This window comes from Chroicocephalus ridibundus, chromosome Z (assembly GCF_963924245.1).
Source record: "Chroicocephalus ridibundus chromosome Z, bChrRid1.1, whole genome shotgun sequence".
Lineage (NCBI taxonomy): Eukaryota > Metazoa > Chordata > Aves > Charadriiformes > Laridae > Chroicocephalus > Chroicocephalus ridibundus.
Genome location: NC_086316.1, coordinates 20,069,018 through 20,213,196, shown reverse-complemented (window position 1 = coordinate 20,213,196; position 144,179 = coordinate 20,069,018). Strand labels below are relative to the sequence as shown.

Below are 144,179 nucleotides of genomic sequence, written 5' to 3'. Positions count from 1 at the left end.
AAACAACATAGAAGAGCTCTTTCAACAGGCATGGTCATGGGTTGCTGTGAATGAGGTCACTGTTCATAAGCCACTGTCAAAAACAAATCTAAATGCCACATAAAGTAGTTAACTTTATCACTTTCTCAATTTACTGAAAGATGTAGAAAAGACAGAAATTTGTGATTTTGGAATCATGCTAGTCATGAGGAGATGTATCGAGGTTATTGATTTCAATGTAATAGGAAAAAATAATTTTAAAATATGCATTCATCAATCACTGCGGTCCTTGGCAATTTCTATAATCTAACTCCTGCTTTCCAATGTGGTATGAACAAACATTGCTCTCCATGGAGTCATATATGAAACCCATTTAAGAAAAAGATATTTGCTCAGTTTCTATATTGCAGTCAAAAATTTTTATTGAAATAACATTATGTTTGCATACAGCATCATGCCTTCATAAGTCTGACTATGACAGTTGCAAGGTTGTCCAACCAGTCATGTGCATTATGATCTCATATTTTTCATAGGTTCTTTTTATTCAGTACAGAGAAAGAAAGCATGTTCAATATTTTGTTGTCTCTTCATTATTCAGAGCATAGCCCTATGCTTAGGTTACATCCTTCACACCTTCCATTGCATTAAAAAAAGAGTAATTGCCTCATGAGCATTTCTATGTCACTTATCAGCTTATGCAAATGATGTAAAGAAACTCTAACATGAACTGTTACATTTGCTCCATTTACTTTGATATTTCTCACTGAGTATGCAGTCACTTAGTGGAAGAAAAGATTAAGGATGCTGGATACAATGGACAGGAAGAATACCAGTCATCAACACTTTGTTATACAGTAGGACAGACAAGAGAGGGGATGGCTGGGGCTGAAAGTAGTGTAGGCTTAATTCTGGAAGGCCAGCTTGTGCTGTCCTTGTGAAGCAGTTGCACAGAGGAAGGAGATTGCCCAAGCAGCACAGGGCACCAGCTGGAGATCACACACCCAGATGTAACTCCAAATCTTCACTTCGTGACTTGCTACTCCACTGAGCCTGTGCTGTGCTAAGCACAGGCTTGAGGACCCTAAAAGTTACTGTATGTACTTGCATTGCTAGTAAAATTTTACTGCTGGAGAAGCTTACTTTCCTGCTTTTTTTTTTTAATTGTGGAAACTTGCTCAGAGACCTTATATTGTGGCATCTCTGTGCCATGACAACCCGGCTCACTCTACAGATCTGAAAGAGACCAAGATGCTCATCCAGTGACTGGTAAGCTGCCAGGCAAAAGTAGAGGGGGGCACTTAAAAAGATTTGCAGAGCAATGAAGCAATACATAACCTGTGACTATTGGTTTGCAACATTTTTTTCTTGCCTCAAAAATTATCTTAACAGGCTGCTGGTAGTATGGGAAATGGAAAATTACTTGTTCCACAGTTACTGCACTTCCTTTTCTTCAATTCCAGGCTGTGCATGCTAGAAGTTCAGCATGGTGCAGGCCACGTGTAAAGTTTAGTGCCACTGTAAGGCACTTTGTGCTATATTTGCGTGAGATTAACAGTGCCCTGCTGGCAGTAACTAACCTGTCAATTCAAGTTTGGATGCAATATCTAACATAATACCTTTTAGAAAATTGGTAGAGGCACAGGAAACTGCCCAGACCAGAGAAATAGACTTGATGCCATTACTAGTGCTATCAGGGTCAGTATAGGTTTCTGTTATCTGAATTTGGGTGGAAATCAGAAGAAAATCATAGGCATTCATTGAAAAGACCATTGCCACCTAAAGACATTTAGCAAGGAGCCTCTAAGAAGAGGTTCAGATTTAGCTGATACCTTTTGCAAACATGCTTATTGTGAGCATTCCCTTTCTGAAGAAACAGAATCATAGAATCATAGAATGGTTCAGGTTGGAAGGGACCTTAAAGATCACCTAGTTCCAACCCCCCTGCCATGGGCAGGGACACCTCCCACTAGACCAGGCTGCTCAAAGCCCCATCCAGCCTGGCCTTCAACACTTCCAGGGATGGGGCAGCCACAACTTCCCTGGGCAGCCTGTTCCAGTGTCTCACCACCCTCACAGTAAAGAATTTCTTCCTAATATCTAACCTAAATCTACCGTCTTTCAGTTTAAAACCATTACCCCTCATCCTATCACTACACTCCTTGATAAAGAGAGTCCCTCTCCACCTTTTCTGTAGGCCCCCTTTAAGTACTGAAAGACGGCTATAAGGTCTCCCCAGAAACAGATACCAAAGGATGGATGGGTTTTACAATGGATGTCTCTCGTTAGTCAGATGGCTTATGTGAGAAGAGGTTTTCCAGACAGACTTTTGGAGGATGCAAATCAAACAGAGCTACCACAGGGTCATAATGCTAACTCCAAACCTGACTGGTTGCCTGTTATAGGAAGGATGAGTGAGTGCTTTTTTGTTCACTGCTCTGTGCATATGCATTATAATCTGTACTGGGAAACCATACAGAGAACTAAGAATGATGTGCAGGCCAGTTTGCTGTCCCTGAGTTTGAGGATATACATGTGGAAGTCCAAAGCATTTGATCATTTGTGTCTGCAGACAGCTCAAGGTCCCTCCCTTACCTGTCTGAAGAATGAAGGGAGCATGAGAATAAACATGGTGCCCCTTTCTGTCTACTCCCTGGTTTAAACTGTGCCTCTCCCTGCTGGGAGCTCTTCTAAGGTCTGTAACTTCTGATGGAGAAATGCAATTATTCAAGGAGATCAAGTATGGCAAAAGTGGTGGTGAAGGAGGGGTGTTTCAGCTTTTCTTCACTGCTTTTATCACTTTTCTTGTTCTATGGAGATGGGTAATGGCAGGATCATCTCAAAGGAAGGTTTTCTATTACTGGCTGTCAAACTGGTATGTTTGTAGGAGACAGAAAGGAAGTACAGTAGAAAGAGAGATTTCTTGAAATGGTACACTTCCCCTCCTCCTGATGGAGGTGCAACTTCAGAAGAAAATATAGAAATTATCTTTCATGTGTCAAAAGGCACTCAGGAGCAGAAAAAAGTTTGCCCTGAGTGCAAATGTGCTTCCTTGTGATCAGAGGACGGCAAACTACAAAGAGAGTACAGAATAATTTATATTTTGAGAGGTTGTATTTCTAAAGCTTACTCTACTGGACATGATGTCTAGGACAAATGGCTCTGGATTTGTACCATGAACAGAATCAGCCTGCAAAGGTGGCAATCATATGGAACTGGCATTGCATGATATGCTTTCATAAGTGATTCATCTCTATTTACAAGATAAATCTTATTTTCATGCAAAGAAATCCACAGACAACCCTATTGTGTTCTAAGCTAAAATGATGCAAGGGAAAAATATATGTCATATTGATAATTTGGTGCTGTGCCATAGGGCTATAAAATATTCAACTAAATGCGTTTGAAAAGCAGCTTGAAAAATGTCACCCCAGACACAATTCTTTGGTCGCTCTAGGAACTTTAATGTAGTTTGTTTACTGTGGGCAAAGAATGCAAGGAAGGTGTAATGACAGCATCAAATTAATCTGGAAATGTTTGTGTTAGCATAAAGGATCCCTTGCCCTTCCCCCAACAAAGTGTCTGCCTCCTCAAATTGGCCTCTTAAAAGATGGGCGCAATTGTATTTGGTGCATTGCACCTTGTGGAATTAAACAAGTCTAAAGAAAACTGCTCCAGCATCTGTCTTCTTTCAAGCAGATTGTCAACAAGAAGAGAGGGGGAGGGAAGAAGGGAAAACTTTGCAAGGATGTTTTAAACCCTCTAGATAAACTGTCGCTTTGAGCCTTGACAGCTCAAGAACTTGACACATGCGTCTGCTCCCCGGAGGCCGTCCCCTGCACGCTTGGCAAGCTGATCACGGCTGCTGGGCTGTGACGCCACAGCGCTCGCCTGACCTGACATAATGGGCAGCTATTTACTGCAAACAAGGTAGATGGAAGAACATAGACTTAAATGATGCTCTGGTGTAAGACGGAATCCACTAGGGTCCCCAGTCAATCTTCTGGGTTTGCTGGGGGTTTTTTTCCCTTCCCTTCTTCCCTTTCTTTTTCTGGGATCATTTATTCTTTCCCCAAGGAGCAGGTCACTGTGGCAGAGCACTAAGCTTCCCCTCTCTAGATCAATAGAGTGGGTTAAAGAAACAATTGCAGGACAATAAACAGAAAGAGAAAACGAACTTTGGATGACCACACCAACAGTTTGCTCTGCTCCCTTTTCATCTATTACTGTGAAAAGTAAAAACACAAGCCCCTGCAGGGCCTGCAAGAATGCTGTCCGCTTCATTCCAACGTACAAGCACAATCAAGCTTGATTGGTGAAGAGCAGGTGTCAAAAGTTAGAGTGAAACATATAAATATTGTGTCTATTACATGAATACAATTGCATCTGGTGACAAATATTCCTTGCACACCACACTTTCATTCACCTATGAATAAAGGAAGATGTGCCCCAGGTTTCCGCTTCCCACTGTGGCAAGCAAGGTAGTGAGCTCAAGAAAACCCTAGCTTTTTTCTTTTAGCATGCCACTGCATAGTACAGGCAGCATTCTCCACCGATGTAAAACACTAACAGCATTGATCTAATATGCTCGTTTAAATCATCTGAAAAAGTCATCCTGCTTGGCAAATGCAAGCATATACATGAACACGGTGGTTAAACAAAGTTTAGGCCTATATGACATCGGCATAACTTCAGCAAAACCAGAAGTCTAAGACAACTCACTGAAAGGCCAAACTTCATTGTATGTTTCCTGACCCTCCCCTGTTTTTATGATGTTATTAAATCTGATTGTTCTGCTTAAATGACTTTGGTTTTTAGAATAAGTTTAGTAAAAAGGTGTCAAGAGATCTATACAAAAGCTCTTCTTTCATTTATTTACTAAAGAAGGTTCTGCTTTTACAGTCAGTCTTGGCACCTGCTTGCATTCATATAAGGCCCACTAACATAATTGCATATACAACCAAGCACCTGCCTTGGCTACAAGTGAAAAAGCAGAAGTGAAGTCCTCTGATGGACTGCAATCTTTAAATTCTAGAAAGTACACGATTTTATACTGCAGGTGTGCTGATTTCAGAATATTTCACCCAAGACTTTATAAAAAGTAATGCATTCCCATTACAGTCTCCACATGCACATTATATTCTATACATGCTACTCCTTACAATATTTATTACTTCCTTGATGCACTCTCCAGACCTAGATCCTTTGAAGTATTATGAAAATCTTGAGCTAATGTGCATAATTTAGATGCTAGTTATGAAATAGGAAAGGGCACTGCTTACTGATAAACTCTATTAGAAAAGATAATTACACAGGCATCTCAATAGCGGGTATATTTAAAAAGCCAGCTCCCATAGCATTTACTGCAAGACAGTTGAGTCTGGGACTGCATTCAGCTGTGCTGTGGATGGGAAGCTGAGGAAGTGATGAAGTGGTGGCTTCATACCATAACCAGGAAATATGCCACCAGGCATTAGAGATCCGATGGACAGCTCACGTGCAGCTGCTCCAGCCTTCTCTATCTTGACATAAACCCTCTACTTGTTTTACAACCACAATTTTCGCGGGCAGTTGTCAGAATCCCTGTGTATCTTAAGACAAAATTTACCTATCGAAAACCTAAAAGAAGTAGCACGAAATACCATGAGTTCATTTGGCTTGTGCACGTAGATTAGGTGCATCTCTGCGCATGGAAGAGTTGGTCTCTGCACATGTCACACGCAGTACAACCTCATCAAATTAATCCAAAAGACAACTACACGTTTTCCATTCCTGCAAATCCGATTAGAGAATAAATGGACAAATCTGGCTTTGAGCAAACACACACTTGCATCTACACACAGATAAACCAACACCGAAATACAATTGTATACAGATTTGCAGTTACCTAACACTCACCGTCATCCACCTGCATGTTGGTATGACATACATATTGTATGCATCCGAAGAATACTATCAAGGAGCATGCAAATGATGGTTTGGAAATAAAAAATGTTGTTTGATCAGAAGCTATAGCATATTTGACTAATCATGAAGGGACTGACAGCAGTATGAGACTGTATTCCTCAGTACTACAGTGAAGAATCACACGTGTATTTTTTATACTGGGATACATTCATTGCTGCCACTATTTTTGTCACAATTATTGTGATACAGCTGAAGCATAACACTGAAAAGCCCCTTTAATAAACGTCATGTTTTCCCATGTCTTCTGTGAAGCGATCAGTATACTTCAAGAAGAACAATAAATAACAATGCATGGATTTTTTTCAGTAGATGGATGGTGAATTGAATGATGAGCTGTACCATGCGTTAGAGAGCTTCCCTAAAGGCATCACAGTTCCCACAAATGACAGCTATAGAATACCTGGGAAACATTTTGCTTTGAATGAATTCAGCCTTCTTTCCAATCTTTAGCATCAGTATTTCCACTTGTGTTTATCTTAAGAACTTAACTAATTACCATGCAGACAAGCAAAGAATAACTGAAAAAATCATTGGAATGAAGTTTAAGTTAGGATGTTCACCACCTCGACAAGAAATACCACTATTCCATCTTTTTTATTTTCTTGGGTTTTGATTTAAAGTAGAACCGATTCCACTATGAAGAGATAGCAGATTCTACAGCCACAGCTCTCAAGCTGTACTGGATTTATCTTCCTGGCACAGAAGAGTATTTCCAACTTCATAATGAAATACAGAAAGGATGCTGACTACAGACTCACCCGTTGTTGCCAGTGTTTCCCACACTGCCATGGTTACATTGGGAGAAATACCAGAAAATTAAAAACATCTGCAGGGAGAAGTGTCTGTACATTTGTTTCACACTGTTTGCACTAACACGTTGGAGTTATTTCAGTTTCAGGAATGTCTGAAAATAACTCCCTCTCTGTTCATCCAAGGGCTATATAGAACAAAAATCTCCCGCTGAAATGGAACAAAACATCCACTGACAGATTTTTTCAGTGATGCCAGGCCATGCTCCTACTTCGTATAATGACACAACACATGACAGAAATATAAATCGATACACGTATGATCAAACTTCTGAAGGATTAATTAGTAAGGTCAACTCCAGGGTGACACCAATACTTTAAGAAGCTATCTGAAAGGGATCTAAAGGGGAAAAAGTAATTATAATAAAAATTGTTCTAAGCCTCATTTCAAATGTGTATATCCTAATCATCCTTTTTGTGTAGGTCTTTGTCTTTCGCAGATCTGTATTGCTTGACCTCCGGGGGACTTCACAGCACATGTTCCCAGTTCCATGGCACCTTGCAAGAAATCCACAACTTGGCACACAGTGCTTTCCCTGCCAGTGGAAAATGGTTTGTTCCATTTACACATTTTAGAAGCTATCTGCTAAATTATGAGGACAGTAATATACTAATTGCCTGGTAGGATCAGCCACCTGAAATAACATCTGAACCATCTGAATGTGGAGGATATGCTGTATATTCTCAAACATTACATGGGTGTGACTGAAAGTTTACTGAAATTAATTGAATTCAAATGCTTTAGATGAACTTGACATCACAACTGAAAATCTCATCAGGCAGTTTCTGTTGGATCAGGCAAATATTTTAACTTTTTTGTCTTCCTCCAAGATACTGAGTTGTGGCTTCCTTATAATTTTACAAGTTCCTACATGAACAAGAAAATCTTGTCTTCACAAATGTGACACATCTCCTTCCGTGAGCCTCCAAGCTCAAGCCTGTATCCAGTATTTTATTGCACGCAGAGAGCCTTCAGCATCATCAACAGTCACTGGGAAACTTCTGCCTCCTTTGATCCCTGTGATGCCCACTCTCCTGTGACCCACGCAGCTCAAAAGGGTGTCTGATATCCTTTGGCTAGAGTGTGAAGGATATGCTGAGGACCTGAAATATTTGAGGTATCCCTGGGCCCCATTTTATAGATTCAGCACATCCTTGGGCAAGGAACATCGTATTGCTTTCCAGTTCTGTTAAGCCACTAATCAAAGCAGGCTAAGTGCAGTAATTCTCCATAAAATCTAAAACCAGCAGAACACTTATACATACAGAAGACAAAGCTGAAGAATCAACAAGAACAGCAATTCTTCTGCTTATGCTAAAATTATGTCAAAAGAGCATCCCCTTTCCTTGTTCAGATGACTTGCTGTTCCCTCCCTCCCCCCTTTCTTACTTGCTGAAGAGTGGTGTCTTTAACCCCCTTACTTGACCTTAGTCCTCCTAATAAAAACAAAGGTTTTCCTTTCCATAGGTATGCAAACATATCAATTTTTATACCAGGAGTCTGCACTGGTTGGTAAAAAGCTCTATCCTTCAGTGAAGTGTGAAACTCATGCCTCTCCCTTTGATAGCTACTTGGCATTCTTCAAGCAGGAATGCGTCTCCGTCTAGCTCTTCATTTCCCATCAGCTTGTAGACTAAAAGTACACAATTCAAACATCTGCTCAGTCTAATTGTACGCAGCTTATTACTGCCTCTGACTGAGACTATATGTGATAACAGTCAAATACTTTGAAATGACTACAGGTTTGTTTTGATGGATCTCCACCTTCTAAATGGGCAAATTGTTATCAATAGTTACCAAAGAAATAACACGAAAGAATTGGCTGAACTATTAAGATAATTCTACACTGACATTATTTACTTTGTTTTACTATCTGCTTTTGATTATCTACCACTTAATTTGCAAATGTTTCCACCTCTTTCTAGAGAGATCTGCCCTTGCAGGAGACCCAACTGTTTCACATATTGCATACTAGGCATTATGATCACGCACACCAAGGCATCCAAAGAGGAAAGTCTGTGAAGCCTGAAATCAGAGGGAAACAATGGATTACTTTTTTGCACTTTTTCTGGGGATTTGTGGGAATATGGTAATTTTGCAGTCTGCAAATTCAAAAAGAGACAGACTCCAGACTCTCACATGTTCACCATTAGAACTCTTACACACATTTGCTGGTGCACAAGTGCACAAGTCCTGGCACCAAACTGTTCATTGCTCAGAGAGAAGAATGACTTCCCACAGCCACCACCAGCAAAAGCCAGGCTCCTTGCTGGCCGGATCCACTCTTCCTGAAACAACTCCAGCAAGAGCCAGGGGGACAACCTTCACCGGTGTCCTACAGACTTGGGGTCATGATGCTTTCTGAAGTCCAGGTACAGAACATTGCTCCACATCAGAGAGAGGAGGGCAGCGAACCCATGACCAGGCACCATTTCTTTTGAGCTAATGTACCACTGAAGTATGTTGTGTGACAAGAATCTGGTTAGAAATCTAGAGAAAGGATGTTGTAGTTGGCTACAGTTCTGGCTAAAAGAGGTACCGTCCTTTCCCTGACTCACAGAGAGGAGCAGAGCTGAGTCTCTCCCTTCCACATATTTCCTTCTGGTTAACTTGGGCTTATCCTTGCCAGTTTGCCTTTTTATGGGTGTCCTATTCTTATGTGGCTTTCTGCATTGTGGGGGGAAAACAGTACTTTGTACTGAGGATTTCCAGAAGGAGCAAGATATTAAGCCCTTTTGTGGCTCTCACTCTAAATTGCCACCATCTTACACAATGTCAGTGATAGAGAAGGAAATGAATTCAGATCACTTAAACTTTGGGCCCAACTCTTTTATTGCAAGTTGCTAAAGCAAATATTTATGGAATAGAGCATGGGAATATTTATTTATGAAAAAAATGCCTTGGTATTTATGAATTTGCCTGAGTTTTCTTGATGAAATGTTGTATCTGGATAAGAACTTTGGGGACAATTTTCTCTGAGCAATGCCCCCTCTTGTAGATCTTAAGCCAGTAATATATAATAGAATCCAGAAGAAGGTGGTGGGGCATTTAAAGACAAGTTTCTAATTAGTAGATTAACAGATGAAATGCATTCATCACCCAGCCTAGTAACCACAACTGTAGACAATGAGTAAATGGAAGATTATGAGTGGTTCAATATTCGCTCAGCCTGCGTGTTCATAGATGATACCTATGCTCCCCCTAATGTTGATTCACAGGTGCACTCACATTGATATGTCAAGGCCTCAGAACTTTCTCCTTTAGGAGTCTGGACCCTCAGAAACTCCCTTTTTAGCCACCTCCTTTGAATGAAGTCCAGAAGCAAGAAGCTGACACTGGTGTCTTTTCAGAAAAACTAAGATTATTATTATGCAATTTACATACTGAGACAACTCCAGAGATGACATCCTTTAGGAAACTGACTGATTGATGTCTGTGTTAGCCTAGATCAAGCATCTGTATTCAAAGGCAAAGCTATGCTTGTGTTACCACATTCCTGCTGTCTCTGCACTTGGTCATGTGCACATGGGGACACCTCCTTTGTGCTGGGACTACAGTGTTCTCTGCGGAAAGCTGTGAGGCAGAATAGTAAATGTGTGTGTGTGATTTTGTCAGCGTCCTCACAGAAAGGCACAGGGTAGTTAGTACATTGTACCTCGAATCAAGAGAACACCCAGTCTTATGGTCTGCAGAGCTGGAAGCCAGCCACCTAACTGTGGTAACTAACTGCTGGAATCAAAATCTACTGACCTCCTCTGTCACCTCGTTCAGGCAATTAAATTTCCAATCTGAATTTGGAGACACTTTAAATCTAGGGAAGAGCCAGATTATCTTAAATTAAATATGCCCTTTGAGCTGATGCAAGGAGCCAGTACATCTGGAGTGCTCCAACACAAGGGGAAAAAGGGAAGAGAAAAGTCAAGGCGGGAACTTGGGTGTCCTGAGTAGAAGTCCGTCCCAAGGCAACATCCCTTCCTCATTCTGTAGTAATCTCCAGCTGTGACTGTTGGGTCCCATAAATTTGGTCTGCTGGTGCTTAAACCTTTACCTTATGTTATTACTGGCTGCATTCCTAGGGCTTACACAAAATCAGAATTTATGTTAATACCCAGATACTTCAAAAAAAAAAAAAAGAAAAAAAGAAAAGTGTAGTGATCAGTATCCATCATCTTTCCAACTGCCTTGCCACTACATCAATTAATACAATTGAGCAAAAAATGTCACAAGCCCAGTGGAAAAACCTTTACACAGCCTTTCAGGGGGAAGTTTACTTCCAGCTTTTTTCCCTTGCATTAGCTCCTGTCATCCACAAAACAACAGAACCCAGTGGTGTCAATTATATTTGATTGACTGAGTAAAGCACACACACAAATAGGCGAAAACAATGGACACAAAAATCTATATATGACTCCCCTTGTCAGTGAGAATGCCTGTCTTCTCCATTTTCATGCTGCACGGTGTCCTGCTGCTACAGGCTTAAATGTTTCCTTCAGCCCCCAAACTATCACCAATTAAGTTAGCAGGGTCTTCAAAGGTGTCAAATGACTCCCTGGGCAATTGGCTGTAACTGCTGTTCAATAAATGAGGTCTAATTTATCAGTTTAACTTCACTTTTAAAAACCTAATGTCTCCCGGTACCGTGTGCCATTTGCCCAGAGTGTGAAGAGATGCCTGCCACGTCGCATTTTGAAAGTTGTATGAGCTCTTGTTAGCAATCACATGTTTTGTCTGTCATACCTTTTCTCCTCTTCTGAAAGATGGATTTGAATAAAATACACGTGAGTGGTATGGACTTGCGTACAATGATACCTCAATAAGCCATTCCTAGGAAAACAAATAAAAAGAATTAAACACAGTGCAGTGCTGGTTTTGGTATGGGAGGGTTAGATTAAAACACAGACCCTTATTATTTTTCCTGCAATCCTTTTACTTTGACCCTGGATGGAAACAGTGGAAACTAACTTACTGGGTCATTTTAAGTGTTGGAGAGGCAGGGAATCCGTGGCCAGCACAGGAGACGCTCTGGCAGGGAATACACTCTTCAAGGAACAAGGTGCAGAGTAGGATTGTAGCTCACCATCAGCGGTCTAAAAGTATCAGGCAGGCACAGACCCCAAAAGTCAGAAAGGTAGGATATACATTTAGGAGATAATTAAAATATATAGGGAGCAAAACTGTGCCTCAAGAAAAACAGCGTGCAAAATATTTATGGTGAAAAACTAACTGTTCTGCCATATAGTATACGTAATCTAATTTGTGTGTGTCCTGGGAAGCAAGTAGATGGAATGGAAGGACGTGGAAAAGCAAGGGTGGAAAAGACAACACAGAAGTAGTGGATATCAATTCATGATACAGAAAAGTAGTATTTTTTTTTGCATTAAAAGGTACAATATGCTTTTGATACAGACAAAGCTTGTGCTAGGAACAAAAAATCTGTTTTCGTGTATATTGAGATTAATATACATCAGTAGTAATGGAAATTCTAGTAAGGCGGGGCAGCTTTAATTATTTGAGTAATACTGAAGTGTCACTTTTATGTTCTTATTTTTTTAATATAGATGCCAAGCTGCCAAGCTGTGAGGCAAAGGCATTCTCATGTGAGTTGCTGCTTCAATGCAAAATTTCTTTTTTTAATGTGTCCTACCCAATACAGGATTTGAAATCTACAAGAAAGATCTTTCTTGCACATGAAATAAAAAAAAACCCCACATACTACACTTTGTGCTGGTCACATTGCAGGATGAGGATTAATATATTTTCTGTGTAACCTTCCTAACTTGCCTGCCTCTGTTTTGATACAAAGATATCTGCAACACACCTACTCCTAAGCTGGAACCGTTCTCTCACATAACTTTAGAATCTTAATTTAATGCTGAGGTTCATTACACCATTGATATTAGGATGGCACATAGGAAACATTTTAGACTCTAAGCTTACAAACAGGGCAAGACACAAAAGTTTGTCAAAAGCCAAGGACACTGCATTTCTACATTCAGAAAGAAGACATCATTGGAAAAGAGCCCTGAAAGGCTTGCCTTGGAAAAAAAAAACATCGAGAAGGAGAGTCTGTGGGTGAAAGTGAAAGAGCAGCATGTGAGTTACATCATCAATGACAATTACAAATCCACATATAAAGGGCCATCTTCTGTAACATCAGAGTGAGTCAAAAGGGTATAGGAACTCTCTGCACCTTAAAGACGCATCGAAGGGACATGAGTAGAGAGAAATGACTTTGTAAGCTACTCATCTTCCCTGAACATCTTTCTCAACACCTGCAGGCTACATTTATCTTTAAAAGACACTAAAGCTTTACATGCCTCATACATCCCCATGAAGTCTCCGCAAGTCTTTGTACACTGCTGCTGTACAACATTTCTGGTCTACTATATCATCATTGTTTTTTCTTCTTGTACATGATGGAGGACTATATTGTTATCTATGATCACTGCTGCTTCTCTTCCTCTCTCATTTTCAAATACAAAGCCTCTCCTCACTCGTGGCAGAGATTTTTACCAGTACCCATGTTATTAATCCAGCAGTTTTTATGATTAAATTCCCTTTTGTTTCTGTTACTGTAACAGTCACTATTATTTGGTTGTTCCTGTAGGACACTCAGACCCCCTTCTGCTGACAGGTACTCTCAGCTCTGCACCGTGGACAACTGTCATAACTTTCTGTGCAAAGATTGCTAAGTAATGTCACTCCCCATGGACACCTCTCAGAAGCTCCACCTGTAACCTTAGAGCAGGTGTTTAATTTCCTGTTCAAAATAGACGCTGCTGCCTCATTTTTAGCCAATTACCCCTGACTTCACTGTTCTTATGTTAATCACTACCTTAACTGATGATTTTCTATATTAGAGGGTATCAGACGCTTCACTGATCTCCAGGTAGGTTTGTTTCACCCTCACTGCAAAATCAATTACCCAAGAATGGTATCAAATTTTGGGGTAGTAAGTTGCTTGGATCACTTGTTTTCTCTTAGCTATAAACTGCTAATTATGAACCTGTAAAGTTGATTGTGCTATCACAGTTTTCTTATAAACTCTTACCGCCTGACTTGTGAACTTTTATGCCAGAGCTTTTACAGTTGTCGGACAGAGATTTTTGGCTCCATTTTAAACTCACATTTAACTCAAAGAGTTAAAAATGTAACAAAGTAACAAAGAAGTTAAATGTAAATTTGAGTTTTACTTCTATCTTAGATGTGATCCTCTCATTCAATGTCCCTTTGTACTGTGTCAATACTTCCACTCTAAATTTTGTTCTTATGAATAAGGAGGAATAATAAGAAAACCCAAGATCCTCTTCAGCTTTATTGCGCAGCAGTTTCCTGCGTAAAGTGGAATGCAACTGCCAAAAGAGGTTATCTCTGCAGAGGGAAATATGACCCTCAGGTATCTAAAACAGGCAAATGTAGCGCTTTCAGTATGAAGGCAGTGATAGAACAGATTCTAGATTTAGTTACAGGCAAGCGTGGCAATATTAAGCCCCATGTGGTGATTGCAGTTTTAAAAATAAGGTTCACACTCAGTGATTACAAACCTGTGATTACTGTGCCCATTTCTGGGATTAACAGGATAGGTAGAAATGTTCTGTAGGTATAGAGGCAATCGTAGGTATTGCTTCTATAAGTATTTGTGGAACTGTAAATAACCCGTGCTGTTGCTCCAGTTAATGGTTCAAGAGAAGAAACCCTAAAAGTTAAGACAATTTAAAAAGAATGCAGAAATAACCCCAATAAAGGAAAAAGAAAAAGCCCAAACCTAGATTTATCTCAAATTTACTTGTACTGAGCCTGAACCAGACACAGATTCCAATTATTCAGTGAGCAGCTGAGGTGGTGCTATTTACATGAAAGGTGGGTAATAGAGCTTATACCCATGCTGCCCGTGTAAAACTACAACAAAACGCAGCCGTATAGTGTCCACTCTGAAATCTAGTCTGGGAAGGCAAACCCTAGAAAACCTAAACATAATAAAGTTAAATAGCCAGTTACTTGTACAGCATAAACAAATATTTACAGGAAGAGGAGTATTCGGCTACAACATTAATGATGGATTAAAAAAAAAAAGATATTCAGAAGCATCTATGTACAGTGAAGTACTTTTTCATCCCTCGCTTCTCTTAATCCTAGATGGGCAGCTGACTAACTTCCTCCTGCTTCCTGATGAACTTTTCTTGCCCAGGAAAGCCTTCGCAGGCAGGTGTAGCTCTTCCTTGAGCTCAGGGAGAGAAATGACGCTAGCACGTAACAGCAAACAGTGCAAAGTCTTTATACGAAAAACATGACTCATGGAAGCAAAAAGCAATGACATGCAGAAAGACAACTTCAGTTATTTCTTTATTTTTTTTCTTTTTTTTTCTCATCTGCCCACTGTCTATTCAAGTCTTGTCCAGAGCCCATTTCACTTTGCTGAGACTGTGGTTAAACCTATAATGGTGCCCAGGCAAGGTTACCTCTGCTCAGAGCAGGAGCAGGGCAAGGAAACCTCCTCTGTGTGACTGGAGAAGAGGCAGAGTGCCAGCAATGGCAAGGTAAGAAGTAGACATCTTGGGGATGGATTAAAACAACTCATAGACTCCAGGTAGTAGCAAAAGCCACCATAGCAGTGAACTTCTGGGAGAGGTTTGAAAGGGCTTCCTGGTATTAACAGTGACACAGCCAGAGTGGGAGTGGTTTACTTGAAAAACATAGGCCCTATCTCATGCACCTTTCAAAAAACAATTATAATATTAAAGAATTTAATGGTATTAAGACATTTTTGTTTCTGATTAATCATAGTCAAATGGTGTATTGCTTTAACAAAGCTGTGCAAGAGTGTTCTCAGCTTGGATGATACATGCAAGAATTCCTGTATTCCTAACACGTGCAAAGTGTGATTTTTTAAACTTAAATCAGCACAATAATCATAAGTTTTTATACACCTGTCACTCTCAGCTTAAGGCTGTTAGCACATGAGGACTTTCCCAAATTACGTGACCCTTCTGACCTGCTTCCACAACACATCTTCTCCTCACTTATGTCCTACCCTCCTTTTCCTCCAGCACGCTACAGAAGTCCCATTTGACTGTTCTCAGAGGTAAGAGAGCACTTTTTTCCCAATTAGCCCCATATTCTATTACCAGCTCTGCTTCTGGCAACCCTGTCTGTACGTTCTGCACCCACCATTGTTATGTGTCTACTGGCGTGGCCCCCGTCCTGCTGGTAATATCAAGAAAGCCGTTGGAAATGACCTTTTTTTTTTAATAAATGCCTACATACCTGTGTGCTGTGGACTATTGCCCTCTGGAGTTCAAAGCTGGGATGAGCGTTTTCTCAACATAAAATGTCTTTCCTGCTCAGGCAGAAGGCTTGGCACTATTTTTCTCTTTTCCCTCCCTTCAGTGAGTTTACAACTAAGCAGGAATTTTCCTGGCTTTTGCTCAGTCTGTCTTACCTGTATACAGAGAGCACTGAGGTATTTGCTCCTTGCCATCGCATCTTTTGCTTTAGGGCCAAGTCAGCAGTGGAGCTAATCACGGTTCATTACATCACTAACGCTTATCTTGACTTTAGAACTATTTCAAAGAAGTTTAGAAGTCTATGGCATTTTTGAACACCAGTGGTTTCTTGTTCCCACACGTTGCCGTTAATTATGGAAATCAGTGGTCCAGCCCTAATAACCAGTCCCAGCTATCATGGGGAGTGGGGGCAGGGAAAGAAACTCACCTAACCTTTTGCAGCATGCTTTTTAAGGAAAAGTATAGGAAATCAAGTTGAAAACCAAAGTAACAACCCCCGAGGTTCTGTTGTATTCTGTGAGAATTTGACTGTTCAGAGCCACTGGTTCTTTGTGTTTGAAGCTGCTCATACAACTTAATTGGTAAAAACTCTGCTCTAGAAAAAGAAATTCAAGAGTTAGATTTCAGTTACTGATACTTGCCAGTGAAAGAGAGGAAAAAAAAAGCCCAAAGTGGAAGGAAAGTAAAATACAGGTAGGAAAGTTTATTCCAGTGCTTGTGCACAACCCCATAGGCTTCTTCTGTGGTTTGGAGGAAATACAAGGGATCACTATGGGGCAAAGGGTGAACTGCCACCCACAGTGGATGTGCCAGCAGATTCAATGGAACATCAAGTCCTGTACACATTTCTCAGCGAGGTAGGCATGTCTGCACTGTGTGCATTGTGCTAAGCAGCAGTGAAGTAATGAAATGGCACTATTTCCTGCCATATTTTCATTGTGTGGAATTTAGTGTAAATTAAGTAGCGTACAGACACAGAAGACTGATAAGGGAAATATTTATCAAAGCAAGATAGGTTTCTGAAAACCCTAAAGCTTTCTGCTTAAAAATACTGGCTGATGGATCCTGGTTTATCAGATTTTCCTATGGTTTACGGAACCATGCTCTGCATGTATGCATAATGTTTATCTGTGTATTCCTTTATAACAGCATTTGAACCCTTGATTACATACAGTTATGGGACATGCAGGGAGAGTGGACTGAAAGAGAGTTCAACTCTTTAAGGTTTCATGAAAACAGCTGCCAAGGCAGGGCACAGAGACCTATAAATAACCTGACAGAGGAAATGCCTGTGCTAGACACTCTCTTTCTTGGTCTACTAAGTAAATCAAACAGGAGACACAAATCCCTAGGAAATCAGACTCCTGAATTTCCTGTCATCCTCAAATTACCTATTTTTAAGTAAGGGTTTTGTAGGAAAGTGCCACCTGTAGCCCCGGTTTAGGAATATGCTCAGAATATTCACAATATGCTTAACCAGAGTTAGCTGCAGGCTGCCCTCCCAGACCTGGAGACTCATTCCCTCCCCTCCCTTTCATTGAATATAGCTATCCGAACTAACCTTCATGTGTTTTTAGCTTTGGCAGAGTTGCCTGGCAGTGAAATTAGGCAACACGCAGCCTGTGCCATAAAGGGTCTGTGGGAGTGTGGGCATGAGGGAGGCAAAATATCTCATGGCGTTCCTTTGAGGGAACAATTTAGGCAGTGATCCTGCTGCCATTGGCATATACAAGAAGCTCCACTCAACTAAATGAGACCATTCACAAATAGGCAAGTCAGCGGGACGTAGATGTCTAAATGGCATTGGAAAATCCGTCCCTAAAAGTCACTGTTAAGGAATATTTCACTTGAAAAGAGCAACATAATATAATCCTTGTTTTGCCGTGACATCTGAATAAAATTGCAGGCGGCCAGTGTTGTTAGTACAGTTCCTAATGAAGATATACAGAGCTCTATTTTTGGACAGTCTATAACAGGCCTAGTGACAGCCCATAGAGATTTATACCGCAGGATGTCCTCAGATATCTACTGGTTTCCCTTCCACAACGGTATTCCACGGTCCCACAGACTTCGTTCTGATGCATCTCAGGAGAGAAGGCTGCTTATTAACTGGCCTACTGTGAAGTACTAACTGATGGCCTTGCATTATGTTTTGTCATGCATTAAGCTTTATACAGTCACTTAAAAAATCAAATCTGTGCCCATTTATTCTGAATTCTTAATAGTTATTTTAGCAATAGTAACAGGAACATTTCTTGGCTTAACGCCAAAAAAATCAGATTTTAAAGAAGCTGAGATACTAATCAATGATTCTTTAGGCTGGCTTGTTTTTTTACTATATTAAAAAAGTTCTGCAAATGCTCGAATCCCCCAAAGTCTGTTGAAAAAAATGAAATCTTCTTCTCCTAGACCACAGTGTGGTGAAATAAATTAGTATAATGATTTATGTTTACGGTTTTAGTCAATTGTGATAGAGATTATAGAGACAAAATGACAAACTGCCTTAGAGGTAAACTTAAATCATGTCAGCCAATCTTTAGTTTTTCCCTACTCTAATTGCTCCTCTTGTTCATTTATCTTCCTAGGCAATCTTTAGAAGAAATACTAGTTCAATCAGTGCATGTGCAAACCACCAGAGATAAAAAGTTTAGCCTAATTTGTCTCACTAAATTGTAATGCCTCTAGTAAACAAATCTTAGTTTGAAAGGAAACCAAGAAAATCTAAATAAACACCCTCCACAAAATGTTTCTCTCGTCTTTGCTACACATAGTATTGCTGATGTTTTATGGACTTTGCCCTTTGATGCAAGCAAAACAAAAACATATGCACAATATGCTTTTGCAGTTACCTGGGGTAGTTGTTTTCAACTATTCTTGATAGCTTTTAAGCAAAAGTAATTTCATATTATTATAGAAAAGTAATGCAAATAATTAAATGGCAGAATAAAATACTGTATTATGAAAGTTGTGCAATATGTAACCAAAAGAGATGAATTTTAACTTCCCTTTCTGTGATTTTGAAGCCAATACAGTTTTGCTGCTCACAGCATGCAGAATTTCTTAACCTGGTATAGCTTTATTGCTGTTAATCTTATCTTCCTCTCACTCAAGTGAACAGTTTTGCCACTCACTTTGAGAGAAGTAGGCTCAATCCATTAAGGTCCGCTTCCACAAATGTACATCCTTTTTCAGCGGAAGTGGTCGGCATGAAAAAGCATGAAAGTGTGTGAAACTTTGCAGAGTAGAGGCGTAAGACAATGAATAATCACTGGATTGAAAACATCCCTGGTATAAATTAATTCAGACCATTCATTTGATTTCTGGAAAGTTAAGGTCCCTGAATGCAGACTGCATTTTCTAAAAAAAATTCCACAGCTCTAACTCTCCAACAGCATGCAGTGGCTCATTTTTAGAGGACTATTTCAATGGCTACACTTTTGTTGTCTTTCTAAAGCAAGAGTCCTATCAATGGGACAAATCTCATTGAAGGGAGTTTTGCCCTTATAAGGCTTTCTGGATGCAGACTTTCTGGGCATCTCAGATTAGAATCTGATCTTGATAGCTAGGTTTTCAAAATACATGTGTATGTCATTACTTGTATAACTAATCCCAGCAACTTGAATCAGACCATATATGTGAGAAAATGAGCATGTATTTTCAAAAGCTTGCCGAATTGGGCCCTAATCCTTCTTTTTTTTGCAAATCATCAGGATCCCATCAGATTTTATGTCTAGCAATTTTTGTTATATATCACTGCATAAAGCTTGGTCCCGTGGCTCATGCTCTACAGGGAGGAGAGACATTTTTAAACAAAAAATTACAGCAGTATCTATAATAAGGTCATTGGCTGAGATACCTTGTTATTAGGCAGCATGCTTGCCAAATACATGTGCACTGGGTGGAAAATATGCTTTCTTTCTAATTAAGAAATTAGAGAGTAAAGATAAAAGTAGAGCATCTCCATTTCTGGACAACAGAGACATAACTCATGTCAGATGCTGCAATTCTTATCACTTTCTCATTATGCACATTTATCACGGTCATTCATCTACTTATCAGGTCTGCATGATGGTACAAACATCAAAAAAGCACAAACAGCCATAAGACCTCTAAAGGATCACGACTTTGGGCCTGACCTTTGAAAATGTATCAAAAATACATCATGTTCTGTCTCGTAGACAGCAAAAGATTAAAACTTTAAAGACAAGTCTGCAGTACATATAAAAAGACCTCTATTATCAACATGTTTTTAATGGTCTATGTCTCTCTTTGGCTGTCCTACATTTCTCATTGCTCTGCCTGGGGAGCCAGTCTCTGAAATGTTTTAAATTGCCACAGTTCCCTACTAAAGCTGCTTGCAGCTGTGCCAGTTTACACAAACAGAGGCTCGAGCCCATGCTCGTTTCTGAAAAAGAGTTGCTCTGGTCTGCATCCCGTTGTTTCAGGGCTTTAAAAGGGCTCTTATGTATTGTCTCTGCACCTCTGGGAACAGCACAACTACACCTGGGACAAATGAGAAGCAGGTCCTCCACTCCACCTCAACACTAAGTGAAAGCACAACAAGCTTTTTTTTCTGTGTCTTGTAGAGTCTCTACACAGAGGCTCGTAGCCTGACTACATGGATGACCTGATAAAAATAAAGGTTTCTCTCTGTTAACTTTGCCAAGTGATCAGCAGGTTCAATAAATCAGAACAATATCCTCTAAGGAAACCTAACTCCACTCCCAGAGCATGTTGACAGGCTGATTTTTATAGCTCTTGTTTGTAAGGATGGCTGTCAGAAGAGCAATACATAGAGTGTAATCAGGAAATACCACTCTCAGACCTGTTGGTTTCTGCTACTGCAACCTGGTAGCAAGTGGTTGAGTTCCAGCAAGCTGGCATCCTTGCATCCCTCTCATACATCCTTTGACCAGCCCCCGGGGCAAATTAAAGGTGAGTGAGGGCAGCCTGCCTCCTTTCCCCATAAGGTACAGGGAAGACAGCGCTGCATTGTAGAAATGACTGTAGCAGATAACTGCCCACTACTGGATGGTGGTGTTTGTGGTCCTAAAAGTAACAATGCCAGATAGGAAGAATGTGATTGGGAGCTCCAGCCTAGATTTGTGCCATTTTGATGGGGTTGCCTGAAGACGCAATGTGACACCAAACATAGAGCTGTTCTCAGCAGTTCCCTAGTACCCTCCAGTGAGGGCCATTAAAAGATATGGGATGCCTGACCCATGATGGAGAGACAAGGATGAAACAATAAATGTGAAGAAAAAAAGATGGCAGAGCTGGAGTCTTGGAAATCACCGAGGAAGGGTAGAGAAAGCCCTTTCCCATTGACCCGAGATTCACAGGATGGGACTTGTCAACATCTCCAGTCTAACAATGCTGCCCTGCAGGAACTGCCTTTATGAGAAAGGCCATATTCCACTTCTAGAGATATTAAAATGTAGGGTTTTTTTTTTCCTGAGAATGACAGCAAGTCTAAATAACAATGATCATACTTTTGCTATGGAGATGTTTGACTATTACAACCAGGACGTGACTATAATGACACGTAAAATAGGCCACCAAAGACCTACCCTAGATAAGACTATCCACGGTGAGAGAAGGCACATCACGAAAAACCTGTGTGAAAGAAAATCTGTGTTTCTTTTACTGACCCCTTGAGCTCACACAGCCCACTGTTCCTGTTTTCAGTGAACACTTGCTGGGGCTCTACAAGGATTTACAACTTCAGCACAGGATAATCAATTTAAATACTGAAGCACAGCTCTGAAACTATCCAAACAAAACCAAACTGACAGTCACAAAGAGATAAAGTGTGTGTTTGAAAGCCATACACTGAAGTTGCCAGAGCTAGACAGAGTAGTGGCATTGTATCACCAGACAGAGTTAAAATGCATGGGCAGAAGACAGATGACTAATGCACACAGCAGAAGCAGATTAAAACTGAAAGATGACAGGCTAACCATCACTGTTCTACAGACTGAAGGCTGGGCAGATGGTTAAAGACACTGATCCTGTTATTCTGCTCCACACGTGCGTATGAAGAGCCCAAAGCCTAGCGGGGGAAAAGAAAACAGTCCTACATGGCTGAAATTATAACAGCAATAAGTTTTTCTGTTTGCCCATGTTTGTTGGGTTTTGATTATATTGCCAGAGCATATCACACTCAATCTATTGCATTTTACAGAAAACACCAAACAGCTTAACCTAAAGGCCCAATAAATTATACACAGTGTATTCTGAGGAGGTTTAATGAAGAAAAGTATGCTTTAAAGTTTAATTCACAGCAGTTTTTTAAAGCAAGACTTATGGTCCCAAATGCCTTTAAGTGGATCTTTCAAGCCCCAGAATGGAAAATGCAATGCAATATAATTGCATAATCTGACTTCAGTGTCGGTATTAAGAAGACCTGCTGGTATTAAATATGAAACCTTTTGTGAATCTCAAATCCAATTTTGGGGGATTCATTTACTACTGTATTTGCACTGCTGTAAGGCATAGGCTGCATTTCTTAGTTTTCAGCTCCTAAAAGATTTACCTGTCTGGAAGGTTAGTGCTCAGGATAACCTAACTTGTAAGTAAGAAGATAGTCTTATAAGTAATAAATTTGAAAATGAAGGAAGTGAAAACTGGCTTGTGACAGACCTGTTTCATAGATATGCAAAACAGAACAATTGAAACAAATAAACTAATTGTTCCTGCAGCTTTGCCCAGTGATTGAACTAATTGTAGAAGATGCACATGCTGAGAGAAGATTCACAATTGTTCTAGAAAGATCATTGGCAACACTTAATCAACCAGAACAAGATCTGTTTGAGTATGAAATCTTAAACACATAGAATTAACACCCAGAGATCGCTACAGGAATATACAAAACATAGAATTTAAAAATAAATGCTATCTTGGTCGGTGACAGAAGCCCTCAGTTGTTGCGGGCTGTGAAATAGCATAAGCAGTATAGACAAAGCATGATGGGGCAATAGATCACAGTAATAACATTTGCAATAAACAATAACAGAACAAGGCAGACATCTATAAAATTCCCATGAGGAATTTGCCTTATCCATAATTTTTCTTTACATTTGAGAAACTGTGTCAGGAAAGACCATTACAGCCAATGGCACCAATTAATTTCTGCAACTTTTAATGACATCTTTCTGGGTAAAAACCTCAGATAATACCCCAGGCTCATGATTGATAGAAGCCTGTGTTTGATTTGTACCAGACTCTTGATTTTTTTAGTATTTTTAAAGAGTCCCAGAGCAGCCAATCAAGCAATCAACATGAAATACTCAGATCTTCTCTTGTAAAGTACAAGAAAACAGAAAGACGATGGGACTTTCTTCGTAGTGTTGACAGAGTATCGGTGATTTTATTTCAGTAGCTCTCCAGATGATGGATTACACAAATTTTTATTCCAGAAGAAAATGATAGCCAAAAAGAAGTCTTTGATTCTCATGTCATTCTGGATATTATTTTGCTCTTAAAAGGACTGCTGAAATGCAGAAAAGATAAAAATAATTGATTCTGAGGGGTGAAACATAAGAATAAAGTGATTTCATGTTTGGTTTTCTCGTGTTCAGTTAACCAAGAGGTTTCAAGCATATGATAAAATCCAGACTGGGGTGTCTCATAGATAAATATTTGGAGAATTTGGAAAATGCAAACACAATTGTCTGTTTTTTCCAGAAGAGTTTAGCAGCTCTATTCTCTTATACTTTGAGAACAACTGTAGAATTAAACAGTACCTGAAAACAGAAGTAGTTAGCTCTTTGCTGCCTAAGTGAGCTTCCTACACTCATCAGAATAAATGTTCCTATGCACATCAGAATAAATCCTCATGTGCCCACGTCTGTAGCAGTTGAGACATATAGAACGACTGTGATATTAAAATAAATAAATGAATTCAATCTCTCAATAAAACCAGGAAAAATCAAGTATTTGTGGATTCATTCTGCAGTTTGGCTGAGCATGCGGGAACGGCGCTCACACAGGTGTCTCCCTCTGTCTGCGTGAGCGCTGGGGGGTGATGCCCGGCTATCACAGCTTTTTAGCAGGAACAAAAACACAGCGGGAGAAGTGACAGGGGGTGGTTTGCTTAGCTACCTGCTTAGTTAGCATGTGAGCGCCGTAATCGCCTTGAGCCCTTCTCATGGATAGCCAGCCAGGCCTACAAGCAGCAAAATGATACGGCGGACATTCCTGTGAACTCCGGTTTATTGCACCGGTATAAACCGTGTCAGCCTGGTAAAGGGGCACGGGGAGAAGAAAGTCACGCAGCTGCAGATGCCATGCGCCTGTAAGGGTGCCTGTAGAAATTAGACTCCCAATGTCCGAGGCTTGGATGTGTGTCCTGCACAACTGCTCCGTCACTTTCCAGAGGGTGACCTGTCCGTATCTGTTGGTGCCTGCCTCCACATGCCTTGTTAATTGCTGTCCTCATGGAGGCTGCAACACAGGGTGATTTCTCTGAGGCTTAGCTCTCAGGACAGCCCAACAATAACTTTTCTAGTTATCAACTCAAACTAATTTCTGACATCTGTGGCTTTGACTTTTTATGATTGTTAACTGTATGTAAATAAGCAACATACACAAAACTACCTTGAAGGGTTCCAATAACATACATTTGATTGATTTATTTGGAATATTTTCTGAATGCTAGAAAGTTTTGAAATACCATAAATAAGAAGACATGTACCATCTACATTTGATCTTCTAATGAGCAGCAAAAAGCAGATCCCAGTAATGATCCTTGCTGTGTTGTATTTCTCAAGATTAATACTGTTACCTTGTGAGGTAATAGTTATTTTATTCCCCTCTCGCTGCTGATTAAGAACCCAAACTGCTGGTGCAAATGGTAATAAGCTGTTTAGCTAAGTGCTCTCACCTGGGCTGCCAGCAAGAATCGTACCAGCTCATGGAAATGGACTAATCCTAGCCAATTTAGTGGGTAGTTCGAAACTGTAAATCCTATGAAGACAATACATCTCATTCCCACCAAGCTCTGTATACACAGTATTAAAAGTATTCCTTTCTAGAAGATCTCTATGTTACATTATACTGATTTTAATCAGTACTCAAAAGCTCTTGCAAATGAAAATACCTAATTTTATTTTACTGGGCTAGTTCATAGAGAAATCTTGTCTATCAGTCCCTCCCTGCCTTAAAAAAAAAAGTTACAGGCATCCCTCCACAAGCAAGCAAATATTTCCATATTTCCCTTGGACAAAATGATTTTCCATGACAGTTTTATAGTTAATACTTGTTTCATTACAGGAAATCTTTGTTATATTATAGGGGTTGTATCTGCTATCATTCCTTACCATATAGCTATCATATAGCTATGATTGCAATAGGGGTTAAAATTTGACTCTCATAAGATGCATTCTGCAAGAATCTTCAAGTTCTTCTTATCCCAAGCACTGCCCCTCTCAATTCCTTAGTGCCAACTCTTTGAAGAATAATTATCTACCATAGAAAAATAGTATCTGCTCTCGTGTATATCAGATATGACAAATTCAAAAACTAGGAGTATTAACAAATAATTACATTTACTTTTATTGGCAGACCTACTTGAAAGAATAGCTCAGTAACTGCAGTGCAGATATTAATTGCTGTGTAATGACCAGGAAAGAGATTTTGGAAAAAATGCCACTGGATTTTGGATACAAGCGTCCTATTTTTCTCTCCTGATGCCTTTGTGAGCTACTGGGAATACTCAAACTAAAAAGTGAAATATGCCATGGATGACTCAAGTAAGCATGCGTTTGTTTTGTGAAAAGACGTGTGTTTCATCCCAGAGCCTAATTCAGTAGATTTATCTGCTACAATTACAGCGCTTTGATCACTCCAGAATAGGTGGTGTAGTGCGGGGTGTAGCTGTCCTTTTCCAATTCACTCTCCTTATCAGGATACATGTCTGTTGATTTGTGGGAAGCTGGCTGTTTTTCGTTCCTGACAAACTCCAGTGATTAAAATGTAGTGGCTTGCTCTTGTTCCCCTGATAAAGGTGACAGCTGCAGAGTTTCCAGTGTTAGTGGATATGGTCCATGCAGATTGCTTTTTAATGAAAGCAATATATTATCTTACCTAGAGACCCTGCAGCCTTACCTTGTTAATGTATTCTGGCTTGGCACCACATTCATCTATAAATTAGTTGTATTAAACATGCTTCTTACTATTTATCCAGTCTCTAAAGAGTTAGGGTGATTTTTTAGTTTATTTTGTTTGTAACTTTGCTTCATACCTCCTCCAGCAGCATCATCATACATACATTGAACAGTGGCGTAGATTTTTCATAAAAATATTTAACATTAAATAATATAGTCACAGACACCTCCATACTCGATGACTTGATAATCCTTCACATTTAGCCATTAAAATATGCACTAAAGGATGTGGAATCAACAACAGTTGATTATACAACTCATATCTGCAAAGGTTTTCCCCTTCACTGCAATTTTAAAATCAAAATGATGGAAGTAATTTATAAAATAAAACAAAACCCAAGATTAAGCTAAACAAAGTTGTGCTGCAATTTTGTAGCCGTGTCTCTTTCAAATTGTCTGAAATAAGGCAGATGATTGAAAATTCCAGTTGCATTGTATCCTTTAACAAAATCTTGCGGGTCTCTGGAACACTCAAATGACAAATTTATTATCACCATGAATGGTCTGTTCTTCAGATATAAGCAGTGCCTTCACTGTCAATAATTTATATTTTTTCCAGCAGCCTTCCTCTTGGACTAAATTTCAGAAAAGGACTGGAATTTCACTTAGGGACCAACTTCTGTTCTTCTACTAGAAATATTTTTCTAGCAAAAGATAAATATTTTAACGCAATTTCTCTCATAAAATAGACATAAAAATATAGATGTTTAATTACATTCCCTTTATTTATTCCTAAATTATAATGAGAATTTAGTACATTGGTACCATTCAAAGGTGATCATTACATTATCTTTAAAAATCTCCCATATCTATCATAATAAAAAAAAAAGAAATGTTTCAATAATCCAGAAATATGTGTGTGAGAAGTGCGAGCTACTAGCTACTGTGAAAATGTTTTAGAAATCTTAAAAATTAAATGTGCTATGGTCGGTACAAAGACTTTTTCAGTGGAGGGTATTCTGCATTTTGTACTTGAAGTATCGGAATTTAACTCCTTTAGAGTGCCTGCGTGTCTCTGCTCCATTTGTATCTTTGTTAACAATGCATGTACAGTAGGAGAGATAAGTAAGGGATTAGTAAAGGATTAAAGGAAAGCCTTTGGTTTATATACTCTCTGAACACTGCCTCCGCAGTTAATTTTTTGAATTTTTACATTTTGTCAGAAAGATAACAAAATACCATACCTGTTTACTTCCTCCATCTAAACCCGTACCCTGCTTGTCTTCTCATTTTCTTTAAAAACGCTCTTTCATTGCCTAGGTTTTTTATAAAAATAAGGATACTTTTGAATTTCTCTTAGCAACAACTTTGATGCACAAGAATTTTGTTACTTTCTTTTCTGTCTTGCTTTTGTTTGTGCCGGAAATTTCAAAGTCACCCGGACCTCTGAGGTTTTCTTGTTTCAAGGGAATAGATTGTCATCTTTTGGTTAAATACCTAGCATCCATTGAGCTTGTGAAAGCAGAGATAAAGATGGAGAAAGAAAGAAAACATGTAAACCTGTAATTCTGACCAGGGCCATCCAGCCTTCTGGTCGCTTAACCCGGAAATACCAATTCGCAGCTCATGTGGGAACTGCACTTTCTCATGCTCCCTTTTCCCCGGCAAAGTTTGCTTCTAAAAATAGATTCACGTTTTCTCCCTGACAAATATGGGAGATGTATTAGAGGTATAAGCACACCTCATGCAGTATTGTGCTAAGTGTTTTAAATTCCCTCCAAAGCTCTTTGAAAGGCTCCAGCTTCCTAAGTTATTTCAGGCACATGTATTTTTGTTTTCTTTCTTTTCCTTATAACCAACTGAAGTCCTGATTATATCACGCTGACATCTGAATCCTATGTAGAGTAAATAAATGAGTTCACAATCAGTGATTTCATGCTTTAGCTGATAAATTAATATCATGGGTGAATTTGAGCCCCTGCAGAAGCCAATTTGATTTTTGCTATTGCCAGAGATGGGACCATGAATTCATACAGGCACAAAACTGAACAGCACCAATTTAACACTGTATTTATGCCCTCTGTAGTGATCGAAGAAGGCTGCCTGCATGTATTATACATCATCATTCAGCTGCTTGGGACTCAAGTTGATTATCGGGTGCCTGTCTTAGCAGAATTGGTTCTAATAAAATGGAAAACACATGATATGAAATTTTCTTTTAAGCATTGGGTACTCTTTCAAGATCGTTCTCTCTACTGTGTATAATAGTATTGGCATTGCTGTCATTGCATTGCCATATTTTGTGGAGAGTTCATAGTAAACCATGTGTTGCATAGGTCTAAACTGTATTTTATTTCATTTCAGTAAATTCTTGCTTTTTGGTGGTTTTCATAAATAAAAAATTCAGTAAGTTATCAGTGAAAGAGCTCGTAATATTGTGTATTATGAAATACAAAATTTGATACTTATGTAGCAAGAGATCAAATGAAGCAACTGCATTCTCATCTTACTAAGAGATATCAAGGACCATAAGGAAATTATTTTTCTACATCTTGCCTTTGAAATGCATTCCAAGCCCTTTAAACACACAGCCTTGAATACTTCAGGGGTATTCTGTCCCTTTTTCTTTCATCAGCTGCGACTCAGGGGCAACAAAGCCACCAAATCAGACAAAAACCTCTGAACCTCCCCAGCCTGCAGCAGTAGCAGGGAAAGGCAATAGCCAGGCCCTGAGCTGTGTCTGTGCTTGGTCCCAGATAAGGCTAGAGAGGTGAGGAGGAAATGTGATGCAGCAAAGACAGAGGAGATGACTCCACCGTCAGGAGAGGGAGGGGAAAAATACAAAGGCTCAAAAGTAAAAAAGGAATTTTCATTTTGTCCTCATTAATCGTTTAGACGACTGTAGAGATCCACAAAATATATGCAAGCGAACCCACAGAGTGCTGATTGCAGCGTTTGTTCTTTACATATAATCAACTGTTGCTTTGCAAATTGGTTCCTCCGATATATTTCCCTATAAATAATCTCTTTAAAGCAAACATTAGATACACTCTAAGGGTTGTTCTCCACTATCTTTTTTGTATATCACTGTTGCACAAAGAGATTTTGATTGACAAAATAACATGCTGGTATAAACAAGCAGAAATGCCATCTCATAAATCACAACAGAAAGAAAAGAGATTATCAAACAACTAAATAATGCAACCCACAGCAAAACATACCAGTAAATCATACAAACCAGCGTAAATTAGATAACACTGTCCATATACAATTACACCGGTTGGCTCCCACGACAGCCTTTAAATGTGACATGTTATTTGACACGTATGCAATTAGGGCTTAAAATCAATTTTTTTCTATTCCATTTAAAATAAAAAGTGTACTGTTTCCAAATCAAATGCTACCTTTTTAGTTAAGATGGACAAGAAGCAGGATCAGGTTAGCAGCAGCATCTCAGCAGCATAATGCAAGCCAGTAAAGGATGGTTTTCCCGGATACTGTGAAAGACCAGATCCCAGGTCATTACTGCACACTATTTATGCTCATGTATTATTCCAACCTTTTTTTCACAGGCACCTATTGTAAAACCACCATCCACTGAAAAGCAAAAACTCTAATGCACAATTATATTGATGACACCGTAAGTATCAGAGTGGATTTAGCTCCTTCCAGGTGGATAAGCACTGTAACAGAACGGTAGCATCTCTAGCATGCAGTCCCATGGGAAAGTGACTGGGAAAGTGACCCTGGTACAACGCTGAGCACAGAGCTGGGAGGAGGGACACTGCTGATGTGATGTTCCAAGGCTATGAGAGTCACATACCTACTCTGCCACTGTCCTTTCATCAGGAAACTCTGAGCAGCGGTGCTTCCTTACCCAACTCAGAGAAGCATTAGAAGCTTTGATTGGTTTCAGTGAAAGTTTGAGCGCTAAGGTCGCTAGAAATGTGATCAGTGTTACAGCATCGCTGGGTGATAATTGCCAGCCCAACTCCCAGCCTCCTTGTGCTTTTTGGCTACTCCCTGAAATGTGATCACATCAAATGGTTCCATGGCTCTAAGCTGACAATGGGGTGACTTGAAGTAGCCAAAATGTCTCAGAACCACATGGGTGCAAACAAATGATCTAGATTTGTGGCTTCTCCTTACTTCCACCTGTTGTCTCTCTCCAGTCCTTCTCGCTGCCCCCAGGTTTCACAGCCTTTGGGTGCATGGCCCTCCCAAAAGCACTCCTTTCCCTCTCCATGAGCTGCTCCTCCTCCTTGTGACTCTACTTCTGCTACAAGTGCCCAGACACTCTCTGCTTTGGGAGAGGACGGCAGACAAACACGCTTACAGAAGAAGGGAGCTGACAGTAGCTTGGGCAGATGAGAAACATGCAAAACCCAGGCACCTGCAAAGGCTCCTGAGCTGCAAGGGGCCACAAACCCAGTTTCAGCTCTTAATCTCTGTTTAGTTTTATGTTCCTTGTTGTGGAAGTACATGAGGGCTACGCAGAGCGTATATCCACACTGCCATGTGTCGCAGTAGACTGATGCTCCAGCTCGTTCTAAGCAAGTTCAGCTTGATGCCATTTTGTTGATGCCTTCCCAGAGATGGACTTGCCACACAATTCTGGAGAAGATAGGCAGCTTTCATCTCAAATTCTTGGGTGGTGAGACACTGGCCCAGGTTGCCCAGAGTAGTGGTGGAGGCCCCATCCCTGGAGACATTCAAGGCCAGGCTCAATGAGGCTCTGAGCAACCTGATCTAGTTAAAGATGTCCTGCTTACTGCAGGGGGCTTGGACTAGATGACCATTAAATGTCCCTTCCAACTCAACACATTCTGTGATTCTATGATTTGTCTTCTGTTTCACACACTTTTTCCTCCCTAGCAGTTATTATAAGCCAGTATTTTCCTGCTGGCTTCTCACCATTTTCCAAAGCAGGTTGTCCTGACAGAACAGACAGTGCTAACAGTTTGAGGACTCAATCTGAACCATGATTGCACGCGCAACATCATTCTCTCTCCTCCATGTGTTTGGCAAAGAAACAAAACCTTGCCCCAAAAGAGTAAGATGACAAAATTAATCACAAAAGTTTTCTTAAAGAAATGTACAGATATTTCCCTTATACTTAAAAAGTAATACTTCATGAAGATCGACTGTGCAGTAACTTTGACATTTCTTGTGAATTTTCCTGTAAAGAAAAAATTGGTCAGAAATTCATGCTAATCATACCTTTTAAATAGTCAGATGACTACTTAAAAACTATGAAAAAGAAAATTCAGATTTCCTTTATGCATAAAACTCCTAAACTGGTATTAAAATAGGATTATGTAGCCTGGTGCTTTTATCCCTTCTTTCTCCTCACAGTCTATCTGTTGCTTTAAAAAAGTAATAAGGAAGTACTTTACAGTTTCTGCACCAATTATTTTCCAGGTTGTCATGAAAATTTTGGCTCATTTGAGGAATCAAACATAATGCATGACACCGCACCTGAAGACAGAACGTCCCAAGAAGTGAGACAGTTGTACAAGGTAGAATCCCAGGGAGAGGATAAACATCACAAGTAAACAAAAATAGCCATTCACTGTTCCTTTCCTTTCTGTTCCTGTCTTGTCTCTGAATTGTAGTCTGTTACATCAGGGATTGTTTGCCTTTTATGCTAAGGTATGTAGTTTTTTGCTTAACAAGCACAAACAGAATAAGTGTGAATTATACATGACAACTCTTCACTCTTTTATTCTTGTAGAGAACATGAAATGTCAGGAAATAATAATTACTGAAACTCTTCTGCAGTGATAGCTGTAATCATGATTGTACTTTATGACAGGGTCTTAACAACGAGGTTTCCTCTTGAAGACCTCTGTACGCTATCCCGTGGGCATTAATGCTGTGCTGTTGAATCAGGCCCAGAGATAAGACGAGTTCTGGTGATGAGTGCTAAATCAATTCTTCACTACCTATCCTTTAGCTCTATGTGTGATTTAAAAAATGCTGCCTCGTTAGTGAAAACTCATTCTGTAGTTTTTATCAGTTTAATCCAATACACTTGATATGCAAAGGACAAATATTCTGGGAGACTCTCACTTCATGTTCTTGATTCATGATGGGTGTGCTGTTCTAAATGACTTCCCTGGAAAATCAGACAGGATTGGGAGCATGACACCTTTTGTGGCTGATTTTCCTGAATATAGAGGGAGCAATTCGATCTCACTGGATTTCTCTTTTTTTGAGACCTGCCCAATGCCAAAAACATGCAAGACCAAACTGTGCCTTGGTAAAGGGAGCAAAAACATCAGATGTGCCTGCACTAGTCGCCGGGGCGTGATGGGGAAGAGCGTTTTCTCAGATTGTCCATTACAGGGAACGGGCAAAGGACACAGCAGCCCACAGCAACGCTTCTCCTGGGCTGCTAACTTTAATTTTAGTTTTGCCAGCGGCAGCACGGACAGGAGCCAGGCGAGCGCGACCTTCCGGCTCACAGAAACGTTTCAGCGGACCCTTTAACTCGGGAGCAGCGCTTGGCAAACTGGATTTCCTGCCGCCGCGTCCCTCCCTGCCCGCCGGCGGGCGCCGAGACCAGGCGGAGAGCGGGGAGGACGCGGGGCCGGAGCGGGACATCGCTCTCCGCCGACGTCCGGGAGCGGGGGGCGGCAGGGTTTACACCTCCTCCTGCCCCCTCCTGCGCCTCAGGGGCCTCCGACCCCTTCCCAGCGGCCGGAGACATCCCTGCCAGCCGCCTGCCTGGGCTGGTCCCCGCCGCGCTTCGGCGGAGGAAGGGAGGAGGCAGGGGGCGGCCGTCCGCTGCCTCATGGCGGGGCAAGGGCCCCCTCTACTGCCTTCCTCGAGGAAACGAGTTTCTAGAGAAAATAAAGCTGCTTCGGTCGGCGCCGGCGCTGTTGGACACGGCGGTGTTGCGTTAGGGCGAGTTTTAAAGCCCAGCATCTCTCCTGCTGGAGGGATGCCGAAAGGAAGGTTTGGTATCTCTTCTTTCCAGCAAGGCTGTGTGGGAGGAAAGAGGTGATTAGGTCACTTCACAAGCTTTTTTCTCCAGCTGTGCCCGTTGCTACCGGCCCATGCCATGGTCTCATGTTATGTCACATGAGATAACTAGTCATTTTTTCTCCCCCTTGCTGCTGCTACCAATGTTTGGATGGGTAAACATGGTAGGGCACTCATCCCTTGTCGGCAGTCCCTTGTCTTAGCCAGTGCTGTGAAAAAGTGGGCAGATTTACAGCCTTTATTTATGATGTTAGCAGTAAGCCAATATACCATACAATCAATACACAATCAATTTTCATATCTGGAGGCAGACAGAAGGGCAAAACTCAGCAGTTGTCTTCCCAGCCCTACAGAGAAAAATGACTGTGTGGCAATTCTGCTTATAAAACACTCCTGGTGGCTCACGTAAAAGATCAGGTCATCTACTTCATGCATGAAAAGGGGCACTCATCTTACTGCAGCAAGGCAATTCTTGGAAAGTCTGCCTCCTCTGTTGTGATTGCTGTTGTATTTACTTACTGGGTAACACAGCTCCTTACGGAATCTCCCTGCGTTGCTGTTGTCCTCTGACAATTTTATCTACTTCCAGTCTCTGTCTGGGCATCTCGTTGCTCATCGCTCCAGTCAAGAAACCCAAAGAAAACAATGTAAGAGCTCAGATAAGCTCTTACCATGTATTGGAAATACACCCACTTCTCACTTTTACTCTTTGATTTTACCAGCCTGATGGGTAGCTGCAGACAGCCTCTGTTGTAGGAAGGCCTGGGCTCAGAGACTGAGAGGAAGCAGAGGTCTGTAATACCAAATAGCAGAAGACCAAAACCAGAGAAAATTCAAACTTGGATAAAGTGCAAATCACCACCTTACAGATTACCCTCACCTTCCTGCCTCCCCAAACCTAATTGAAATGTTCTCTGGCTTTTTGCATGTGTTTCATTTAAGCTGGATGCATTCATAAAACTACAGTAAGTGTAACCAGAGGGACAGCCTCATCTGAATAAAGGTGAGTCAAACAGGCTTGTGAAAGCTTGCAGTCAGCACAGAAGCAGTAGCAGAGCTGAAGAGCTGTTGTGAGAGAAGTTGTTACTATTCCTGTGTCTTCTTTAGTTAGCAAAGATATTTTAGATCAGATCAGCTGTAGTAAATGCTTGGGTTATCATGTGCTAGTGTAAAAACCAGACTTAAGGATACCATGCTCCTCCAAGCTGATTCCTCTATCTAACAAGTAGACGTGCACTGATTGTTCTGTCTAGCAGAAGAAAACAAACCAGGACAACACCTTTTGCTCTGTCTAAAAAAGCCACAGTGCTGCCTGAGAGGGGAATGGTCGTTTCCAAAGAGCAGGTTTTCTCTCTCTTAGGCAATAAAAACAATCTGCTCCTGCTGACATCCTTTGTGGCTGTCATTTTGTAACAGATTTCAGTCTATATTTTAAAGTGCTCTGATAAAGGTGGCAAATTTGGATGGCGTTTGTCCGTGAAAAAGACTGAAAGCAGAAAAGCAAGTGCATTTCCAGTGGAGGCCAGTGGATATTTCAAAGTAAAACAACTTCTCAAAGCGTGTGCCAAATGCTATTTCAGAAACTTGTTTCTAGAAGCACTCTCAGCACTCACTCGCACCAGGCACAGGTATTCACATGTGGTACCCCCCCTCGGGGCCTTGTCGTTCATCATTTCCACAGGCCTCTCTGCTGATTTGTTTCTTTTCCTGCAGTTCTGCTTTGCGCTTTCTTTTCTGACACTGAGTTTTGTATTTGTCAGTGCATAAATACAACCAGGACTGTAAAAATATTCTGCTTGGCAGCCGGGCTTGGCAGTTCCAATCAATTAGGACCATTAGTCATGATGGGATGGAGAAGGCAGCCCAAGCCCAGGGCATATAAATGTTCTCAGGGCCTAAAAATTCTCTTGGCAGCTCAAGCCCCAAGCAATTCAGTCTGCTTAAACTACCGTGTTTTCCATTGTGCCTGTGCTGGTCTAGTGTGGTTTGCCTCATACTTCTGGGGTGAGTGAGACCTCAAGAATCATTTCTGCGATGCTGACAAGGCATCTACTTACCTTGGTTCCTGAGGTTGAGCAGCACAGATAGAGGAGGTTGAGAGGTCTCTGGTGAACCGTCCCTGTGGATGTGGACGGGCAGCCTGAGGCGTGTGACAGGAGAGAAGCTGCAGAAGGGCCCAGCTCCCTGCACCCAGGCTGTGGCTATGGTCAGTCTTCACAGCAGTAATGAAGGTGGCACTTCTAGCTCAGCTTCATCTGCAACCCTGCTCAGCTTCTACAGTGAAGTATGGTCCAGCCCAGTTAAGCCGTGGATGAAAGGCCCCATAGGAAATACATTAAAACAAAGAAACACTGGTGGTGGTCCAACCAACAGCTCACCCCTTCCCTTTGAATAATCACGGAACAATTCCTAGAGCTTATTTTAGGGGCGTGTAGTGTGCCAGTGCAACGCGTGGTAAATTTATATTAGCTGTTCCTCAGAGTTGTGCTGACACCTACCTCACAAATGAATTACAAATCAAGCTAACTTACCTACTGTTTAGTTACATGCCTTCTACAGATTCAGCCACAAGGAGAGAAGTTGTTTTGAACAGCTATCTGTCTAACCACAGCTGGGGCAGCACGTACATGCATTGCAGCAGCGTGTTATGTTAGTTCATCTCAGCTGTTACACAGAGTGCACGGAGAGATGAGGGACCAAAAATAACTACATTACCACTGTAGCTATGGATTCCGTGGTTTCACTTGGCAGCAGATGCACTTTGTGAAACATAGGTTCAATTTCTCCCACATGGGCTGCCTGACCTGATATCAGCTCTAGCACCCAGGTGTCAGAAATAGTTCTGGGTACAGCAGGCTGCGGTAGTGATTGAGGCAAGGACAGAAGAGCTCAAATTCATCAGCTGGCTCAGCACAGGGTATAGTTTCGAATTTAACATGGTCTATGGTCAACAAGAAAAAGAAAGCATTCTTTGTCCCAGCTCTGCCTGTACTGCAGTCAGTGGGTACCCACGTGCAGCGCAGACGCTGTACACACAGGGCTGTGTGTGTTATATACACATGGTAATAGCTGATCTTTTCTATCACGTCTTAAAATGTTAGTTTAGGAAAACCATTCTGCTGGAAACGGTGCTCTGGTTCCAGCAGCAGTTGTATTTTGCTGAATTGATGATCCAGATGCTGTTCTTGTGGGCAGATTAGTCTCAAGCTGTGAGGACAGCCAGACAGGACCATATCCTGATCTGGTCATTTTAGGTGTCCCTTCTACAGTTCTCAATACTGTTCCTAGAGTTTCCATGTCCTACCAAGCCCAAAACCAAAATTATAATCACAAGATCCAGGCAACAGATTCAGATCATGTCTCAGATTAACCTAAATGGGGATCCATCCTCTTGGTTGCTATCAGCAGGCTACCTTATAAGCATCTTCAGTTAAAATTCCTAACAGACTTATTCACTGGAGTGAGGTATTTTCCCAGTTTTGGTTCTTGCCCCAGAAAAGCATGCTTTAAATGAACATTTTTTCCCTCTGGCACTGTAAGACCTATTTGTCCTAGTCTTACCTCTTTCATCCTGTCAAGGAATTCTACTTTGTGTTCCTGTACTATAAGTATTCATGTTCTTTGCTAGCCCCTGCTTAAGCTTCGCTAAACCCTGGATTGCTTACTTGCCCAACAAATGTATGGGTCTCATTTACCTTTTACAGTAACCAAAACTGAAATTATTGATTACCTGTTTCCTTCAGGACGTGTTGTTAAACTGCTTCACTTCCAAACCAGAGAAACTGCACACAGCAGAAAATCCCCCTGAAAATGTAAAAAGGTCAATGGTGCATTTGATGACATGAGTGCTTATGAAGCCACATAATTCATCATTTGTTACTACAGAACTTGTTCCTAGGGGGATTAGCATTTGCCAATAAATATACCATATGCTGGATTCTGTATGGAGATTTTTTTAGCTACCTTACTAAGTCATTAAGGATCTCCCATGACAACTATGACTAAAATGGGCCAAACCCACCAGGGTTCCCTAGACCAGAGAAGCATGCGGGTTAAAGGATGAAGTCATGTCTCACTCGCGTACCAATTCTTCAGTGAGACATTTACAATTAAATAGTTTACTTGTGACTTGTCTTCTGCAAAGAACTATTACTCCTCTGTGAGGACATGGATTTAACCCTTCCTTCCCTCCAGAAGGAGAGGAAGGGAGAAAGAACACAAGTGAAGGTAAAGAAGAATCTGAGCAGCAATTAGTGGCCGATGCGGTTTAGATTCCAAGAAGAACCATGGAAACCGAAGAAGGGTTATTAGCAGTTTCCTATTACTATCTAACTGTAACTTATTTTTTAAATCAAAAGACCAAATGAGAGGAATAAAGCTAATTTTTGGAAGCTGGCCTCCCATAGGAAGGGCTCATGTGTTCCACTTTCACGCTGTCATTGTCTTTCTTTTGCAAAGTTGCCTGAAACTGCAGAGAGAGAAAATGGGCTTTCCAGCGACTGCAGCAGGAAGCTCTGCGAGACAGACACAGGCATGAGCTCACTCACAGGCTGTAGCAGCCTATACCAGCCAGCGGAGAAAATCTTTTTGCAGATGGTGAGAAAGCATCGAATCGCTGCTTTGGATCTCAGCTATCTTCCTGACTCCCAGGCCAAAATACTTAATATCTCTGTTGCCTCCCGACAGCCTCTCCTGTGTTACGCTCTGCTGGTAAATGAAACAATGGCTCTTTAAAACACACAACCTGTCTTTGTGCGTGTACAGACACAAGTGCTCACACAAAACCATGTTTGCTTTTGATATAAAACCATCATATATACACACTCAACACTGCGTGCGCTGAACTAAAACCTAAATCCCGTCACTGGAGACAAATTCTTTGAAGAACTAAGGATGACTGGCGGCAGGTCCGCAGCGTGTGAGAAACATGGAGGATCTCTGGAGCTGCAAGACACTACTTAATTGTAAACATAGGGAAAAATTCCCAGTATAGCTGAAAATTAATGACAAAATTCCCAAGGGATTTCATTAGAAGGAATATTTGTCTCACATGACAAAGTACAGGTGGCTAAATTCTATCAAGATGAATACAGTGTAAATGACTAAATAAAAGAGGAAACAAAATGATGAAATAAAAACAAGAGTAGTGTGTATTTTCTAAAGTGATGTTATAATGGATGCCCAAAATAAATATGTTAGGCTTTTCCTTCTTGAAGTTTTTTTTGGTCCTGTTTAAGTTTCTGTTTGCACTAAGAGACATTTCCTGAAGCAAACCATGTACACCAGCACAATAACTTCCGTATTGAGATGGACACGTGTACTACCTGTAAAAATACGTGTGGCTTCTTTTCTTTATCCACTATGTACAATTCATGTGAGAACTAGCAGAAACTTGACAAATCTGAGAGGAAACAGGATAAGAGAAGAATAGTATGTGCCTGCTTACCTGTTTAAGCTTATTCTTAAATGTGAAAAACTGTCAATAAAGCCAAATCCAAAAAATTAACAAGCAGGTAATCCTGTCCTGGTTTGATTGACCTGACCGATCCAGAAACGGCATTATTTCAGTGCTACAAAAGACACAGTTCATAAAACTGGCATATGGGACACTTTTTCCAAACTAAATTTAAAACAGTTGCAATAGCCAAAATCAACGAAGGCCAGAGCCGTACATGAAGGTACTATTCTGAGCAGAACCAAATGAGCTTTCTGAGTAACACAATTTCTTTGCCTTTCCATGCTGTGGAAGCTACTGTGTCTTTCTTTTTTCTCTCCTATACTTTAAATAACTCTTCATGTCACTGTATTTGAATAGATGAAAGTTGTGGTATACCTGGTAATTTAAAATGAGTGGATTTAAAATGAGTGTAAGCAATCCGTTTCTCTTGCGGTTATGGGTGGTACACAGAAGAAGTGATAGATTTTCTGCGTGTGTTTTGGAATACAGAGTACTTGAGAGTCCACATTATCGTGACCATTACTGTGTGGTTCTGCTCTGAGACACATCAAGGAAATGACACTGAAAGGGCTTTCAGTGAAAAACGGTGTCTGACAGCCCAACTACTTGCAAATCATTAAGTTGCCAATTTTTTCTTTCCTATCAATAAGGTAAGACAGAAAGCAGAATGGAGACGTTTAGTCAGTTAGATAGGCAGTTAGCAAATCCAACTTCTGGAGAGCAGAGGATGTTGATTAGCTGTGGTAGCTGTGAGAAGTCATCTCATCCAGGTAATTATGATGCCTCTGAGATCTCCAGGTCTATTGCCTGGAGCAGTACCGTGATTTTTGGCTGCCAGATTTTTTTTTCCAGCAGTCATTGCTACAGCCACTGTGGACTCCTAAATCATTATTTTGGCTGATGAAAAAAGGGAAGGCTTGAGTTCATTATCCACAGGCTGTGATCTCACTGCTCTGCAGGTGTCAGGCCCTGGCGCCCAGGCAAAGATGATCTCTGCTGTCTTTTCGGCCATGTTGTAACACAGACTAATTACAAGCAAGGCAATTATAAAAGAGCATGCACTTCTCCCCCCAGTATTCTGGCCACTAAAAGGTACATTATTATTAACAACTTTTGAAACAATTAAGTATCAGTGTAGACATACCCTTTTTAACAACAACAGGTTTCCTATGATTTGAAGACGAGGCCTCAAGCAACCTTTTAGTTACCTCTCAACAAGTTTGCACCCCAACAAAGCACATACGCACGCAGTTCTGTGTTGATTTGGTCAAACCATTCATGTTTGCTTAAGCATTGCATTATCTTAGAATTAAAAAAAAAAAAAAAAAAAAAAAAAAGATTACTAATGAGTCCGCCTTTAGCCAGGAATATTATGTCCTCAGCTGATATGAAGTTACTCCTCTCTCTCATCGCATGCACCCCCACCTTAAGGCAAACAGAGCAAAGCAGCGAACTCTGATTATTGTGAGTGTCTATGGTTTGGATGGTTTTGCGCTCTCTTTACCCTGAGCGCTGCTTGCCGCTTTCAGAGCTGCCCTGAAATGTTCCACGCTCTGTCTCCCTCTGGTGACCAACGAGGCCACACGGCAGCGAGCATCCCCGCGCTGCCGTGGTTTCCCTCTCGCTGTACCTTTCCTGGCGCCCGTCTTCTACATGCAGGACACTGTTCATTTTCCACTTAAGCCCCAAATTGATTGCATGCATAAAACGCCTGCATTCTTCCCCGCAAACTTTATTTTTTAACAGGTTGGTCCCTGCAATAATCATCTTGTCAACAGTTTGCTGAAATACGTTCCTGTAATACTTCCATGCCAAAAGCTGGAGACCGCATTAAAGAGCTGTGGTTTAAAACCTGGACCATGCTGGACTTGAAGTGGCACCAAAAATAAAAAAAGCATCTGGAACACAGAAACTAATACTCTAATGGTAGTTGCAAATTGGATGATCCCACCACTGACATGAATTTGTAGTTGCTGGGTTTCAAATATAACTTCAATGCACACAGTTTGAAGTTAACTTCTAAAAAGTTTGTATGTAAAATCTTTCCAAACTTTGGTTGAATCAAGTTCTAAATATAACATTAGGAAAATTTTGGCTCTTAAAAAGGCTTTTATCTATCTGAAATATTTCTTAAACAGCCCCCTGATGCCTCACACAGCAGCTTTCACTGCTTTAAAGTTACTGTTATTCTGAACAAGCAGCGTTTGACTGACATATGTTCCGCTACATAAACGTATATGAGGAGCACAAAATGCTAGAGAAAACCTGTTAGTTTAACAGGTGGCTGCCAAGTTTTATCTTACACCTAAGTGACATCTTAAATTCTTTTGATATATATAAACATTTACGTATACATGTAAAAGAATATCTATCTGTTCATCCATCCATCCATCTAGAGGACAAGGGTAGAAGTGAAAAATTGTTCTCTGCTAGAAATGGATTTCTCCAGTTTCTGGACCCCTGTCTACTCTTTGCTTTCAGAATAAATTCATTCCGTTGCAGTATCTGACTTCACAGTCCAAGAGATGGTGACTTCCAACAGCTTCACAAGGTGCGGTTACAGGAAAGGCATGAAGTGGCCTCTTGACTGCCAAGCACTTCTCTAAGAGACAGCAATGAAGATCTCCAAGTGGTTTACTTTCTTTGGTTTTAATCAACACCAAACTCTCTTCCCCTTAGTCTCTGCTGGATATGGCCTGGTCCTTGTTTTAAAGGCTATTCAGAGCAGATAATAGACTTGTTAAACACACCCAGGTTCTGGCCTAAAAAATTTATGTTGAAATACAAATGTCTCCTCTCTTTCTATTGAAAAAGGCTGGAAAGGGATGAATAACACATTCTTAAAGGTGCTTACGATTTTTCATGCGGCAAATTTCTTTACCCAAGGAAACCAGAAATTCAAGACGAGTGAGCGTCACTACTTTTCCAGTAGTGGACTTTTACAAATAAATCCTCAAAATAAATTGGAACGTACATAAGCATTTGATCGCCAGATGGATGTTTTGTCTATTTAGCACTGCCTAATGAAATATGTGCATACTTTATGTTTGTTGTAGAAGTATAATAAAAAGCAAAGGAGGGGAATGCCTGGGTTTTTTTATTGCTACAGCATAAAAAGAATTTTCTCCCTGTTTCTTTAACTGTGGACTCTGCTGCAGCATTTGCTTAGCTTGTTTATACAAAGAAAGCAAGAGGTTTCAGTGTGGATAGCTACACTGGAATTTCTTTGTAAGTATTCTTTTCACTCAGTGTCTCTTAATGCTTTGAAGTACTCTTTAAAGCACTACCCTTCAGCATGGTCAGGTTTGTGAAGGCACAGCACAATTCTACTGAAAAACTGGTAAAATTTATCTCCAGCGCTGTCACTGGACACTGGATGTCATTGGATGGCAATTTTCCATCACAGAATTTGAGGTGCCCATGAGTATGGTTCACTGTTTTCTAACTACTTCATAGTAGGGAGGGAAAATAGCTTCAGAAAAGCAGCTTAGGGGAGGATGCCTGGGAACATATCAGGCAAACACTTTCCAGCCAGTGAGACATCCAAGTGACTTTTAGGTGACAACAGTCAGCACTTTGCATGCAGGACTGCTTGCATGTTGTTTAAAAGCAATGCATTTGAAGTCCTTTCTTGCAAATGGATTCCCAGGAAAAAGAAGGGATCCTGAAATTTTAGGCTATAGATTTTGAAGATATTTCTTTCTCCTGTTAAGATTTTATGAAGTCACAGTACAATTGTGAACTGTAACATCATCTATAACGGGTATTCTCATTATCAAGTGCCTCAGAAAATAATTCATGCAAATGCAGCTGCCTCAGCCACTGTTTTGGTGTGTAAATACTCACTCTAAAATAAAGTTATTGTCTCCTCTAGGAGAGCTGTCAGGCATCATGCTCCAAAAGAACTTGGCTGATTTATTTACCTAGTTGTGCCCAGATAAATAAAGAACCTAGAGGGATAGTGATGTAACCAGCATCCTACAGTGTATTGCTGAATAAGACCTTCTTGAGCAACATCAGTGAACCAGCCCCGGACACCAGCAGTAAGCGGTGAGCAGTGCAGCAGGCGAGGGCTCTGCAGAGCAAGGTGCTCAAGAGAGCTAGCAGCACCTGTAGCAGATTTGCCCAATGGCACCTTACAAACTTTTCCCTCTGAAAAACAGGAAAAGGCTCACCAACAGCCTGTTTTACGCATGTGTGGCTCCTATTTTTTGCACAGGCCTTGCCCCCCTTGCTGGTAAAGCAGGCAGTTGTGAGGGGACCAGCACCGCTGACCCTTTGCAGGTGTCAGGGCAATGTAAACGGTAGTGGCGACTGCTGAGTGAGAGGTGGGAGTACTTTCAGCAGCAGCTGTTGTTGAAGACGAAACTCTCCTGTCCTCTTTTCCTCCCTGAACCTGGCAGCAGCAGCAAATCTGGCTTTCAAGAGCCCTTTGCCAGTGCACCCTTCTCATGCCAAGAACTCAAGCCTTTATCACTGGAACGACGAAAGTGACTTTTTCCTGTGCTGCTGGGAGAAGCCTCATTTATCTTGTTGATATCTCTAGGGTGCTTTTTTATGCATATAACCCACAAGGAAAAGCCAGAATCCATGTTTGAGCAGCAGGGAAGGGAACTGAGGGCTAAGTACAAGACCAGCATCTCTCCCAGGATTGCCACTGTCTCAACACACGCTTGCTCTGCTGGCTTACTTGGGCAGTGGCAGCTTCTCTTCACCCAAAATGGGCACCTTAAGCTGCTGCTGAAGGCTCTTCCTTTTCAATAAACCCGGACTGATCACTGACCCTCAGTAAGTGATCTTACAGTGAAATCTGAGTCTTCTGTAAAAGAACCTTTTCCTACAGCTCAGAAACCTGGCGCCTAGTGAAAAGTGACTGGTCTTGCACCGAGCAAAAGTATTTTGTCTGGTCTCTTATTGGACCAGAAACATATTCTAGAAGCTGCCACAATTCGGGCAGACATTTCAAGGAAGCCTAAAGTTATGCCACCTATTTGATTCGTTAGCAAACCTCTATGTGGATATTGTTTGATCAACATTCTCAGATAATAAATGCCATATCATAGACCTCTGGTAGAACTGTTGTTTGTCTTGATGGTGCTATAAAAGCCCTGTGTTGTAAAGACCTCAATAGTTTCCTCTCTTAAGCTCATTCTGCCACAATTGAATCACGGACCCATTAAAAGAGAGCAGGCTGAAAGGGATCTCAGGAGGTCATCCAAGTTCAACCGCCTGCCCCATGGCATTTCTGACGATTGCTGCTGGCATGTCATTTCTGACAGTTGTTTCTCCCACCTGTTCTAAAAATCCTCCAATTACGACTCTTTCACATCTTCCTGCAGGCTATTGATTCCAGTGCTATCATTACTTGTGGAAAGTTTTGCTAACACATAACCTCCATCCCCTTTGCTACAGTTCTATATTCACTGCTTCTTGTTCTACCCAAAGTAGACAAAGTGCAGAGCAACAAGGAGAGGCATTTATTCCCATCCTCCTTTTTAGTTGTGTACTGGAAGACAGTTGTCTTTGTCACTTGCCTTTTCTTTTTTCTTTTTTTTTTGTTTCTTTTTTTTGGTAAGTAATTCCTTTTCACTGTTTCCTTATGGCTTTGCACTTGTGCATTTTCATGTTTCATTGTTTACTATATTTCCAGGTTTGCTGTCCGTATCCACAGCTGAGAAGAAGAATGTAAAGATTCTCTTTTACTGCACATCCATACAGATATCTATCTGCACACATACGCAGACACATATGTGTATGGCTGGGCCACAGACTTTTGCACTGCAAAACCCCTGAATTGGTCCCTATTCTGCAGTTTTTCAAGGTTCTATAGATATCTGTACACCACCTACATGTAAGTTTATGTCTATACAGGAAGGAGGGTAAACTCCTTCCAGGCCTCTTCCCTTACAGACCCACATTTTATTTTGTCTTTTCTTAGAGCAGTATTGCTGACTGACAAGAGAGATAGATAGGTAAAAGCTAGCCTCTGTGCTCAAACAGCCTCAGGATTTCTTATCAGTTTCCCAAATATACCCAAAATAATTATTTTCCTTCCTCCTGTACACTGCTTGCCAGTAAGCACACTGGCAAACTACCTAGCAGTTAGAGTGGGAAAGGAAGTGGCTGTGCAGACGTCAAAGAGTAATGTTTTCTTCAGGAAACAGATGGCTTGAGCTAGTATTTATAGCTGCCCGTCTATGTTAGACAAAAGCAGTCCATATTACAAAATCTGGAGTACCCAGAAAACTGATGATGCATTATTAAATGTGTGCAAGGAGGACGGATGGTGGAAGCTGTGTAAGTAGCACCCCTTCTTTATCTGCAAGAGGTTGTGCGGCATATTAAGAACCTACCTGATTTCTCCTGGCTGCAGTCTCTGATACTAGGGTCAAAGTTACGTATTCACTGGTCAATATAATGAAGAAAAGATGGGTACAAATAGTGGGCGGTATGTCTGTTGTGTGCAAGAAGGTGATACGGCACTGATATTGTGCAGAGGCAGAGGATGAACAGCAGGTTATTCAGCACTTGGGCTTTTTCACTTGGGCAATTTACAGACACACATTTTGGTTACAAGGCGTGTGCTACACTTCTCATGCACAATTGTGTACTTACTTGCAACCTCAAAATGCATTTATAAACAGAGAAAAAAGGTTATACTGAAGCTAATTATGTAACAGGCTATACTTGGGTACAGTTGATATACAGAAAGATGTTTCTGAACTTAAATAGGAAATGCGATATAATTTGAGAAATTACTCCTATTATGTCATTGAGAAACCATGCCATGACAGAGAATTAAGCCTTGCAGTTTGATGCTACAAATGCAAGGACTAAATTTTTTACAGATCTGTTAAATTTTCATCAAGTAGTTTTTTAAAAGGCCAAGAAATATTTAAGGGTACTAGGAGCTCAATCTTAGTCTAAATGCAGACAACAGTTGTCTCACCATGAGATCCATTCACTAACCCATTAATTCATATCTAGCATATGATGTGCTAACATTTTTACTTTACTTTTGACCATGTTACATGGCCATATTCTGACATTGCTGTAATGGTACGTGATGAAACATGCAACAAATCAGGTCTCGGAGAACACGTTTCTGAGACAGCTACCATTTTGTTATAAATAAGTGAATGCTAGAGTATTTTTTTACTGTTATGCTGTCAATCGTGTTTTGTTATGCCATTGATCTTATGTCAGCTTGATGTTACAAAAAGGTTTCTGAATGACAGTTACAGTGAAATGAATATTAAATCTAAACTGTTTGTCTAACTTGTCTCTTTCATCTCCTTCATATACCAACTATGCTATCATTATTTTATTCATTAGTAACCTAGTAAACAAATATATTTGCCCTCTAATATGAAGACTGAAAGGCAAATAAATAAAATATTACTAAAATGCTGCTCTGCTAGTGCAGGACAAAGCATATCCCACCATCCTGATGATGAAATAAAGTACCATACTTGCAGTCTTGATACTGCATGTATCCATATGCTGCTCATCTCAAATACCTGAAACAAACACATGGATCAGCCAACCATAAAAAAACAAGGCTCCTAGCAAATGGTTTTCATTCCTCAAAAGAGGAGAGCCAGAGATTACATGAAATTGGGAATTCACTCCCGCTCTCCAACACCCTATTGATCACTTTTGGTACAGAACTACAGGACAAACACAGAGGCCTTACTCTGACATCTTTGGGGGTGTCAGAATGTGAAAAGCCATTCTTTGTACCTGTGGGACCACAGATACAGTTTTACCAGGACACACATAGGTTCACTAGATAATTACTTCACCACCTTCTTTTGATCAGAAATTTCTGAGTGGACGGGGAGGATCTTTTCTGCCAAGGGCTATAATCAAAAGGGGTTTGTGCTCCCGTTAAAAGCTTTGGCTAACTGATATCTTCTGAAGATGTTTGCTGGAAAATCCCTGATCAGCTCTTCTGCCTCTGGGAAACGCTTATGCTTTGCTGACAGAAGCCTGACTTAGATTCATGCCAGGAAGGATCCGCCTGGAGAATTATAAACCAAACAGAAGGAGTTATGGCACCTGGATTCTATAGCTACTAAGGACACAAATATGCAGAGCACACGCTTCAGCCAGCTGAAGATCACAGAATCAGCATTTCTCTAATAGGCATGACATCAGAATGTACCACGTGTAGTTTTTGGGGCCCTAGGTAGGAAAGAAACTACACATTAGGAACAATAAAATCAGCAGTTTATACAACATGAGTTCACCTTCTCCAGAGATAAAACCCTCCGGACACTACTTTTCATACTTACATCAAGTTGGCCTCTCTTTTGCACTAGCTAGCCCTGAAACTGCATTCTGCCCCAACGTGCTCAGGAACGGTGGATAGCCAGATGAAGACCACGTGTAGCTCTCACTTGAAACACCCAGCCCTCCCCAGCTGTATTCAATTATCTGATTATCTGGGATGGGAGTCTTCGACACAACATCAATTACCTAACGGATATCTTTAACCACAGACCCTGAACATCTTCTGGCATCCCAATCCTATCTCATTTAGTAATCTCTATTGCCCTACAATACTTGCATAATTTGATTTACCAGGTGCTGCATGAGAACGTACTCTGTAGAAATTGCTACCTGCAGAGACCGGGTGACTTTTAAATCTTCAGTCTCCAGGATAGGCAATTTCTTTCTTCCAGGATTTGATAATACTTACACCTGGTCTGTTTCAAATCCTTTAACAGAAGTTCAGTTTTATCCCCTGCTTCAGCTAGATACTACAGATAACTGTGGCAGACTTTACACATCTCCGGTCGACAAGATCACTCAGCAGGATTGCTGCTTCTGCCGTTCACATCACCATAGTCAACACTCTTCACACTCTCAAAAATGCAAATTGCCAATTTGTTTTAAGCCCATCTACCGGACACAGGATCTCTCCTTCTTATGCTCTCTTTCAGCACTCTGGCAATTGCAGCACATGTGTCTCTTCTCACTTTGCATTCAGGTTTTTCATATGCACACAGACGACAGGAGGCCCAGTTAGAGGTATTGCTGTTCCTGGCTGACAGATATTTTTGGAGGTTTGGTTGTTTCTTTAAACAACACAGCTCAGGTCAACTAGAGTGCTAGGTTTATTACTTTAGCTCAAAAATCAAAGTGTTGCCAAGTGACAGATAAGAACTGTGGAAAGAAACTCAGAATTTCATTTCTGTAAGTGTACACTTTTACTATTTCTATTTGTGGTTTTTTTTGCTGATCTTTCAATTGGCTCCATTTTATCCAGTAGTACTCTGTGCTTATCCAAAACCTATAAGCAGGGTGCCTGGGGCATTCAGTCATCTTGGTACATGGTGGCTGTATGGCCAAACATGACATCACTCTGAAAAGTGACCCAAAGAAATACATTTATCACACTTAATTAAAGGCATCCAAATACTAAGTAACTCTCCCAAGAGCTCTACTACTTCAGCTTCCCCTGTGGTAAGTAGGAAGGGCCGGGTACTCCTGTAAATGAGATGTCTGTAACAGGTAGGATGAATCACATTCAGGAAGTCCCTCTCTGTTCTCACTGACCAGAAAGGAAGCCCCAGCGATCAAGACAAACTCAGCAAAAAACAGGCAAGAGAAACTGCACAGCAAGCAACTCCATTGTACTTAAATCCCCTTGAGTGTCCACGTTATTTACTTACTAGTTCTGCAATTGCAAGAATGTAATTTGCATAATCTCATATTTTTTTATGTCCCTGCCCACTGCAGGGAGGCTGGAACTAGATGATCTTTAAAGGTCCCTTCCAACCCAAACCACTCTATGATTCTATAATTGTCTTTGTGACAAAAAATTTCTTTGGCAAACTTCCTATGACTTCCCTCTGTTCTACTAGAACAGTCAGTAAAATAAATCCTCATGAATTTGGATCTTTGTCAGCAAACCGTAACAGTCTTCAAGTGGAAACAGATCAATATAATCAAAGTAAAGCAAATATATACATACATAAATGTATCAAGTAAAGATTGCCTAGTAGTCTGGGTTTGGATGTTGTACTGTACGACACATTTGCAGAATGTACGCATAGTTTACCAGAAATAAAGTGAATTCAGTAAGAGATTGCATTTTCTCTGAAAGGTTCAAAGAACTTTCAGAAAAAAGGATCATGACAGCTTTGAAAGAATATGGACTAGGTCTTAGCAGATTATTTGGTAACTTGAACAGAGCTGAGCATGTTGCCAGTGTTTGGCAAGTGACAATACATGGCAATTTAAAATTGCATTTATGCTTTCTTTTTATTTCTACACATTTTAAGCTGAAAAGGGAGCACTAAACATTAAAGCAATTCTTGACTCAACTGAGGGACTGAACTGAAATCCTGGTACTGGACATTGTCTCATTATGAACGCCAAAAAGGTGTATAAAACACTTAAAGCTCAAAAGATGAAACGGTGGAGTATGAGAAGGATCTGCACTCAGTGTGTCCTATTAACACCATCTTTATTTCCTTTTTACAAAAAATAGAAATAACAACAGACAAAACATACTCAAAAAAATGAATGCTTTTGCCTTGGTCTCACTGAGGAGCCGAGCAGGCAGAGTCCTGGATGAAATTTTGACAGTATATGCCATTGACAAAGGGAAATAAAGATATATGACAATATATCCATGCAAGACACAAAGTACAAAATGTGTTCTGTGGCCCAACAAACATTTTGGAGGTTGCCTGTGTCATAACAATTTTCAGATTGTTACTTTTGCTCACTCATGCCTTTACACAGCACAGCTTACAAACAAGTTACATATACACATATATCGTAAAAAAGTTTTGTATATGGTCTAACTGCTACAAATTAAGGCATCCTAACAGCTGCTGTTTTGCTGGTGAGGGATATGTCTCATACTAGTGTTTCAAAAGGATATAGTTCACGTATTTCAAAGTGAGACATCATGAGATGTGGTTTAGAGGAAGAATTCCTGCAGCTCTGTCTCTTCGGTACTCTTTTCACTGTCAGATTTCTGGCTTTTCCTATTGATGTCATCATGCCTGGAGAGAAAAAGAAGAAAATCACTCATGGTACCACTATCAATATAGAAGGATTATCTTGAGTTTGTTTACCCTGTTTTATTCCGTTTGCAAGTATTGAACTCTGAATTAATCTTTCTCTCTGGGCTTACTTCTCTAGACATGTACTACATAAAATACTATTTAATACTGTGGGTTCTTACTGACTTTCTCATAGCTCGTATTCTGAAATCAAACTGGAAGCCAATGGGATGATGAGGAGCTTTTTAAGTCACAGCACTAATTAGTAAACTGTCACAATGGTCTGGTAATAATGGACAGAACGTCCAAAAATTCCTCGTCCTTTAGGGAAAAGTACCATAGTGATAAAAAGATACACTACAACAAAAATTAGACTTATCCTGTTTGTTTCTGACTCTACCTGTAAGGCAATCATCTAGTTCTCATTAATAATCATCAGAGGGAAATTAAAATTTTCAGAAGGTGATTCACTGGAATGACTTTCTATGCCCACTTAAGTAGAAGATGGTGGTGATGGCCATAGGAAAAAAGGCAAACAGTAATTCTCTTTCTGACACAGGGGACGTATCTCTTTTAACATTGTAATTTAGGTAAAATCTCATTTCAAAGCATTAAGATTTTATTAGATAGACCAATAAGGATAATTTCTCTATAGCATGTCTTCATTTCCATGCTAGGTAAACTTCAATTAAAAAAAAAAACCGAACAACTAAAAAATCTAACTATTTTGCATAAGACTCAAATGATAGCTTGCCAATTAAAATAGAAAAATTAAGCACTAAATGTTTGTAACACTCAGTTTCTTCACTTCCTCTCATATGTCCTTGCTCTGAATGCCCAGAATGTTCCTCCTCTTCAATTAACCTTCCAGCTGAAGGACTTCTGACTAAGCACCCAGGCCACAGAAATCTTTGAACGCGTTAAAAGGCTTATTTTTAGTTAGTACTGCTGAAGAATTGAACTCCTACAATACAATCGTGCCTAGCTGGCTTGTTGCGGCAAAGGACAGATACTAGTGGTAGGTTAAAAAACGCACAGCAATGGGGAAGAGTATGAGTATATGAGGTTTGCCTCAAACTAACATATGTGTGAGCCTGATTCTTGAGAACTAGAATAGCTTTATTCCAGTCTACCATCACCACAAAGAACTAAAAATCCCGAGAGACTGATACTTAGGATGCTTAGATAACCTTGTGGTTACTTCAGAAGCTGACTTTCTCAGGGACCACAGTTTTGGATCCTGGTAAGAGGGCATGAGGGATTATTTTATTTTGAAATCCCCTTCATTCATCTGAATTATTGTTGCCACATACCCTGGGTAAAAGCAAAAAGATGTAGAATTGAGCTAGAGGAAGTAGAATTTGTAGGTCTGAGTTTGAGGAGATAAAAGAAGAGCACTTGACTTTTTGTCCTAATGTCTTTGGCACTTATCATCCATTGCTGTTATCAACAGCGTGTTTAGCGTTAACCATGGAGCTTTACTAAAGGATGCTTTCTAAGGCTAAGATAATTTGCATCCATTAACTACTGCGTTTGCTTAGACTTGCAGTGCTGAAAGACCCTGTGGGTGAGTCCCCCAGGTAGAGGCTCACTTGTCACTCCAAAGACCCCATCTTGCAGCAATACAGTTGCACTGTGACCTTGAAGAGGATGATTTTTAGCTATTGCAGATATCACTAGGTGACAATGCTGAACCGACATGCCTTTTACAACTGTGCCTGATGACCCAAAGGAAATGTATTACCAATATTACTAATTACTACCCAAATTCCTAATATCTCCTGGTGCCTCTGTCACCACAGAAATACTAAGCATCCCCTCATGCAACAGGCACTGATGCACAATCATAACAGTTCACAACAGAATGATTGCAAATTGTCTGGGACAAGGCCTAAATTACTTTCATATTGATTTTTTACTGTACTAGTTTGAATCGTAACTATTTTATTAGACAGACAGATAAGCATCCTTTTTCTAGAATATATATTTGAAATTTTAATTTATCCAGCACTACGTCTGGCAGTGGGGTATCTGTTACGTTAGATCCACTTACTATTTTAGAAGCATGCCCAGTTTACTATCTGACACAAACCTGATGGTAGATTCTGCTGATCGCCCCTGACGTATGAAGCAATTTTTGCTGTTGATAGCTGCAGCTAATACAGGGTTTTGAATTGATATGGTGAGTTAGTGCTTACTTTAATGTCCTGCAGATCTCAGATGATTTAAAGTGTGGGAAAGAACCGTTCACTGGCATACATGTAAGAAGGAAAAAACTACAAGCATTCGCTTGGAGTTGTAATATGCAAGAAACTAGCCAATCCTTCCAAAAGGGGAAAAAATATCCCAACCCATCCTGCACATCCGAAATCTACTCTAGGGCCTTAAGAAAAATAGGGTGCATCAAATTTTAAAAGGACACTGGAAAATTGAATACAATCATCTACTATTAAGCTGCAACCAATTTGAAAAAGTAAACTGCAAAGTCTTGTTGTACTTGGGTATTTTGAGTGAAAAAATAAAACAAATGAACAGAAGCTGGAGAAAAAGAAGCTAGAAACTGGTGGACAGGAATGTCATCTGACTGAAGGTAGATTTTCTACAGTTACTTCAGATTTCAGAAGATGCTAATAAAATCCCCTATATAAGGGTCTAGAGGTAAAATAGGGTTGGGACTGTGTCCAGAAATATACCCTCCAATATAACAATATACAAAGGTTTAAAACACAAAAGCTGCACTGTTTTCCAGAAAGGTTCTTTTCAAAATAGCTTTGAAACGGCAATTACAGAATCTTCCCAGACCATCCAGGGAAAATTCAGACAGTGTCCAGGGGCTTGTAGTGCCCATGACGGTGATATTGAATTATTTAAATTTCAAAGGTGACAGTGCAGGATGCAAGGGACTAACTACAGGCACCCATTTTTCCATTCAAAAATCACAACACACGCTAAAAGGCATCATGATGGCTGGCTTAGAAGCTCTGAGAGCCTTCAGGTCTGCATTCTGATTTCTGAAAAGCTCAATACATCTTCCATTCTTACATGATTTTAGGAAATCTCATGCCACAGACTCTGGCACACAATTTGCCCAATTCTGTCCTAATCTGTGGGAATAACAACACCTTCCTCAAGCTGTGCCTTGCCAGGGATTTCTCACACAAGAGCATTTACACGAGGCAATACTGAATTACAACAACTGGCTACAGCTGGGAGATGGCTCCAACATAAGGATGAGATTAATGGTTTTGTATTACTCCACGGTCTGGACAGGCAGCTGGGTGTTTTGACTGGAGGCTGCCCATTGATGCTCCCTCAAACTGCTGCTGTGCAGTTAGTTTTCTGCACTGGAATTTCCCTCTGTTTTTCAGGAGAGAATGAAACCTCTTGGAAACCTTACAGTTCTGTCTCTGATTTCACATAACAGTGTGCCAATGACTTCAGAACAAGGCTCTCATTTCCATTACAGAAATAGAGTTTTTAAGGATGGGAAGGTCTAATTGATTAGACATTTAGAAAAGAGTAACTTGACAGCAATTTAGGATTCCGAACTGAAGAATGACTAGTTTATAATTTTCCCAAAAATATCTTCAAATGTATAGTTTTGGTGTAAAGAGCAATCATTTCCAGGCCTAATGAAAGGATTTATATCTCAGTTTAACAGAAAAAAATTATCTTCACAAGAATCTGTGAGTGTTAAGAGTTGAATAAAAATGACAGCTAATTTTTACAAAGCGTTGGTTATAAAATAAACACACATTTTGTCAAATGTTGTTTTTCCCAATATATCTTCATGGACCTTGAAGGGCTGGTCTCTATCTGCCTGAATAGTCCTGATGAAACACATCTAAATTAAGGAGTTTGAACACAGCCAAAGTTATCAGACTTTTAAAAAACAAATTTAACTTCCAAGTCTACGGGAGAGTGCAAAAATGTGTGAAAATAGAAGAGCACTAAACTTAAAGTACAGCATTCTGCCTCATGTTCTCTGTACTCTCCATTTAGAGATGAACTGTGGTCTTTTTGCGTTCCTCATGAGAGGAAATTTAATTTCCATTCTCATCTGGTGCTTGACTTTCATTCAACAGACACTGAATACTCAGCCAAAGTGCGCTATACTCCCTTGTGGATTTATGAGTATGAATACTTTCTATACTTGCTTGGAACTGAAATACTGTAGCCAGTTCAATGGTGACATCAGCAGAAATCCATCATAAATTTCTGCTTTTCTAGGAATTTATATGTTCATCTGTTCATCTATTTCCCTTCTTGTGCGTCAATCAATTCCAGTATTTCAGTTATCAACAATGTTAGCAAACACATGCAATTTGAGAAAACAAAGCAACAGAGATGCTAAACATCACCATGCATAAGCACATACCAAGCATAATTACACAGAAGTTCTTCATTCAACGTGCTAGAGGAAAGACTGGTGTAGCTGAAGTAAGGACCCTAAGGAAGTACAACAGCATATCAGTTAAAAACATGCACTGAGCTTAAAACATGCAAACATGGAAACCTGTAAAACATGCAGTCAAATAGCCACAATAACATTTTAAGGGACTTCTTTTTGAGTTAGTAAATGTGGCTGAGTCTGTTACCTCTTTGAGATGTGTGTTGTGGGCCTCTGGGTTGGTACGAAAATGTACTCTTTCTACAAATTCATGTTGGCAACAATGACATGCGGACATGGCCTTTTCACAGACAACGTGCGTCTTACAGTGCAAACGTCAATACTGTTAGAATTACCTCATCCAACTCTTCAAATTTCTTAGGGAACTATGAAAACTGCTCATGACCTCATAATCTATGAGAACATCTTTGAAGACAAAATGTCTTTTCCTCTGTCATAAAATTTGAATACTCTTTTGAAAAAAATTGCCATTGTGTTATGAAAATACTTCTGTGTTAAATCATCTGTTTGACTAGATGGTGCTTATCTTTAAAGGCTCAAATCAGTAGTTCATACTGTGATTCTGAGTAAATCTTAATAAATGCAGTCCCACTTCAATTTAGCCTATTAGGTCTCCTTTGAATTTTTAATTTCGTTCCACATTCTGCTACAGCACTACTCTTCTAGCAGTACCCACTAATATGGACTGCTCACTGCTTCCCAGTTCTCTCTTTCCACTGTTTCTTTTCCATACTCATTTTGCCTCCTCTATGTCTAATATTTTCCTGTGTTTTTCTCCCGTTACCTTGTCATACTTTTTACAGTATATAATTCACTCCTCCTCCTCCTCCTCTTGGCCTGCTGTGTGTTCTTTTTTTTCATCTTGAAAGTATTCTTTTGCCTCATGTCTTTCCATCCAGCCCTTTGCTCCCACCCTGTTTTTCATAAAGGATTAAATCATCTGCCATTCCCTCTCACTCAACTCTTTTTTTGTGTCTCCACATGCTCGCACTCCTCTCTGCTCCACAAACACACTGCGCTAACAGTATTTCCTTTCATTCAGTACCTTTTCCTTTCTCTTGGAAGGTACATTTGTTCAAAGTATTCTCTCCTTTCTTCTGAACAAGAGAGCCAGCCTCCTAAATGAAGACACCCCTCTTGCTGTTGGGATCCCAGAAAGGGCACTCAGTTGGCTGCAGAGAGGGGATGGTCTGTATCCAGTACGTTTTGCTACAGACCAACCATATGCTCTGACAGGAGCAGGCTGTGCGCTGCCATAGAATGGTCCGGGTTAGAAGGGACCTTAAAGATCATCTATCTCCAATTCCCCTGCCAGGCTGGGCAAAGAAGGCTGGGTACTGACAGCTTCACTACCTAGGGGATGGCTGTAGCTCCTGCAGAAGCAGGAAGGACCATTTCTGCTATTCTTCCTCTTTATACTCTAACACTTACTTTTATCCTGTTGGCCTCATCACTCTTGGCTATAGGAACGGACAGGGTTAGTCGTTCAGTTATTTACTCCCCAGAAATCCCATGGATTCAAGTGTGACATTCTCATTGTATGAGCTGCCACTCAGAGCAACACCAAAGATCATTTCCAGGTGAATCACATCTCTGTGGAAAGCTTTCAACACAGAGATGTGGACCATGTGCACTAAGAGCACGGACTCTATACACAAGCAATACCTGCCACTCCTTGGAAAAGCCTTCCAAAATTAAAACAGTGGGTGGGCTTTCTACAGGTCAAACACACTGAAGTATTTATGTGCATCCTTTTGCTATACAAGGGCAGGAAGAAGAAGCTGTCAAACTTATTCATTACTTAAAGAGATAAGACAAAAAAAAGGCCCTTCCTCCTTTCAGTGCACTCACTGGCTTGTTTCTTCCTTTTGTGAGAGCTGCTGGATTTCCTTTGCTGTCTGCCGTCTTCCTTCCTAATGAGGTAAAAGGCAGCGTCGATGAGGTTTTGATCAGGTTTGCTGTTTGACAGTTGTTGTTGTTATTTTGGTTGCCACTCAGCGTCTCCATTATGGACCGAAAGGTTCCAAAAGGCCTTTTCAGCTGGTCCCCTGCTGGCTCCCCAGAGCCGGGTGGAGCCCGAATGAGTCCTTTGCCCCGGTCTTTATCCTTTTCCTCGCTTAGTTCTGACTCTGCTAGCTCCACCTGCACCACAGGCTCCTCAAAAGTTACTCGGAGTTTCAAGTTTTGGGAGGTTCTGCGCTTTGAAGAGGGAGACTTGAGAGCACTCTTAGGGCTGGTGGCAACCTTCTGAGCAGTGGCACTGTCCGTGCTGGACGGAGAGTTGTCTCCACAAAACTGGCTCTGAGGAACAGGACCAGACTGATACGGGGCTTCATTATCTGGATCGCTGCTCTCTGAAGTAGGGGAAGGACTGTGGCCATCCACAGACTTAGAGGCCCTGATACCAAAAGGGAAGCGGCGGCCTGCTGCAGAAGCGTGTTTCTTAATCATCAGGTGCAGACTCTCTGTGCTCTCTACACTCTCCACTATGGGCTGAGGCCTTGGTTTGTCAGTTCTTTTCACAGGGGTGTTCTTGTGGTCCTCACAATTAGCTGAGTCTGTGTCAGACTCGCTCAGTGATCTCTGCATCAGTTGCCTCAGTCTGGCTAACTTCAACTCCCTTTTCTCTGGCAAAATCTTCTTCACGTTCTTGGAGGATGCATGAGCATCCTGAAATTCCAAAGTCAGCTTTTCCTGCATGCAGACATTTTCAGAGATTTCCTTCCCCAACAACTGGCGCAAGATTTTATCTGAGTCCTCATCTTTTATCTTGGCTCGAGCGCGACTAGAAGTTCCCAAGCTGCCAAGAATCTGAATCCCATCTTGGGTGTTCAATTTATTTTTTGGTGGAGACAATTCATCTGCTTCGGATGGTTTCCACTGGGGTTTGCCAGAAGCAGGAGATGATGGCGAGCTTAAAGAAAAAAAGAGGAGGAAATACCACAGCCAAATTAATGCACATATAAAATATGAAACCGCCATTTCCAGTGTACGTGTCTGTCTCCACTTACTGTTACTTATCCTCTTCATCGCTACTCACATGGATTTCATTACTATGATGCCACAGTGAAGATTACAGAGAAGGATGTAACCCTGCTTCCACTCCTAATTAGGATTTGAGTTTCTTCACTTTCTCTTACAAAGAAAACTTCTTAAAATGAAAACTCAGAATGGTTATTTCAGTGCCAAAGATGACTTTCTGAGGAAAACTTCAGAGAAACTACTGTTTCCTATTTGTAGGAGTTGACATGTTTTAAAAGGCGAAAAAACCCTGCAAAGCCAAATGCCTACTATCTAAGTCACATCATAATACAAACGTAGCTTATTATAAATACTGCGAAAGTACCAGCTCTCTGCATAGCAACGATTTCATAAATCTAGACTTCATCTGGTATTAATAATAGCCATATAAGACCTCATAAAAAGTCAGGGCCATTTGCACTCAAAACCTTTTCCAATATGAAATATTGAAAAGCATGAGAAAGGTGACATGAATTTAGTTCAGTACTATTAGAATAATAAATTAATTGTAGAACTCCAAATGTTACATAGTGAGGAAACAGCAATCTCAAGCAAGTCTGATTTTCAAAGAACCTAAATGAGAGACCATTTCTCTCTCTCTGACATATGCCAGAGCTCATAATACTCCACATTCTTATTTTAAACCACTTTTTCTCAGACCAAGGGTGAGGTGACAAAATTAAGGTTAGTCTGAGACAGTGACTTAATAAATTTAATTTTTTTTTTCACAAGCATCTTCTACTCTGATGAATCCGTAGTTCTCACAGTGTACAAAATTCACGTGCCTGTAGTAGCCATCTCATCTTCAATTCATTTTGTGCTTTTTCTCCTGTGGCAAACCAAAAAAGACACTGAAGAATATTCATGTATCTACAGTGACATTCCTAGTAAAAGAGACAGTTCTCTTAGATCTGCTACTGGCTCCTTGGATGATGATAATATCCACAAGTGAGTTCTAGCTGGAAGGAAAAGCAGTAGCCAACTACGAAATAAAGCTTTAAATATCAGAGTATCATTTTCAGACTTGCTTACTTAACCAAAAAGATATTGAAACCTACCCTTCTACATGAATAACAAATGATGAGAGGTCTGCTCTCACCTGATCTTATCTGAAACTGAAAGTAAATCAGTCCTGGTTCTCACCATTACTCAGATGTGAGACCGCTTGGAAAGACCAGTCAGCAAAAATGACAGAAACCAAATGAGCTGGAAGACAGTGTTTGGTCCCATTGTCCCTGTTGAGCTTGCAGACAGGAAAGACAAAGACCATGATTCTACAAAAAAAGGACAAATCAAGGCTTTCCAGTGTGGTTTTCTACTTCATCAGGAGTTTAGAGTTTACAGTCCTTTCCTAGATGGAGTTCCTTTACACAAATGCATCTTCGACCTCAATGTCTTTGTTATGTACTTCCGTAACAATTCGTACTTGTCTGAAACACTGACACATGAAATTCAGGGACATGGAACACTTTTTTGGAAAAGTGCTTAAGATTCTGTAAGAATGGAAAAAAAGCAGTCACTGATCCTACGAGTTCACACCTGATGACCCAAAGCTCTGACCATCAATGCCTGCAGAAGATTTTAGGCTGGCTTTATACTTTAACATATATGTAGCTCCCTAACAACTCTGAAACAAGGAGAAGCACTGTATATGTCTTCCAGACAGAAAACTGAATTAGAAGGTAATGATAAACCAAGTCCTATTTGCATGTGAGTTACTTAATTCATTTCAAAGTCTTCTTCAGATTGCTATCAGAGAGAAGTCATATGCTTCCTTGACTTCCATGCATCTATGCACAAGTCAGAAAGATGTGTTAGCAGACGCCAACAGACTCCAGATCCAGTCCTCTGCCTTTACTTTCCTCCTCTTTAGTGTTACTCAGTTTGTTTCTATTTCTGGGACTTCTGACAGGATATGTAAACAATACATAAAATTTCTGGAGTTTTGACTTTCTATACAAGCTACTGCAGGCAAAAGATTTAATGAGTGTAAGGAGTCTTATTACTCTGAAAGCAGGTTTTTTTGGTAACTGGCTTTATGAATTACTGTTGGCAGTAATGTACGGTAGACCACCACAAGGTCAAACTTCACAACTTTCCGAGGGGTTTCTTAGGATCCTCTGCTATTCATCTAATACAAAATATATTCCATTCCACTGTAAATCTGATTTTCACTGTTGGGAAACAGGGATATTAATTTTGTACTCAAAATTTCCAGTATTTATACAACATTACACACTGTCAAATTCTAGAAGCTCAGCTTCAAGCCCACGAGGTATAAAAAAACACATTTACATTAGAGAACACATCTACTATTTAGACAGGTCACAGCTTCTCCTGATAACCGATGTACCATGAAATTGTGCAAATCCAGGCTGCAGTACAATTCCAGTCACCTTACCTTGGGGACGTGGGTAGTGACTTGCCCTCTGACCGCTGGGCTTCTAAAAGCTGCTGGAGTTGGTTCTGTAATGTCACACGTTCCACTGTCTGCCTGCAAGAAAATGTAGGACTGTTTACCTTGCATTGTAAAACTGTCAGCTTTAGTAAGCTACAGGATAACTGATACTACCTGTTCAACTTTGTATACAAAAAAGTCCTCATCACCTATACTTTAGACAGTAAATAAAAAGAGAAATGATAAATAATAGCATAAACAGAGTTTGCACTTGTCTCTGAATCCTTGTGGACATTTTGTGATCACTGTACAAGACCAGCAAGACCAATGCTTACTTGTCAGAGAATATTTGTTATATTTCATATAAGGACAAGAGTGGGATCATAAGCAGAAGTTCAGTGGAACCGACTCACAGAAAATAATACTCCAGAAACAAAGATAGAGCAGAGCAAACTTAGGGCCGCTTGGTTCTTTCTTGTTTGTGTAACGGAGGAGGAAAGGGACAGATTAAGAAGCCACTTCCTACTTTTGGTGGATGGCTTTTACTCAGCTAGGTGATAGCTCAGACAACTTCTCTCTCCTTTTCTATCTGCAAATGAACTCAGAGAGGACCCTTTGCCCACTAGGAAGGGCTGGTCCAATCTTCTTCAGCCGCAGCATGGAGCTAAGTATGACTTCTGTGTATTCAGAGGAGTAGGAAAAAATACATCTGCTTGCTGTCCAACCTTACCAAAGGTCCTACCTGTGCTCTGCACCCACCTTATACTCAGTAGTGCTGACCTACTGCAGTCTACTGCTTTCAATGTGGTGTTGTGATCTACACTGCTTTGTAAATAGCTTTAGAGACCAGTGTTTAAAAAATTGTAATAGTAGATGTAAATCATTAGTAATATGAAAGTGACAGCCATACTAGAAACTCCTTTACCATAGAACTGTAATCAACAGTCTCTGTTGTTGTCTTGCCACATACTTATTTCCATAGGAAGGATGCAGCCGAACAAGATAACCTGTAGACCTTCAAGGAAGGAACAGATCAATTTGCCACAAAAAGTTCTTCTCCCTCTCCCTGTTCCCATCAAATTTAGACCTTCAAAACACCCCTTTAGCTTGTTGGCCACCACAGATAACATCCAATCTTGTTTTGTGACCTGTAAGTTCCAGTGCCTCTGAGCACTGCAGAGACAGAAACAAGAGACTTACAGCTTTTTGTTACTGTACATATGCTATATTTCACCTGGAATACAGTTGCTACATTTGGTTTTATTCCCTTCTCCTGGTCAAATGACCATGTGAAAATGACTTTTTATCTGCTTCTCCCAGGCTCTGCTTATGTTGCTGTAGAAGTAATATGTTTTTAGTACTTTTATGCTTATTGGATCTGCAGAACTAATACAGTTCTCTGCCAGCAAGCTGGACTCTTTCCTAGCTCGCATGCCATCAGCAGAAGGGTTAGCTGAGTTCCAAATGCAGACTTTATAACCGGCAATGTCAAAGCCAGAAAGAATCCAGATGACTTTTTAGACTAGGGGTTGTACTTGCAGGGCTGGCAGAAAACAAACGTTTTACTTTCAACGTATCACAGTGGATCTGAAAAGTGCTACAGAAATAAAGGTGGGATCTTGACACGCTGCCTTGCCATCACATTTTACAATACAACCATGCTTCATGTAGATCCTTTCTTCCTTTAATTTTCCATCATCCTTCCTCTTGCCCACACACTTCCTTAGACTATTTTAAAATTACTCCTACCATCTGTCAACATTGGCTTATATTGCAACTCCCCAGACACTCTTTTTTAAGAACCAGGGAAATTTTCATTTGAGATTAGATTGTCATGCAATTTTTCTGTTTTATTTGTCTTTTATGCTTCCTTCAACTTCTATTTCTAAATATCTAAATAATGTAGCTAACAGCTTCTTATGCTTTTAGCTTTAATGGAAATCTCTGACACTTCTTCTGTTGAGTTAATGTTCTCATTCCACTTAAACCTTTTATTGTGCTAAAAGAATTAAAGTTTCCTCCATTTTCACAGCTTAACTAGTTAGTAAGTAGCTCACAGAAACCCACGCATCTTGCCAGCACTATCCCTAAACACATACAACATACACATATAAATCTAAGATAACATTGAAAACAAGAGATCAGAACTTCTTGGAATAGCAATACTTCCACGTATTAAAATCAGACTGATTTAGGAGACAATATTACTGTAGCTTCATGGGTAAGAGGGTCTACTTACTTTATGATATTTAATACCCATATTCTGAGGGTCTTAGCTTAGGCAATGTTCCCAGTAAGTAATATGTAAGGACCCTTCTGTGTCTGCTTTATTGTGGACCCCAGCTACCTCCGAATTAAATCAGGGAGCTCAGCAACTGAACAGGGAACCGGCTGAGGCACTAGGCTCTACTGGAGTATCTTTCATAGTATGATGCCCTTACTTTCCCCATTTTGTTTCAAATAAAACAAGAATGACCGCTCTACAAAGCAGAAAATAAAACAGCTTAACTAAGTAAAAAAGAGATGAACATTATTCTTAGTATACATCCATGTAACACTTACTACCCCCCAGAAAACCCCAAACAAACCAGCAACTTGCACGTGGCTTACCATACCACTAAAAAATTTTTTTATTCAGCTACTTATTTACAGCTATTTCTATGAAGTTTCACGAAAATAATGGATTTTGTTTACAGAACACAGAAAAGTGGTGGCAACAGAGGATATTCAACCACTTTGTCACCTTCACCTTTTCACTTAACGGTTTGCTTTGATCTTTGCCTTGCCAGAGATGTTGGCTGATAGTATATCAAAAAGACCAACAAGTGTCTTATTCATTAATTGCTTTGGACATCCAGGTCCATAAACACAGGACAGTGCAACCCTTTAGGAATGCAGATAGAACAGTTTGTCATCAAGCGGAAATGTAAAAGAGGTCTAGGGAAGCATTAATTTTATGTCATTAGTTCTGACTTTTGGTCTCCTCAGGCCAGGAAAGCCCAAACAATACAAGCCATTACTGCTAATGTCATTAGTGCATGTATTTGTGCAGGTAGGAATTTTCTACACCAACAACTAAGGTTTTTTTAGGCAGATGAAATTAGTGAGGGAGTAACTAAGATTGTAAGACCTATGGATACCTCAGGAAGTAAAATGAAAGCCAGTATTTTGTATAGACTTTGTGAGAAACTTTTTTGACTGTCCTAAGCATTTTGCATAGTTCAGAAAGTCCTACTGGATTGACCAAGTTTTTTTAATAAGCAAGAGATGTAAACCAAAGCTTTTGGTTTGAAGCCAGTATCAGCTGTTTTTGTGAGCCACTTTCCTTTTTACCTATGGAAAGAATTGCCTGCTTCCTTCCCTTTTGGGGAAAAGTCTCAGTTAATCCTCTTGTGAAGATTTAATGGAACTTTTGTAGTTAGCACTTATGTCCTTCTTACTAATATAAAGATTTTTTTTTTTTTTCCTGATGGACACTTAGACCCAACTCAAAAGGATTTGCTATGCTCCTCTGTATTTGTCATCTGAGCTGCTTTGGATCAGAGAGATGAAAGATGTGCAGACTCTGTCAAAATGTGATTTTATTGTTTTGGTTTTGTGCCTTCTTTTCAGGTATGGCTCCAAAGAGTGTGACAGATTGGGATAACTTCTCTCTAGAACTGCTCTGTGTTGCCTTGATGACTGGAAGAGCTCATAAAAAGAGAATGAAAGATAGTACTTCCTTCTTTGATTTAGGACCTTTGAAGATAGGTCTTGCTATGTGTTGGTCTAAGACAGTTTCTGTGCTGCTGTTCTTCTTGCACAATACCAACCATTCCAGTCTTCCTGTGGTTGGGCACATACAGTGTTATCAGAGGGAGGCTCCCATCCCTGGCGAATAAGGCACCCAGAATAAAAGAAGATTGCTACAACAGCTGAGGGACGGCTGGGAAGCACATAAGGGCTTTCCGCGTTGATATTGACCATTCAAGTAATCCATCATGATACAATCATAAATCCTCTATTTCTAGAACGATGTCCATTAACACCAGCAGAAGTAGGTGGAGAAAATACAGGAAAGCCAGCTCAGCTGCTCAAGTTGGAGCTATTTCTATGTAACAGCAGTTTGAAGTGACTTAGACTGTAAACTGGACTTCCCTCTGTTGCCATCTGATGCTTTTAGGATCTTCAGGGGTGCTGTAGCCAATGAATTCTCCTGCTATGCTAGAGGTAAGGCCCTTTGAGAAGCTGCCCCAGGCACTTTGTACCATCCTTGAATTTTTGTGCAGGATAGGGCTGAAAAACAGGGCAAGAGTCATCTTCCATCATCCCTTCTGGCTCCTAAGCATGGGGCCCCGAACACTGCTTCTATCAGAGCCACTCGTGGCCCGAGGCTTGCAGCCCAAATAGCCATGCAGAAGCTGTTCCTTCAAGCAGAAAATAGAATATTCCACTGCCTCAGTAAACTGCAACAAGAGACTCACATCTCTCTGTAGAAGGGGACGAAAAGGCTGGTGCTGCACTTACTAGAGCTAAATCTGAAGCCTGAAAAAATAGGCTGCTGAAGGGAAGCAGATTTAGCTCCAGCTGAGACAAGCAAAGGAACCCACCAGGAGCTAGATAAGAATCATTTAAATGACTACCTATGCATGCAGTCTGCGAGATGACAGGGGGAGACTTGGAAAAGTGTTAACACTTTTGTCAGGAAAGTCGGAATTAGACTATTTCCATGGCACTAAACAGTCTGCTGACTGACATAACAAGAATTTCTTTTCCATATGAGAGGTAACACTTATATCAAGCACTGGGTGAGCACTGAAGAGAACTGAAACGTGGAGAACCTGTTGTTGCCATTTCTACTTCCTGGTGTGTGCGGCTTTTTTTCTGCTGAGTTATGGTGAAAATAAATTTCATTATATATTGAGATGAGTTAGATGCTAATGCAGGCTACTCAGAAAATACCCTGTGTTCTGGGTTTTTTTTTTCCTTTATATCAGCTGATTTGTACATTTTAGTATTTCTCAGCAAATGAACCAACTGCAAAACACCTGGTACTTTGAAATGTCCTGTAAACTGTGCCAGACTGTAAAATTATGAAAACTGTAAAAATTATAATAATCCTTAGTTCACTGTTTGTATATATGGGAGTATAAATGTAATAGAAGACTGAAGATATCACGAAGAGAAAATACCTTTATAATATAGAACTTAGAGGTACAAACACAACAATAAGCATACTTCAAATGCAAGAAGGTATTCCGTAATGACAGAGAGGACGGCTACTGTCAGAAACAGACAGAGAGGAATGGGTCAGTTGCGGAACCACTTGTGTCAGGCAAAGGGCAGACCCTCCCCTGTTCTTATAGAAGCCACCCCTGCAGCTCCCCTGCTAATGGAGTCTTGTAATTTATACCCAGTACAATTACCCACATGCTGCTTGCATAAAATGATATGGTCTCCTCTAAACATGGGATTGTCAGAAGACATTTTATGGCTTGTGGTAGCTGACAAGCTCTTGGTCATGCATCTAAGTTGGAACAATGTTAGGTCAGTGCTGACAGTTTCTAAGAGTCTTAGGACCCAACTGACATGCTAAGTCACAGCAACTGCACCTACAATAAAATGCAAGCAATTGCATAAATTTGTGTTTCAAAATAACAGGCTCTTTACAGAACGTTTCTTAAAAAACATACTAAAATATTAAAACCAGCTCCAATGAAGAAAAAACAGAACGTAAGATATTTCCTGAGTAGCCACTGCAGGCTTTGGTGACCTTCCAAGTCCAAAAAAAACCCTCCACCACTATTTCCATTATTCTTCCCAACATCAACACCCAGCACTGTAACTGGGAACAGCCACTCACTGTATATTAAAGCCTGCTATGCAAACAGAAATTATGATCAGCAATGATGTGATCCCAAGGTATGCAAAGGGAAAAAGGACCAGATTGCTTCATACATACCCTTCTCCACTCCCACTCCCTTCATCTATGTTCAAAGCAAACTGCCACAAGGAGAACAGCTGCGAAGCTGAGCTGCTAAAGGTGAAGGGGCAAATGCTTGGGAGCAGGAAAGCGTGGAGAAAGACGGTAGAAATAGAACTTGAAAATATCATATGTAAGAAGCAGAAAACAGATACTGCTAATAAACTGAAGAGAAAGTAGGGTATTGTTTTAAGAATGATCCCTCTGCTAACAATGAAACACTTACTCCTTCAGCTGCTTAGTTAGCTTGACAACCTGAGAGGCCAATGACATACATGTCTCCACAACTACTAAGTAGCGGGAACACATGGTGTGCCCGTGTCGCTCAGCACTTTGTGAGGGTTTCTCTCCCACGTGGTTTTGCATGGTGACATTTGCTCCATATTCAACCAATGTCTGTGAAAACACAAAAGGAAACATTGACACCTGTAAGTGTAAGTCTCTCCTGCAACTTCTGGTCAACCACAAGAACAGCTGGACGCAAAGCACTCCTGAATAAAATGCTTGAAAATGTTGGTCTAAGCCAATCATTTTTAAAAATCAGTCACTAACAAGTCTGTATGCAGCCTGAACTCAAAACACATACCACTAAAATCTATCACTTAGATGTAAGCATATCATGCAACAGTGAGCTATGGTTCAGAAGAACTATAAAGACTATATTCTTCCTTCCTCTTCCCTTGCAGTTCTACTCAATTAATTTGTTTTCTGTTCATTTGTCTGTACAGTATAGCATGACTTCTAGCATTCATACAGTGAGTGGGACCACCAAATGAAAACAGAGAACTTACATATAGGCACCTATTGATTCTCTCCTGAGCCACAGAAATAAACTTTTTCAGATGTCTCTGTACACACACTACTAAGCATTGTGCTAACTTTGCACATGGTAGACCTAGAAAAGAAGACACAGGCGAGTGCAATTCAAAGGACATCTGTGCTAGATAACATCAGGGTCCAGGGCAGCGTGAACACATTGCTAGCCAGTTTTACAGAGGGTGGTGATGAGCTGCAATGGCTCACCAGATATGGTACCTCTGTTCTTGAGATCTCCGCACTGCAAGGCATTGCAGCACACCCTTAGAATTTCATTTTAGGAATGTCTTTGCTACAATATGTGCTGACTCCTTTTGTGGTTTAGCTCTCAATTTCCTACCACAGCAGAATCCCTGAATTTAAAACACTCAATGCCTCAATGTCCTGATTCCTTAGCCAAGTGATGTTTGGATACGAAAGGTATGGCAGATACTTTCCAACAACTCCTTTAAGTCAGACAGGCACAAATTTCTTTTTGCAGAAAGAAATCTGTACAATGCCTTTTTCAATCTGGTTGGGGTTTTTTGGTTGTTTGTTTTTTTTTTTTTTTAATACTGAAAGAAGTCTCATTGCTTTGCACTTGCTTGGTTACTCCCCATTTTCTTTTAAAGAGATAATCAAATATGTGTTAGCTTTTAATCTTTAAGAAAAATAATAGCTTATACTCTGATGTACAACCCTATGTTACACTACTAGCAGAGAACCCTAGCTTGTTGCTGGAGAGTTGTCCAGGTTGTGAGCACAACATTTGAGTTACCCCTGGGACTTGAATTCAGAGCGCTGTAAAGGCAAAATAACATCTGTCAGGTTGACCTCAAGACATCCAATAACTGAAGCAAGAACTGAGACCAACCCTTGAGTCTTTCTGATCTGTTTGTAATAATCAGTGTTATGCACGATTCGCTTTAACGGAGAGCCTAGAACAGGACCTAAATGTTCTCAGCAATGTTCAGGCACACATTGCTCATAGCACGTTGGAAAAAATTCTGAAAAAATCATAATGCATCCAAAAACTATGGCATCATTAACATTACACATACACATGCTGAAGAGGAATTGTGTAGCTGAGCTCTTGGTTGACTTATGCAAGCAGAGCTGGTAAACCAATGAGCACTGGAGTAGCCCTGTTGATGCAGAACAGCAGGCACAGAGACCTCTATGTCCACTGACTGAAAAGAGGAATGGTGGTCTGTCTGGTCTGCTAAATCTATTCAGAAAGGAAACTTAACAAACAGTCTTGCACTGCATCTCATGTCAATAAATTTGGTTTAATTTGCCAATAAAGAAAATGAAGAAGGGAGAGTTATGGCCCTGCAGAAAGCAATCTTATCGATTGGAACATGATAGGAGTGTCAGCTGCTCACAAATGCAGTGAATGAGCGAGCCAGGGAATCACTGACAGCCTGTGACCCTCCATCTTTTGTACTGCTACTCATAATCTCCCTGCCTCATGTACAGCTTCTTTCTTTTTACCAGACCACTCACTGTACATTGTTTTAAATTAGACTATAAGCTCACTGGGCAGAGGGTTTATTTTATTTCACAACACAACAAAATGTCAATGACATTTAAGACTGTGAGGTGTTAATGAAGTGACATTACTAATTTTGTATATTTTTGTTGTCATTAGGTATTTTCATGATTTCTTTCTCATGGCTTGACTTTAACACAAAACACTTGTTGATTTGTATATATATATCAAAACCAAAATAATCTTGAGAATTCTAAGTCATTTATTAAGTTCATTCTTCATGGGGAAAGCAGGGAACTTCTCTTTTCACTTTAGTTTTATCCATGAAAACAGCCTGCAGATGTCACCACTCTGTTCAAAATCATCTCCTCTCATTTCTCCTTCAAATGCATTGTACATCTTGATAAAGCACTGTTGAGTTAGGAACCCTAAGCACACACCCTACCACAACAGTGCTCCCCACTAGTAAATCATAAACATTTTTTCTGTCCACTTTTTTCCAACTGATCATAGCAATTGTCTACAATATGGTAATAAAACCACTAGATTTAGCACAGATGTGATGATTTGTTTATTTTATTCTGATAAGAGTTTGTACAGGATCCATTCCTGACATCCTAAAAAGAAAGACATGTCTGATCAATGACAAAATGCAGAGATGGTCATGTCCTTCAAATCTATTTGACTGTGTTCTTTTCAAGTCCATTCATTCATCTCAACCATTACCTGTTGTTTTTATTTTTTTTATTGTGTGAGAGTCTCAAACTGGCTTTTATAGAGTTATGTCTTCTCTGTGTCCAGATTGCTATAATAATAACAAGCAGTTATGCATCTGTAGATTCAACATAACAATGTGCACAAATATATTTACCTCTCTGAAGAGGTTAGCTAATGAGAATTCACTAGCTGTTATTTCTTTCACAGTTGAACTAATACAAACCTTCTGTATTTGCAGTGGTCCAGGAGGCGCTGTGGATCAGTTCACGTGTGGTAACATGTTTACTGATACATACCTGAGTCCTTAGACTCTGAGAATTACTCCTTCTTCTTAGACGTGTTTTTCTCCCCTACTTGACTTGATCACTTTGATTTCTAAATCTTGCCTTCCTGCCATTTGGTTATGCATTCTTCTATCTATTCTTTTCCTATGACTAATTTGTTTCTCAATTTTTTTTCTGCAATCTCCAGGAATAATTTTATTATTATTTCTTCTCCAAACAGCTTTCACTCAAAGTGCCGACAACACCAAATACTGATATGCACTCCTGGAACTAATGGCTCTAGTAACTTTGATGGACAGAGGGTATACCTGCAATTCAACGCAAAACTGAGATGCTTCACCTAGCCATCCAGTTCAACCCTACGGCTTTTTTGGTGTGTCTCCATTGAACACTGGTACTGTACAGAGTTATCCGAACTGGTTTATTCAGATCTGGCTCCCAAAAATACTGTAGCTGTGTAAGCCCTCTCAGCAGGACAAATTACCCTTTTCAGCACCTGTGTACAAGAGACCTGTATTGGTTTCAGTAGCCAAGCTGATTCTTTGAGAATTAGTTAGAAATTATCATCATGCTGCATTGTTTAGCATAGATACATTCAAAGATTACAAGGCTGGAATGGGTGATTTACTCAAGGTGTAAATCCTTCAACATAGAAGAAACTGATCTGCTAGACTTCCCCTAAGCCAGAACTATTCATTGCTACAACTATTCATTGAAAAAAGAAACAGAAGGAAAATACCAGAACAGTAAGAAGAGTATGCATATCTACACTGGCTGCCCTTTTGTAACGTAAAAACATACACATTAGCTGTTTATGTATAAACAACATAATCATGCGTTCTTGCAATACAACAGTTACTTTAGGCTAACAATAGCATAATTGAGAAGAGAATCCAAAATGCACAGTTTTTTGGTATCTCAGTCTGAGTCCTGCGGGTTTAAATTTCTTCCTTCTAGTATATTTTAATGTATCAATAATTATTCCCACTTTTAAGATCTCCTATAACCATTTGAATGGTTGCTGTCATTCAACTTTGATGCAAAGAGGTTTCTGATACAGCTATCACTCTACCTGTATGCATCCTAGATAGCCATGTTGAGCTGCTATGTGAACAGCAGTATTTCCATCCTGGTCGACTTCATCCAGCGAAATCCCTTGTTCTTGCATAAACTGAAGAAGCCATAGAAGGATTTTCTCCTAGCAGGAGAGGAAAGAGATGTCACAAAAGATAATAAACAATAAAAAGATAAATGTACTACAGGAATACTGGTACTGTAATCTGTTTTAGGTCTCAACTTCGTAGGACTTAGTGTACCATGGCTCTTCCTCTGTTTTGTGGGGGTTTTTTTGTTTGTTTGTTTGTTTGTTTTTTGTTTTTTGTTTTCCCCAAGGAAATAAGACAAAATGCTTTACGTATTTTATAAAAAGAAATAATAGGGAAAATATGACTACTCTAACACTTTCTGAGAAATTGTGCTTTAAAAAGCATGCATGCCTTTATGTTGGAGAGGAGACCAGAGGCAGAACAGCCTGTGGTGCAAGTGGAAGTCTGGAAGCTAAAACTGAGGTGCCAACTGAATTCTTTTTAACATTTTTTTGTGTGTGTGCAGGTGTAATACACACTTATTGGGTGTTCTTTCCTAAAAATGGAGAGTTTATATATATGTGCTAAGCTTATTTTATTACTTATTTTCCCCAGCAAGTTTATTTGGAAAAAATCTTCTTCTCTTTAGGAACCTACCATGCCTCTCCAGATTAAATTTCATAATGCCCTGCTGAATGTGATACATATTGAAAATCTAGAATAAATCTATGGATTACATAAAAAAGTGATGTCTGTTAAAGGAAGGCTGACTACAGCTGTACTCCCAGTTTTTGCATCTGAATACCTGAGAAGAATAAATTACTTGCTAGCATAAAACTTGTTTATTTAAACCTGAATTTTTTTTTTTTATCTTTCATTGATATCTATCATGTGTTATACTGGCTAGGAGTTGAAGTTCAAAGGGGCTTTTTAGATTCTAGTGTTGGTGAGGCAAACACCAATGCACAGACTTAAAACTGCAGCACTTCAGTAGCTTCAGTGATACATGAGTACATAATCGTGCACAGTTAGATATGTGGGCCTGTACAAGTGAAGTTTACCAACATAAAACAGTACTCAAAGCACGTCTAGGACTCTGAGCAGTAATCAGGTAGGAAAGAGAAAGATTAAAAATGAGGAAAGGAAATTATAGCTAGGAACCTTGGGTATAAACCTCTTTTTTTTGTATAAAAGAACCGCAGAAATTTTAATGTCAAAGAAAAGGAGATGGATCCTCAGACTTCTATGTCTCTTCCAAACAATTTTGCCCATTCAAGCACCTGGATCTCTGCTTACTGCTTCAGAGGGCTAGTCTGTCTGGAACTTAACTTCATATTTCCACTTCAACAGCAGTTTTGTTTTTATTACAGGGTGAAGGGATAGGTATTTTTACTTCTCCTTGGCTGAATGCCCAATGCTGCTGTCAGCCAGCACGGAGAGATGACTTCAGATCACATATCCCTTTTAAAATAATTTTGAGCAATTTCTCGAGATGCCTGTGGTGTTGGCCAGCAGTGAAGAAGGATTACACTACTCCTATGAATTGCCCTTATGTTTTAATAATTAAAAGAAAAATATTTTAGCAAAGCTCCTCTGCAGAATTGGAAGACAACTATAGCTTTGAAATTATATATTTCTTTGGAACATAATAGGGACCAGAATGTTAAGCATGTTCTGCAATTTTATGATTACAATCAGCGTGGAGCAAATGATGCTTTCTAGTCATTTATCTTATCAACACGAAAACCAAGTGCCTGGATGGTTAAATGCAATCATCTGTACTTAGGACTGCTTGTGCATCAACTGTTCACAGGCTCAAAGTCAGAGGCATACTCAAGCAGTTTGTGTTTCTCTCAGATGACTTCGGTTTTTAACAAATGTATCCTTGACAAGAAAGAAAAAAAGAAAGAAAAAAGAAAAAAGAAAACACCTAGTCTCTTCACTTACATCTAGGAAAAATGAAAACACCATATATCAAAATATATATCGCTTTAGTGGCACTCACATTACATATTTGGAAGAAAAGTATTCTTAGGAATAGGTTTATAGTCATTAATTCAATTTATTCAGACAAAATGAAGGTTAATAAAATTAATGAGATTAAGATAATGGAAAATAACCACATATTTGTTATGTAACAGGAACTGATAAATACTGATGAATTATTCAGTATATCTGATAATTTTAAGACCTACAATGTTCTTATGTTGTAGCAGTGGTTAACAACCCTCTGGCATACTCTAGGCCTACAATAATTCAAATCTCCCTAAAAAAAGATTCTGGGGAAAATGTCACAATACGTAATTTCTGTTTTGGGACAGGCTGCAGACTTTGGCTCCATCAGCTGGCTTTTGGAGCAGAAAGAACAACTAACAAAGATCATCTAAACCATTAAATGGACTACAAATGGAAGGATAAGCAAGATGAGGCATACTGACTCTACAGCTAATCCTAGCCCCATTACACGATATTAATTAAATAAGCTGCCCTCCTCAGTATCCCTTCACAGTAGAAAAGCAGGAGTGAGTGAAAACAACACATTATCCTTGCAAAAATTACGTTAGACAGGAAGGCAAACATCCTGAGGTGCAAAAAAGGTCTGTTGTTAGGCATTTGTGTATCTGAATGTCACACACTCCTCCCCACTGTGCTCTCCAGCACTACACCACAGCCAAGTGGTGCATAGAACCTCTTCCAGGTCCTCAGTCATCCTGTAGCTCTAGTTCCCCAAAGGTCCCCTAGACTGTCTGGAGCTTCAGAGGCAACAAACCTTTGGCATTCCCCACCCTCTGCCTCTTACCTGTGCAGCTCATGTTGGAAAGAAATTACAGCCCTGTGAAGCTCTTAGTCAGGACCTACTATGTGCACCTAGGACTGCACCACCATCTCCTTCCTGACACATGGTGACCGTGCCAGACACAGCTGCTACACCATCTGCCAGGTACCCATGGCTTATGCCTGGCATGGAGAGGCCTGCCAACAACCATGGCTGCTTCTTGCATAATCTCATGTTTAAAGAAGCCCTTGCTAGGAGGTATGCTGACCAGGCTACAGGTTGACTTTCAGCTCTTCCCCTCTTCCATCAGATGAACTTATATCATCCCTCTCTCATTGGACAAATATAATATTGCTGAGATGTCTTTGGAGTCAGGCCATGACTGTGGCTCGATGACCTTTAACATAAGAGCTTTGCGATGAACTCCCTTTTGCTGCCCATTCTAAAGGATATTTATTGAAGAAAAATACGGTGAGCATGCCTAATGCCTGAGGAAACAATGGATGGACTGACTCTTTGGGAAAATGATTCAATAACAGGTCTTCCTTGTAAAAATATTACTCTTGTAATTCTGCCAAGACCAGTGTTTATATGGATTATCTCTCATGTAAGTAATGGTAAAATAAATTAAAGCTTCGAGGATAGTGCCAACTACACATTTGAATTTCTCAAAGTTTTTTTCTTCTTAACACAGTTCGGTAAGATAGTCTGGCATCCCTTCAGCCTCAACATTCCCTCATGTTTGCAAGATGTTTATAGATTATAAAAAAAAAAAAGATAATTGAGATTACATGTGAACTTTCTTTGGCATTCAGACTAAGAAAATTTATACATCACCTTTTTAAATTTCACGGGTGGCTGACTGTAGCTGGTATTTCTTAACTGGTAGAGCTTCTGTCCTGCTCTGAAAAGAATCTAGATAAAGTGTGCCAGATCTGTTCCTGGCAGTAGACAGCACAGCTCACTAAAAAAACCCAAAGCTTCACTGGATTTAGTTTGTATAACTGTCTTTAGAGATGAGGACAAAATTAGGCTAATCAACTGAAGATATGTATGTAAGTTCACATGAAACTTTTTCATCCAAACTTTTTCTTCCCAGGAGCAAACAAGTCTTCCTCAAATCCAGTTCTAATCTGGCTCCCAGCCTCCCTATATTCAGTGCTAAGTTTAGAGGCCAAACTTGCTACGGAAAGCAGGATGCAATCAATCAGTGTATCCAGCAGAATCCTAACTTGCACCAGCAACATCTGCATAGTAGGTGAGTGGAGAAAAGGCAATGGAGGTCTTTGCAGAGCATGAAAACAAGGGTACCTGTGTGCCTATGGGAACAGCAGGGGAAAGGGTAGACTTCCAGCTCCATAGCCTTCTAAACCTGCTCCCTTCTCTCCCTCCCCCTCCAGTAAATTCATGCTTGGATAGGGTCACTTAACAGCAGAAACATGCCACAATAATTGTATGGCATTGATGAGATAAGCCCGCTTGTACAGGAAAGAAAAAGATAATTTTATTAGTGGTTACATTTTGCTTGTTCTCTCTTAACAAGTAAGGGAAAAAAAGCATTAGCAAAAAAAATAGTGGGTTTTCTGCATTTATCCTTAATGTCTGTTGAAGAAACTGGGTGATAAAGTGGCCCATCTGCCAAAGAGATTAGACAAGAATAACCGATCACTGTCCCTTGTGTAGTAGATCCTGGAGAAGGTTCTTTGAAGAGGGGTTATTGCAAGGTCTACTTAGGAAAAACAGACTTTGTGGGAAGAGAATGTGGTGTGATTAAGTGGTATATATTTCCCCAGACATTAGCAAAGCACTGAAATGCTGTACTTCTGTGGTTTCTCATCATTAGATTTATAGATAAGTTAGGTGTGGAATAGGATTGGTTTACAACGTATTTTTATGTGTAATTCTCAACAAAACTGGCTAGAGCTAGCCAGATTATGTTCAAGTTTCACCACACTTCACTTCACTGCCAACATACTGAATTCCTAAATTGTCACAATTTGCCAAAATTTTTTGAGATTAGTGTCCCCTAGAAAGAGAATGTGAACTATCCCAAAATGTTTGATGATTTTCTGATGTGTCCTGAAAGTCCTCAAGGGATCATGACAGTTAATCTCCCTAGATGTTCTTGGGATTGATAGGTTGGCCAGCTAATCTTCTCCTAGCTATTACTTAAAACTTAAAAAAAAAAAAAAGAAGAAAAAGAAAAAGACTTAAAAGACTTAACAGGGAAAATACTGAAAAAAATACACAGATTAAGTGGTAAAAGATTTTGCTATATTCGAATTAATTAAGAACATGGGTAATTAAAAAGACACAAAATGATAAACATGTTTTAAATTGTAATTGTTGTATGAGCATCTAAATAATATATTTTAAAAAGTAAATAAAAGTCATACCTGGCCATAGCAACCTGCATAATGAATAAGGCTTGGGTGGTCTTTTGAGCAACTTAATTCTGCAATAGCTTCTGTTTCGCTCACCATCCATCGAACACACTCCAGCTGACCATTCTAAACAAATTAAAAAAAATATTCAATTCCAGCTGTTTCAGTTCTAAACATATGTACTAAACAGGGAAAAGCTTATCAGAATTGTTAAAATGTTACCAAATTCCAGTTTGCTTGAAAAATGTGTTCTTTTATCTACTCTCATGTACTGGACTTGTTTATCTTGCTGTCCTGGATCAATTATAGTTTGGCTATTGATTATAGTGGAAGTGGCAATGTAAGAGTGGCAGTCAAATAGTATTGCATACACAATCTGGTCCCTACTCTCAGATTGTTCAGAGCAGAACCATAGTTCCGTTTCCATCACTTGTACAGCAAGGCTCAATGACTAAATAAGATCATTTGCTGGAGCAGAGTGAACAGCCTCCCTACAAACTCAAGTCTTCATTTATCGCTAATTAAAGGAATCCTTCCTAAATTTTTCTTCTGTATGTAGTATCTGAACATCTAATCCTCATGGATTATACCTATCTGTAACAGATATTGCACAAACACAAACAAGGAGATGGTTCTTGCTCTGAACACCTTTTACAGCCTAGTCTCAAGATTCTCAAGCTTCTGTGCACACTTGTAGTAGTTCACAATTTACTATGAGATGGAATGTAGATGCTGGGGCAAGAGATAGAACATTTTCTCAGAGCATGCTTGTGGCCCAGTGTAAAGGCAAGAGTTTTAGCAGCTTCTCTTGCTGCAGCCCCTTTTCGGCAATGGTACCTTGCTAAATGCGGTTTGGCATGACCTACATTCCAGCCTGCTCTTACTTAATTTTTCAACTTTCATGTTCATAAACGCTATTATATTCTTTATAGCTGAAAAAAATATTTTAATTGCTCAGTCAAGACTCACAGAGGTCAAAATACATAACATAAAAAGCTGTTTGTGTGCATAAAATGGAAAAAGCTATCATGAGAAGGAAAGAAATTCATTTCAAGTTCCAGTTTTATTTTTATAAAAATAAGGAGAAGAATGTAATAAATATTAAGCCATTTAAAACTATATGCGAGAAAGAAAAACTGGAATAAAATTAATTTGATATTTGTCTTATTCCTTCCATATGTAGTGTATGTATATGAACACAAAAAAGCACATAATTATACTTTACTTACTTTCCTTTATTTCTCTCAATTTCAGTAATGATGTAAAACAATGTAAAACGCTACTTGTGTTCTTTTTATTATGCTAGAAAAATCCTCATCATCATATCTGGCTTCAAATATTAGTAAGCTTGGCTAATAATTTTATTTTTTGTTTTCCTTTGTATCTAAGTAAGTAAAATACTTTTGTATTTTTAAAATTAAAGAATTAATAAAATTAAGTACCTGCTAAGTAAGATAACTTTGCTAATGTGGAAAGGATTTGTTCACAGCTATTTTGACAGTGCGACTTGCCATAACATAATGCTCCATTTTCACTCTCTAGCCCATAGCTCAAGGTCAGGAAGAGGTCTTGAATCAAAAGAATTAGTGTTAATTGATTCATTCCTTACTGGGAAATGTTATGCATCATCAATAAACTGCTGAAATTCTCTTCCGTGGAATTTTATGTTCCTGCATACAAGTTTTCTTCCGTTCTGATAGTCGCCATTCTTGCAGAACATAGGAGCATGCCCCACGTGTGTGTAAAGTAAGAGAAAGAAGAATAAAGTCCATTCTATCAGTGTGCAAAACCACTTTGGGAGTAAGGATCAAGAGCTACAAAGTTTAGTTATGCCAAATTACTTGAAGGTTCTCAAAATCTTTGCAATGATCTAGGACAACTCCAGCCATGCAGTCCATCATTAGAAACACTTGGGCCTGGGCACCCTCGCTTAGATGAAGTCCATAAATTTACACACTTTTCTTTGAATGTCAAAGCATGCTCAAGTATTACAGAAACTAAAGGAACCAATTATTAAAAAGGCAAACCAATCTTTCTGGAGAAAAAGATTAAAGGTTTTATTTGCTTATAAACACATTATATATGTAGGTTGAAAAAAAGCAAGAAGGAAAACAATTTCCTTGGTCACAACAACCCCATGCAGTGCTACAGGATTGGGGCAGAATGGCTTGAAAGCAGCTCGACAGAAAAGGACTTGGGAGTATTGGTTGACAGCCGGCTGAATATGAGCCAGCAGTGTGCCCAGGTGGCCAAGAAGGCCAACAGCATCCTAGCCTGTATCAGGAATAGTGTGGTGAGCCGGACTAGGGAAGTGATCATCCCCCTGTGCTCGGCACTGGTGAGGCCCCACCTCGAGTACTGCGTTCAGTTTTGGGCCCCTCGCTACAGGAGGGACATTGAGGTGTTGGAGCGTGTCCAGAGAAGGGCTACAAAGCTGGTGAGGGGCCTGGAGGACAAACCTTATGAGGAACGACTGAGGGAGCTGGGGTTGTTTAGCCTGGAGAAGAGGAGGCTGAGGGGAGACCTTATCACCCTCTACAACTACCTGAAAGGAGGTTGTAGAGAGATGGGGGCTGACCTCTTCTCCCTGGTGACAAGTGATAGGACGAGGGGAAATGGGTTCAAGTTACGTCAGGGGAGGTTTAGATTAGATATTAGGAGACATTTTTTCACTGAAAGGGTTATTAAACATTGGAATAGGCTGCCCAGGGAGGTGGTGGATTCACCATCTCTGGAGGTGTTTAAAAAAAGGGTAGATGGGGCACTGAGGGACATGGTTTAGAAGTGGCTCTTGTCAGGGTAGGCTAAAGGTTGGACTCGATGATCTTAAAGGTCCCTTCCAACCTCAACAATTCTATGATTCTATGATTCTATAATTTCAAACTAAAATTGTAAGACTTTAAACTGGCAGACCGTAACTATTCAGTCTGGACATGGGCCAAGGTTTCGAAGCCAAATACCTAAGTTTTACAATAGCATTTCATTAGCACAAGTAGATATCAGTTTAATTTTATATTCATATGGATTGTCCCAGAAAAATTAAAAAAAAAACAACCCTAAAACCTGCACCAGGGCCCTAAGTCATTGAAATGATGTCTCAAAGTTGCAAACCTGCAGATTGGAATCCAACAGTCCTCTGTCGGTTTCTAAAGTTTTCCCAAGAAGCAAATAGCAATAAAACCCCGGATGAAACAGAAACTCTTGTATTACGTTTCACCCCTTTCCCTGTTTCTTCTTAAGGTAGTTAGTGGCTAAAAGGAATGGCATTCAACCATGCAACCCCACTTACTAAAGAACCAGAATCAGTATGGTTAAACTATCAGCCTTCCTGTAGTCCACTATGTTTTATTTTAGTAAAGATACAGCAATAATATTCACATTTCCCTACATAATAGGTTTTCCTGTAAGCTTTGACATTAATTTTTGCAGTTTCTGACAGCCTGTTCTGTAACACGTACATTTTAATTTTGATGCGATTGTTCTAGACAACCAAGAAGTTTCACCTCCAGATGTGGACCAGTGGTTTTTTATGCTTTGTAAACATGTTCTTACACTTGTCTTACAAGATTAGACCTGTATTCGTAAAAAAACAAGAAACTGTAAGGCTCTCTAAAGAAACAACTGAGTCTGAGTTAAATGAAAGTTCCTTAAAATAAAACAATTTTTTTTTAGAGTCTTTTAACTGTTTTTAAAATGACTGTGCGTATGCATTGACAACAACATATAAAATGTCAATGTTATACTGCTGATATTGTATCCTGCATAATAACCCATTTTTATTTGCATATGTGGTACCAGCCAACAGTTCTTTCTGTTCTCACTTGAGAAAATGCTTGAAAAATAACATCCTGCTAGATGTACACTTACTGCCATCACAGAAAGGAACTAAATGACCTTTACACCACATTACAGTAGAGACAGAGACTAAATTACCTTTATTGCTAATCCAGCTGGAGTTAGCTGCTCTATGTTTCGTTCGTTCAAACAGTCTTCACCCATCAAAGACGTGAGATGCTGCAGGCATTCTGCATGTCCCTTTGATGCTGCTACATGCAACAGATTGTTGTCACATTCATCATGGATCTTATCCAGATTATCTGCTGCTAAATGTGGCTGGTAAAAAAAGCTTTATGTTAGTTGTAACTAAGGATAAAGAGATATGCAGAACTTTAAGCCTCACAAGCCAAATACAAAGATGTTTCCCCACACGCATGGTTTTTTTTTATTACTCAAAACCGGGAGCTTTTCACTTCACTATACAGAACCTGATTACTATTAGCAAAAGTACAAAGGTTGTATTCTCACTGGCTTGATTCACTGCAATGTTTCTCTCCTTCTTGTCCAATTGTCACACAACAGGGCAAGATCTTGAGTATTTTCAAGTCTTTTTACCAGTTTGATAGATGAAGTAGCTGCAAAAATACCTACATTTTTATAATTTCTGTCTATTTTGTGTTTGGTTTCTCTCCTTTTTCTTTTTTCTTTTTTTTTTTGCCATTTTATTGATGGGAAATTGATCAGAAAACATCCATGACTCCTAAAAAAATTTCCTGATTAATTTTGCTCATCACAAAAGTGGCAGCTTGTGTTAAGCACAATCTAAAATGTAGTTAAAACCCATGACAGAAGACTTTTACCTGATAGCTTGTTTCCATGAAAAAATTTGTTGGAATATTTACCTGAAGTACTACACAACCGTGACCATTATTTCTGACCAAATCTAATTTTGAGACAAAACAATTGGATTGAGAAACTCCAGAAGCAAAATGGAAGAGGAAGACAGAGTTAAGCAGTAGCAATGATAAGTTCCTAGATTAGTGTAGACTTGCCAGAGTACTCCTCGATGAGTCTATTTCATTCAGAGGTTTTGGTCTGTTTGGAGAAAGTATGCATTTTCTTTCCATCTACGTATCTATGATGACCTCCTTTTCCCCTCTCAATTCCTATTTCAGGGTGAATTTAATTTGCTTTTATTTCTTATTGATCAGTGTAATATTCTCTTCTGCCTCTGTCTAGTCTTTGAATACCTGGCATTGTTCTTGCTGCTATGTTAATAGTGTGCCTTTGTGCTTGAGCTAGACTGGTAAACAGAGAAGATAAACAAAAATCTAACAAAAACAGTTTTTATCCATACACTGTCTCTCCACCAGTCGTTCTGAGTGATCACATGCTCTGCATCATTGTGTTAACTTGCATCTAGTTACTTTGGCAACCATCCTTGATAGTGCATGATCAGAGTGCTAGAATTTACTAAAAAACTTCATATGGGTCAGAGGCCAATGAGGCTTTAGAAAAAGCTCCTGCCTAAGAATGCTGCTGCAACGAGACAGCATAAACACTCTTGAATAATAATCAGCATACAACAGAAGCCCCTCTGTTCCCATCATCAGCCTCCAAATAACAACTGAGGTAAACCAGCAATAACTGAACAAAGCAACCCGCAAATGTTGTGAAAGGCAAAACTCAATTAAGATTTAAATTTGATATTTAAGTGATCTCGATAGTTAAAAGTCCTGCCTTCTATATGATTTCAGTGTACTGCATAAACTAGCAATCTTGGCCACATTTACATAAAACCAGTGTCTTTGTTTTGCTACGTATTTGATGTAAAGACTAAAACTTTACATTTGGAAGCCCATATGCTCAATTTCTAAGGAGCGTACAAGATAAAAAGGGCAGCGGCTCCAAGTGCGGACTTAATCAGCTTTGCTGTCTTATTAAACCACATCACAGATTGTCCTTATTCTATGTGTTCATGAAAAAGATGATACTTACCAGTAAAGATATTTGGCCTTCCTTTACAATGTTTAAGATGCTCTTAATTTTTTTCACCTCTTCGCTCTTCTCTTCTGGGGCCCCTGCAGTGCTCCAGTTCATACTCAGTTCCTCTAGCTGCTTGCTTTCTGACACTGCCGTCTGCAGGTGGAAAGTCCTCAGGTGGCAGTTTGGCATAGTCTTCTCAGTTTTGTGAGCATGAGGATCAACAAATGTCCTGCTGAGGAAGCCCTTGCCCTGGGCTTCATGTTCATGGACTGAGCTACACTTAACTAAAGGCTGGGAAAGCTCTAATTCTTCTGTTAAATGCTTGTGCTGATCAAGGACAATAGGCTGCGTTTTTCTCAGCTGAGAGCCTTTCACAGGAGACAGCACACAGAACTGCGTCCCGCCAGCAGGCGAGCTCTCTGTGCTCCCTGCAGAGCAGGTCTTGACGCTAAGACCATTCACTGTTGAACATACACCCAAAAGTTTTTTCTCAGGAGCTACCTTTGTAAAAGGAACAAGTTGCTGGCTTGATTTAATATAAGGCACATCCAAAATTTCATCCATATCCAGGTCATAGTGCTCCAGCTCCCCAAGTAGAACAGTGGGCTCAATGTTTTTGCTTTTAAGGCTCTCTCCTTCCCCTGGACTCTGGTCGTCATTTGGAGGTGCAGACTGAGAATCATTGCCTTTCTGGTATTCTCCCTTCTGGTTCTTCTGGTCATCACTTTCATTGTTCTCAGAGCTTTCTGGCTGGTGCTTTAATGGGGAAACCCTCTTCACTGGTCTGAATTTATTGCACACATCTGCAATTCCTGTTGGTTTCTGTGCATTTCCGATAAGAGTTGAGACTCCGCAGTTCCAGCTGCTGCTGGAAACTAAAGAAATAGAGGAATGTGATTTAGAAGGAACTACTATCAGACTTGTGACATGATATAGCATGCTTTAAAGATATACCTAGCCAAACACTGCAAACAAGAATTACATTATAACATGCCACATATCTAAACAGAATTAACATCTCTATCAAAACAGCTGAAGAATTTGACACTCCAGAAAAGCAACTTCCTTCAAACAGGCCATACATTGTAATCAATTACAAATAAAGTAGTTTTAATCAAGTAACAGACATTGATAAGAGCCAAGTGGTGTTTATAGTGGCCCTGTCCAACTATGCTAGTTTTCACTCCGCTTTTTTTTATTGCACGGAGATACATCTTTAAGAGTAGGATGATTTTCTGGGAGGTGAATAAAAGGGTTAGTCAAAAATTTTTAGTGGATTTGTTTTAACAACAGTCACAACAATTGAATTTTTGAGGCCTGTTATCTCCGGGAGATGCGTTTTTCATAAAAGAACTGGAAATTCATATGAGCAGTGACTGAGAGCTGGGACTACTCAGCCTGGAGAAGAGAAGGCTCAGGAGGAATCTCTTCCTTGTGTATAATCACATGATGTGAAGCAATGAAGAAGAGGGTGCGAGGCTCTTCATGATGCCCACTGACAGGACAAGAGGCAGGGGCCACAAAGTGAAACACATGAAATTCCATCTGAACACAAGAAAACACTTTTTTACTGTGAGGCTGGTCAAACACTGGTACAGGTTGCCCAGAGACATTGTGGAGTGTCCATCTGTGGACATAGTCAGAATCTAACTGGACACAGTCCTGGACTTAACCTGCTCTAGCTGACCCTGCATGAGCAGAGCTGTTGGACCAGGTATCTCAAGTGGTCCCTGCCAAACTAAATGATTTTGTGATTCTCTGATCTCAAAATTAAGCCTACACAAACACACACACACACACACACACACACAGAGCTCTGGACCTTTGAGACCACTATTTTAGTGCACTACAAGATATGGAGTTTGACCAGTGAATCTGATTTGCGGAGAAGAAAGGGAGCTCAAGGCACCTGAACTCTTAATCCTACTGAACTTGCACTCTTTCACACAGTCCCAGCTGGTCATATTTATGATCTCATACATCTTGGTTTAGCCCCAGCTGGCAAGAACCACGTGGTCTTTCACTCACTCCCCTCCCCTAGCAGCAGGATGGAGGGAGAATCAGAAAAGAAAGGCAAATCTTCTGGGCTGAGATAAAGGCAGTTTGACACCACAGCAAAGGAAAGAGGAAAACAACACCACTACTGACAGAGGAATATACAAACATGATTAATACACAGGATCACTGACCAGAACCTGAAGCCCAGCCTGCTCCCAAGTGGTGATTCCTGTCCCCCCAACCCCCGCCAGCTCCCCCAGATCTATACTGAGCAAGATGTCACATGGTAGCGAATACCCCTTTGTCTAGTCTGGGTCAGGCAACCCAGCTGTGTCCTGTCCCAGCTCTTGTGAAAATTAACCCTACCTCTGTCAGAACCAGGACACCATAATCATTGGAACTCTGGCAAAGAGTTTTCCTTATTTTGTTATTTTCAGTTGAGGGACAGTGCTAAAACCACTAAAGCCTTTAGGCAGTTTCTATGCCCCTTTCAATGTACACTAAGAGTTAACACGTTCTGAAAGTCAAGAATACTGTTTAAACAAAGCAGATTTATTACACGTGCTAACTGCATATCAGTGGGATCTAATTTGTGGTCAAAACACACAATTTGCCATGAACACCTTCCTAAGGAAACAGATATATACACTTTCAGTGCGGCATTAATGTCTGAAGTGAAAGATTAGTATGGCTTAGTAGTTACGGATGTCTGAAAATTACCTTAATACTTTTGGAAGTGCTTAAGAATACATTTCCGAAGAAGAAATAAAAATAATAATAATCAAAAGGCATGTAACTTAGTGGGCCAATACAAAGAACGCACTGTACTGACTTATTTATGTATTGTATAAGATTCTAGGTTCAAAGGCCTACACTTTTATGTTGGTTTTATTTACATGTGAAATTTTTTCCAAGTGATACAGGGAAATGGATACCATATGTTTCCCAGCTGTTTTGTTCTGACAGGAACTATTAAGCACTCAGTATGGAAATGAATTCTGTCTGAGTTTTATGAAAACACTGCTTTCAACACAGGGGCCTAGACAGAGGAAAAGGCATCAACATTTTGTTTGTCGTCACTTTATTTAAGCTTACATTTATTTTGTTGCTTGGCTTTCTCCATTTCTAACCTTAAAAACACACACTTACATAATCCACTAATGACAAAATTGTAAAATTGGACACTGCAAAGAAGCTATGACCTTTGTTACAAATCTGTCTCAGGTCATTGTAAAGTCATGTATTTCTCTTTTCTTTCCTTACAGTTAGAGTAAGGTACTTGCATTTTTTTCATTGTTTTTCTTCTAAGTATCTCTTTACAAACACTGCTTTTCCAGAAAACAAACTGGAACAATGAGAACAGTTAGCAATATTTTTGCAGACTTACAAACATATTCCTCACTTAACTGGGATGATGAATTTACACTGTATTTAATAAAGGATTAGAATATAGCATTTAACCACATAGCAGTAGGGAAGCAAGCAAGTCAGACTGGTAGACACAATCCTTCTTTGTGCTATTTTCTACTTGGGTGCCGTACAGGCTGCACCGGTGCTTAGGCAGTTACAGCATGGTTTCCCCCTACACAACACTGAAACCACAGGCCAGAGCTGACCAGGGCATGGCTTGAATCTCTTCTGTTCTGTTTTCAGATGTTTGTTCCCTGAAGAAGCAAAAGCAAGTGCTGCCTATGTCCTCCAAAGCACCAGCACGGCAGGAGTTATGTGAGTAGTCTTCAACAGCTGCTCCAGGGGAGAAGCCTCTTGCTCATCTGTCCATACTTATGAACTCGGTCAGGGGCCATTAAAAGTCTGGGTCAAATAAATACTGTTTGATTCTTTTATAAACAACAGTAAAGGATGGTCTGAGGCATCCTTAAGGCAGGGGACTAGAATGTGGAACAGCTAGGTTGATTCCAGAATCTGACAAATAATTCTAGTATCATCTTGGACAAGCCATATCTCTTCTGTGCACCACTACCTCAAATATGAAAAAGCGATGACAAATTTTTTCCAACTATGCTGTCAAAATTATTTCTTTAACTTTTATTCATTAATATGAGAGAGTTGGATGATCCTGTTGTTGTGTTGCTGAAGTAGAAAAAGAGAGGAATGCAAAAACTGGGGAGAATTCATTCACATCAGTAAGGAAGCGTTGTGCTGCCTAATAGACCTAAGGAGCCAAAGCATTTCCTTGGCAAGGGTCAAATTTGAAAAAGTAGTTCTTCACCATATACTGTGCTCTACGTCCTTCTTGAGGAAGAGAAAATGAAAAATGTGAATAAAGAGGCCTGTAGGCTTATGTAGTTTCACTTATTTATTTATCTGTTTGTTTGTTTATAGATGTCCTAGCACTACTGGGGGCCAATAATCAGAAAAGGGGACAATTAGGAAGCAAATTCTCTTGCAATTTAATCACTTAATCAGATTTTATTTTAGTAATCAAAATTTACCTTGAACTTTCTAAAAAGAAATCCTTATATCATGTTTCGAATTGGAAGCATCTGTTGACTTCAGAGCATTTTTCGACATCATCTCTGTATCTAGGGCATGGGGAGGTGAAAGGGGGAGTTTTATCTGGCATACAAGCATCTGTAGAATTATAGGGTAACTGTATGAGTTTTGTCCAACCATCAAGACTACCTCATGCACAGATGAAACTTTACCCTTGTGAGAGGCAGTTTCTGTGATTCTTACAATCTAATGCCAAACATCAGAATACTTTTAAATTGTCCTGAGTATAATGAAAATAACAAAGAACTTAGCTTTTACTTTATAAGGAAGCTACTACTGAAATTCATCGCTGGTGTGTGTGTAAGAGCCTGTATCCCTGGCATATGGGTACAGTAACATTCTTTAAACGATGACGATGGCTTCATGAAGTCTACAGCACCGGTGACAAACAGGAGGTGCCAAAATGCTGTATATCACACATTAGTGCCATTACAAAATGAACTGAACACATTGCAAAGTGGTATTTGTAGATGTTGCTATGCCAAATCTTCACGAACCCAGAATGACTCACACTCAAAGAGCACTGACTGACTGAGGAACTGGTCAAACTCCTAACAGCGTGTTTCTGTCACTATCACCACCAACTCGTTTAGGTTTACACTTTGACCAATGTTCTGGAGTCATGAATGCTGCTGTTGAACAGTCTGGACATACAACGGGCAGTGGTGCAGCAAAGCAGGAAAATGGATGTAAAAGTCTGAGTCATTTGCAGATGAGCTGGCAACTGAGCCCATGTTGCTCTGCTAAGTCACTTGACACCTACACACTGGTTTAACAGAAATGAAAAAGAATATCAGTTCACTCCTGCTCTTCTGTAGGTGGCAACCAGTGATCCCCATTACTATGCCACATCCTTGAACGAAATCCTTGAGACCTTTTAGCTTGCTATCTCTATTCCTTCTCAGGATGGAGAGCAATATGTTACAGTTAACTGCACTGAACCACTGTCCAGGAGAAAAAATGGATGACTTCCCTTTATCCAAAAAGTTATCAGTCAACCATGCCATTAATGCTTCCACCTAATGACATGATCTGCATCCAGACTGTGCTAACTCTAAATTCTCTGTATTTCAACCTTTGTTTTCTATGAATTCCATGCCTGTGCAGTCACAAATCACAGTAAAACTCTGAATAAAGGAGAACAATACAGTTCTTGGGCCCTGGACCTGAGAGTCCTGGACTATTGTAAGACTATCTGCTGATTTTATCATGCCTAATAGATCTTTCAAAGGTCTATGAACCTCTGAGGTTGAATCACAGTTATTTATTGTTGACAAAGAGGTGGAAGCATTACGATTGCTTCCCTAATAACATTTCCCCAAAGCAACTTGGTTGCAAAGTTCTTTATGCAGCATTCACTTGGAATATAGTCCTTGAGCAGTCTGGTGTAACTGGAACTGCTCTGAGCACAAGGAGGTGGACAAGATGGCCTTCAGAGGTGCCCTCTGACTTAAGTTATGCTGTGATGAAGATGTAACCACCCTGGAAGAATGCTGCCTGCTTGCGGGTAGTAGCAAGACTGGAAACAAATTGTAAAACTGACAGACAAGAGAAGACACTGTTTGGGGGCTTTTACATCAAGATCTTGTTGACGTGTACTTGGAAACTCCCAGTACGCAATACTGGGAGGTATTCTCTACCCTTGCTGACAACACAAGAAGCTTATTTACCATGTAGGATTCAACTGTTGACCCTCTAAAAAAGGTAAAGAGGAGGACCTTGGGAACTGCTGACCAGTCAGCCTCACCTCTTTGCCTGGGAAGGTCGTGGAACAGATCCTCCTGGAACCTATGTGAAGGCATATGGATGACAGAGAGGTGAGTAGATACCGCCAACGAGGCTTTACCAAGCGAAAATCACGCCTGACTAATCTTAGTGGCCTTCTACAATGGAGTGACTGCATCAGCGGACAAGGGAAGAGCTACTGATGTCATCTACCTCAACTTCTGGAAGGCCTTTGACACGGTCCTCCCCCAACATTCTTGGCCCTAATTTGGAGAGAGAGGTTTGATGGATGGACTACTTGGTGCAAAAGGAATTGTCTGGATGTCCACATCCAAAAAGTTGCAGTGAACAGCTCAATGTCCAAATGGAGATTAGTAACAAGTGGTGTTCCTTGGGGATTTGTACTGGAACTGGCACTGTTTAATTAATCTTTATTAATGACATAAACAGCGGGATTGAGTGCACCCTCAGCAAATTTGCAGATGACACCAAGTTGAGTGGTACAGTTGGCTTGCTTGAGGGAAAGGGATGCCATCCAGAGGCACTTTGACTGGGCTTGAGGACTGGGCCTATGTGAACCTCATGAGGTTCAACAAGGCCAAATGCAAGGTCTTGCACGCTTATGATGCGGGTGGTGAGACACTGGGACAAGGTGCCCAGAGTTGTGAATGCCCCATCCCTGGAACTGTTTAAAGGTCAAGCTGGATGGGGCTTTGAGCAACTTGATCTAGTGAAATACATCCCTGCCCAAGAAAGGAGGGCTGAACTAGATAATCTTTGAAGGTCCGTTACAGCCCAAACAATTCAATGATTCTATAAATAAGAACGAGCTCTGTTAGGTTGATTCCATTGCTACCGAAGGATGAGTGCATTCAAATTACTTTCTTTTACCTGAAACTCTTTCTCCTTGCTTTAAAAATCAATTTACTGTGGAGTTTACTTCACTTTCCATCATCATCATGTAGGAAGCCTGGGATTAGCATTTGACAACTGCTCATACCTATTAAACATTTTTTAAAATGCAGTATTTCACCATATTGCTCATGTACTACATAATCATTTTGGGGCTTGCAGTACATTTCACATTTGGAGTTTTACTGTCCTCTGAAAGAAATGCCTGAGCTTCTTCCTTGTGATATGACTCTGGCAGAGACTCTTGAATCAATTAAGACTTGTACTCATTCCAGGTCCATTTAGAGCACTGTGATTCTCACTTTGTAGACAGACACTGAGGTGTTGTCTGCACCAGGGAAACTTTCAGAAAATTCCTCAGAGTTGTTAAAACCAATTTATCTCCAACACTGGCAGCAATACTGGGGACCCAAGAGTTGGAGGAAGGGATGTCCCTGATGTATCGATGGATAATCAAAACCAGTTCTGAATATCTATTTACTGTTTTATTAATATCACTGAAATAATATTTAACAATTTTAACTGAAGGTGGCACTGTTTTACAGTTTTAATATATTAATAACTTCCAGGAGTACATTTTAGGGTTCATTAACGTAAGCTCTATAGCATGGGAACCTGAATTAAAGAACAACCCTGCACAGATAAGAACAGAGGAGTTTGTTCCCATGTAAGTGGAATTTGAAGCTACTCTAAAGAAGAAAGAAAGGGTAAACTGGGTAAATAATAATTCATCCTTGTAAATAACAATGTAACTTTTCTAGTTAATTCAAACATAAATATGAGCCTTGGTGAATGAATAATTTTTCTTAACTTGGCTTGAGGAAAAACACTACAAAACTGGCATTTCTTAAGTAGAGAATATAGAAGAGGCAAAGAAAATTTCAAAATTAACAAACGGGGTTTACCCTTGTCCAGTCTGATATAAGCATGTAAAAGGGAGGTAGCAAGTAAAGTTCTACTAAAAAAACAGAAGTCATTCTGGTAAAAAATGTGTAAAAAAGGAAGAGGGATGATGTGAAAACAAGGTAGGAAAGGAGTTTATATACAGCTATCACAAGTGTCACTGCATACTAATTATTGTTTTTTTTCTGAGAAAATTCTTCAGTATTCTACCAAGGAATTATCCAATCAATTTTGTATTGTTGCAGACATATTTACTTGGTTGGTATTTGGAGCACAACAGACTCTGTGAAATTAATGACATACAACACTGCCTCCAAATCAAATTTTACTTTAATTTCTCTTATAGCTAACAAACCGCCAAGAGCTTGAGACAGAACTTGTGTGCAAGCTTATATTCACAGATTTATTTCTTTTTCTCAAATAGGAAACTAATCTTCTGAATAATTTTGTGAATTACAGTTACTTTGGGAATGAATAAAGCAGTGCAGAAGGATAACTGCTGGAGATTAAAGATGAACTTGTTTTTATCAACCTGTGAATAAAGGTCTAGAGTAGGATATTGTCCTCATTTGAGACATACATTTAATGACAACCAAAAGACATAATAGTTGACAGAATATACTTCAACAATGATATGGCTCAATGAAGCTTGTTGAACACAGATGTCTTGAGCCATTTGCTCAAGTGGCCTTAGAAAACCCGCCCAGAATGAAAGCAACCAATTTCACGCCTAATAACAAAAGAATAAAGGACTGATTTCTGTTTCAGTTCATCATTTTATGTTAGACAATGACGGAAATCAATGGGCTAACACTTCATTTCAGAAAAATAAGTTAGCTAGAACTATTTTTAAACTATACTCTTTAATTTTCTATCTTTGAAGAAGAACAGTGCCCATCTTAGTGGTTATTATGCTAGCTACAAAGATCATTCCCTTGAAGCATGGTGGTAGAGAAAACAATTACCCTTAGTCACACTTTATTGTGGATAAGCCAGGATTTGCCCTACACCTTTTCTCCAATCTCATATGTCCGTAATATGGGGGTATTGACACACATACTTTGTCTCCAAGGATCCCTTGGAATTTTCCTGAGTCTGAATTCCATAAATCCAGAGCAGTCAGGACTGAGATTGCACCGAATGCATGACTTTTATGCACATCTGGCAAAAGGGTGAGGAAGGAACCACAGGACCTTCCCACCAGTACAGATCACTGGCCAGTGCTGTCCAATAAAGGGAAGCAACAGTGGAAATTCAGGGAGGAAAAACTACACGTCGGGAACTCCTTTCCCAGACTTTCTAATCTCTCCTTGTCCAAAAGAAAAAGCAATCTAAGCAAAAGTTAGAGTTATTTGACCAAACGAAATAGTTAAAAAAACCCCAACAAAATATGTTGAAAGGTCTATGTGAAACGCTTGAGAAAGCACACTGACTGGTAAACACTGGTATGTTTGCCTAGGACTAAAAGTGCTTAGAGTAATTTGAAAACAATGTAACCAAACACTTTCATATGTTACCAACATATTAGTGAATGTTTACATGAAACGGGGAAAGAAAACCGGATTTAAAGGGCTACTTACTAAACTTATCTGTGTACAATTAATAGTAAGACTTTCATAATATCAGCCATATAATTAAAAAATGTAATTCCACAAAGAGGAACTGTCTGGTTTAGAACTGTTCTAACAATCTTGTTGGCGAAAACGGTTGTCTCCATATTTATAGGTATTTTTAAGTATAAAGTTGAATCTTTCTCTATAATTTTTTCTTAACTTAGTGAACTAAATATTTTTCTGAGACAAAGCTGACAGAGAATTATTTTTTAGATTATTAGGGTACTGACTTATCTAATCCTATAACTAACCTATGCTTAACTTCTTTTAAAAAAAATTTTTTTTGAATAGTTCTATTTCCACATTCTTCTCTGTTTCAAAGAAGAAATGCAACCTCTAACTAAGCAGGAGTCAGTATGAGGTAGAAAGCTGGATCAGCTCTTTTAAACCCTGAGTTTTCCTGTGTGCAACTACTTAAATTGCCAACGGAATACAGATATAAAATAGTATAAATGTTAGGCACACTAAAGATTTAAGATACAATCTATCTTCATCAAAAATAGCACATCGCAACAAGAATTTGGGAAACTTGTTTTTAATGGTCTACAATATGAGGAAGACAAGAGACTGCACCAAAAGCAACTATGAAAATTCAACAGATGGAGCCTTACACAACGTTGACTGATGCAGCTCTGTTGATATTTCAAGGTACTTCAGACATTAAAGTCTGTACAGATATAAAGTGATACCCTCCTGTTCAGCACTATATGTTTACTCAGTGATTAAGCAGAGTAAAAATAAAATAGATTTTAGTACTATTTCCAATTCACCAAAACTCTTAAGTGGTAAGTAGAGAGAAAAAATAGATTTAGTACTCTTTCCAGCTTGCCAATATTGTTATCAGTGCTAAAGACCTCTTTTTTGACTCAAGACTTAAACAAAGCTGCGAATTAACTTCCACTGGCAGACTCCCCAGTGCTACTACTGTCTTCCAGCAATGCCTGTACTTGCTTCTGTCAACCCCTTTTCAAGGCAATAGATGAGTGCAGATGTAATTAAATCATTGAAAAATGTCCAATTGCAGAGGCAACCATGAAACAACAGAGCTACACATTAAGTTGTCAATATTGCACGGTCTTAAGGCAGAGCTCATAACCAGTGCTTCATCCTTACTGTTGGTCTGCATTTCACTTTAAGGCTAGTATCTGAATTTTAAAAATAACATACTCTTCTTCGTGAAAACAGATATTGACGCTGCTGCTGTGGCTGAGCAGGGTACATGCAGTAAAATATGTCTTAAGGGCTATTCCTGCTCTTCTTCTTCAGTTCACCTTGCTCAGTGCAGCTGAATGACTGCGTGGCTTTATCTCCTTTTATGATAAGACAAGATAATGCCCTGCCACCACATGATCAGCTGCTAACACTGATAGACAGAGATAAGGGGGAAATGGCAGTAGGGAGAAAATGGGGGAGAGGGAAAAGTGGAAGACATGAGGGAGGGGGGTACTGGGTGGTGAATGGAGAGGGACACAATGAGGGGCAATAAATGCTGGGGAGGAGAATGGTGAGAAGAATGGGAGGGAGAAGGGCCTAGAAGAATGATGGGAAGAATATTGGGAAACACTGGGGGGAAAGACTGCGGGGAAAACTGAGGTGAAAAGCAGGGGAAAGACTCACGAGGAAGAATGGTGGGAAAGACTGGGGAGGGAAGAATGTGGGGGAAGAAAAGGGAAGCTGTGGGGAAATGGGGAGGAAGAATGGTGGGGTGAACACTGGGGAGAATGGTGATGAAGAAGGGTGGGGAGGAATGGTAGGGAGAATGGTTAGGAAAACAGTGGGGACAATGGCAGAGAGAATGGTGGGGAGAACAGGGAAAGAAGAATGGGAAGAGGAACGGGGAAGAATGGTGGGAGGAATGTGGGGAGGTATGAGGGGATAAATGGTAAGGAGGATGGCAAGGAAGAATGCGGAGTAGAAGGGGGGAAGAAGAGGGGAAGAAAGAGAGAAAGACAAGGGAAGGAAGGAGGAGGAATGAGGGAAGAATGGGGGAAGAACGGAGGGAGAGAAATGGTGTGAGAATGGGAGAAGGGGAAAGAGTGGGGAGAACGGGGGTAAGAGCGGGTAAGAAGTAGGGAAGGAGAGGGGACAAAAGGAGAAGAAGGGAGGAAGAAAGGAATAAGGAAAGGGGGAAGAAGGAGGAAGAAAGTAGAAAGAAGAGAGAAGAAAAGGGATGGGGTGAGGTAGGGCAAGGACAGAAGGGTGTAATGGGGGAGGATAGGTGAATATGGAGGGAAGGATTGCAGAGGATGGGGGAGGACAGGGGGAAGGCTGGGGTAGAATGAGATAGGGCAAATTGAGGGGGGTGAATCAGGGATCTGCTCCATTTCCACTTCTTCCCTGCCTCTGCTTGCAGCAGATAATAGTGTGTACGCAATCACTGCTGTGCCCTGGGCGGGCAGCACCATGGCAAGCAGGTATGGTAAGGAGAGCTTTGTTTCCCTTTATTGCCAAGGCCAGTGGCATACGGCTGTGATGACCTGACCTTTAATGACCATGGTAGAAGAAGCAACTCTCAGAAAGTTTCAACTTAGTACGCACCTCAGAAATTTACAACTCTCTGAAAGGAAACATAGAAATAAAAGTTGCCAAAGTACAGCACAGTTCTTAAAGCCTTCTATCATCCCACAAATTCCAGGTCTCCCATTTCTGTTACAAAAGTATTTGATGAAATAACATTAACGAAAGTTCAATTAAAACATTAGAAAGCACAGTAAACTTTTCATAGCTCAACAAAAATGCTCCTCTCACCAATTCATTTCTCTTCCATCAGGAAGAGTAAAACAAAGGCAGATTAATCTGATTTACAGAGTGAAAAACAACACTGAATGCACTTTTTGTCAGGGGGCAGGGGGAAGGTCTGCAGCTGGTTCTCATCTGTATGCCATGATTCTTCATTTAGTTTACACTATTAAACTAAAAAACTCAGCTTTAATCTTAACTATTACAGTATGCCTTAGAGTAGATTCTATCATGTAGCATCCTTGATACAGTTTCAGACTCTGGCAAAACATCATCCCTCAAACTGGTCGTGGCCATATGGGTAGTAAATGTATCCAACATTTTTTCATTGGCGCCTACATTATTACGTCTTGTCACCAATGGTTTCTCGGGTTTTCAAGTAAATTGTTGCATATACTGTGGTTTGGAGCTGCTGAGATGAAGCCCTACATTTATCTGTATACAGCCAAATCCTTTTTTGGAACTTTTTTTCCTTCTAATGAACTAACATCTGTTGAAAAAAAAAAAAAAAGTCATGTTTCCAGAAAGCTGTACAAAAATGAGAGAAAACACAACAGCAGAACACTGCCAAGAAGCTATTGTTGCCAAGTTGTACATGATAAAAAGCAGCCTCGAAAATGATGGGTGGACAGAAGTGGGCATCATACCTGATCTGTCTTCATTTTGTGAATCACACCTTCTACATAATTCTGGGATGGTCTTGAGGGAAGTTACAGAATACTGTAAAAAAGGAAAAAATGCGTATGAAGTAATTAATTTAAAAGGATAAAAAGTAAGGCTTTCAAGAGGTCATGTCATGGGCACAGCCTAAGCCTGCCAACCCAAGGGTACTTCCAGTAGTCTGATGGTCTTCTCAAGTTCCATGAGAAAAGTAAATGGCATCTGCTGTTTTGTCCCACTTTGAGGGATATCAAACAGACCTTCAAAGCTACAACAAAGTGTCTCCCCACCTCAGATTTCTCCTCCTGCATATCACCATTATTCAAGCCACAAATACATTTTATATATCCATCCTTTCCGTGGGAGGCAAGATGCATCAAAGGTGAGAATAGATCTAAGCTTCACAGTAAACGTTGAGGGTCTCACTTTGCCCACCTAGGCATCTGTTATGGTGATTATACTGCAAGATACTTCATGCTTAAAAATTAGAATTCAAGCTTTCACAAACCAATATGTATAAGTAATGCAGAAATATTTGCACCATAGAGATCTAATTTCACAGAGGGTTGCATGTACACACACATATCAGACAACAGGCTCATTTAGCTAACCCAGGATTTATTAAAGAAAACTTGTATTATTACTTTGATGTGACAGGATATGCCTGATATTAATCAATATGTTATTCTCTGAATTCAGCATTAAAAAGGAAAAAAACAGAGATGACATATGTATCTTACTAAACAGAAATCTTTTTCTTGTAAACTTGTGGAATACCCCTGGTAAGACACATGATCCAGTGTCATAAAACTACACATTCTGACATACAGAAATTAAGTTACTTAATAACAAGCCTTCCTTAACCAAATGCTTAAATGTTACAGGAATCTTCACTTAAACAAATGAAAATCATTATGTCTGTAAAAGATCAATGCCTTTGCTCATATAAAAAAAGCCTATTAAAAACAGTATATTGGAAACTAAACCAGAAAAAAAGCATTTAGGATTAGCACAACTGAAAATTTTTAAAGAATATATAAACACCATATGTTTTCAAAGAAACAGATTTTTTTAGCTGGTGTGCTATTGACCAATGAAGCAAAACAACTACATATAAAACCACATGAGCTTTCCACACAAAAAACATTGTACTGTTTTTTGCTGATAGTTCGTCATTCAAAGTCTGATGTGCTTCTAATGCACTGCTGGAAATCTACTTCAAAATAATCTAAAGTCGACCTCATGTGACCAATTGCAGAAGTAATTTACTTCTCTGGTGGAAGTTTAAGATTGTTGCTCAATTGATTGTAGTTACTTTATTAAGCCTCAAAAACCTCCCATGCCTTACTTTTTCCCTTGCTGACCTGATTCAGGGATGTATTGAGAAACCTCAACCACAGCAATAACCTCTCAAAAGTATTCCCAGGATCAACACTGAACTTATTAATTAAAATGTGTAGCAGCACTCCACAGAACTACCCAGTGACTCCAATCCCCATTAAACAAGGCTATGTCTATAAGGCTGTGACTCCTCCAGGATGTGACAGCCTAAAGCAACAAAGAGCAGAACAGAGACAGGGAGAAAGACGCTACTAGATACAAATTAATACGAGTTAAACACACACATGCACAAACACCATGTGCTGTGCTTCACTCTAGTTATTGTTTAATAAAGATCGAGCTGTTAAGCTATACATCTTGCTATTTCAGCACAAAGACTCAGAAGGCAATGTTGAACTGGTCTAGTAAGATTCTTAAGAGAATCCAAGGAACATGTCTCCAAGGAATATGGTAGCTTCATAAGACCAGCTGGTGCAGTTTAAGCTATTACACAGTTTGTAATTCAATTAGAATGAGGCCTTTTGTATTCCATTGCTATGTGTTTTGTCAGACAACCTCAAAAACAGAAAGACATTTTTCTTTTAGTCTTTTTTCCTGTTCTTTCCTGGAAGAATAGATTTTCTTTCTGTTTCAACATTGCACTAAAATGTATTCAGTTACCATCTCCCACCACCAAAAATGTATTAAATGTTATATATTTGATTATGCATTTTAATCATATTGGTTTGATTTCATTAACAGATTTCCCTCCACTCACCTCTGTCCTCAAAAAGACTTCTGCACATTTACATTTCTGCCATCTGTATTTTGTGGTCAAGATGTGGAGAACTGGCTTTTGGTCCAGGAAGCAACTAAAATTACTCTTTGAAGTGCAACTTTCCCAACCATAAGCACAATCCGTTGCCAGGTCTTTTCTCTAGAACTACCTTCTCTCATACTCTAGCTCCAGCTCTGATCATCGGTAATGTTTGTTAGCTTTTCTTCAATCAAAAATTTCAAGGTATCAAGTGGTATCACAGAGGGACAGCGAAAGATGTTGAGATTGCAGCCCCTCTCTGGAACAGAATTTTAGACTTAATGCTTATTCAATGGCATTAAAATTAATTATTTTCCATTTTTCGTTCAATAAGTTTAAATTGTTCTACATACAAAATTAAACACCATTTCTCCCATTTCCCCATTAGAGTAACCAAAGTCAATCAGACTTGAGGGCCATGCCCAAAGGCATAAGTGACAATGTGAGAGCTAAGGACATCAGGTCGCTTCATTACACAATGCTCACTGTGATCTTTGGTATTTAATCAAAGTGTGTTGCAGTTGATGGTGAAATTCAGTAACAAAACTAAGGGCTTCTTCCCAGGATAATGTATGTAATAGCATTTTTGATTACTGTTTGAGGTGTGGGTTCTTTTTCTGCATTTAAGGCATGCCTATGTCCAACCTGAAATAGTGAATTTCAGTAAACCCTTCAAAAACTTTGTAAGATGGAAGAACAGTATCAATAGCTAACAAGAGACAAGAAGCAGTAACAAGTATTTCATGCAAATGCAAGATATTCCCAATTTTCTTCAACTATTCAACAATAGACACTATGAATTCAGGGGAAAACAGAACCTCCCTTATCAAACAAAGCATTTGTTCATTGTCTGAAACTGCACTACAGAATATGAATTAATGCAAATGTTAACCTTTTAAATTTCACATGGTTCTCAAATTTTAATGCAATAAATTTTAAACCCAAAACATAAGAAAAAACCCTTCAATCTCTAGTAAGGCTGTTCTGTGCTGTGCCACTTGCAGACTTGCTTATGTCTGAGAAGTATCAGAATGAAGAAATACTGGATCATGAGTGGTAGCATAGAAATGTACATACAAAATAGTAAAAAAAAAAGTAAATTCAAAAGCAAAAGTTATTTTTTAACATTCTTTGTGGAGAATACCTTTAATGTCTCCTGAAATGGAGTCAAAGGGCAAAGTTGGACACAAAGTGTGACTCTCAGACCATGACACCCACAAAACACTAAGGATCATGTCCTGCTCCAGCTGGAATCGGTATCAAAACTCAACAATTTTACCTCCACTGGATCAAGACACCAGTGACTGTGTCCTGCTCTTAAATGCATAGCTCCTTGTTTTCATTTAGATAGAGAAAACAGACACTTTCCTTCATTATAGCTAATTTGTTTCCAGGTTTTATTATTACTGTAAGCCATTGAACAGTCTCATTTCAGTTTATTTGCTATAGTGGAAAATAAACTGTTTTGTTGATATTCAAATCCCATTACATTAATACCTTTATATTACATTGGCTAAATCATTTAGAACTGTACAATACCACCCTTTTCCCTAGACATTTATTTGGGAGTAGCAAGCTACATTGAGAACAAGCAAAGCAACAATACTTGGCCTGAGGCTGCAGGAAGATTTTTCTCAATAGTAGTGTCAATTTAAGCAGCTCCAGAGTAAGAAAGTGGGGGAATGAGATTAGGAATCAGATTTCTCACAGTCCGTGTCAGAAATAACAGCTCGCGAAATAAACTTTTTACTTAATGTCTGTGATCAGCATCTTTGGAGTATTGGTTAGGTTATTTGTGCTATGTATTGTTTATAGCATCATATATAGACACTTCATATATTATTCTTCCCTTTAACTTTAAAGGAGACCTATATAGACATTAACGCTGTTAAAGGTACAAAATGTCTTTCTATGAACCTTTTAGTGTCCTTCTGCATTTTGTTTCATTCTGAGAAGGGAGAGGGGAAAAAAAATAAGAGAACTATCAATGAGTTGATCGGCTGGGTGGGAAATAATGCTGCAGTTAGTGACTATGCCTACACAGCTATGTAGGACCCCCCTCATTTGCTGAAGTCCTGGTTGCTCAGTAGGCAAAGCCTGGCTGTGCGTTGCCTGTACACCTGTATGAGCTTGAGAGGGGACCCAGATCTTTCCATGGCCGAGGACGGGTGATAGCAGGCTCAGGAGGTGCCCCATGATGAGTAAATAGGAGGCCAGGGGATTGGCCATACTCCTGACCATACATAGTTTACATCTGCCCTGCCAGGTGAGGACTGACATGAAGAAGTTTTTCAAGCTGTTTCAAAATACCTGACAATTCAACATCTGGTTAATCACACTTTAGTTGACTTACTGCACTCACATTTCACGAAGTTTCAAATCAGGCCCAGTCCTGCACTGGCACCAGTGAGCCAGGCTTTTATTCATACAGAGCTATTTGAATATGATATATGATCAGAGCAATAATCTATACACTCAACGCCAAATAGTTTACAAATATCTATCACCAGGAGCTCTGTTTATGACTGGGTAATTTGTTATTATTTCTGTAAACCAAGAAATAAAATCATTTCAGTTTGCACAGTTTGCCAGTGCAATATAAATCCTGTATTTTAGTTAAAGGATTAGGAAACCTTCAGTTGTATGATAACGATAGCATACAACATACAAGCAGGAATAAATTTATGGGTAAAAATGAAGAATACTAAGGGGAAGAAGGGGAAAGTTTAAAACATACTTTTAATAGTGTATCTCTCATTTAATGCAACCTAAAGGTCGTAAATTTTTTTACTTCCTTTCTGTGAGTAGTTATTAGTGAAGAAATAAATGAAAATATTCAGCTTGGTTGCTTAACGTCATTGCAGACAGAATATTATTTTTGTTTAATGTAAACAAGAGTCCCAGAAACCTATTCTGCTGTCTAAACTGCACTCAAAAATACTCTGCCAGATGTACCTGGAATAGTACCATCTTAGTTTGCAAAATAAGCATCATATTTGCATTCCAGGGCTTGAGGGAATTGGTAGATGCGGTTGCTAAGCCACTCTCAATCATATTTGAAAAGTCACGTCAGCCAGGTCAAGTCTCCAGTGACTGGAGAAAAGTGAGTATCACATCCATTTTTAACAAGGGTAAAAAGGAGGACCCTGGGACCTAGTAAGCAGTCAGCCTCACCTCAGTGCCCAGTAAGACAATGGAATAGATCCTCCTGGGAGCTATGTTGAAACATATGGATGACAGAGATAATTTGAGACAACCAACATAGCTTCACAAAGGGCAAATCGTGCCTGATAATCTAGTGGCCTTCTATGGTGGAGTGACAAGAGCTACAGATGTCATCTACCTCAACTTCTGTAAGGCCTTTGGCACAGTCCTATACAACATTCTTGCCCCTAATTTGGAGAGATATGGGTTTGATGGGTAGATGGCTAGATGGAAAAGGAATTGGCCGTGTCCAACAAGTTACAGTCAACAGCTCAATCTCCAAGTGGAAACCAATAATGAGTGGTGTCCCTCAAGGTTGCATACCAGAACCAATACTATTTAATATCTTCACCAATGACATAAGACAGTGGGATTGAGTGCACCCTCAGAAAGTTTCACATGACACCAAGTTGAGTGGTGCAGTTGATTCACTTGAGGGAAGTGATGCCATCCAGAGGGACCCTGACAGGCTTGAGGACTGGGCCCATGCAAACATCATGAAGTTCAACAAGGCCAAGGTCCTGCACTTGGGTGAGGGCAACCACCAGTATCCAGACAGACTGAGGGATTTAGAGCACCCCTGCAGAGGAGGACTTTGGGATACAGGTAGATAAAAAATTGGACATAAGCTGGCAACATGCACTTGCAGAGCAGAAAGACAATCGTATCCTGGTGTGCACAAAAAAAAGTATGGCCAGTAGGGTGAGGGAGGTGATCCTCCCCCTTGACTCTGCTCTCAGAAGACCCCACCTGCATCCAGCTCTGGAGGCCCCAGTACAAGATAAAAAAAGGACCTGTTGAGTGGGTTCAGAGGAGGCTCACAAAAATTATTAGAGGGCTGGTACACCTCACCTATGAAGAAAGGCTGAGAGAGTTGGGGTTGTTCATCCTGGAGGAAAGAAAGCTGCAGGCAGACCTTCTTATGGCCTTTCAATATATAAAGGGGGCTTATAAGAAAAAAAGAGAAAGACTATTTACCATGGCCTATAGTGACAGGACAAGGGAGAACTGAAAGAAGTCCAATTGAGATGGAATGTAAGGAAGAAACTTCTTACGATGAGGGTGGTGAGACGCTGGAACAGATTGTCCAGAGAAGTGATAGGTACCTGTCATTGATGATTGTATTTGGTTTACGTGTCAAACTGGCAGGGGAGGCTGCAGAGGTGGCTTCTGTGAGAAGATACCAGGGGCTGACTCCATGTGGGACAGAGCCAGTTCCAGCTGACTCCAAGATGGACCCACTGCTGGCCAAAGCTGAGCTCATCAGTGATGTTGGTAGAACCTCTGAGATAACATATTTAAGAAAGGGTAAAAAAAACTTCACAAAGGCAGCTGGTAGAGAGGAGTGAGAAAATGTGAGAGAAACAACTCTGCAGACAGCAAGGTCAGTGAAGAAGGAGGGGGAGGAGATGCTCCAGGCATTGGAGTAGCGACTCCCCTGCAGCCCATGGAGAAGACCATGGTGGAGCAGATATCCACCTTGCAGCCCAAAGAGGCCCTCATGCTGGAGCAGGTGGATGTGCTCTAGAGGAACCTGCAGCCTGTGGAGATGCCATGATGGAGCAGTTTCCTGGCAGGAACTGTGGCCTGTGGAGAGGAGCCCATGCAGAAGCAAGTTTGCTGGCAGGACCTGTGACCCTGTGGGGGACCCACACTGGAGCAGTCTGTCCTGAATATTACACCTCATGGAAAAGACCCACACTGCAGCAGTTCATGAAGAACCGCAGCCCGTGAGAAGGACCCACATTGGAGAAGTTAATGGAGGACTGTCTGCCATACGAGGGACCCCATGCAGGAGTAGAAGAAGAGCGTGAGGAGAAAGGATTGGCAGAGACAACACGTGATGAACTGAATGAAACTCCTGTTCCTCTGGCCCCCTGCGCTTAACGAGGTGGGGAGGTAGAGAAGTCAGGAGTGAAGTTGAGCCTGGGAAGGGCCCGGGAGGGGAGAGGTGGGGGGAAGGTGTTTTTAGATTTGTTCTCATGATCCTATGCTGTTTCACTGGCAATAAATTAAATTAATATTCCCAAATTGAGTCTTTTTTTGACCATGACAGTAACTGGTGAGTGATCTCCCTGTCTTTATCTTGACCCATGAGCTTTTTGTTGTATTTTTCTCCCCATCATGTTGATTAAGTGGGAGTGATAGAGCAGCCTGGTGGGCACCTGGTGGCCAGGCAAGGTCAACCCATCACACAGTGGGGTTTTGAGCAACCTGATCTAGTGAAAGATGTACCTGCCCAGGGCAGGAGGGTTGGAACTAAATGACCTTTAAAGATCCCTTTCCAACCAAACCCGTTCTATGAGTCTATGCTGTTGGAGAAATGTACAGTTCCATTTTCTTACGTGCAAATGCAACACAAATTGAAAAAATTAAATAAAAACTTACATATCTTTTTGCCTTTTAAAACAAATTCCTGTCTATTTTTTAGGCCTATTACATTTTGGTTGTTTTGGCTGAAATGGTCTACAAGGGTCTGGACTAAACACAGTGGCTTTCTAACTGAGGTACATTTATAAGTGCATCATTTTAACAGCCTTCCTGCTGCCATTATTTTTAGTCAGTACTTTTCTGCACTGGATTAGAACCAGAGGGCTAACAGGAACAATATAAATTGCTAACACTGATGCTGTGCAGCTGCTCCTTACACAGCAGGCTAATGGTAAAATGTGAAGGTCAGGTATCTCTAAATTGTATACGGTGAGATATGAGTAAAGCACTAGAATAGACATGAATTCTCTTGTTAATCTGGATTCTGGCAACAAATCCTTTGTTCTCTTACCTGTTAAAGCAGAGAGTAAAACTGCTACTTCTATAATTTGTGTTGATTTTTTATTCAAGATTCAGCATCCAATGAAAGAACAGCCTATTAAAACAGGCAGCCGGAGCTGTTCAGCGGAAAAGTGAGTAACCTAACCCACCAGTATGCAGCAACAGCCACAATGGGAGACACACGGAGAGGTTACATCTATTATGTTTTACAGTTTTACAAAACTGAGTATAGAAACAGATACCAGGACATGATCTAGCATATAACAGTAATAAAAAGAAAGTTGCCCAGAATAAGGTATTCGCTCAAGATTGGCTCATCGTCTTGTAATATTTTGGGCATTTGCCATATTCCTCCTTAATAAAAATTCAACATTACAATAGGTAAAAAAAAATCCTCTCCAGAAGGAATCTGTCTGCAAATAAAGCATCTGGAATGTTTTAAAATGAATCAAGAGTCCCAAATGCTAAGGAGAAAACCATGTCCTTTGTAAAAAAAAAACAAAAAACCCAAAAAAACCCACCCCAAAACCAGAAATAAAACTATAGAATTATGAAAAGCATGGAAGGAGACAGTGGCACAATTTCTTTGATCTGAAAATTGAATTAAAAGGCTTTTTTATAGTGGATTTAATTTATGTATTTGAGTCTATTGTTAATCAGACATTCAGCAAACTAGCAACTCTGTTACACAAAAAGCAGAAACACTGGCAGTAGGAGTATTATTATGAGTAATAGAATATACTGTATCACTGCTTCCTGTAAGAACCACTAACGATGTAGATGAACAGCATTTTTATTTGCAATTACAGCTGCAGTTGGCTTAGTTGTGACAATAAGGATCAGTGATGTCTATGAACCCCTGGAATTCTTTCTGCCTCTTTCTGTACTCCACCTTATCACAGGTAGCTGCATCGCACCTACTGATAAAATCTGTGTTTGGAGAGGGATACCGGTGGAAAGGGCAGAGCAACTACTTACATGAAAAAGGAGAAATTCAGAGGTGAGAGGCAGGACTTTTTTTACAACTGAAATACATTCAATTAAAAAACGCCTAAACTTATTTTGATGTTTAAGGCTAGCATTAGAGCGCATATAACTCATTCAAGACAACAGAGTAGATAAGCAATCCAGAAATAAAACATATTTATTAATTTGATTTGCAAGTCATTTTTACTAGCTGAAGGAGAGGAATCAATTTTTCCTTCTGAGCTTACTAGAGTCTTCCCTTATAAAACACCTTATTTTATTCTAGATTCAACCTATTTAAACATTTCTATATATAAAGTAAACAGGAGCACGGCTTCTAACAGTAGTGTTGTTTGCTACATAAAGATTGAGATACCTCAGATTGTCTCAACTTGAACAAATAAAATAAGACTCGTACTTACCGATATATCATCACTAAAATCTATTTCATCCAAATCAAGGTATTCAGGGGCTTCCATTATTCTCCTATGGACATTTTGGGTGAGTCAGCGCAGTAATAAAGACCTAATTAAGAAAAGAAAAATGGATTGTCTACTACAGAGTCAAAACCACGCAGAAATGGTTTAATATAGTTGCTAGATTACTGAAAACATTTGCCTTGTACAGTAAAGTCTTTCATAACTTAATCCTAGAAGCTAAATATGATTTGCCATCTCTACATATCATGAAGAAGCCATTTCAATTTTTAGGGAGGATAGGTAAGCGGTACTTGAACTGGAAGTCAAAATTACCTGATTCAGCATCACTCAGACCTTTCAGAAGTTCAAAATAGGTGTAAAGACCTAAGCTGTTGAGCACCCTCATGACCCTTCAACCACAGCTATGTTAATGACATATCTTCTCTTAAGGATGCTATTACTCTACTGGCCTGAACACAGCAACTTGTGTTACTATAGTTTTCCTCAGCTCAAGAAGGCAGAAAAGAACCGAGAATCATGCTGTGCACAGAAAACAAAATCCTATCACACCTTATCTCCACTTACACGCAGACTAACACACAATTGCAGTCAGTGCTTTATAGACAGATGATTTATCTCTGCTCAGCCTGCAAAAACAGTAACCAAGACAAAACCAGAATTATATCAATGCACATTGATTATCAGGGCCCCTAACCATTTCCTCACAACAAAGTAAAAAGAAGAGAAAACTCACTTGCAAAGCAAGAAATTTGGCTGGGAAAGTCAATATGTAATTCTGAATAAATTAGAGCTTAAACAATCAAATGAATAAAGACAATAAAATCCTCTTACTTTCTTAATCCTAACTAGAATGAAGGTATGCATTATCACTACAGACAAGTACAACAGAAGTAGGAGTGGAGAAATAAGCTATTTTAAAGGAAGATGAAAAAGTGTAACGCATTTTTAATAATGTGAGGCACTACATAAGCGTTAAGTATTATTATGAAAGGAAACTAAATCCTTCTAGTATTTGTACATAACAAAAGGAAATGCCTGAAGAAAAAAAAATAATACAACCCCCATGTATTCACATGATAACTGCCAAGAAATATGTTTATGAATAATGAAGTCAGCTGTGTAGGTCTAAATAAAATCATTGTGTGAAACATTCATATGCAGTTAAGAATCTCCTAGGATAAGGGGTTTTGAAGAAAATGCTTTTCTGCAGGTGTTATACTTATTGGCAAACAAAGTCTCAGTCGTTAGCCTCCTTCATAACAACCCACCTAAGCACAAAGCTAATCTTAAGACACCTGTTTGTGAAAAGTTATTAGAAGAAGAACCAAGAGGCAAATCTACAGTTTTACGCTGAAAAATCAAATTTTTATTTCTCACCACGTTACTGAAGGTAAAGGACTATTCAGCATCATTTTATCTTTAAATGGAAAAGCAAAAAAAAAAGAGAAAAAAAAAAGCATGGGTTTCCTTTAATGTATTAGGATATTTCTGCTCCTTGCAATATGAGAAGGAACTCCTGGGGAGGAAGGCAGTGTGTAAGAACAACCTCAGCTACCTATTATTTGCTCTTACCGTGTCTGTTAGACGTGAGTGAAGCAGTGGGAAAGGAGATGGCTACAAAAAGGCAAAAAGGTGTAAAGCCCTCAGTCCAACTTGATATGAGGAAAGAGGAGTGGCTATAATGTAAAACTAATGAGAAGCTGTTAATTTTGCACAATTCCCAAATGCTAAGTTTATTCTTAGAGGGAACCACTAAAATCAGACAAAATCCTTGCAATGAAAGTAATCAGCTGTTGTGAAAAGGCGTGACACATTCAAGTCTCCAGATTCTTTTCCACATTTGAGATTTTGCTTTCTTAACAGAAACATAGAATTTCAGTATATTTTTTAAGGTTTATGCTTTAACATTGCATTTGCGTAACATTACAGGTTACTTGCGTAAAAGTGCACTGTCCCTGCATTGGGTTTACATGGCAAGGTTTTGGTAGTGAGGAGGAATTACAGGGGTGGCTTCTGTGAGAAGATGCCAGAAGCTTCCCCCATGTCCAACAGAGACAATGCCAGCCAGCTCCAAGACAGACCTGCTGCTGGCCAAGGCCAAGCCCATCAGCGATGGTGGTAGTGCCTCTGGGGCATATTTAAGAAGGGGGAAAAACTACTATGCAACAGCAGCAGAGAGGCAGGAGGGATAATATGTGAGAGAAACAACTCTACAGACATCAAGGTTGGTGAAGAAGGAGGGGGAGGAGGTGCTTCAGGTACCGGAGCAGAGATTCCCCTGCAGTCCATGTTGAAGACCATGGTGAGGCAGGCTGACCCCTGCAGTCCATGGGGGTCCACGGTGGAACAGACATCCACCAGCAGCCCATGGAGGACCCCACACCAGAGTAGGTGGGTGCCCAAAGAAGGCTGTGACCACATGCGAAGCCCATGCTGGAGCAGGTTCCTGGCAAGACTTGTGGCCCCATGAAGAGAAGAGCCCACGCTGGAGCAGGTTTGCTGGTAGGACTAGTGACACCGTGGGGGACCCACACTGCAGCAGTCTGTTCCTGAAGGACTGCACTCCATGGAAAAGACCCACACCGGAGCAGGGGAAGAGTGTGAGGAGGAAGGAACAGCAGAGACAATGTGTGATGAACCGAACACAACCCCTCTTCCCTGTCCCCCTGCAACGCTCAGGGAGGAGGATGTAGAGGAACAAAGGAATGAACTTGAACCTGGGAAGCGAGGGGTGGGGTCAAAGTGGTTTAGGTTTTGTGTTTGTTTCTCACTATCCTACTCTATTTTGAATTGGCAATAAATTAAATTAATTTTCCCCAAGCTGAGTCTGGTCTGCCTGCGACAGTAACTAATGAGCAACCTCCCTGTCCTGATCTCAGCCCCTGAACTTTTTAATCTTATTTTCTCCCCTTGTCATGTTCAGGAGGGGGAATGACAGAGCAGCTGGTGGGCATCTGACAGCCAGCCAAGGTCAACCCCTCACAGTGTCCCTTGACAGAGGTAAAGACTAGCTGTCAGTTTATCACTGTGACTATTGATACCAGCTCAAACCAAATTATGATGTCAGTTTTAGAGGCAAGATAAATGCCAACTGTATATGTACTGTCCTACACAAATTACAGGATTGTAGAATCCACCCAGTATCATTCCATAAGGTAACATATGTATGAAGTAAGAATGATAATTAAAACAGAAAACTTTAAAGGTTAAAGACATATATGGACTGTATCACATACAAATAGCCCAAAAACAAAGCAAAGCTTCACTGAGTTTCAGTTCTTCACTGGAATTAAATGGATTTAAAAAAAACCCCACTCGGTGTGTTTAAAAAACAACAGGAGAGATAAATAAAACTACTCTAAACATGCCACATAATTAGCCAGAATTGAGAAGTGATCTAAATTTTTTATTTTGCAATTAAAAATTACTTATTCAGGGAACAAAAAAAACCAAACCACCTCCATAGCTTTAATAAAAGAACTACTATTCCTGGTTACCACACAATGTCAAGATTTTAGATCAAAAATATCTTAACCTTTCAAACTTACTTTTTAGTTCTGAGTTGCAAGACGCCATTGAGGCAAAAAAATGCTGCATCCATCCATGGCTGATGAAAAGACTAAATTTCACCTAGAGATGTACAAAACTCGTCATGCCAGTCCACAGTCTTGCAACATTACTTCCCCAAAATGTTATCTGCTGTCTTTCCAAAACATAAAGACTAGGAAAAACACAAAGGCTGAAGAGAAAGCTGGTAACCAAAACAAACACATTTTCTCTATAGAAAACTTATCTTTCTGGAGATAGTGTTCAGTTATACGTAGAGAAAGGGCAAGAGACCCATGCATTCTTAGCTGTAATATTTTAATTTTTTTCTTGATGAGGTAAAACTGGACAGCAAATACTATGACCAAATAAGATTTCCCATGGCTATACTTGGAGTCTTATTCAAGACAGACACTTTTTTTACACAATTTAACCTAGTAGCACTACACCATGTATAATGTAAACCATATGGTAAGGATAGTACTCAGACTATTTTGAGACCTTTGCAATGGCTGAATCCAGCATATCACCAGAAGTATAAACAATCTGAATGGCATTCGCAAGCAAATCATAAGCACAACTGGTCAAATTCAAGGTAAAAATAATTGCAAACAAAACTGCAACTGCCAGCAATGAATGACATGAGATGAATAATGTATTTCCAGCATCACCAAAGCAATAGAGATGACTGTCTCTTGCCTGCCAGCAGAAATGTCTGATATTCATCCAATCAACTTTCCTAACTGTATTTTGGAAGCTAGTCATTAAATATTCCACAAAATTTTAACCCAAAATAGGACATTTCTTGTCTGGCTATTTGGCTTGCAGAGAGACACTTGCACACACATATACATTTTATACAGGTAAAAGAAATCCTGTCTGCTCTCAGAATTCACAGCTAACAGAAGAAAACCACATAAAAATCACCCATATGTACTCAAGAAAAAGTGTTTTTTATAGTTTCATGAAACAGTTCCACGAGGAGAAATCATTCAGCTAAAAATTACCACACAGAAATGTGGTAATAGTACTACTGGTAAAATAACACATCGCCTATGTTGCACTGCAACAGATACTAATCAGTGATTAGGTTGTAAAATCAAGAAAAAAAAAATCATCTTTCTTCTTTTCAAAAAACAGCAACAATCATTATTTTTCTAAAACATAGATCTCTTCTGCTGTTGTCCTTCTCAGTTAAAACTAGTTGTCTGAACTCAAATCCTTTTACTGAGAAACATTCAATACAATTCGGTGAATAAGAAAAAAAAGGGGTAAAAGAGCAATTCCCAGTAAAGTAATAATAAAAAAAGCAACGAAGTATTAGATACAGGGAACAAATCCATCAATTTCTGCAAACACTAGAACTCCACTCTAGACTGATGGCATGCATTACCTGCAGGTAAAATGCTTACACAGTTCACAGATTTCTTTTTTAAGGTACATCAAGCCTTGGATTTGTCTCACCACAGCCCCAAAAAAGAGTCACAGCAACAACAATCCCTAGGGGCTCATGGGCCTTTTGAGGATGATGAAGACTCGATGTGGGAATGGTGGGAATACTTTAAAAGCCAGTCTGGCCACGGACTTTGTATTGTGAAGCCAATGGCCATCGCCTCATCCATAGTAATGCAGGTCAGGCAAGAACAAGGCCATACAGGTGAGCATTTGCTGTCTGTCAGCTAACTCAGTGAATGAAGGGACTGGTACGGCAGGCAGAAAGTAAGCAAGCATCTGGTTTGGTTTCTTGTTCTCTTTGCTGAATGCAAAACTATGGAATAAAAAAGCATAACTGATTTGTAGTGACCCCTTTGCAACAAGGTTATAGTGAATTCGGTAGCTTCAAAAGGAATCTGACCCAGTACCTCAGCTAAAACCAGTCTCAGTGCTGGATGTGAAAGACTAAATCCAAGAGGGAGCACAGGGGAAATGTCCTTTATTGAGCCAAAACAAAACAACTAGTTGAGAATGCATCATTTTAATTATTTATGGATACATAAATAACAAGAACAAATAACAATAAAAAGATCTGCTGTCAATTAAACGTCTACTTCAGTTGTAACTCTAAGAAATCCTGCTAAATGCCACATGGGATTTTATTTTCCACATCTCAGAACTACTATACCAAAATATTTGGGGATTTACTTAAACTTTCAATCAAATATAAAGTAAATCAGATGTAAATACTTCTACAGTGGTTGGCAAATGCTGCTTCCCTAAGTACAGTTAATATTAAAGATTGAGGCTTTAAATGTCAGAATGCCTTGATGGTTGCTTTTTAATTAGGGGATAAGGTTACATTTTACAATTACAGGTCTAAGACAACAAAATAAACATATTGCCCTCTCCTAAGCATCAGAGGCTATAGTAGCTCACGATGAAGGAGATTCATGGGCAGAAAGGAAAGACTTTACATCTTTAATTTAAGCACACAGTATGTGTTTCAAGTACTGCTTGAAAGCTGGTAAGCGTCTAAATTTTACTCCCTAACATTAAGAAATACCATGAGCATAACCCAAGCTTCTTCAGTTTCAAACAAACAGAATGTTACATTATGTTAAATCTATTTAGCCTGCAGAGAAAAGTCCAGCACCCGATTAAAATCCACAGTTCAGGAAGGCACATCATCTGTCAGGAAATATCCAGAACTTTGAACTCAGTTTCTCCATCCTCACAGTCTACTGTAACCGTGAAATTCTACCCAAAATTAATTTGACCTTGTAACCCTATTTACTACAGAGTATAAGGAAAGCAGTATAGTATGTTCAGGAGCACTGCCATAATTAGGACTACAGAATGAAGGCAAGAAACCTTGGCCACTGTGTCCTAGCAAAGCTAGTCTGGGCTAACACCACCACCCCTTCAGCTATCACACCTCTTATTGCTTCTTATGCTCCCTGGTGCCTAGCTGTGTGTTGTCTCAAATTAAAGACTATGTGCTCTTTGAGACAGGTATTGTGTAGTGACTCTACATTTGTCTGGCTTTTTGCATAGCCTGTGTCCTTGTCTATTAACAGAGCTCCGTGGTACAAAAGTAATCCAATTAAATAAAAGACATGATGCGAATATACTACAACGGACTCTGGAAGAGGTCATATTTGAAGCTTTGCAGGAGATCCCCAGGACAACTGAAAATCTTTATTCACCAAATACAGATGACACCTCCGCAGGTGATAAATGTAGAACAAAAGGAGAAAGCATGAAAGAGTCTGAAAGCTTGCAGTTTCATCTTTTTAAGGAGAGGAGGGGAAGGGAGGGAAGAGGAGAGGAGAAGAGAGGAGAGGAGGAGAGGAGAGGAGAGGAGAGGAGGAGAGGAGAGGAGAGGAGAGGAGAGGAGAGGAGAGGAGAGGAGAGGAGAGGAGAGGAGAGGAGAGGAGAGGAGAGGAGAGGAGAGGAGAGGAGAGGAGAGGAGGACATTATATTTCAGTTGGAAGGGACCTACAATGATCATCTAGTCGTGAGCAATACTTTAAATTCAATACTATACATGCCTGCGCTCTTAGAAGACCCCAGCTTCTCATCCATGTTTACATTCTCTTCATTATCTCTAAGGTGGAGATTACTTGGATATAATCAATAAATATTCAAGCACATGACTGTGAGAATGTAAGGTGCGACACTGCAGTTCAAATGGAGGTTCATTTGCTTTTCAAGCATACCACTTCAGCTTCTTGCATTCAAATAAAATGACAACCTGACATATGGTTGGACTATGTTGACACTTTTAAGTCATATAAGGGTTTGTGATATTATAAAGCAGTCTGAAGTGCGCTGTACAACCAATTTTTGTCACCTTCTAGGGCTCCCAAAGTGTTTTTTCTAATTACATGAAATAACATTTTTTTTCTATTACTTGTCATGCTCAGTGTCTGGATCATCTATTACTTACTGAGCACCTCTCTTGTACTAGTTTGTAGTAAGCCAAGAAAAATATGTCATGCAAAGGAAATTATCTGTCCAGTCAAATTTAAAATATAAAAATATAAAGGGAAGGCTCAATAGGAGTAGGGGAAATTTTAAACAGTAAAGATGAATTTTAAATAACAATTTATTATAAAAAAAAAGAAGAGAGGTTAACAGTGAGGCTGAAAAATGATGTGATTTATTTCAGTGAAGGAATGAATTCTGAGACCAGGATTACCTTATCCCTTATTGTATTTATTCAGAAGTTTTCCTGAGTTTAAAAGTTCACAGCAGCAATTCATAATAGTATGATACTTCTAAAGCAAGTCAAAATAAAAGCACTGCTTTTAATCACCACGCAAGTACCATCAACGCACAAGCTACATTGATAGGACAGGAAGAAGGAATGCAGCAAAACACAATGATTTTCCAAGACCAAAAAAATGATATTTTTAAAATCTAACTTCAGAAAAACTCTGCATTCGAGACATGCAGAAACAATCCACCCACAATCGTGAAGAGGCACAAATACTAAGCCCAGTTCCGTTCCTAATGAAGCCAATGCACATTCAGCACTATTTTTAGATAAGAATAAATGTATTTGTTTCTGGCCAAATTAATCGAACTTCTCCTAGTCACGTATCTAGACCTCAAGATCACATATTCATCCCTATTGCTTGGATAGAAAGTAATCCTATGGAGTCTTAAGGGAGATGAGCTGACATGTGTGCTCACAGCCCCAAAGGCCAACCATACCCTGGGCTGCACCAAAAGAAGCGTGGCCAGCAGGTCAGGGGAGGTGATTCTGCCCCCCTACTCTGCTCTGGTGAGACCCCACCCGGAGTACTGCGTACAGCTCTGGAGTCCTCAGCACAGGAAAGACATGGACCTGCTGGAGCACGCCCAGAGGAGGGCCCAAAGATGATCAGAGGGATGGAGCACCTCTCCTATGAGAACAGGCTGGGACAGTTGGGGTTGTTCGGGCTGGAGAAGGCTCTGGGGAGACTTTATTGCAGCCTTTCAATACTTAAAGTGGGCTGATAAGAAATATGGGGACAGGCTTTTTAGTAGCACCTGTTGTGACAGGACAAGGGGTAGGGTTTTAAACTAAAGGAGGGTAGATTTAGACTAGATATAAGGAAGACATTTCTTACGATGAGTCTGGTGAAACACTGGGACAGGCTGCCCAGAGAGGAGGTAGATGCACCATCCCTGGAAAGACTCAAAGTCAGGCTGGATGGGTCTCTGAGCAACCTAATCGAGTTGAAGGTGTCCCTGCTCATTGGAGGGGGGCTGGACTAGAGACCTTTAAAGGTTCCTTCCAACCCAAACTATTCTACGATTCTATGATTTCAAAGAAGCACGTGGAGGTAGGTGTACTCTATCTTCTGCCCCTGTCAATTGCATAGAAAATTTGTCACAACTGGAGGCATTTTAACATCAAGTATTTTTAACAATTACAATGACTGACACTGTGTAGTCTGTTAGTAGTACTGGTGAGGCCACACCTGGAATACTGTGTTCAGTTTTGTGCCCCTCACTACAAGAAAGACATTGAGGTGCTGGAACATGTCCAGAGAAGGACAATGAAGCTGGTGAGGGGTCTAGAGCAGAAGTGCTATGAGGAGCGGCTGAGGGAACTGGGGTTGTTTAGTCTGGAGAAAAGGAGGCTGAGTTGTAGAGACCTTATCCCTCTCTACAACTACCTGAAAGAAGGTTGTACCAACCTGGGGGTTGGTCTCTTCTGTCAAGTAAGAAGTGATAGGACAAGAGGAAACAGGCTCAAGTTAGGCCAGGGGAGGTTTAGATTGGATATTAGGAAAAATTTCTTAACTGAAATGGTTCCCAAGCATTGAGAACAGACTGCCCAGGGAAGTGGTTGAGCCACTATCCCTGGAGGTATATAAAAGATGTGCAGATGTGGTGCTGAGGGACATGGTTTAGTGATGGACTTGGCAGTCCTACGTTAACGGTTGGACTCAGTGGTCTCAAGGGTCTTTTCTAACCTAAACGATTCTATGATTCTATGATGTATGTCAGGATGCACAGAATGAAGATGAAGTATGCTTATTAAGACACAGTTCCCCATGCTTGTTGGGTTTTGTTCTTTTCAGCACACCGAATAGTACTTCACATAACTTAGCATCACAGAATCATAGAATCACTTACATAGTATCACTTCCCTCACTGCAAAAGGGAAGTGTTACTCCAAGGTTGACATCCGAGCTCCAGCAAAGTACAAGCAAGCTTTGCCGTTAATATCTGTGTGACTAAGATGTAACCCACTTTGAGGTAAGGAGTGTCTATTTGGCTGTTAGGAAGTACTTCCTTCTTGCTTTTCTAAATACTACTCCATTTAGTGCTCCCATGAATAACCATTACATTTAATATTAAAAGAGAGGGATTCTACTACTTCATTCCCAAAAGAAAAGAGCAACCTAAGAAAAAGAAATCAATATTCAGGCTACTGAGTCATCTGACTAACTGTTTTTAATGTAACACAACTTGAAAGACATCTGGTCACTGCAAACCACCTCAGATTTCTCATAATAAAACCATCCTTTCCACCCCACGGTTTTATATTTCCTTCAAGATTCAAGCATAAAGAAAACTGGACTGCAAGCATTCAGCCAGAATATATGCACTTGAGCATTCTGGAATGAGGCCTAGAAAAATAAACTTGTTTGTCTGAATTAGCCTTGAAGGAGAAATCTTTGGAGTTGGAATTAATAGCTGCTATTTTAGAAGTGAAACAGCATACATGATTCAAGCACTGTACAAAAGCTAATGCATTGACTGCTTAACTTTAATGACAGGATCAAAACAAATAAAAGCTCAATTGATCTGTTGAAAAAGAGATATTTCATTGGCTGTATTTGATTAATTTATGGTTTTATTCCCTTTGAACTACTACAAGGCTATTTGCTCTTTACATGAAATACCCTACAGTCATGCAAAATTAATATGCTTACTCCATTGTACTCTAGCTTATATGGCAACTGTTTCAGTTATTTCACACCAGTTGACTCTTTCTACAGGCTTTAAGACTCACCAACATGCAGATCAAAACCAGATCAAACAACTCCTCTGTAAATGACATATGTACGTAGATGCGTAAATGGCGGGAAAGGCCAGACAGAAACCTCACTAGAACACACAGCAAGAATACATGGTGTTCCCATACCACAACCTACTTCTGTAGTGCCACTGTTTGTAATGATCTAGTGACAACAGAGGCCAGAGTAGAATCGTAGCTGTACCGTACGCTCTGTGCACACTTGGAGCGGAACATACAGTTGCTGCCTTGGATGCAATCCGCAGCCACACTGTAAGAAAAGCAGGTGGTGGGATCTACTCCAACTTCTAACATCTTAACTTTTGCATTAGAAGTGGAACCTGGTCTGGCTCTGCCACTTATCCACTTGCCAACTTGTGCTAGTAAGAAACGCAGGGCTTTAGCTGAGGTAACGCACACAGAGGTACAGTATCTAGTGACTGAATGCACTGCAGCAGCATCGTTTCCTCTCCACTGTGACATGTTGTCATACTTCTTGCACACAGGGACCACAAAGTAACTTTAACCATTAATTTCAATAAGCTCATTCCTTATTTAGTAGTTTTCCATATAAAAAAGAGATTTTACCTCTAGGGAAGATAAAATGAAACAATGCACTATTCATTCCTCTCAGCCATTTTTTGTTAAAGGGCATTAAACTAGTCAAGTGTGGAAAATATCCTGTAGTTCTACTTATTTCCACTGCTACTTTCATCCCACTTACCTAAGCTGTGGTGTAGAACTTCCTGCCAGCTGCTGACCCTATTTGGGCATGACGGCTGCTCCCTTCACTTGTTTAAAAAGGGTCTTTAAATGGTAACGGGCTTCTGCTTCTTCCTTTAAACTCTTCTATGAATATGTATTTAACTTCATGTTATTTTCAGTTACGGCTCATTCTCAAAATGAATTTGTTCAGTCTTCTCACTAAACATTTTGTGACAGCGTGACTCTAAAATGACAAAGGGTTTCTGCTTAATGTAGAGAGCAATAGTTCTCCAATCTCTGCTACAGGAGAAGCTCTAATGTCTATTTAAAATTATCTACTTGGAAATTTTAAAAACCAGTGATCTAGTGTTACATGAAATAGTCACAAAATAAGCAAGCTACTTAAAGTGTGATATTCTTATCATTCAGGTATGAAAGGGACACTTTTTCCACTCACAAAAAAGATCAGCATCTTCCACAAAAAATATACTTAATTTTCTCATGTGAAATGTTCCACTGTTTTCAAAAAAATGGACACTTGAGGCAAACAGTGCACTTACAAGCTGAAATTCCAACAGCAAAAAATGAATTTAAAAAATATTTTTCCATCAACAAAAATCAGTTATTTTTTTTTCCTCAATCAAAAATCAAACAAAAATTCATTTTCTCAAAGGAAACCCCATTTTCTCAAAGGAAAAATCGAAAAAAATGAACACGGACATTTTTAGCATCTTTATATATCCAAAGAAATAACTCGTAGAGGTTAAAGCACAGAATGTCTTAGGTTGAGATCATTTAGTCCAACAGCCCTGCTCATGAAGGGTGAACTAGAGCAGGTTAAGTCCAGGACTGTGTCGAGTTAGATTCTGACTATCTCCAAAGATGGAGACTCCACAATATCTCTGGGCAACCTGTACCAGTGTTTGACCAGCCTCACAGTAAAAAAGTGTTTTCTTGTCTTCAGATATATTTCGCTTTGTGCCCACTGCTCTTGTCTTGTCACTGGGCATCATGGAGATGAGCCTTGTTCCCTCTTCTTCATTGCTTCACATCAGGTATTTATACAGATGAGTAAGATTCTCCTGAAGCTTCTCTTCTCCAGGCTCAACAATCCTAGCTCTCTCAGCCTCTGTTCATATGAAAGAGGCTCACATCCCTTAATGATCTTTGCATCTTTGCTCTGGACTTGCTCCAGTAAGTCTTGTGCTGGGGAGCCTAGAACTGGACCCAGTACTCCAGGTGTGGCCTCATCAGGGCTGAAGAGAGAGGAAGAATCACTTCCCTTGACTTGTTGGCAAGACTCTGCCTTTAGGCAGCCCAGAAGGCTGTTGGCTGTCTTTGACACAGGGCCATATTTCTGGCTCATGGTCAGCTTGGTGTCCACAAGGACACCCAGGTCCTTCTCTGCAGAGCTCGTTTCCAACCAGTTGGCCCCCAGCATGTACTGGTCCATGGGGTTATTTGTCTGCAGATGCAGGACTTTGCATTTCCCTTAGTTCAACTTTGTGTGATTCCTCTCTGCCCGATCCATCAGCCTGTTCAGGTCCCTTGAATGGCATCACAACTCCTCCTAGTCTTGTATCTGCAAACTTAATGATACTGCACTCTGTCCCACTGTTCAGGTCTGTTTAACTGCTAACATGAAGATTTTAAGTAGTACTGGCACCAGTACTGACCACTGGGGTAGGCAATGAGTGACTCACCACCAACTAGACCTTGTGTTGCTGATTAAAACCCTCTGAGCCCAGCCAATCAGATAGTTTTGAATCCACCTCCCTGTCCACTTATTTCACCCAACCTTTGTCAGCTTGTCTATAAGGATGTTATGGGACACAGTGTCAAAGTCTCAGTAAAAAACATTCATTGCTCTCCCATCATCCACCAAGCTAGTCACCTAATTGTAGAACACTGTCAGGTTAGTTATGCGGTGTTTCCCCTTCATAAATCAATGCTGACTACTCTCGCTTGCATTCTTGCCCTTCATGTGTTTGGAAGTGCCTCACAGGAAGATTCCCTCCATCACCTTACTAGAGATTGAGGTGAGGCTGATCAGTGTGTTTTTTCCCAGGTTTTCCTTCTTGTCCTTCTTGAAGACAGGAGTGATATTTGGTCTCCTCTGGCCTTCAGTCACCATGACCTTTCAAAGATAACTGAAAGCGGTCACACAGTGACATTAGCCATCTCACTCAGCACTCACGGGTGCAGCCTATCAGGCCCCATGGACTTATGTGTGTCTAGATTAAGTGCTCCCTAACCTTCTCCACCACCTCGTCCTCCTCCTCCCTTGATCCAGACCATCCCTCTGATCTCAGGTGCCTAGGATTCCTGTAGCCTGTCATACCTGTAAAGACTGACACAGGACTTTGAGTACATTGGCCTTTCCTGTGTCCTTTGTCACCAGTTCCCCTGCCCCATTCAGCAGCAGGTTCATGTTTTCCCTAGTTTTCCTTTCACTGTTTATGTACTTGTAGAAGCATTTCCTGTTACCCTATCCTTTGTCAGACTCCACTCCAGGTCAGCCTTGGCTTTCTTAACCCTATCCATGCAAGATTAGACAACAATTCTATACTGCTCCTGGGTCACCTGACCCTTTTTCCACTTCTTGTGCATTTCATGTCTGAGTTCAGTCAGGAGCTCCTGGCTCATCCATGCACCAAGCAGGACTGGCTCCTGACACCTTTGTTTGATTTCATGCTTGTTGGGATGGACTTTTCTTGAGCTCAGAGGTGATCCTTGTATATCAACAAGTGCTTTCAGACTCCTCTCCTTTCCAGGGCTGTAGCCCGTGGGATTCTTCCAAGCAGATCTCTGAAGAGATGTATGGACCGGTATTGGTGGCTGTTACGCTAACAATGACTTCTTTCTCTATGCATTTATTTTCTATTACTTTGCTAGCTTACAAATTTGTGTGAAACTAAATAAAAGGAAGTTTACATTTCAATCATTGGCTATCCTAATGCTAGTGACATCGGATATCCAACATTGAAAACGAAACGCAAGGCAGAGATGAAGACTAATTTTGCATTTTATATACAGGTTGGCATGGTTTCAATGCTTTCTCATTTTAGTGTCCTTCTTATATATTGAAGTATTTAACAGAGAAAAGAACAAAAAAGAGACAAAACTGCTTAAAGACTTTTTAGGGTGTGTAGAAACAGAAATACCTATCAAAATAATTGTTTGCATAATCATGATATAAACAAGCTGCAATTAGGATGTAGTTATCATTTCATTATGCTGCTCATTATGACCAAGATATCCTGTTTGTTCTGCCTGTTCAAACAGAAAAAAACCCCAACCTATTAATGAAAGCAATTCTTTACAGTGTTTCAAAAGGAAGCTGGAGCTGGTAAACACATGTTCTTATGGGAAATTGCCATAATCCTGACTATATCCCAGCAGGGTCTGAAAATATTTCTCACAAAGTCTCTTCTATAAAATCTAGAACATATGTATGACAGACTATGTTTCACGTCCTTTTAAGGAACTTACTAGCTTAATGAAGAGGACATTAATCTTGCATTTTCTTTCAAATGTCTGCCTTTTGATACAGGTAGTCTGCAATATTTGTTTTCCCTCCTGTTTTCATGATTTCTGCACTTTCATCAATCTGTCAAAGAGACCATGAAAGTTTACATCTAGATGCCGCACTGACAGCATCTTTCTGTAGGCTTCTAATGCAGTATATCCAACACATAAGTCTATTGATAAATGCATTTCATTACGTTCATACTATTATGCTCCCACCATTCTTCCAGGACAATTATCAGAAAAATCAATGCAGTTGTTATTTTTTATGTGGCTGCTAAGAGGTTTTGAAATTGATCTTACAGGTTTTTTATTACTATTGACTGATACGTCAAAAAGAACACAAACAGATCAACACAGCTCCCCTACTAATTGTTATTCAGCTAAATATCTATAAGCCATTAGGGACATATAAAAGTCACAAATTTCTGGATCAGGAACACTATCAGTGATGAAAATTTTAAAAACTTCATGGCTTTAAAAATGTACATCACTCTCTACAATCTAAAACAGACAGCATGATTCCCTCAGCTATTTTTTCTTCACTACTTCTTTTCTGAGTTTTCATCCTCTTGGATCAAACAAGGCAATGCAGTTAAAGAAAACGAGATCACACTAGACATGGAAACACTTTGAATGCAACCAGAGACAAATGGAAAAAATATCTTGAACTTTATATTCTAAATACAGTTCTTTCATATTCCAAATCAGACACCTAGCAATTAGTCCTCCTGAAGAGCTCTTTAATGCAGTGTCACCTACTGTAATTATCTATTTTTACCAAAACCAGAACCAGTAGCAGTCAGAACTCAGCCAGAACTACTGTATATGTTGTCTCTGAAAGCATGCATCATCTCCTCTCTCAACTGCTATTTTTTCCAGAATTGTTTACCAGACAGATGAACAGGCATGCCTCATTGTCTTCCACTCACTGGAGCAATACTGACTTTTACAATCTCTGCAAGTTTAAATTATGTGTTTAAAAGACAGCACGGATAAGGAAAGGGAGGTGGGTGCACTTCTGCCCTGTATAATTTACTACATTTGTAAAAAGCAAATTCAGAACTCCTCCATTCTGACTCACCAGTATTTTACTCTCGCATTTACTTCGGTATTGGTAGAAACAGCTGCAGAAAATGCAGGAGAAAGGAAAGAAATTAGACCTTTAATGAACATACAGAAATTTGTAACCAATGCCCTCCATGTTGAAGTATCACAGATGGTAAGATTAGTTTTTAAACCACTGTGCCTTCCTTTACCACATGCATAAATACTGCACCAGTATTTTTAACTTTTTGGATGTCAGTTGGCCACAATGACTTGCTACTGCCGTTGGAAACTAGACCACAGATGTCCTACCGCTAAAGTTTAAATCTATCTCTTGGGTTTGACTCCACACTATAAATTACTAAAACAAACAGAAAACTTTTCATTTGCACTTCTGTTACTTTCCATCCAGGACTCTACTCTCCAGACAACTATTCAGTCTCCCCTGCTCCATTATATGTGACTCTCTTAAAGCCCAAGATTTTAAGTGCTCTGCCTAAAGGACTCTAGCTACTTCTGTGGGTGTCACTGTTAATTAAGGACACATGGAAAGGAAATGAAGGAGCCAAAAAGCAGCCTTGCTGTCTGGAAAAAGACCAGAATACATGGACACGGGTGACAACAGTAGGAAAAATCAGAGCTGGATAACAGGAAACGTTTGCAGCTGAGAGAAACAGTCTAGTGCCTCGTGTTCAAGCACATGAAGAAACTGAATGACTCAAAAATCAGCCTCAAATGAGTGAAAAATTGGGGCAATGATGTCAAAGTTTCAAAGGTAATGGAAAAACAAAAATATTAACAAGGATGAGCCTCTCGAGACTGTTAGGAACACAGTTTATTTTCTTTTTATATATTCCACTCAAACTTCACTGAACAAGAAGTCATTCATAAAGCTATCAAACCATGTCATGAGCTAGACAGTGAGAACTAATAAGTTTAATAGCTAAGATGATCAGATAGGGCCTGGTGATAAACCAGAATGGGACAAGACAGATACGCTTATGTATGGACTGATTTGTAACTAAGTTTTTTACTCAGCAGTAGCTTCGTTTTTGCTCCACACCAACTACATTTCTGTTCAAGGCAACAAGAAAGCATGCCAAAACAGATGGTTCTGGTCTCTGGTAACTATTAACTAATATCCAATTCTGATTCCCAGCCGCTAGCCTTCACAAGTGAAATTATGCAACCATATCTCTTAGGATGACCTCTGAAAGGGACTGTAATTTAAGATACAGAGACTGTATGCCTGAGCTGCTTATCATACAAAGAGAAGGACTGCTCTCACCATTGAGCTATCATCTTCATTTCTAGTCCCCCCAACTCCTCCAGCTCCACCGAGATAGCCCGTACTGCACTCTTGAACTCTCCTCTTGTAATGACTATTGGGCCCTCCAGGAACAGCTGCTACATTTAGTACAATCTGTTGACAGGGATTATTGAAAGAATGTATGGCCAAATACCACAATCTCTGTTTTTTTTCACTAAAAATTATAACAACCAACATTTCTACTCCTAGTTCTAAGAGGGTGTAAAAGAATAAAATTAGAAACTGGGAATACATCTATTTACTGAGGAAAAAAAAAAACCTGAGAACATTTGGCAGACAGCAGCTTAGCTTCACAAGCAAATATTTAGTTATCCGCAACTGACAAGTAAGCAGAAACACTGATTGGCTAGATTTGGTTTAAAATCTGTGCAAGTAATTTAGCATCAATGTTATAATGTTTAGTTTTGAAGTAAACAATATTGTCATAGGAAAGCTTGTGCTTGTGGATAGTAGCACTATAATTTGTAGTTTTATTAACATAATTTTCTGCATCTATAAAGCACATCATCAGTCTTGGCATGTGACCAAGGTACAAGTGTAGTCACTTTACTGGGAATAAATGCAGTTGGCTAGGCAGTGTTTTAAGACTGTTATTGCATTTTTCCAACAAAGGAATATTTCTTTTACTGCCTCTTTTTCCCACACGCATGCACACTGAAACAAGCAACAACACTCCAGGTAGAATCTGCCCCAGTTCCAGGAAGAGAAGACAGCTTTAATACTCCTCAGAACAAATCAGCGCCAGTTGCAACTGTTTAAGAGATTATTCCTTTTAAACGAGCTCCAGTCTTTTCCATTCACTTGTTGCAAGGTAAAGGGGCATTACATCTGGTGAGCAGGGAGGAACACGGATTTCCTGGTTCATATATCCTACTACACAGAAGAAAGCATTGCCAATCCCAGAATTTGCATTGTGGAGTACTGTCAAAGTTGGGAACCTTATGTGGTCCAGGATGTTCATATGGTGTTTCAATTACACAGATGATTCACTGATCTTTATCATAGCTGTATAGTCTGAAAAGGAACTCTGGATTGCAACGTCAGTTCAGCACTTAGCTGCTACCGATGAATATGATCTTAGGTTGCTTGTTATCTAGCAAATCCATCTTCCACAAAGTATATTCCTGCTACTCAAAAGTCAGTTGTAACTCTCACAAATACTCTTAGGAGATGAGAAATGATGTCTTACAAGTGCAGAAGAACCCTGGCTGGGCAAAGAGAAGAACGCACTGTCTGCAGCTGTCAGAGTCCTCTGTGAACTGGTGATTCAGGCTCACGTAAAATATGAGCGTCCCTTATGTCATCACCATCAGTTCTTCTCTGTGAGCAGTTGCACTATCATAGTAAAACCTTATGTGAACTACAGTACAGATACTGCACTGAACAGACATATAACAGGCATATATTCAGACATATAAATTTTGCAACCTTACTGCCTTAAGAACGATACTGAGCTTAGAGAAGGCAGACTAACAGGGGCAAGTGAATTCTGAATCTGCCTGAAAGCCTAGATCCAACAGAGTCTCCAACCCTCACAGCTGCGTTCTCAAAGTTCTGACCATTTATGAAAAATTTCACCTACTTCAGCTGTTCAAACATTCAAAGATCCAACACAGCCACAAGCGCAGATAAGCAACTGAGTTTTGTAGCAGTACCGTTCTTTGTGGATTTACAGAAACGCATGCAGAGCCATAAGAAGTGCTGGAAAGTCACACAAAGAAACTACTAAGTGGCTTATGGGAGAGTTTAGACAAGAGATTAGGCACATCTGTAGAACCATAAGTGGCAAAGACAACAATCTCTCCTCTGACTGACTGATGGACTCAAAGAGCCCATCCACAAAATACTTACGAAGCCACATTCTTCCCTGCAAGATAACTCAACTTTCCATTTGCCTGCAAGTTAGTTAAGGCTTGTACGAATTCTCTAAAAATGTAGCAGGGCCTTTTAAGCAGTTATTTCCATGCTAAGGAAAGTGGATCTAAGTCAGATCTAAGTAAGATCTTTCAGAATCAGCTGGCAGGCTCACTACAACAGAAAACACACTGTTATGTACTTGTGTATACATGGAAACCAACAGTGCATATAACAAACAATTCTACAGAATATGACATTCTGGCTAATACACTGCAGAACCTAAAATGCACATTTACGCTGAACAACCAGACACGATTTGCTGTTAAGGTAACTGTGATTCACATACCCACCTGAAAACCAGAGCTGCCAAATCAGCCAGTCTCCAAAACTGAACTCCGGGGAAGATACTTTAGCCCCCCGATGTCATGACATATGCGCACTTTCCAGTTCAGAAATGTGAAAAGCTCCTTTTCAGTCTAGAAAAGAGCAAGCACTGATTATTCTCCTGCTTTCACCAATGAATGACCTAACGGTTCTGGCATCAGCTGTGCTGGCTCCAAACCACCACCTCTCTCAGCCAGGACAGGGCTCCTTCGAGTACTCCACGGGGTGTGAGTAGGGGATGCAAAGAAAAAAAAAGATTACTCTCTCTTTCTTAATGTGCACTAAATTTAGTTTTCAAAGCAAGAAAGAGAATCACTTCCTTCACTCTGCAGAATTATGGTGATGTAAACACAGCGCTGTTGATTTTTTCACTTTCTTAATTTTATGGAACCAATCTCCCTCAAAGCAGGTTATTTATTATGTTGCCACCCTGGATGGAGGCCCATGTCTAAAAAAATTGTAATCTGCAAATATTTTTTAACGATTTTGTAAGTGCTGTAATTTTTCAAGCAACCTGTTTGGTTTAAACCACTGCATTTACAGGAAAATATTTTTTGTGCCTGTTGGTCCTGGTGAAACTTGCATTTTTCATGTTGCAGTTGGAGATCTAAAATACACTTAGGGAACATTATGTTACACTATACCTGTAGTTAAAACATCGTTTTCACTTTCTCCCTCATCACAGCAATCAATCCTAACATGTTTTTAAAATTAAAAAAAAGAAGAAGAAAAAAAATGTTTTTCTTAATCTGGATTCCAATCTGTTCCAAGAGCCAAAATTACAGCAATGGATTGATAATGCAGTATTTTCTTATGCAGGTTCTAATAAGATTGAATTTACGATTAATCACACTGCGCTATCCCCATAACCAAAACAACCTCTGAAATTGCAAGATCTCAGCAATATGTAAAAAGCAGCTCTGTTAACAAGATCTACAAAAGGGCTTTTTCCTTTACGTTTTGAAATTGTGAAAAATATAAAGGATATAATATCAATGAATGGACTAAAACAAAACAAAAAATAACTGAACATATCCTATCAAGCTATGAAGAAGATTAAATTAGACCAGAAGCACAATCTGGAACAATGGGAAATAAAACAGCACATGCACAGCAGTGGGAAATCTGCCATTGATATATTTTGGAGCAATGAATGTACAAAGGCTCAAGTTTAAATTGCGCAGCTAGTAACTAGTTCATTGTACCCCCTCTGTGCTTTAAAAATATTTTCCTAAGCAGAGCTACCCAAAGAATTCTTCAGATACATTTGTTTTGAATGTCTGTAATTTAACGCTATCACCAAACCCAGGTTAAAATAATATATTCCCATACAGATCAGGAGATTGTGTATGACATAGCTTTCCATGGAAAATTATGATTGAGCAGAAACATCGGGAATTAACAATTCTGTTCTTTACTCATTTTAGAAACATGAAATCTGACCAGAAAAACTTGCTTAATAAAGTAAGCTTAAAAGATACTGATCTTTTTTTTCCTCTACTTCCTGCAAAATTTTAGGAAAAAAGCCACTTCTACTCCAAAGTGTGACTCCTTGGAGAAAACACACATACAATATTTGCAATTACTAGGGAAAGCCCATTGCAAATTGAATTTATGACTTTACAAGTGAAAATACAGCAGCTGAACTAACAAAATCAGGCTGTGTTGATTTTGATTTTTTTTATAACTACCTCATATCAGTAAATTCTATGGCAGAAATAAATTTTATTTCATGTTACCTATCTGTTCTACTTTAAATACCAATGGCAATGCAGGAAGTTCATAAATGCGAATCCTCAGGAGGCTTACACGCATCACTGAGAACAGTAAAAAGAATGGTTACACATCTGCAGTCTGAACTTTGAGATGAATACAAGTAAATTGTGAATGCGCATTTTTCAAATGATTGCGCCCATTATTTTCCACTGACTCATGATTGTTGGCAGAAATGAATAATACATTTTAATATAGTCTAGAGATTCAGCAATCACAGATACACAGAGTATGTATGGGTATATATCCATCTTCTATGCATACATAATACTAAAGCTATAGGTTGTCATCTGTTTTTAATACTAAAACACCAAATAATTTATAATGCAGAACTGTAAAATATATATAGAACACTGCATCAATCATGTAAGAATACTAGTGCTGTTCAACATTTCTGTAAATCCTCCATTAAACTTAGATTTGAGACTGAATCAAAGACTTATATGGATCAAGTCATGGTTGCTTGGAACATTGAAAGAGAGACATAAAATGCTGTGCTATTTCATGTCAAGATTATTTGCAGTTCACTTCATTATTTCAAAGAATACAAGCGACTGAAATACAGTGCACTCAACATTAAAGCCAGTGCTTATTCGTTCTCTTTAATTCAGGAGGCAACTACTAAATGACAATTGGGAGATCAGCTGACAGGACTCCTAAATTATTTGACACAATCAGTACACTGCTAATGTAAGCAAAGAAAGAGCAGAGCCTTGTGCAGCTATTCAGTGACATTGTCAAATAAGAAGGAATTAACTATTTGAATACTAACGATGTCGTGCTTTGCATTTCTACATTCCTTATCAAGCTTCATAATGTACCATAAGTCATTAGTCAAGATAACAACCATGACTTATTCTGTATGGAAAACACACAGAAAAACGAAAATTCAACCATTCTGTCCTACACGGTGCCTGAAAGTATAAAGTCCATGTGTCACCTAAAACCACTCTGTAGCAAAGTAAAACTTTACCAAACTAAAGAAACACCACGTGAGAAAGTGTGTGTGAGTGTACGCATTGTCCTTGTCTTTACTCGTGCAAGACTTGTGAGACATGCATTTTTAGGAGAATTGAACATAACATTCAGGAAATTAACGGTTACGTATGATTCCAAATCAACTTCAGAAGGAAGTGATCCATACAAACCTGCACAATACTTTGCTTTAACAACAGTTTACTCCAGGTACAATTTGAAAAGTACTGTGCCGTAAAAGCATTCACAACTTCCAAAGTCTTTTGGCAAAGGCAATGAATATTCAACATCTGCAGGGACTGTTGCAAGTTCATGAACTACAGAAATAAAAAAGATACCTTCTTTTGGTAGCCTAGTTCTTGTGTAAAAATCCAAAAATAATACACCCTAGTAACAGCATCTACAAAGAACCAGATACTTGGCCCTGGAGTAAGACAAAGCAGCAAAGGGCTTATGGCAACTACGACTGCTAATGCAGGCTCCAGCACTTATATTAGGATGAAATCAAGCATAGCAGAACTCAGCCTTTCCAAACCACGCGTTGGTTTGGGGGGAGGTGGGGAATTCTGTGTCAACATCTTTAATAAAGCAGATGTGACTCATTGCACTCTCATTTAAAATCAGAAACCGAGGTCTCTCCTTTTTCCACTGAATCAATGGCAGCAGCACTGGGGCAATGATCTTTCATAAATTTCTGCTCTCCGTACAATCACTTCATTTAAATTGTAGTATCTGACAGTGCAGTTTTGGGACGCAGTGCTCAAATCCTGGCTTTAGTTTGTCTCCTTAATGCCATGCAACACCCTTATTCACCTTCTGCAGTGGCACTGATCAAGAAAAATGTTGAATTAATTTAATCAGTATACCATCCCCATAAATCTTCCTAAGCTGCTTTTTTTCATTGAAGAACACATTTCATTTATAACTGTTGTTTCAATAAACCAAGTAATATGAGGTATCTTTGCTCAATATATTCTGAATGCTGAAAGCATCTGTTAGGTCACATTGGGTTTTGGGTTTTTTTAATTATTATTTTTAGGATGAGAAAAAGGCGTTTTTCAAGCACTTCCCTGCATCTTTCATTTTCTCATTTAAGTTCCTCAATCCAAATTCAATAATCATCCATTAGAATTTCAACACCTTGTAGTCCTATAGTGGTCTGTTCAATTACTTTTAGAAATATCCTGGAAAGAACTAATGCCAAACAGTATTCTCTTAAGTTTGTAACATTCAAATGCTGCATTTGAAGTTAGAAATTTAGAACTTGCCTCATTTACATTTGCCTGCCAAAATATATATCCTGCATTTTGTCCCATGATGATTTTTTGCTTCATGTGAGCTTTAATTGGAAATTCAAGGGAAAACTCCCCTGTAAGTAACATTCCCTGCAAGGGTCACAGTATGTCAAGTGTATCCACCATTTGTGTGAAGTCTACACACTGCCCTGCTCACATGTGGGAGGCCTGTTTTCTCTGCAACGAGGGTCAAACCACTTTCCTACTCCGTCCTCCACCTGCACCCTTTTTTTTCCCCCTCTTTTTTACCTTTTGGACAACCAACTCTACTGTCCCATCCTCTGCGCACTGAAATTCACTAGGACATTCAGTGGCTAAACTCTTAACAAACTGTAATACTCCAGATTTCAAAGTGAAACTTCCCGTTGATGCAAAGTGGGTTTTGCTCACGGTCAGGAACTGGGGCACCAGCGGGTAACCAGCACTACAATTCCATGTGGGAGATGAGTCAGCCTTAGGCAGAGCATATATCTGCACATATTGTGGCCATGGGCCAAAACCCCAAACCTTGGACTCAAAAACTCACTCACGAGAACACAATCTCCTTGTCACTCAGACCAGCCCACTTTCATTTAAGACTACTTGATGATTCACACAAATTTGACTGTATACATATATTTGTGCATCCAGTCAAATGTAGGCAGGTATTTACTTTTAAAGCAAACAAATACTATTAAAAAGCACTTAATTTTACTGCAAATATTAACTTCTCTCATAATTAGCAATGACACTTGACCATTAACATCTATGCAAATATATTTTGATAAAGCTAAAATGAAGAAAGGACAAAAACTTGACAATTTTTCATACTTTATTCCCTAGACATAGCCTATGATGTTATTTGTAAAAATTCTTTGAAGTAGTGTAAACTACTGTAAATTTAAGCAGTGTCAAACAACAACCTTTTATTTCAGTTACAGTTTGGTGGAAACTGGAAGATTTAGTGAAGAACAGCTAAATTATTCTCCAGAAACATCCATGCCCCTGTGATCAGAATGTAGTCTTCTGAAACTGTCATTATTTTTCCATTTGAGAAATCAGAAATAGACTGCAACTGTACTTCCACCGCTACCTACAATACTGCTATCCAATACTACTTGTTTTAAATGACACAGGCAGTGGATACGACCCAGTATTAGTGCTCAGTTGTGCAGATATTAGTGCTCTAACAAACGCGTGGGATGAGATGATGGCAGGAGTGCCAACTATTGAAGTGGTAATATTATTTTACACTGTAACATTGTTGGTGGCTTCTTTCAGAGATTCCTAAAACCCCTTACAAACACTGAATTACGTTTTTGAAACTATGTTAAAAAATAAACCTCACTACATCAAAACCCACAAGGTTACAAAACTGATGCATGGGACATTCATTTGCTTGTACTGATTTTGATACACTAATGTTTTACAAAAGGATATCTACCTCATGCAGGGCAAAACCAGAACTTCTCAGAAATATCATGTGGCTATTCCCCTTTCTTCTTTTCCCCCATCCAGCATTTAGCTAGTATTGTTTACTTTAGTCTGTCCAAGCCCTGTAGTGAATGGAAGATCCTTTGTACCTTTACTGCTTTTTCAAGGATGCCCATCAGTATTGTCCAAGTGTTTCACAAACATTCATTAATTCGTTCACAATCCCCATTACAAGATGAGAGCGCATTATTATCCCCGTTCAGAAATTGGAAACAGTGACAAAGGGACTTATGGGAAGCCACAGAATAACACACCAGAAGGGCCAGGATCAGAAACAGGACATGGGAGTACCCGCCTATCTGTCCCTATCTCCAGACTGTGCTGATCGCTGCCAGAAGCGGGAGACAGCTCTTACTCCAGTTCATTTCTTCTACATATCAGACGCTGAAAGGCTCAATGTAGACAACCTAAATGTGAAAGCATACAGCTTTCATGGGTACCTGCTATATAATGATTTGGGTTTCATACTTAGCACCATGCAAAGCCACCGTCACAGAAGCAGAGACACAGGCTAGTCAGTGTTGCCTTGTCTGTATTAATTATAATGTCTCCTCGCAGCGTTTCACAGAAATACACAGAACAGTTGAGGCTGGAAGGGACCTCTGAAGGTCATCTGGTCCAACCTGCATGCTCAAGTAGCACCAGCTAAAGCCAGTTGCTCAGGACCATGTTCAGATGTTTTTTGAATATCTCCAAGGATGGAGACTGCACCACCTCCTTGGGCAAGCTGTGCCAGTCCTTGGTCCCCCTCACAGTGAAGAAGTGTTTCCAGATGTTCAGAAGGAACCTCCTGTGTTCTAGAGTGTGCCTGTTGCTCCTTTTTCTGTTGCTGGGCACCGCTGGAAAGAGCCTGGCTCCAACCTCCTTGCACCCTCCCTGCAGGTATTTATATTATTGATGAGGTCTCACCCTGAGCCTTCCTCCTCTAGGCTGAACAGTCCTAGATCTCTCAGTTTTTTCTCATGTGAAATGCTCCAACCTCATAGTCATTTTTGCGGCCCTTTGTTGGACTCTGTCCAGCATGTCCACGTCTCTCTCATAGTGGGAACCCCAGTGTTGAGTAGCGGGGAAGGATCACTCACTCACTGTTGACTCACTGCTGGACATACTCTGTCCAGTGCAGCCCAGGATACCATTGGCCTTTGCCAAAAGGGCACACTGGTCTCCTGTGTTCAAAGTGGTATCCACCAGGATGACCAGCTCCTTTTCTGACAAGCTGCTTTCCAGCTGGGTGGCCCACAGCATATATTGGTGTGGGGGGTTGTTCCTCCCCAGGTACAGGGCTCTGCACTACTCCGCCCACTTCTCCAGCCTGTTGAGGTCCCTCTGGTTGGCAGCATGACCCTCTGGCGTATCAGCCACTCCAACCAGTTTTGTGTCACCTGCAAACTTGCTGAGGGTGCACTTCATCTCATCATCCAGCTCATTAATGATGATGTTAAACAGGACTTGACCCCTGGGATACACTGCTAGTCACTGGTCTCCAATTAGACTTTGTTCCACTGGTCATGACCCTCTAGATGTGTCCATACCGCCAGTTGTTGACCTATGTCACTGACTGCTCATCCAGCCAGTACACAAACGGCTTCCCTGTGAAGATCTTATGGGAGACAGTATCAAAGGCCTCGCTGAAGCCTAGGTAGACACTAACCACTGCTCTCCCCTCATCTACCAGGCTAGATATTTCATCATAGAAGTCTATTGAGTTGGTCAAGGCTGACTTCCCCACCATGCTCACTACTACTGATGATTTTCTTGTCCTTCATGTGCCTGGAAATGGTTTTCAGGATTAGCTGCTTGAGCATCTTCCCAGGAACTGAGGTGAGGCTGACCCGCCTGTAGTTCCCTGGGTCCTCCTTCTTGCCCTTCTTGAAGATGGGGGTGACATTTGCTGTCCTCCAGTCTTCAGGTACTTATCCCTGTCACCATGACTGATCAAAGACTATTGAGAGTGGCCTCACAATGACATTTGCCAGGTCCCTCAGGACCCATGGGCGCACATCATCAGGGTCCATGGATTTACGTATGTTCAGTTAGCTGAAGTATTCCTTGTCCTGATCCTCTTCCACCAAGGGTACATCTTCCTTGCTCCAACCTCCCCTCATTGAAGGCCAGTCTTGTGAGAAAACACTGAGGCAAAGAAGGCATTCAGTACTTCAGCCTTTTCCATGTTCTGTGTAACCAGGTCCCCTGTACCATTTCTTTACCCTGTTATCTATGTTCCTTCCAGCTCCATTAACAAATGAGCCAAGGCTATCAGCTAAACATCCCTGACCACCATGCAATCTGCCAAAAAGGGGAAAAGTGAAGACACCACAAAATGGCTCTCCCATTTTTTAATTTAAAAGCACCTGACTTCGTGACAACCACAAATCTTTTAACTATTCATGTAATTTCCAGTGATGGCTTTTTTCTTTGAAGGAGTTTCAATCAAAAGAAGACACCAAGTTCTCCACTTCTGGCACATGATGAGCTATCTGTGCAGTGCACAGTCCTGTGGGAGGGCTCCCCTAGCATTACACAGGACCACTGAGGGGACTAAGGAAGACTAAGTACACCACGGGAGATACATTCAGCCTCTAGCACCTTCAAACTGTGAAAGTGCTGGAGCTGTTCAGGAAAAGGATGAATCTTTTTCATAATGAAAAACGTTAGGCATTGTTAGATCTCCGTATTACAAAAAGATGTTGGTATTGACAATTCTGCTACTGCAATTCCCTAATATATTTTCTGCTCATTTTATAGGTGGATAAGTGAAAAGAATTAGATAATTTATTCAAGACCACATGGTGCTAGAACCAGGTTTAGCTGGTATGTGCTTGCATACTTATGCTCCATCCGGTGAGCCAAGGCTGTTCTTTTTCCTCAGAAAGGTGTCAAGGACAGGCATAAGAAATACTTTTTTTAAACAGCTGTTTAAGGAAAGATGAGGGAATATTTTATTTATTTCAGTTCAACCATTTATCTAGAAACAAAACATTTCCTTGGCAGATAAGTAATCTGCAACATTCCACCAGGCTGAAAAGCTCAGCTTCACCTTACTCCTCTACAGTGTGTCTCATGTCACAGAAATATATGCCTTTGTAGAGTCTATTTTGTATTCCTCTTTGTTTGACAATACTCGCTTTTATGTGAAATATTTCTGTCATGAAAAAAATTTGCACGAATTCATCTTTTTGTGTCCTAACTTCAATTTTCAAGCCATGTTTTCTCCCTTGTCTTTGTTAAATAGCATGAAAATTGCACAGTAAAAGAATTGGAGACTCAACAGATCTTTTTACATTACATCCTTAGATACATATCAGTTTTGCTGTTTCATGCAGTCTTGTTTGGTTGGTTGCTTGGTTTTTAATGAGGAAATAAAAGTCTATTTCTGAATAAAAAATACTAAAATCTGATATGCAAGTATACTTGCTTTTGTCAAACTTTACTCTTAAAACATGGTACCTTAATTAGAAGCACACTTCATTGACAAGACTGCGGACTAACTTAACAATTAATCTCACTGACAAAGTAAAAACAACCCTTTTACACCCATTAAAACCCAAACCAAAACAAAAAACCCCAAAACAAAACAACAAGAAACTCTCAGTAGTGCAGGGCTCTTCCTTGCAATGTTCAAAACCCATAAATGTTAATACTCTTAAAAATATATTCAGATCCTTTTAATAAAGTTGGAGCGTATTTTATATACGATAACCAACTTACAGTCATTGCTGATATTTTTCATACAAATTCACTTTTTTTTTTTCACATAACCGTGCTCTAGATTCAATGCTTTCATAAAGAACATTTTAAAACAACAACTTTCTAACGTTGCTCCGTCAACCTGGTTTCTCATCTGGATTTTAACACTTGCAAAAAACGTGTAGCCTAGATCTGGAGGTTCTTTAAGGCTGAGCTTAACAATCAGACTTGGAATAGAGACTATAAAATGAATTTTTGGAGTGGAAAATTGCCAGAAGTCTCTCCTACACTCTGTTGCTCTTTCTATAATTCCTTACAGAGAGGAATTAAATTGTGAAATGAACAACTAAACTCAGTGGAAAAGAGAACTAGACTGTCTCGGTACAAAGAATAAGGGACACACACCCAGATGAAGAGCATCCACCGACAACACTGTAGGGAAGCAGTGGGCATGCAGTTGTGGATTTATGTCAGCATGTGTAGGAGTATCCACGGTAGTGTTAATCTAGATAGCACGGTTAAAAATAGCAGTGAAGACAGATGAAAGCAGACTTCAGCATGGCTTAACAATCTGTCCAGAAGGCCTGGACAGCCCTCTCTTAAGTCTAGGCTGGCATGTCTTCACATCACATACAGATCAAAGCTAGTACAGATCTGTCTGCATGTCCTGCAATCGCACTACTCGATTGCAGTGTAGACACATCCAGAAATAGTGCTACTGTAGATACTTTCATCTAAAAACTGCATTTGCAAAAAGCAAAGCCTGGGAACATACCGTAAAGCATATGGGACCTGATGAGGAACACATGCTGGAGAGAGTGTCCATTTTGCTAAACTGTATTAGCAGGGCTAATTCCTCCCCCTACACAACCTGCTTCCCTTGTACTCCTGGAGGACACAGTAACATGTGCTGGTCAGCCCTTCCTGTGGGGATTCACTGAGTTGGGCCAGATTAACCTCATCCTTGAGGCACAGCGACTCACCCAGCTTTACTGTCTAATGAAGAGACACTGTTAGACTCCACAGGCAGCTGTGTCACCTGTAAATGGCGCTCATTCCTCTTCATAAAGTACTAACGCCAGATGTCGGAGCTCTAACCATTAGTTATCTGTTTCAAGGTCAGTCCTTTGAGAAGAACATCAAGATACTAACAATGCCTTCATCCACTACTGCTGCTACCAGGGGCAGAAGCTACGGTGATGCAGAAACCCAGGAGATGATAAAGTCCTTCAAACTCAGGACCGCCTCCCCTCAAACAGTGGTGTGCTGTACAGCTGCAACACTACGTCCTCTACAAACTACTACAGACACTACACCCTCTCAGGGAGGGCTAACTACCATTTGTCCAGCAAGTGACCAAGCGGATTTACGCACATTCTTAAACTGACTGCGTAAGGAATGATTCACTCCAGGGAGATTCTGTGTGCATTTTGCTAAATCACATCCAGAAGACAAGTTAAGAAGGAATGCAGTTCTTCAGCACGCTTAGCTGCCTTATGAGGAGAGTATAAAGACACACAAGCTGGTGTTGACTCAGACAGTTAAAGTTCTGGTCAGAATCAGATCACAGCAGCGGGGATTACATATGGGCTAATCTACCACGGGAAGAAGCGAGCTAGTGAAATACAGAAAATTCTGGGCGCAGGGATAAAAATCCCATGCTGCTGCCTGTCTCTCTGTGGAAACCTTGAGCACGTGCACAGTCGTGCTCTGCTTCGCCGCCTGGCCCTGGGCATCTCGGCACTCAATCACAGCTAAACCTCCCATCATCGGGCAGGGCTGTTCCAGCCATTTCATCTCAGATCCGATTCATGAAGCGCTTCACTAGGAAGGGCAGGGAGGCAACAGTTAACTCCTCCGCATAGGGACCATCACATTAAAGAGCAGAAACACAGTTTCCATTACACTGTTTGCCAATGTGCTTCATCTATGACCTTCAAGAACAACTCTAAAGAAGTGGGTGAAAGTTTAATTGCTGTCTGTTCAGTCTCAGAGAACGATAGCTAAAGTTGCCAAGCATGGTGTGAAACACCTACCCATTAGACTGACATTATCAATGCTTTTGAAAGCACTACCCAGCAGCTGAGATGATTGCTAAATCTGTGTCATATACAGCAGTAGCAGATTCATAATGCTGAAAAATAAGTAATGATTTTATACTAATCTCTCAGATACTGGTTCTCACAAAACTCTGTTCCAAGAAACGTTGTATTGAGCTATTTGTAAACAGAGGCTTCCTGAATCTAGAATTAAGAGTCAACTTATCACCAAAAGCAGTATCATTACTATTTATCAAAAATACAACATGGGACACTAACACAAAGGAACATGTTGAACTAAATGCAAAACCTCCAACCATTAATTTCTGGAACTGCACCATGCGCTCTGTAACACCGTATTACAAATGTAGTTCTCTTTTAAGATGCAACTAATTGCTTTGACAGCATTTTTTCCAAGATCTGGCCTGTTCAATCATAAAAGCAACTACTCTTAGCATTATCAGACTTTAAAAGGTAGTTCTCTTTTACCTACGGAAAAGATAAAATGCCATATGCAGATAACTAATACAAAGACGTATACAGAGGAATACAAACAAACTCCTAAAATTTATGCTATCAAATTGCTTTAAGCAAGCATCACACCAAGACGTTGTAGAAGGTGTCATATTCAAAAGGACAGTGAAAAGCCGAGTCCTCCTTTTTCTAACCTGTTGTTTGTTCCATGGGTACACTGCCTCACTCCATTCACGCCTACCACAAGGATGACCATTAACTTAAACATGAACAATGTTTGTCAAGGGGCCCAGGTAACTATGATTCTGCAGATACGAAGTGAAAAGCATTGGCAGAGTTCAAGATGACGGTATTTATTCAAAGTTCCTTACATTTAGCTGCCATAAATGCCTTCACCTCTAATTCAAAATCTGGTTTAGGTTAATGAAAAGCAAATAATTAATGATGTAAGTATAACTCAATTTCCTGGTGATTCCATTCTGTAACTCAACGTAAGTTTTTGCCCACATCCTAGCAACAAGCACAAATATTGTGCTTTATCCAGTTCTCAACATATGAGTTTGCAAAATGATAATATCCCAGTATTTAACATAATTAGGACACATACCTTAAGACTCTCTGAATGTGCAGGAGGAGAAATGAGCACAAAACTTAGGCTGAGCACATCAGAAGTGTGGGTCACGGAATGTGGCATGCAGCTTATTTACCTTGCTAGCACTCCTGTTTCTGTGTGCAGTATATTTACTGGTTTTATTTTGCTTTATTTTGTTTGGGGTTTTGTTGTTTTGGTTTTTTGTTGTTGTTTTGGTTTTAAAAACATCTTGGACACAGCATTTACAAATATTCAAATAAATCTCTCAACATGCTGACAACTTCAATATTTAAAATCTTGAGCCAATTCAAAAGCAATTCTTAGGCCCTTCATAAATTTACTACTGTGACTCAACTGGAACTGACAGCGCAGCACACGAAAGGCAGAACATTTACAGTTGTATTTTAGCAAAGGAGAACACGAGATACCTATGTGCATGTATAAACATACTTGCAGTTATACATTCTTAAGTCTGGACAGTTAAACGTACTTTCTATTTCTTAAGAAAAAATGCCAGCCAGTGTGGCCAGACCCAGCAGAAGAGCTACATGGATGAATAACCAGCAGAGCAGTATCGCTTCAAATCATAATCATGTGCACACCCTTGTCGCGCACATGTGAGAAAGCTATGCAGCACAGCCTGATTTTTACTCACAGACGTAAACAAGTTTGCTAAAATGGGGGGGTTGAAGGGAAGTGTTAAGTTCCTGATTAGAATTTAATTTTGAATGGTAAGTTCCAGATTGATACAGTAACAATAAAACAGACCGGGGGGAGAGCGGGGAGGGTTTATACACAAGGAGAGGTCATGTAACACACTGTATTGAGTTTAAAAGATAAGTGAGACAATGCCTTTTTCTCCAGTATAAACAAAGAAAAATAATGCCAGCAGTTTGACTGCAAACAAGAACTGGGGAGGAAACGGAACTGAAAAGGAAACGCTTACAGCAAACCTTCCAAACCTAATGCTATGATTTAACCAGGAAAAAAAAACACATTTTCAAGCATTATTCAGTAATTCTTTATAAACTGCAAATCAACCACATTCATATTCAAAATAAGCCTTTCTAAATGCTCCTTAACATACAGGAAAATATACCTAGTGAAGAGTTGCCCCAACTGCCAAACTATGACAGCGGAATTGTACTTCTCTTTGATACCTCTATGATCTTCAGATCTCTGAATCACTTGGAATTTTACCTTAGAAGATGAAATTACAGTTCCACCTTAGACAGGTAAGCAGCAGGTCATATTTTTACCACAATAATTAATTAATTACTTTTCTCCCCTTCAGTTGCAAACTCTCTTGAGACCTTAAATCAATAAGGTATCTGATGCACATGTTCTATTTTCTTGTTTCCAATGGTTCTACTGCGCATATAAATCCATTCTATAACCACATTTGCATTTAAAGAGAAATTCCCCTGTGTTTACTATGCACCTGCTCCATGTAAGCCTATCTTCTCTCCCTCCTTTGAGAAACAGACAGATCTGCCAGAAAAAGAGAGAGCACAGACACAACACTCCTCCAAGTCCTCTTGCCAATTGTCTAAGCATTATTTCCTTTAGTTTAGTTATGGTCTTATTCTGACAACAGTTGAAAAGAACAACTACTCACCCTTCCAAAATCTAATACTTCTCAACTTTTTTTAACATATTTTTCATCTTGACAATGAACATATGTATTTCAACTGGACAAAATCACTGTGTTTTCTAAGCAATACACAGTAAAGCATTGGCAAACGGGTTCCTTACAAAGACTTTCACCTGGAAAATATGAACTTCATTTCACTTAGCATTAATTAACACGGCTGAATAAGGAAGGATGAGAATATTCTCCTTCTGGCATTTTACCTTCAACTGTAACCTGAAATAGATGTAGGCCTACCTAATAAAACTGAAATAAAAATGGCAATTGTTCCCTTCTCTTTCCCTCCTCGCTCCCGTAAACATGCTTGTGATTCATGGGTTGCTTCTGGAGCTCTGTGCATGTAATCAGAGACAGACAGGGGTGGAAATAAAGCTCTGCTGTACATCCCATCTAGTCAGCTGAAACATTAAAAAAAAAGGGTGAGGAGAGATAACATGCTGCACCCCACAAAGGCCACTGGAACTACTGGTGCTTGTGCTTGTGAGGTGCAGCATCACCACTCCACGCATACATGACATTAAATGATGCCAGGACCACGAGTACCATCATCCCTGCACTACTGCCAACGTGACTTTTGTGCTCCTGTTGAGTCACCCCACCAGCCTTGCCCCTGGCTGTGCTCCCCTTTCTTGCTGGCATCTCACACAGTGTGGAGGCAGCACTTCCCACGTGTCTCCATTTCAGAGGATAGAAACTAGAGCGGCCGCAGCAGGGCTGTCACACTTTCCCCTTCCTGGTTCTAATCAGGCAAGTGTCCAAGCAGGATGGGTCTGCTGCAGGTGTAGAGACAACAGGGGCCTGGGACATCCTGGAAGAGGACTGCGTGAGAAGGAGAGCTGTACCAGTGCAGGCAAGTGGTATCCCACCTCAGGTACGTGTTGGAAGAATTATTCTTGGACCTATGGAGTTCGCATGGGGACTGGTTTCGGATCCCAGCAAGACCAGACAATTGGGAAGCAGAGGGGCAGTAAGAAACACTTCCAAGCTTCTTGAAGCTCTGCGGATGCCTTGTCAAAAAGTGGTTACAAAATTTGTAGATATTTGGGATTATGGTTTTCCAGACATGAAAAAAATAAATGCAAAGTGACCTATCGCTCACTCACAGTATTCAGGGGAGGGACTGCATCTCCAAAGGTACCACTCAGTCACCTTCTCCAACCAGTCTACCTTTTACACACAGCTCTTTGTAAACTCAGAAGCTGCCCCTGAAGAAATCACACCATACTTACTTACCACGTTGCTGTCTTGACAGATTCTAGCTAATATAATTGACTATCTTCTATAGGACTTCCTTACCTGAAAGACTGTCCACCTCCTTATGCCAAAATGACACTTAAAGTATTTTGAGTAGCCCACACTGGATTACACACTCAAACAAGGCGGTTTTTTAACAGGCTGGTCTCTTACAGGCTCCTTGGATTTGGAGATAACTCTTCAATGAACCCTTCTTCTGATATAATTCTATTTTACCCACTTTTTCAACAAGCTACAAGCCACATTTGCTTTGTACGGCACATTGAGTCAATGACACAGATCAGAAACGACAAAGATCTGAAAAATGAATGAACTGCTGGTTTAAGATACCATTAGTGACTGAGTGAAGTGGAACAGTCAGTTTGCATAAGTCAGTCTTTGACACAGGAAAACACAGAAAAATGAAATATACCACACCTTACAAAGGGAGCCTTTTCACACCAGGCATGGGCACTATGCCTATGTGTTAACTGAAGGAATACCTAAAGGAAAAGCTACTATACCATTTTGGAACTATAGTGGTGAGGCAAGTCTCTTCTTGACAACTGGACAGGTCAAATTCTAATTGTTTTATTCACATGAAAACCCCTTCTCACTGTGTTTTAACTCCCTCCTGAGCGACCCCTCAAACCTGCTCTCAAGACCAGGTTTCCAGCTTAGGTGCGAAATATGGGTGAGAAAAATCCAAAATATGGTGACAGTATGGCACCAGGCATGCTCACAGGCTTAGCAGTACAAAGAGAGAAGTGGCAGCCCATGAGCTAGTCGCAGAGGATTTTTAGGGTGAAGAAGCTCATGTTTACGGGTGGCAGTAAGGCAACGGGTCTTATTATTTATGGCTCGTTAGGTGTACATGCAGTACATACATACATCAAATTCAGTAAGGGCAGGACACTATCAAAGTCTGCTACAGCACACTTAAATACATGCACATCATTCAACATAATTCCTGACTGCAGGATCAGAGTTATTTGCACAAGACAGAAAGTAATTTGGGTCTTCCTATGCTACAATTGTATCCCTTTCTTCAGCCATTTAAATTTCACAAAAACGTCCAACAATCAAGTGATTTCCTCCAGAATAATTTTTTTTTAAACTTTTTAAGCTACCTTTTGCATTTGGATCACTGAGGTGTACAATGAGGCCATGCTTCCAAGATTTTCTATGGAACCATAGGCACTAGCAGTTTTTTGGTGGGTTCTGGGGTAGGGGAGCTTTTCGAGAAGCAGTTATGACTGATTAATATCTCTTTCTAAGAGCTGTGGCTTTAAGCCAACCATTGAAAGTGCCTTGAGGTGGTAACACTGACAATGAGGACTGAGACCATTTAGGAGCTCGTTTGTATCCAGCACCATCAGGACCTGATCCTCGAGCTTATCTTCATACGAATTGCATTTGCTCGCATAAAAGCGCTCACTGATACGGGTACGAAAACGGCTTGATCCCTGGTGCTGCAAAAACACGATCTTGGGCTGACCCAAGCGTAAGCCGAGGCACAGTTTTTCTACCAGACAACTTTGCCGCCCCACAGTTACGAACATGCAACTCCTACTTGATTTCCTTCCAGACGTCGGTGGGGCAGGAGGGTGCTGAAGGCTGTGTCCCCCCCGCCGGGGTGGCGGGGCTCCGAGCGGAGCGGAGGCGGATTTTGCGCCGGCTGCGGGTGTCAGCGGCTCTCGCTGCGCTACGCGGGGGTTTCGCGGCGGCACTCCGCGGAGCTGACATCACGTATGTGCTCAGCCCCAGCAAAACCCCCCGCGCTCAGCCCTGATTTCATGCGGAAAGCACTTCCCCGGAGCGGGATGGCAGGGGCCGGGGCTCGCTCCCCGCTCCCGCCCCCCTCCCCGGCCGCCTCTCCCCCCGCTCCCGCACCCCCCGGGGACGGCCCGCAGCGGCACCGGGCGCCTCCAGCGCTACCCGCATCCCCCGCGGGGGACCCCGGGCCCGGCTCCGCGCCCCCCCCCCCCCCGCCCCGCGCCGCCCCCGGGGGGACGGCGTTATCGTCGGCAACAAAGCCCCCCTCCCGCTCCTCTACTCTCCGCTCCCCTCGCCTCGCCTCACCTCACCCCTCCGCTCCGCTCGGCCGCGGCCGTTTCACGGCAGCCGCGGGGTGATGGAGACGGGGGAAGGACCCAGGTGCCGCCTCTCGGCTGCCGCCCCCCGCCACTCCCCGCCGGTGCAGGCAGCGGCCCGGCTCCCGCCGCCCCGCCCTCCGCCCCTGCCCTTCCACCGGCCAGCGGCCGGCAGGGACGGGAGGGGGCTGGCCCCGCCGCACGCCGGGCTCCTCGCCCGGCCCGGCCCGGCGGGCGCGCTCCCGGGGGCGGCACTCACCCGCCCCGCCGCGCCCGCGCCTCCTCGCGCCGCCGCCGCGACGGAGGCCTGCTGCGTCACAATGCCGGTCTCGGGGCGCGGGGGGCGCTGCCACGTGACCGGCGGCGGAGGGGGGAGTGGGGGGGGGGGGCGGGCGGTACGGGAGGCGCCCCCCACCCCCCGGTGCGGGGGGGAGAGGAGTCCGCGGGGGCCCTGGTGGCCGCCGGGGGTAGCCCTGCGCCGCCGGGAGCCCCCGGGCGAGCGGTCGCCCCGCGGTTGCCGGCGGTGGGTGCCTTCTTCCGCCCCCGCGGGTTTTACGCACGTGTCAAGCGCTGCCCCGTCGTCGTCAAACCCTGAGCGCCTGGCACTAAAAATACCTGAAAATACGGCGTTCAATCCGCTCACATCTGTTTAAAATAAAAACTTGGTGGATTTGGGGGTGGGTTGTTAGGGTTTGGGGTTTTTTTAATTTTTTTTTTTTTTTTTGGTCTGCTATAAAACCTGGAAAGCGTCGGTGCTTCCCGCCCGTTCACGCCGACAGAGACGGTGGCACCCTGGAACACCTTCCCCCTGAGCGGGTCTCGTCTGCCTTGGCGAGAAACCCCCGTTGCCTCCTCCGGTGCGGAGGGTCCGCGGAGGTGCAGAGGGTGGTCCTGCACCAGCCGCCCTGAGCGCTCGCTGAGGTGGCCAGAAACTGTCCGGCTGCTCCTCAGGGGCTGCCTGGGAAAAGTCCTCCTCCTGACGGGTCGTCCCGGGTGACACCCTGCCACCGGGGCATCTGATGGACACGGGAGAAGAGCAGAAAAGCGAACCTTTGTGATTTAGCCTGTTCTGTGCTGTGCTTTGACAGTATTAGCAGGGATTTTTTTTTTTTCCCCCTTGTTCATAGGCACGTTTTCCGTCCTGTCTCTTAAACATATCCCTTTACATACCTTTCCATCTCCCCCTGCTTTTGTGCGCTTTTTACATTTCAAGCACAGAACTTCTTAGATTTCATTTTCTCTGATGAGCAAACACAGCAAAAGCCCTAAAGGTGCATGTAGGAAATTAAAGTGAATTTATGCTAGTTTGGCATTTTTGGAAAACTATTGCCCGCAGAACACATAGAGCACACTCAGCAGTACCACAACTATGCCCACATCAGTCAGCATGTAGCACTGCTCCGGACGAGTATCTCTGGAAACAGGGAAAACAGTTCAGTCTCCAGCACAACGAGTCTGTCCTTCCTATAGGGATTTCTAGTGAAAGTGCTAATCAAATCGTGGCTACTGAACATAAAAAAAAATAACTCATTCCATTTAATCCTGAGACACAGTCATCAGACAGTAATAACCTTGAAAAGCTTTTCATCTGAACCCAGCGACTTGGAGATGAAAGGGAATATAGCTCTCTGTGATATCTTCCTTGAGATATCTAGGTGCTGCAGTGTCAGGCATTTTCAAATATTTTGCAGCTCATTTGACATACTTGCCCAGAAGTGGAAAGCTGTTATATTTCTTTCTTCTTAAATTGCATTTTTAAGATGTGTAGAAAACAAGCTCGAATATGAATGACAGTGAATTCTAATCTTCCTGTGCAAGGTCAACTACATGGAGCAATGATATCTTAACCACCTTAAAAATGACTGTGCTGATTGAGGGTGAGGGGGGGAAGGTTTACTTTGGAAACGTCTTTTGCTTTTATGTCATTCGCTTTTATGAAAGGGCATATTTGGACACTGCACGTTTCACACTTGTACATATATGGAGATTAAGTAACCATTTGGGGTATTTGTAATGCATTTGATTAGGTGGTTTTATACAGGAATGTTGGTCAGCTGTGTGTGATTAAATGGTTTGAAAGGAATGCAGGTCAGCTCCAGAACACAGTGTCATATAGGAGTGTGGCCTGCTTGATGAACAACGTTGATGAAAAACCAAAACCAAAAAAATCTTATTTTAATTTAAAGGCTATAAATACCATCCATGTGCAAATACAACTTGTAAGATAAAAGCTTGCCAAGTGTCTTTGTATGTGTTATATATGATAGTATCTCAATTAGAGCCGATAACCCTGTTTATATATCTACTTCTGAACTCATTGCTGGAAATATTGTTTGAATAAGAAGTGCTGATTAGGCTATATGGCTGTACAAAAACTAAATTGTGATATACAACTTCAGTTCTTGTAGGAATTTCAGGATGAATTTTTACTGCCAGTTACACAGCACCATCATTATTTTTGGTCTAAAATAAAATCGCAGAACGCTAACTCTCTTCTTGCTGTGCGCAGAAACAAAATTTTGCTGAAATGGAAACAACTTCTCATTGGTAATTGTATTCCCAATGGAGGAATGTGGTTCGAAAATGTGTTGCACACTGTTTTTCTAGTACGTTTCTCCAGGATCATTTAATGGTTTGTTGAACCTTGATATTCCTACTTGATGAAGCCGAGGCTGGTATTTGCATCAGAATGGCACAGCGTATGGTTGGATGCACATGAGAAAAGACAGACCTTCTGTGGGCCAGCAGCACTCGTAAAACTGAATTCTGTGGCCCCCTCAAGGGCGCATGGCAGCCAGCAGCAATCACAGCATCCATCAGCGATCACATGCATTGATGTTAATGAATATGAGAGAAAACCCTCCTTTACTTTTGAAACTCCTCTAAGAGATGACTTTGAGACAGACTTAAAAGTGTGGTGCTTGATAATATTGCTCATGAAGACATGACCACAATTTAGTTAAGGCACAAAGCCCATGGAGATATTGTCCTGCAGGAGGTTTTCTATACCTGTGCAGCACCAACGCTGGTGCCGCTATAGTTGTTGGAAAACGGGAACAGTCCTGCGATGGAAAAGCTGGGCAGGAATAGAAAGGAAGCAGCAGGACCCTGGAAGTGATGAATCCAGTATGTTGCCATTTTTTCAGAGCAGCAAGCATATACAAAGGCAGCCTGTGGACTTCCAGATAGTGACCTAGGACTGCTGACGTGTGGGATCTTCACCAAGGAACACCACGAACAGTATCATACTAAGCAAAACCTAGCAATTACAGAGTAAGTGTATCTCCTGAAACAACAAAGAGGAAGCTTTAACTCAGTCATGTGATGCTCCATGATGATTCACAATCGTTCAAAGCAGTCATCGGGGTGCTTAGATGTTCTCTTTAAAAAAAATAAAAATCCCATTCAACTTTGAGGACCGGTAGGAGCAACTAACAGAATTTATGTACTCATTTTAAGAGTTAACCCAAACCAGGACCGTTGTTCCTCTCTTCACCTTCAGATTCTGACTGGAGATAAATGGGACACAGAAGAAGCCAACTTGCATCTAACTTCCAAAAAACATTGTTCTGAGTTTTTACCACCTTCAGTTTGCCTTACAACATATCAAATATTTTGGTCAATTTGGAAAAACTTCTTCATTTTGAATATGGCCAGTATAGGTACAGGCATAATTCTGTTAGTCTGAGAGAATGATGACAAAATTGCATAGACTGTTAGAAGTAGTGACTTACTGTTTCTCTTTGATTATAACAAACAGTACAACACGCATGCTGACGAATAATTTAGACTAGATTCTGACTAGATCTTAGATTCATGAAATTGTTACATCTGAAGGAACCGTGAGACTGTGTCCCTGGGACTGCAAAAAAAATGAATTGTTTTTCTGCTGTGTTTTTGGACTCTTTTCAGTGTTCATAATATCTGAACCTGATCTGTTAGCCCACAATGGGACAATCTGCCGTCAATAAATTTCAGAAAGCAAGGAGTTGCTTTGAAAAGAATGCAGATCGGATCCTCATCCATAAGAAGAGACAGGATGACGAAAACTTGAACAATTAGTTCAAAAACATCTTTCAGTGCATACAGCTGTGCGTCTGGGATATGCAGGAAGGTATTTTCTGCCATTTTCTTGGCACCTAGCATGAGGGGAGAGGAGTCTCAAGCCTGGGCTTTATTAAATGCTTATTGACTTGATCTATTCTGTTGGGTGAATCACACAGAGAATTTCACAATGTGGCATGAGCACAACTATGCAG

General features: G+C 40.4%; 1 protein-coding gene across 6 annotated transcripts; it reads right to left on the bottom strand.

The window, feature by feature from the left end:
* Window positions 1-49,035: 49,035 nt before the first annotated feature.
* SNCAIP (synuclein alpha interacting protein) lies at window positions 49,036-140,232 on the bottom strand. Of its 6 annotated transcripts, XM_063320793.1 has the most exons (13): window positions 139,910-140,173; window positions 122,602-122,727; window positions 103,266-103,368; window positions 93,752-93,824; window positions 80,713-81,575; window positions 78,871-79,050; window positions 74,950-75,063; window positions 69,765-69,890; window positions 65,631-65,800; window positions 59,446-59,538; window positions 55,875-56,937; window positions 53,991-54,061; window positions 49,036-49,612 (listed from the first exon to the last, which is right to left on the bottom strand). In XM_063320793.1, exons 3-13 carry the CDS (start codon window positions 103,320-103,322, stop codon window positions 49,528-49,530), a joined length of 2,895 nt encoding a protein of 964 aa, XP_063176863.1. In that variant the 5' UTR covers window positions 103,323-103,368; window positions 122,602-122,727; window positions 139,910-140,173; the 3' UTR covers window positions 49,036-49,527. The 6 variants fall into 6 exon arrangements, with proteins under 6 accessions (XP_063176863.1, XP_063176865.1, XP_063176864.1 ...); XM_063320795.1 differs by lacking the exons at window positions 122,602-122,727; window positions 139,910-140,173 and adding an exon at window positions 140,180-140,232; XM_063320794.1 differs by lacking the exon at window positions 122,602-122,727.
* Between the last annotated feature and the right edge of the window lie 3,947 nt (window positions 140,233-144,179).

What these genes read in the sequence shown, in the direction of transcription:
- SNCAIP (XM_063320795.1), bottom strand. Translation starts at nt 103,322, where the DNA reads ATGGAAGCCCCTGAATACCTTGATTTGGATGAAATAGATTTTAGTGAT. An exon ending in ATTTTAGTGATGATATATCG is followed by an intron (nt 93,825 to 103,265) that starts GTAAGTACGAGT and finishes CCTTTTTTACAG; the next exon opens with TATTCTGTAACTTCCCTCAA. An exon ending in TCACTACCCACGTCCCCAAG is followed by an intron (nt 56,938 to 59,445) that starts GTAAGGTGACTG and finishes TTTTTCTTTAAG; the next exon opens with CTCGCCATCATCTCCTGCTT.